Consider the following 132,469-nt stretch of genomic DNA (forward strand, 5'->3'; position numbering starts at 1 on the left):
TTCCTTTGGCTGATTATCTGACAACATGAAAACAATTGTAAGAAACTTATCAAGCAGAAATACAGATCAAAACTCAGCTAAGCAACAAGCAAATGCAGACCTAATTAGGCAAAAGCAATGGTAAGTAATTCTGGAGTATTATTGTGAGGTGCTTTCTCTACCACATGGGGGAGCACTTGTGAAGATTAGAAAGCGGTATCAAGTTACCTAATTAAATTACAATTGATATTCAATTTCAGTAAATTGAGCTGATTCGCTTTTTCATTGACTTCATCCTAAAACATGGATTTCTGTAAATGGGTCAACAAAGCACACCAAGTCAACATTTTATTAGACAAATCATTTATTGAAGTACAGAAATCCTAGGCATAACACCAAAACAAGTCACACAGATTGATGTGTTGATTCCTAATACTGACAATAGATAACTAAGTGAAAATTCAACCAGACATTGCATTGTTACTTTCACACTGTAAAATCAAACACATTAGAAAGTTAAAGTTATACCTTAAGATGTAAGATAATTGAATATTAGTCCATAGTTCCTTCTAAACTAAGAACAGGAAAAAAGGGCAAATATTAATCAACTTGACAGACTAAAATAACAAGGAACAGATGGTATAGTATTTACAATTGTACATGTTTGTCATTTTAGACCAATAACTTTTATGCTATACAAATAGTAACATTATTCAATGTCATTAAATTAAACATTGAGTGCAACCACAATTCCAAGATGAGGTGTTCATGACATGTCAACATCCTTTAGCTTGGAGGCAGAATAAGTCTTTGTAAGGACTAGGCATCTCAGTCATGTAAACTATTTTTCTGACAAAAATATATATTCTTACAATTATATCAATATCAGTGCTTTTGGTTTATATATGAGAGCAGGACGAGCACTTTTCTGAGTTTAAGTCCAAACAAGCACTCCAAATGCTTTAATTTTCGACTATGGCTTTATCACAGTACACAAATTACATTATACAGTATATTACATGATAAACACTTTTCCCTACAAACTTACAACACAATGCAATGCAGTTAGCCAGACGTGTTTGTTTTTTCAGAAAGTGTTTTTCTACAGTCAAGATAACACAATTCAGTTACGGAGAATGAACAATAAAAAAATAAAAAAAACAGTTAAGCAAGTAAGTACCAACCCATTGTGATCTGCACAAATATAAAACATTCATTGCCAAGCACAGAACCATTCATCACACATCATGGACACACTTATTAGTCCTTAATTACAATAGTTATGATTTGAAAGTCAAGGTAGTGTTTATGCATGCTGTATTCTTAAAGGAGAGTCAATCAAGCTCTAAATCATATTAATACAAAATAACCTAAGAAGAACCTACAAATCAAGTGTGCTCATTCGTAGTATAAAGATATAAAGCAAGTGGACATTGTCTTTATAGAAAATCTACGCCGCCGCAATCCAATGGTATAGATATCATACGTCCTTATCAAACTGTGTACTGTATCACCCCAGCCCAAACTGGCTCACAGTGGAAAGAAAATATGAACATTTTCCATTCGTTATTCCAAAGAGTTATCATTAAGATATATAGGCCTAGTCCTTCAGTGAACACATTCTATGAGTTTCTCAAAAAAACGATCCCATCACCATTCAGACCCAGTCTGACATTTTAGGAAACAAAAATGAGACGTGTGTGGGTGTGTGTATAACATGCTTGTATCAACAATACATGTCTATTGCACATTTCACAGCATGACCAAAGTGTAAAAAATAATAATAATAATTCCCTAAATAAATACAACAGTACCAAGCAATTGTAACTTTTGTCAATTTAAGAGTTACTTTAACATGCTCAGTTGTTCAAGTTGATACATTTTAAGGAGTCAGATATTTATACCAGCAGGAACGAGCTTAAATATTACATTACTAGGTCAGGTCATATTTCAGGGACAAGAGAGAACGTTTCAGTCAGTGTTGTGTGAAGTAAGATTGCATCGTCTATGCATAGCCTAAGTCCTGACGAAAATAAATGGAGTTGGGGTAAAAAAAAAAAATCGACAGTCGTATCGCAATCCCTACTTTTGATGATATTGTACTTATTCTATGACTCCAAGTATCAATTTTAAAATGTATATATTATTAACATTATTTCAACTTCTCTAGCTTGTTATTCATCTTTTTAAATGGTGAACCAACATGTTTTCAGCACTTATTTCCATGACTGATCAGAACTCCGTTTCTCATGGCTCTTATCCCTCTGCAGCAGACATGTTGAGCAATATGTTTGGAACATCGACTCGCAATACATATATATATAATTGAGAGAGTCGCAATACATATTAGCACCGATAATATCGTATCGTGAGGTCCCTGGCAATTCCCAGCCCTAGCTTGGACATATGGCAAGATGCATTTGTGAGTGTCTTTGGCTGAGCTGCGAACACAAATAGCCAGAGAGGGGAAAGGATGACTCACCCTGTAATGCTGTCTGTCTTAGGACCATGTCGAGTGATGTCACAGGTTGTGAAGGAACCCCCCCCCCCCCCCGTGGTCTACAAGCGTGGCCGCAACATTGGCAAGAGCCTAATGAGATCTGACCTGCCCATAAGCTCACGCAAACATTCTTGGCACCCATTCCAAATGGGAAATTCAAATGTTGTTCCTGCAGACAATGCAACAGCACTACAAAAACATTTTTCACCGACATGCAGGCTGAAAAGTTTGTTAGTGGTGTCATCTCCTCCCCTGTTCGTGTGGGAAATCTTCAGTTGGACAAAATAATCCTTCCCAAATGGGACTAACAAATGTTGTTCCTGCAGACAATTAAAAACGAATACCTGAACACCGCAGCAGCTCAATCAGGTAAGAACACTGGCTACCCAGTAGCAGTTCACTTTGTTGAAGCTAACCATCCTATCGCCTTCGTCAAATACATCATATCGAGCAGCTTACTTTAACAAGGAGGAGGTAACATCGAGACCCTACTGCTACAGAGGGATGCCCACTCGAATTCTGATCTTAAAACGCTGATGAACATGTCTACTTAATAAACATATGTCCACAGCTTATTAGCTTGCACATATCATACTCCCATTAAATTGTTGGGGGCATATTATTTATGCAACATTATTTATTTTTATACCGGTTGTGAAGGACTGAGGTGTGTCTCACCAGTTGCGATACAGGTAGAGGGAGGTGAAGAACAAGTTGGCGCTCAGGCTCGCTAGGAGGATGCCCGGCCAAAGAGAACGACCCAAGAGACCTGCAAACCACAACAGAGAAAACAAATGTCAGTGTGACCGACCTGGGTACAAACCTGGGTTGCCTGTGTGCCACAAGTGTGTTATCACTCTGAGCTAAAGCCTAGGCATTTTCTCAGGTAACTAGGAAGGCAGGCCTATCAGGCAAGGTTACTCGTCACAAGACCTTGGTTCCGAACCACCTTTAATTTATATGTCTGATTTCATTGAAACGTAGATTGGGTACATTTCCTGCCAATCTTTCTTATATTTGTCAACCATCATCCATAACCAAACAAGCAATTAAATAATGACAATGTCTTTGGTTAGATCTGATTATTAGATTTCTCTCTATTAGATCATTACTAGATATCAGTGCTCACCTTTCCATCCGGGGGTGCTGTCCATGCCTCCTGTTGTGGTGTCCACCATACAGGCTGAGGAGCCTGAGGAGCTGCCCCGTCTCTTCTCACGCTCCTCTGAGATTACACTGCCCTCCTTCAGCAAGGAGCTCAAGTCTGGAATCACACCGCAGTGGAGCCATGCGTCAGTCAAACACACATGCACCCGAAGTCAGTCCTTTCTCACAGCTATGATATCAGACTATGTTAAGTGAGTCATCGAACACATAAGACTAAAAAGAGATGAAATGGATAGATGCTAACACCAGTAATTAACATAAAGCATAAAAATCTTGAGAATCAGTGTAATCCCGTCTCCTTCTACAAAACATGTAACATGGAAATATTAGCCTATAAATGTTACCTTTATTATACTTTTGTTAAAATGTTTATTCTATACTACTGAGCCATTTACTTTGTTCGTTTTCTTATTTTTTTATAATTTCTTATTGTTGTTGCATTGGCAAGAGGGAAACAGCAAGTAAGCATTTCATTGGATGGTGTATACCACGTGTATCCTACACATATGAATAATAAAACTTGAAATATCACATTTAGTGTACGATCTTTGAATACAACCACACATATTCATGCTTAAAAATATACATTCATAAACGCATATCTACACCCAGTGGTTCGTACCATTACTACTGTGGTATGGGGATACGTCTGGCAGGTGGAAGCTTCCGCTGTGAAAAGGGGCGGGCTCTGCTGAGAAGTGGTGTGGCAGGGTCGGGGTGGGTGGGGGCTGGTTCTCTGTGTCAGATGAGAAGAGGCGGAGTTTCTGTCCACTGATGTTGAGTCTTGCCGGGCTGATGAGGGGGCGGCGGTGGCGAGAGCTGGAGCTGGACGTGACTGAGCCAGCAACCGAGGGGGTCGGGGAGGGGCCTGGGGATGACGGACGGCTCCCAGACTTCAGGGAAAAATAATCTGCTCCGAAAGAAAAAAGGTGGAAGTTGTTTTAGTCAAATCTATGCAACAACTGCAAAACTCATTTACCTGTTCTATGTTATTAATAGCAGATTTTAACATGTTACATCGAATGTTGTGCAAGATCAAAAAGATGCTAAAGCAGGGGGTTCCACGAGAGAGAGAGATTATATATATATATAAATAAACAAAAAAATGAATAAATATTTGTTGAAATGTTTTTATAAATATCGCTAGCAACAACAGAAAATTGCATACTTGCAATAGAAAATATAATATATTATTTGGTGTCAACTACCTTGCGCACACTACAGGCCTTTATGCTCAAATTAGTTTTGTTATTCGAATCCGTTTTCGACCACTGAGTGTCGTTACAAGTGACCGAATCGTAGCAAGTTACAGCAAGTTACAAGTGACCGAATCGTATGTGTGTGTGTTCAGACTGCAGTCATTTGCTGACAAGGCTATGCTAGTTGTCATAGTAACGACGGGTGTGTGTGCAGTGGTATAGGCTGATCGGTGGTGGTGCTTGTGCTTCCTATCACTTGCTGACAAGGCTATGCTAGTTGTCATAGTAACGACGGGTGTGTGTGCAGTGGTATAGGCTGATCGGTGGTGGTGCTTGTGCTTCCTATCACTTGCTGACAAGGCTATGCTAGTTGTCATAGTAACGACGGGTGTGTGTGCAGTGGTATAGGCTGATCGGTGGTGGTGCTTGTGCTTCCTATCACTCAGACATTATGTAGCAAGCTAAGTTGATAAACGGTGCCTGCCATGGACCGTTTCCCAGTTGCTTTGAATGTTCAAATCATAGGGTAAGAACACATAAAGCCTCAAAGGATAACATGATCCAACTTTCAAAATGAGTCCTTTTTGGCTAGTCACAGCAGTCAACTAGCTAGCTGTTTAGCGCTCTAGCACATTCACTCATTTGTTTGAAAACAATTAACAAGCTAGTTAGCTACCACGTGTTCTAGTCAAACTGTCAACAGAGTAGCGAGAAAGCAACAAGATATGTTGAATAACAGTCTAAACACGACTTGAGGACAAATACAAAATTGCTAATAAATAGGATTTGAGTCACTTCAAACTTCCATTGTGAACAAGGCTTTACATATGCTTTGAAAAAGCACCTGTGAGTACCAGTCACAGCAAGTGCTGCTGGTAATCTTTCTTGATTTAAGACATTCAATTTTGGCTAACACCATGCTCACCGTTGTTTACACAGCTGATATTACCAAAAATGTGTTTAGAGTAAGCCTATTAGTTAGAAAGGTATGTTAAGAGTTTAAACTTCTTCCAATTATAATGTGGGGTCAAAATAAAAAACGATCTGCCAAATCTATTATTTTAAAATGGTTATTACTTCTTCTTGCTATTATCATTCACCTGATAAGAAAACTGTTTTGCTAACATATGGGTCAACGGTTTGCCTGGGTGGGGGTCTCTGTGCAAGAAAAGGTTACCTTAAATTGTTCTACTGCAAGAAAAAAAACCCAGAAAAAACAGAGTGTTGTAGATAATCTAAATTGCAACATTTATCCACTGCTCAATGTTACCTGAAGGTGGAGAGTCTTTGCACTGTGAAGGTGGCCTACTTCCACTGAACAGGTAGCCGGAATCTAAAATACATGATGAGCACACTATCAATTAGAACAGGGTTTCCCGAACTTGGTCCTGAGGGCTACCCCTGGGTGCACGTTTTGGTTTTTGCTCTAGCACTTACACAGCTGACTCAAATAACCAACTCATCATCAAGCTTTGACTATTTGAATCAGCTTTGTAATGCTAGAGCAAAAACCAAAACGTGCACCCAGGGGAGGGATCCAGGACCGAGTCTTGGAAAACCCTGAATTAGAACATTTCCCAGTCAAATAAACCTCCATGCAACATGCATACAAAATAATGTAAGTCATTCAGTGATCTTTGTAGGCATGTTTTAGAATTCTACTAGCTAGTTATCAATGTTGTGAGGCATGTAATAACCGCGCCACTTAACCCTGTTACTGCCTTATGTCATTGTACTGTCCTCCTTATGGTATAACTAATTTGATAGTCAGCCAAGAAAGTACCATAGAAGTGGAAGCTACACAATTAAATATGAACACCGGGTGGCGCTGAATCACAGTGCATAGAATGAAAGGCAGAACAGTCATGTACAGAACCCGAAAGACAACCTAAGGCGCCAGCCATCTTACTTGTTCTGGCGAGGGATGGGATGGTGCCGAGGTACAAGGCTCGGTTGAGGCGACCGGGCAGGGAAGAGGGAGAGGCTTTGCGTTCTCGGGGGCTCTTCTGTCGATTGATGAGCTGGGAGAGGTTTGGGGGTGGAGTAGGGATGAAGGTAGAGGAGGAGCCAGGGGAGATGGGAGAGAGCAGGGGAGCCTGGCCACCATACAGCGAGTCCACAGAGCTACCGGAAAGGTACCTGCAACAGAAGAAGAGCACAATCGATCCACCACTGAACTCGACACCTCTGCAGATAGCTATGCGAATTGAAAATCAGTAACAGGGTTTTCCTTCCGTTTTTTGTAAATACATTAATCAAAATGGAGAAGAGACTTTGCAGGTAGAGGTGGTTTGGGGGATTTTAACATGGCCAATATTGTTAACAATAGGGATGACAATTCCAAATCAAATTCTCTGTATTGTCCTCCAGACAATTATTTATTAAAAGGCCCAGTGCAGTGAAAATTCAGTTTTTATATCATATTGTACAACTGATGAAACGAACACTGAAAGTGTGAAAACGTGATCAATGTTATTTCCTGATAGATTATATTTTCAACCAGCAACTACATAGGACCTTCTAATCAGCATGGTGACATCACCATGTGGTAAATTGGTTAATAGACCAAGAGTTCCACACCTCTGCCAATAACAGCTAGTTTTCCACTCTCCACTCAGTCCACTCCCAGACAGTCCTAGCAGAATTGTTGCTTGAGAATCTGTTGGCTAAAAAGCTCTGACCCTTTTTATTGTAAATGTATTACGTTAAGGTACTTAATTGTTACCCAAAAATGACTTCATGTCGATATAAAATGGCAGCCTTGTGCCTTTAGACATTTTTAATACTGTGAAATCTATTGTGCTAGAAATGTGCTTTGCAAATACAATAAATATTACATCTGTAAAATAATATTTTCTAATTACTTTACAGATGTAATATTAATAATTGTATTTGTAAAGGTCCAACTAGTCAAATTGAAGGTTAGAGCAAACAATTTCCACAAAACAGACAATTGAAAATGAGCTACAATGATACCTGCATTGCCCCCTGTACATAAATTATAAAACGGCGGGGGGGAGAAACACAAATCGAGAAGGATCACATTGTATTTAACAGTGGATTAAAGTTAGACCTTGCATCCATAGCTTTGTTTATGAATTTGAGTGGTTAGATTTCTCTAGCCCCAACCCTCAGCTGTTAACCAAAACATTTGCAGGATGACCACTGTGTTAACTGCAGATTGCCCCTTAGTAAGGGCAACTCAACATCATTAATGTAGGTAGACCTATTAAATCCTGGTCGAGGTCGATGACAGTAACCCTTTGTCTGACAATTGGTGACCCAGAGTATACCCCAATCCACCCTGCCAATACTTATTCAAGTGTACATTAAGGCAATGGTCAGACAGGATCAAACAACCCTTCTATCCAGCAGTGAATGTTAGACACGGGATACTGTGTATAGTGATGAGGCTATATGCAAATAGGAGCCATTGACAGTCTATCCCAGCTGTCTGACAAACATGAACCAGCTGACAGTGCCTGTTATACTAGTGGCAAACACAGAACAATTCATAAAAGTTCTTAGTCAGGAGTACACACACACACACACACACACACAACTGCCACATCCATTTAGTAGCTTACTTACATTCAGTACACACAACATTTATTTAAGCAATAAGGCACGAGGAGTGGTATATGGCCAATATACCATGGCTAAGGGTTTTGTCATACCCGTGGTATACAGTCTGATATACCACGGCTGTCAGCCAAATCAGCATTCAGGGCACGAACCACCCAGTTTATAAATAGATCGAAATAATGTTATATAACACAGTACACCAGCGTTTCCCAAACTCAGTCCTCGGGACCCCAAGGAGTGCATGTTTTGGTTTTTGACCGAACACTACACAGCTGATCAAAGCTTAATGATTAGTTCATTATTTGAATCAGCTGTGTAGTGCTAGGGCAAAAAACAAAACGTGCACCCCTTGGGGTCCTGAGGACAGAGTTTGGGAAACACTGCAGTACACTATACCCCCTTCAAATCTAGGCTACTTGGCGCTGACAGAATGTAGTGCTCCCTTCCTAAGCACATTAAAAAGGTAGGCTAGACTATACTAGTTAAGGTGAAAACCACAGAAATGTATTTTGTAAAGGTCAAAACACAGGATTAACAGTGACTGGAACATCAGACATCCTTTTCTGACAATTGCACCTGTTGAATGTCCACCGTTTGTCAGTGACCACTATGTGCAGGTGATTGCAAACACACAACAGCTACTTGCTACTTTTAGCTGTTTCTCTTTGCGGTGTGTCTGAGCTATAACATTTTTTAAAGGTAAGGGTTAAGAACAGGTCAGGCATTTTTCTCACAAAAGAATGGGATAAATAGAAAAGGCATAACATTTCAGTAATTTATTTAATTTGATTTACAGTGATCCAGCATACATGGTTTACTAATACAAAATGAACCCAATAGGCTATATGAAGGGTAGTGACAACCTACAATATTCAAGATGCAGTACCCAAGAGAACGCGTTTCAGTTGGAATATGCTACAGTTTATTTTTTAGAATGGACGGAATAGCTTAAATAGTTGCTTTACCAAAAATATAGGAAATTCACATAAATGGGCATTGGGTATTACATGAAAGCTTATATTGTATGTTTTGGAATACGCATTAATCCTTCCATACTCATATATTAATGATAAGATAAAGTACCATAAATTATTTGGTGTATTAAAAGGGATAGTTCAGCCAAATTACACATTTCTATTTTTTTGTTTCCTTACCTGTAAAGCAGTCTTTGGACAAGGAGAAGTAAGGAAACAAATGGATTACTTATTTTGTAATTCGTCTGAACAATCGTTTTAATCTTGGGGAAAACTTCAATCTCCCTTCAGGGTACTGAATCTTTTAGTGTTTCAGCACTGCAACACATACACAGTATAAAAAGGTAAGCAAAAAAATGCACTAGATTCAACACTAATTAGTTCTTACTATCACATTGTTAGCGGCACACATAAATAATGGGCACAAATAGTTTTAAGTTTCATAACCTACAGTCGCCAATTTGGCATAAACTAAAATAACTATCAAGTAATCCCTTGTTACTATGGTGAATAGAAACATACATAACATACACAAGTGACACTAAGAGACGTATGCTCACAACACAGTTAAAAGAATAAGGTTAGGCAAATGTTTGCTAAAAACATTGGTTGAGATAAACAATAGTTGTTAGTATCCATTGAAATCAGGTATACTAGCATACTCATATGATGAAAAACATGAAGAGTCAAGTACGCTTTCAGAGGCAAATGCCAAACTACTAACAGAGGGAAATGTGCTAGAACCCGTTAAATACATTTGGCATTGTAACGCATATTACATAAATATTAGCTACATACTCATAATATTTTTGCAGACTGAAAACTCTGTCAAAGCAATGTAACAATAATTGGACAGCATCTGTATCACAGAAATCCAGATTTTCACAACCGACTGTGGGTATTGTCTCAAGATAGGTTTTCAGCCAATTAGCGAAAGATTTAATGATATTCTAAAATCTGCATTAAACAATATACACGTGTTTCCATCTAACTGACTTACTGCACAACATTTACTTTTGCGGTTAAATTCCCATGTACTGAATTTAAAAAATACAAGTTAAATGAGTTTCCATCACATTTTCAACTCTGATGGTTTCGTCAAAAACTGTTGCATTAAATAGCAAATGTGCCCACTATGGTCTTGACACATGCACTCTTGCCAACAGCTGGCAGATTCAGTGCTGTTAGGCTACCTACATGAGATTATTATGGGTAAGAGACAGATTATTTGTCAAAACGGCAGCTAAGCATCGATGATTATGTCACCAGAATAACACCCTGGATATTTATTGGAAAGGAGAAGCTCATCACCATGCACTTTTTTTCATCAGAATGTATTTAATCTGGAGCCTAATAAACTGCATGCTTTCCCGAGTCGTGGTGTGAGGACAACACGTCGCGTAACTCCAAATTCATATTCAATATGATGCGTTTTATATCAATATTTGTACAAAGGCGTTTCCACCGTCATTTACTCCCATAATTTATTTGACCAAACGAACAAATAGTCTGTCGACATTTATAAAATTGTACCGGAATTTACTGTTTCCATCAGGCCGGTTGTGACTTTTTTCATGCGCCAGGCAATTCCTCCAAGGAAATGGTTAGATGGAAACCTGGTTACAGATGCTGGACTTGGTACATAAACCAAAAAGTTGAGAATACAACATAAAAGTTATGACTCTCGAGTACAATCTACAGTCGTTCTTCACATCTATCATTTAAATAAAGTCATTTTCACTCAATTTTCACAAAAAAAAAAAGAAGATACACATTAATAGTTATAGCATGTTATGCGTAGCATTCCTGTCTAATTTTACATCACCTTCAAAAGTTACATTAAACACAAAGCATCATTAAACCCAATATTAGTGCATGCTTGAGGGCTGGGGAGCTGTCAGTGGATTTTAATATAGACTACATATTGTAAATATGGTGCTGTGGACGAACACAAAATTAGGAAGGTAAAGTGGAGGCAGATGGCAGTATAGTTAGGCCTATTACTTTCTCTAAGATATGGATTAGCATATGCTTTACAAGAGGATATTGAATTCTACATCAGAACTTAACATGCAAAGACAGAAAGTTAGGGAGGATTGGCATCTCAAATGTCCTCTAAAGACTGCCACAAAAATTTACCACTCTGGGGGATAAAAAAAAAAAAAATACTGTTGTGTACACAGAATATGAAAAATACAAAAAAATACTGTTGTGTACACAGAATATGAAAAATACAAAAAAATAAATATTCAGGAGAGCACCTTGTACCTGGGGAAACTACATGTGAACTGTATACAGCTTTCACTTAATCATAAACTTGTTTGTCTTCTTTATACAACTAGGCAAGACCTGTGCTACACAACAGTAGAGAAATACAGGTCAAAAGCAGTGGCACTTTTGAGTTTCAATACCAAGATTAGTCAGTCTTTTCGGTATATTGGTAAAGAGGTTTTGTTGACACATTTCTTCACAACACCTACCCAACTATCGTTTAATTCAAAACTTCAAGAATAAATTCAGTGTGCCAGGAAAGCAAACCAACACCATTATATTAGTGTGGTCTTTATAGTTGCAAAACAAAAGAGGAAAATATTTTAGGTAAAAAGCAGAGTGCTGTAACAATATTTAGCCTGGCGGTTTAACAATGAGACACCTTGTCACCCAAGCTTATCACAGCGGCTAGATTTCCATCATTATTGTGAAATAGGCCAGGTCAAACAAACCATACTGTTTTTACAGTGCAAAACTTGTTGGGATGAATTACTGAATTCAGCACAACTGTAGGGCACGGGCATTAAACATTAAAAATCACATGTGAGATATCTTGTTGCAGGTGCATGGGAAGAATACAATAACTTCAAAGAGAAACCCACACATGGGACTTGGCCAAAAGACTATGGGCTCCATTTTACATGCGTAGTGTAGCCCAGGCAGTGAGCAAAGTGTACTGGACGGCAAACAATCCTGGGTTTTGAATAATCTCAGCAACTAGAACACAAATAGTGTGTGCATGCTGGCCAGCTACTCAATTTGATTCTGGGAACAGGTTTTCCCCCCCAATCTAAACTAACTAGTCCTCTGCCAAAGCCTGTCTCTCCTTCCAAGAGGTTTATTTGTCCACCAAATACCAAACGTACAGCACACAATGGGAGGCATTGGACGATATTGTCAAACTACTTTGCCGGCTAGCAAGTGTTGTAGAACTTTCAGATTAAAACCACTTTCCCACTACCCCAGGATTCGTCACAATAATCAGGTTTTGAAATAAAATGACTCATTCTTAGGCCTTCGATTAAATTTGATAGGCGTGGTTTGCCCAGTCAAAATTTTGTATTAGCCATCAGGGTTTTAAAAACAAGATTGAGGCTTGAGCAATGCTAATGTCAAAGAAAAAGGCAGCACCTCGATCTGTTCATATCTGTTACACAGACAATTGATTTTGATTGTCTAAGAGAAATATATAATTTTTTTCATTTTCTTTCAAAAGTCCAAAAATACAGCTACAATTTAAGTGGTAGCTATGCTCCATGCTTAATGGGAGTCCCTGTGTAGTTTAGATAGGGTTGTTGGTAAAATTACTTTTCAAATCAACAGGATAAATCAGAAAGCTGCATTAGACAACCAATGCCAAGTAAGAAATCTTCAGATTAGGCTAATAACATGAGTGCATCAATTAGTTGGTTAATATCAGCAAAGGAAAGATGAGAAAGGGCGGGAAAGTCATATGCGTTATAGAAACATATCCTATGTGTTCACAAGTGTGTCCTAGTGTATTCGGTGGGTCTTATAAGTACATTTAAGTGTCACTGTTCAGATTCTGACCTTCGACCTCTCGCTCTTCTCGGGCCCATGGATTTGCGTGTTGCCACAGCAGCGGCAAAGCCAACCAGGCAACATAAGGAGGTAGTGCCGAGTTTGACTGCATCCAGCCAGCTTGAGACATCAGCTTTCAGGTATCTCTCCACCAAGTACAGGCACAAGACCAGGAACCACAGGACAGAGGCCACAGCATCAATTCGCCTCAATCTGAAAAACAAGGAACAAAGTACATAATTACTATCTGGATTTTTTTAAAGGCACTTTTCAGGCCCTCTTCGACCTTCTTTTAATGACCAAAAGGTCAAAATTCACAAAGATCATTTCAATTTAAATAGACAAAACTCCAGATTCAGGCACCAGTGCATACCCGGAATTCTTCGTCATAGAAACAATGAGCTAAGAGGAATGAATTACCTGACAGGTCCTCCTAGACAGACACCAGTGATACAGGTCAGCAGGCCAATGGAGACCACAGCCATCTGATGGTTCCTTCCATACTGCCAGACAAGCTTTGCATTCTCTACGGCCTCCTCTGGAAGCAGCTCTAGCAGGTCTTGCAACACCTGTCCAGCCTCGCTGCTACCGTTTTTGGGAGTGGATTTGTTGGAGGGAGCAGGCTTTGGAGGGATGATCCCCCCGCTTAGTGTTTGGGGTGCCCCTGCGGATGCAGTTTGGTCCCCAGAGCCATACAATGCTGTTGCAACTAGGAAGGCACAGGTGAAGAACGCCATGACACGAAGCAATATCACTCCAACTGGTGTGCTGAAGGAGTAGGAGCTCTGTGAAAAAAAAGTTTAGAGCGTAAGGATAAATGCAAATTCTTATACTGCCACATCTAGACCCCTTGTGAAGGTTAATAAAATGTGCACACCTATTAATGCGGAGTATTCAATTTATCCACTTAAATCATTTTTGCTGAAACTCATCGAAAGACCTGACAGTGGTAAACACATTTCTATTTCTTAGAAGATAATTTTCTACTATAAGTATAGTGCTGATGCTTGCTCAGTCTTATCAGATGGACTTGTTTCCATTGAAAGTGACCTTTACGAATGCTTTGTCACAGTCTCTGCTGCGTCTGAGCTGGTGGCTGAAGAGCACAGCCCGGAGCTGGCGGTTCTGGTGCTTGATGTAGTACTCCACGGCCGTCTGACAGGGTCTGCACAACTTGTAGGTCTGCTCCACGTGGTGCTTGTACACCTCAATCTCCTCATCATAGTTCTCCTAGGGTAGGGAAACCAAAATAGAATTGTTGTTTTTGTAATGACCACATTGACTTTACACAAACTCACCGTGGATCACACACACTGCAGTTTTCCACAAATCAAACAGTAAAAAAATTAAATACTACTTACATCTTCCCTTGGGATGAATGAGGCCAACTGCTTGATCTTGACAGACTGGTTGTTGTTGCATTTTTTGCACAACAGCATCTGACAGTTGACCCACTGCAGCGTCTTTGGTGTCTCAGGCAAGGGCATGCCGGCAGACACACCATGGTTTAGATGCTCCGAGAATTGAGCAGGAATAGGTTTGTTGTAGTCGCCATTCTAGAAGCAAGCAAGACAAGTACAAGGACCAAAGTGAGGCTCAGGGATTCTTGAAAGATGGGACCATTTCTTTCCGTTTTTTCTTAATATTAACAATATTGATTTTTTGTTGTTGTTGAAATAAATATTATTACATAGCAAAGTATCAGCTATTATCCCATGTAATGGAACAATCTAATTAAAAGCTTTTTTCATTAAATGCACCTAACTGTATTCATGTCAATGCCGTCAGACACCATAAAAAGCATTTTATCTTCATTGTCCAACAAGTGTTTAAAGGCCTTGATTGTTTCATTCCAACATTACATTATTCAAATATTTTATACAAATGTATTTTGTTTTATGCCACTGTATAATACTCCAGGGGGGGCAATTTCATCAGCATTCTGGCATGTTTTTCTAGATTCAGAACATAAAACAAGATATATAACACAAACATTATCCCTTGTGTCTAGCACAGAAAATACTTCAATAAATGAAGCATATATTGCAGGACAATGATTAACATTGAATCCGAATATTAATAATCTATTTTAAAGCGATGCTAGAACTGTTCTGTATAATTTCAGCCAGTAATTTTGAAAGTGGCACTCAAGCCAACCTCTCAATTAGGTAAGCTGTTTTAGCCTGAAGTCTATTCTCCTGCTTTGCTATATTTCAGTCATTGCAAGTCCCGAAGAGCAGGAGTGTGTGAAAGGTTTTGTCCCAACCCAGCGTTAACACCTGATTGAAATAATCACTGTACAATCACTGATCTGTAAATCTGAGGCCTCACGTTTAATCCCACAAATAAGGACCGTGTCTGGTGCCACCACAGTTATACATAAAGAGATCATTGATCAATTTAAACCATTTTACTCTGCGCTATACACCTCAATCTCCTCAAGACCCTATGCTGATTGATTCATTCTTTAATGGCTTGAATATGCCTTCAATTGATACAGACTCCCATAACTGTCTAGAATAATTTACACCTGAGGAGATTGCAACAGCAGTGTTCGCAATGAAAAGTGGTAAATCACCGGGTCCGGACGGTTTTCCAACTGAATTTTACAGGACGTTTTCTGGTCTGCTTTGCCCATTCTTGTCTCGATGACTTGCAGAGTGCCTTAATACCTCAAAGCTACCGCCTAGTCTTTATCCGGCTTCAATTTCATTACTATTAAAGAAAAATAAAGACCCCCTGGAATGTGGATCCTATCGCCCAATCTCGCTTTTAAACTGCGATTACAAAATCCTAGCCAAGCTTTAAGCCGTCCGTATGGAAGGCATGCTGCACCCAGTAATACACTCTAACCAGACTGGCTTTGTGAGAAGTAGGCATTTGTTTCCCAGCATCGGGGGACCCGGAGGTGGTGGTCTCACTTGATGCGGAAAAAGCTTTTGACTGCGTTGAGTGAGACTACCTAACAGCTGCCCTTTACAGATTTGGCTTAGGCCCCAAATTCATTGCGTGGACAAAGATTATTTATTTTTCTCCCATGGCTTCGGTACGGACTAACAACTTGTTCTCTGATTATTTCCCCTTGCACCGCGGATCCAGACAGGGTTGTCCACTCTCCCCCTTGTTGTTTGCTCTGGCAATCGAGCCTCTCGCCATTGCACTATGCTCTAATGATGCCATTCAAGGTATAATCAGGACGGGCTTAGAGCAGAAAGTCTCGCTACATGCTGACAACCTTTTGTTTATCTCCAACCCTGATACCTCATTGCCATGTGCCTTATATGTTCTTAAAAAAAAAAATTGTTCTTAAAAAAAATTGGATCAATCTCAGGGTACAAGCTGAATCTAGGCCATAGTGAGCTTTTTCCTGTAAATAAGGCTGCTTTAAAGTGCTCTTTTGCAAGTTCTCAGTTTAGGATTGTCCGGGATCAATTCACCTACTTGGGAGTTAAAGTGACAAGGAAATATTCAAATTTGTTTCAGGAAAACTTTGTTGCTCTAGCAGACAGTTTGGAACAATCTTTTACTTTTTGGAATTCGCTACCTCTTTCTCTTATTGGAAGGATTAATGTCATTAAAATGTATGTGTTGCCCAAATTTTTATATTTATTTCAATGTTTACCCATTTTTATTACAAAATCTTTTTTTAATTCACTGGATCAAACATTCATGTATTTTATTTGGGATTTCAAGGTACCGCGGATTGGTAGAAGACATTTACAGAAGCTCAAGGAACTGAGTGGTTTAGCTCTACCAAATTTTCAGACATACTATTGGGCTGCAAATTTCAGAGCCCTTTTGTACTGGCTGCAGGCTGATCCAACTGGCCCTAGACCACTCTGGGTCCAGATGGAGTCTGGATCATGTAAACCTACTGCACTTTCTTCTGTGTTGTGCTCGTCTCTCCCAGTGTCCCTAGGCAAAAGGTGTGTCAACCCAATTGTAAAGCAGTCCCTTAAAATTTGGAATCAGTTCCGCTTAGCCTGTAGCCTCCAAGGCTTTTCTCTATCAGGACCAATCAATCAGAACATTTTATTTCCTCCATCTTTGAATGATGGGGCTTTTGCCATCTGGCACTCACTAGGCCTCTCCTCACTAGCCCAATTATTCTTTGATGATACATTTGCCTCTTTTGCTCAGCTACAGGAAAAGTTCAACCTCCCCCATTCCCACTTTTTCCTCTATCTCCAGACTAGGAACTTTGTCAGAGCTAACACACTTGAATTTCCCCATAGGCCTGCGAATACAGCTACAGAGAGCATCTTGGAACTGAACAAGCTTCCCAAGGGCGCAATTTCAGATGTATATGCAATCATTCATGACTTACAGAACCCTTCTTTGGTGCCTTTAAAGACTCAATGGGAAAAGGGTTTGGGGGAGAAACTTGGGGAAGACGCCTGGGAATCTGTGCTGCACAGGGTGCACTCGTCCTCTTTTAGCACTAGACACAGCCTCATTCAATTCAAGGTGGTTCACCGTATCCACTGGTCGTGGGCCAAACTTGGAAGAATATTCTCTGGTTTTGATCCTACCTGTGTCAGATGTAAAACGGAACCAGCCACACGGTTGCATATGTTTTGGGGATGTCAAACTATCAGGTTTCTGGGAATTCATATTTAAAATGTTTCTCTGATATATATGGACACTGTTATAGATCCGTCTCCCCTCACAGCCATTTTTGGTGTACTGCCAATAGGTACCCCCCTATCAAGAATCCACTGTTGCTTAGACAACTCTTTTAGCTAGACGGCTAACACTACAGAACTAGAAGATGGCAGCTCCCCAATCTTATAAATATTGGGTGAGAGATGTGTTGTGCTCCCAAACTAGAAAAAAATAAAATGTAATACACATGGGAACCCCAAACTGTTTTATGAGGCCTGGGCTCCATTCTGGACTTACTTTAAACAGTCCATCCCCTGATGGCATTCGTATTAAAACAAAAATAAGGGGCGCATTAAGGTTGATGATGTGCTTATCGATTATGTCCTGCGGATGCCTTGTTCGGTCAGAGACTAAAATATGAGCTTGTTTTGCCCTGTATTTCTTATTAATTGTTTACTTTTAAAGCATTGTAAACTTTTTTTTTGGTCCAGTGGATGGTCAGTCTGTGGCCATGACTGTCTGAGTGGTTGCATTTCTCCACCTCTATCCCTTGACTGTTTACAGGAACAATGGTGAGGTGTTTGCTCTGTCCCTGTACTACAGATTGCCCTTTAACCTTTGTAGCCTTCTGCCGGTGTGTTTAACTTGTCTAAAGTAGTGTCTTTAAAGCCATTTTTTTTTCTTCCATTTTTTTTCTAGTTGAGTATATTATTTATATTGTTTTGTGTTGTCTTGTGTGTAACGTACACACGTAGCCTACATATCAATACATACACAAACTATCTAGGTCAAATAGGGGAGAGGCGTTGCGCGGTGTGTTTTATAAAAAAATTTAAACCAGGTTTGCTGTTAATTTGAGCAATATAAGATGGAACGGAATTCCATGCAATAATGGCTCTATATAATACTGTACGCTTTCTTGGATTTGTTCTGGATTTGGGGACTGTGAAAAGACCCCTGATGGCATGTCTATGCAAACAATTTGAGTTTCAACACACTGTTTCTTATAAAAATAAGTGATGCAGTCAGTCTCTCCATAATTCTTAGCCAAGAGAGACTGGCATGCATTGCATGTATATCAGCCCTGTCATTACTTTGCCCTAAGTCATTACTCGGCACAATGGGTACAATTGATGGTATTGATCTATAACGCACGCTCCACAGTTGAACTTGTTGACTTGTGCCAAAGTGGCAGCTGCTAAGGGAGCACTGGCAGACCAGACGATTGCAGCCAAGGCAGCACTGGTCCACACGTTGGGTGAGTAGTATTGGTTGGTACAGTATGTGCCTCCCTGCTGAAAAAACAGCATAGGCCAGCCTAAATTTCAAGCTGGTCTGTCCAGCATGGCCTAGTGTAGAGATCAACTGATTAATCGGAATGGACGATTAATTCGGGCTGATTTCAAGTTTTCATAACAATCGGAAATCGGTATTTTTGGACAGCGATTTGGCAGATTTTCACACCTTTATTTAACTAGGCAAGTCAGTTAAGAACACATTCTTACTTTCAATGATGGCCTAGGAACGGCGGGTTAACTGCCTCGTTCAGGGGCAGAACGACAGATTTTTACCTTGGTAGCTCGGGGGATTCAATCTTGCAAGCTTACAGTTAACTAGTCCAATGCTCTAACCAATGCTCTAACCAATTGATTACAATTAAAACAATTAATCAATCAATCAATCATAATCACTAGTTAAACTAGTAATATCATCAACCATGTGTAGTTATCTAGCGTGTCCTGCATTGCATATAATCGATGCGGTGCGTATCGTTGCTCCAATGTGTACCTAACCATAAACATCAAAGCCTTTAAAATTAATACACAGAAGTATATATTTTTAAACCTGCATATTTAGCTAGGTTAGCAGGCAATATTAAGCAGGTGAAATTGTGTCACTTCTCTTGCGTTCATTGCACGCAGAGTCAGTGTATATGCAACAGTTTGGGCCGCCTAATTTGCCAGAATTTTACGTAATTATGAAATAACATTGAAGGTTGTGCAATGTAACAGGAATATTTAGAATTATGGATGCCACCCGTTAGATAAAATACGGAACGGTTCCGTATTTCACTGAAAGAATAAACGGTTTGTTTTTTCGAAATGATAGTTTCCGGATTCGACCATATTAATGACCTACGGTTCGTATTTCTGTGTGTTATGTTATAATGAAGTCTATGATTTGATAGAGCAGTCTGACTGAGCGATGGTAGACACCAGCAGGCTCGTAAGCATTCATTCAAACAGCACTTTTGTGCGTTTGCCAGCAGCTGTTTAGGACTTCAAGCCTATCAACTCCCGAGACTAGGCTGGTGTAACCAATGTGAAATGGCTAGCTAGTTAGCGGGGTGTGCGCTAATAGCGTTTCAAATGTCACTCGCTCTGAGACTTGAACTAGTTGTTCCCCTTGCTCTGCATGGGTAACGCTGCTTCGAGGGTGGCTGTTGTCCTTGTGTTCCTGGTTCGAGCCCAGGTAGGAGCGAGGAGAGGGATGGAAGCTATACTGTTACACTGGCAATACTAAAGTGCCCATAAGAACATCCAATAGTTAAAGGTTAATGAAATACAAATGGTAGAGAGAGAAATAGTCCTAAAATTCCTATAATAACTACAACCTAAAACTTACCTGGGAATATTGAAGACTCGTTAAAAGGAACCACCAGCTTTCATATGTTCTCATGTTCTGAGCAAGGAACTGAAACGTTAGCTTTCTTACATGGCACACTTTTACTTTCTTCTTGCATTATTTAAACCAAATTGAACATGTTTCATTATTTATTTGAGGCTAAATTGATTTTATTGATGTATTATATTAAGTTAAAATAAGTGTTAATTCAGTATTGTTGTAATTGTCATTATTACAAACATATTTTTTTTTAATTGGCCGATTAATTGGTATCGGCTTTTTTTTTTGGTCCTCCAATAATCGGTATCGGCATTGAAAAATCATAATCGGTCGACCTCTAGTCTAGTGGGTTACGCTGAAGATGCTGGTGACAAAGTTGGTCTAGCTCAGGGATGGGCAACAGACCCTTTGTAGGCCTGCGGATCAATTTCCACAAAAATAAACACCCCATCGGGTTTTCTCCACTTACTGTTGAGACTTAGAATACACAATGTGCAATTTAGTTGTGCATCAAACATTTTTGTCTTGTTATGTCAGTCACTGACAGTCAATCAAGCAGCCCACGTCAGCATTTTTTTTTTTTTAGCTTGGTAAGTTAGTCTAGCTAGTCAGCTAAACTTGTAGTAATCGTGGTCTAATTAGTCACTCACTCAGATATGGTATCATATGTTAAACTGCAAACATTTCTTTCCACCCTATGGTAAAATGCCTAGAATTGTGCAGAAAAACTGCACAACGGAGGGTGTAGATATAGCTGCTTATAGGCACGGCTTACTTATTTAAAGGTTGGTTATGTGTGCATTTGTTTCATTCTGCTGGAGTTAACATCAAAGCAACTATCAATTGTTGCAATTCATATACAAATATTGAACGCATTTAATGAGACAATTAAAAGATGTGCAACATGAAAACATTGTCCCAATTACATTGTGTAATTTAATGGCGGTCCCTAACCAGCCCCAGAGACAAGCTATTACTAACCAATGTCAAACCAACTTTACCATGTTGGCACATCAGCCAGCTGAAGCCAATTGGCAAATTAAGTTGGCTAGCTCGCTGAAGGAGAGGATCTGGTAAAATACGGTATGTTGCAAATATCATCATCACCTTTGCAGAAAATTAGCCTATCCATGGCAAAATGCAGTTTTTTTGGGGGGGTCAAAATAGGGCTTGGGGGGGGTCAAAATAGGGCTTGGGGGGTGGACATGGAGGGGGGGTGTCTGTGGGAATGGTCACTGGTGCGGTCGCCGACAAAATTTTTAGAGGCCCTCCTGTTTGCCGTAGTGAAAATCAATGGGGGCCCCATGCCATTACAAAAATACCCCCAAATACATCATTTTGCGCAGACCTGTGCACACTGTGGACCTGTGAGCACTGTGATAGAAGTGCTTTAGATTCATCTTTAGAAACACTGTCATAAAAGTTGGTCTAATTTACTCGAAAGTCTAATTGTGGCAACAACAAAAACATTTTGGCTGGAAGATGTTTAAAATATATATTTTTTTAACTACCTGCCCCAGTGACTGGTGGACCAAAAATATAGTTTCAGGCCCTATATACAGTGCATTCGGGAAGTATTCAGAGCCCTTAACCTTCCACATTTTGTTACTTTACAGTCTTATTCTAAAATTGAATAAAGTGTTTTATCCACTCAATCTACAAACAGTATCCCATAATGACAAAGCAAAAACAGGTTTGCAAGCTTTGCACAACTGTATTTGAGGAGTTTATTTCATTCTTCTCTGCAGTTCCTCTCCAAGTTGTAGAAACATCTTCAAGGATGATCAATGGAAACAGGATGCACCTGAGATCAAATTTGAGTCTCATAGCAAAAGGGTCTGAATACTTATCTAAATTAGGTATGTTTTTTATTTTTAATACATTTGCTAAAATGTATATTGTGTGTAGATTGATGAGGAATTGTTTTTATTTAATCCATTTTAGAATAAGTCTGTAACTTTACAAAATGTGGAAAAAGTCCAGGGTCTGAATAGTTTTCGAATGCAATGTAGGTCCATTATCTTTTCTACACACTTTACATCTGGTTTTAGTCATTTACACTGAAAATATGAACAAAAAACAGCACACCGAGACTTTTGTATGCAGAAAAACCCTGGATTGTAAATACCTGACTGCTACCACGATAGTAATATGTACAACACCAAAAGCATGTAAATAAGCCAACAAAGTGAAATAAAATATGGAACTGTAGATGAAAATGTTCAATATATGTTTCGTTTTGGAACAAGGCAGCTAGTAGCTAGCTGACAGCAAAGGTGTTGGCTAGAGACGAAGTCCAAGAGCTTGCAGGGATTTGTCTACTTTGTTGCCAATTAGCATTTTCAAATCAGTAAATAGAGCCGAATATATTGATGAATAAGATTGGAATCATTTCCGTGTTTGACCGCTAGATTTTATGACAACACAAGTAATCTATAGCTGACCCTGCTCATTCCTGAGCTTAAAATGATGATCCTTTGCTCAGGACAAGGGCATTTCCTGGCAGAGAAACATGGAAATGGATAATATGGAAAATTATAAAAACAAATCTTATCCCTTATAAAATTCACCTGAAGCTATTTTTTAGATCAAATAATACAAATGAAATGTCCTTGCCAGATAAGGATTGTCCTAACTTTCATGAATCCCTGAAATGTATATGGCATTACAGATAAGTGTGCAAGTATGGGACAATAAAAAAAATATATTGTCTGACTAGAAAAATAGATTTAAGTTGTCTGAATGGACAAGTAAAAGATCAAAATAATCACAAATCAAACAATAACTCTGATCAGAATTGGATAACGTTGGAATAATATTAAAATCTATTTTTCATATACATAAATTAAAAAAAGCCTACATGTCAAAGTGTAGGTGATCGGCTACAGCCTCATGTCCAAACCGATGCGGACATGAAACGCCAGAAAATGTTGCCAAACTTTAATGACTTAATTAGGCACCCCCCACCCCCAGGCTAAACGCCAGTCATGTTTGTCAAATATATTAAGGATAATTGTTTCCCGCTAATTGCATTGTGCACATTGTTGAGCTTATAATATGAAGAATTAAAACTAGATCAACATTTTAAGCTAAACGTCTGATCTGTTGCATCAGCTTCATTGCTTCTAAAAACATTTTAATGTGCAGTGATATAAATTCTGGATCAGTCATCCCAGAGTCAGTTTTGAATCAGACATTTTTTATTGTCCCAGGGATGACGGCACACCTTTCATTTCAAGCCCTGGAGGGATTTATTTTATAAAGACAAAAGTATTTGGTTGTAACTGTAATGTTACAATACTTTAGAGGCTACCAAGAGGGGCCAACCATCCTCCAGCAGAGCCTTAAAGCGGCAGTGTTGTAACCTACATGTTTGTGTGATTCTCTAATGGTAAAAAAGATAGTAATGCATTTATTTTGTGTCATACAGGGATGTAAAAATGGTGTTAAAGATTTAATTTTTTTTAGGATAAGTGACTTGGGTAAAAAAAAAAAATGTTTCATTAGTCAAGCCCGGCTACTGATTTGACAAAGCAATATCCATCATGTTGACACGGTCCACCATCTATGACATGCAACAATCAGCTGCATTGACAATCAGTAGTGTGGATTTAATTGTGTGTGCAGTAAGATGAATTGCAGTACCTCCTGGAAGCCGTTGTACTGCTCGCAGTTGGGGCAGTCCCAGCAGTTTCTGTTTCCATATGGGACCACTGAGTCCTGGTTGCAGAACCAGCAATTCACATTGACATGTGTGGGTTTCTTTCTGTATAGGGAAGAGAAGTGTTTTACTTTAGATACACTGTCTAAAGGTGATATTGCTGATCCAGGTAAAGAGCTTGATGCAGCGTTGTGGACTCGAGTCACAAATTTGATGACTTGAGACTCAACTTGATAGAAATTAAAATGGCTTGGAGCCTCAAGACTCGGTCCTCGACTTGAGACTGATTACTTGAAATTCTGTCTAGGTTCTCCGTGCATTACTCTCCACTCAGCCAGAGACAGACGCAGCACCGTCTTGCAAAAAAGAGTTGGCTAGTGAAACGCACACTCGGCCCTCTGATTGGAGAGAGGTTGGGTAAGCTAGCAAACAGACTGCCGATTTGCTGTACAGCTTTAGCTATAGAATTGGGTGCAGCGCAAACGTCAACTTGTAGGGCGAGAGGATGGCCATAAATAGGAAGCTCCACTAAAAAAACTGGTGATCAATAATATGAACTGTTTATTTTGCAAACTCAACAGCAATGGAGCACCAAGCAACAACTACAGGCGTAGGCCTACTGGTCATTTAGCAGGCTGTCAAAATTGTTGAAATGTATACATTTACTTATGAAGATTGCATTTGGAATCTGTTCAAATTAATTACTGTAGGCGTATCTCTCCACTTGTGATCGCCAAACTCCCGTCAGTGGAGGAGAGTGCTTTGTTCTCTTGTTGAAATGTTTGACGTTGCTTTCACACATTTAAATACATGTAGCAAATCTATAATTGCTGGGGTTTCATCATTCCATCCACATACCTTTTATTGCAACACTTAGACATTTGATTCATACCATACATTTTAATTTAGTCCTACCATTTCTTACCCTCCGAGTGGGAGCAATGTTTATTACGCACATGAACGTTCGCAAGACTCATGGATGTAGAAGTTCTGTTTATTTAACTCACTGTATGGTTTTCTTTGTTCATATATCCCAGGGTATGTCGGAGTTCTGTGTCCTAGGTCTGTCATTCAGCTTGTGCATTATAGGAGTGCACATGCCTCACTGCACATAGAAATAGGCACTGAGTCAGTAGGTTCAATAAGATGAATTATTGTTCCAAGTGTGAACGGTGATGAAATATCATTAAGTCTGATTAAGACGAATGTACCAATGATGGGGAATTGCCAAGTGGGTAATTGTATGATCCTAGGAGGGGCCAAATGCTTATACTGTATGTACCTGTTTGAGCTCCTGTTAGACATTCGATTTGGTTTCAAGGGGAAGCTGTGCAGTCCTACCCTCCTCTACCTATGTCCATTCAGATAGGACAGGTTAAGCCTCATACATAGGCTATTTCCTGTGTATATTTGGTCAACCTACTCATATATTTAGTATTATATGGCGCTTTCACCATTGGATCACCAAGACCTGTAAATAAATCTACTCTGAGCACGTCAACCTGCCTTGTCTTCTGCTGATTTCATGCCCTTATGACTGCTACAAGGTTCCTATTTTACAATGACAATCAAAATATATGTTGTAGACAAAATAAGAAAAAGGGCTGCCTGGTAGCCTCAATAAAAATACGAAGATTTGCAATGACAAGTTCAACTACATGTATAGATTTTTTTTTTTTACTAGACTTGAGACTTGCTCTTAGAATGCATGACTTGGACTTCACCCATTATACTTGTGACTAGACTTGAGACTCTTGACCTTGTTACTTGCGACTTCAATAATCGTGACTTGGTACCACCTCTGGCTAGATGGAACACGGTTTCGCAGAAACACATCATAGGATAGTCATGCGAAAGAGTGACTTGAATGTAAAACTAAATAGCTAACTATATCTGCAAACAGCACGGTTTAGGCTAGTCCAATTAATCAGGCCATAATACACAATTAATTGGTATATACAGCCTGAAATGAATGCCTGCAAAATCGTGTAAATGTTCCTTACAAGCAAGAATGTTGAATGAAATGACATTTAAACTTACTCTACCAATTGTCTATGCGGTACCAAAATGTGAGACAATTTGCTCACCAATACTAGCTATTGAACCAAACATACATTGGTAAATTCTGAATAAGGGGAGGATGATAAAACATCCACACCTTTCTTTTTAGATTTTAGATTGAAATCCGAATGAATAAATCTCATTGTCATGGCATTCTTGGTTCAATAGAAAACTGAATATGCAATATAAAACATTCTAACTATTGAACCAAACATGCCACGAAACACACTTTATTCAGATTTCAATCTTAAAACCAAAAAAAGGTTGTGGATTGTTTTCCAACCTCCCGATTCAGAATATACCATTTTCATGGCATGCTTGGTTCAATAGCTAGTATTGGTGAGCAAATGTCTAAAATTGAGACCGCATAGACAACCAGTAGAGTATGTTAAGTTTGAGTGTAATTGTATGAAACCTTCTGGATTGTAAGGAACATTCACACGATTTTGCAGTAATTCGTTTGAGGCTGTAGATTACTAGGGGTGAAACAGTTCGTGTATTCGTATTGAACCGTTCGGTACAGGGTCCACGGTGCAGTACGCACTGTGAACCGAACATGACTTTAATCATATATTATAGCTAGGAAAATATATACATATATCATTGTAAAGAAAATATTATTGCATAAACCAATGGCATGTAAATTAACATGGGAAAAATATCCACATAGTAATTAGGTTGTATTCAATAAAAAACTTTTTAAATTTTTTTTTAAAGTTGCTCCGCTCATTAGTTATTTCACTCCGGCGAGAACAGAGCTGAGAGACCGTCGTAGCAGCAATTAGCTGATGAAGGAATTAGCAGTTAGGTAAATGCAAAGGAGCAACATGGCAAGCCAGAACTAGAAGACGCACCAGTATCATTCAGGTCTGCCGTCTGGGAACATTTCGGTTTCCCTGTAAACTATAACGGGGATTGCCAACAAGTGGTGGATAAAATTTCCACAATATGTAGGCTCTGTTCATTGCCGATAGACTACTCGAGTGGCAATACGAGTAACATGACTACTCATTTGCGCAGACATCACCCCAAAGTGCCAATTGGTGGGACTACGCAAAAAAAATGAAACAGCAACCACCTCTCCCCACAGCCTTCAGGCAACAATATGCAGCTGACTACGGTAGGGCTATCAAAAACAAATCTGCGCAGGGATAGCAAAATTCATAGCGGCAAATACAAGACCTTTCTCTGTAGTAGAATGCGGGGTTCAGAAATATGTTTAAACATGTTTAAAATAAAGAACTTGACTCTGGGTCTGTGCCCAAACTCTGCCGCAGCCGGCCGCGACCGGGAGGTCCGTGGGGCGACGCACAATTGGCCTAGCGTCGTCCGGGTTAGGCCGGGAGGGATATCCTTGTCTCATCGTGCACCAGCGACTCCTGTGGCGGGCCGGGCGAGGTGTGCATTAACCAAGGTAGCCCGGTGCACGGTGTTTCCTCTGACACATTGGTGCGGCTGGCTTCCGGGTTGGAGGTGCGCTGTGTTAAAGAAGCAATGCGGCTTGGTTGGGTTGTGTTTCGGAGGACGCATGGTTTTCGACCTTAGTCTCTCCCAAGCCCGTACGGGATTTGTAGCGATGAGACAAGATAGTAATTACTAAAAATTGGATACCACGAAATTGGGGAGAAAAGGGGGTCAAATTAAAATAAATGTTTAAAAAAATAAAGAACTTGAGAGCGAGTTGTCAGAAACGCTGTCTGTTTCTCTACCAGACAGTTGGACTACTTGATCTACAAAGTGCTACCTTACTGTAACGGCTCATTTCATTACGGCAGAGTGGGAGATAAAAAGCCATGTCCTTCAAACATGTCCCCTTGAGTGTAGTCACACCAGTGTAAACTTGGAGGAAGAGCTAAGGGAAGTAGTTGCAGTGTGGAAGTTGGAGAGGGATAATTTAACGATTCCTGTGACCACTGACAACGCTAGAAATATTGTAAATGCAGTTGCACTAGCTGGATTGGGGCCACAGATAGGATGCTTTGCTCACGTAATTAATCTAGCATCTCAAAAAGAAATGTCAGTGAATCCAATCTCTCGCCTCCTAGCAGGAAGGTGGAATATCCTTCTTTCATAAAAGCACAACTGCTGAACATGTTTTCAAGACAAAACAGGAGATGCTGGAGCTGCCAAACCACAAACTAATTCAAGATGTCCCTACTAGATGGAATTCAAGCCATGACATGGCTGATAGATAGATACCTTGAGCAGAAAGTTGGTGTATTCTACACTGACTGATCAAGCTGTGAGGAAGAATATCAACAATAGTGACTTTGTCTGAAAATGACATAAGACTAGCAGAGGAAGTTATCAAAGTGTGCAAACCTCTCAAAACAGTCACAACACTGATATGGACAGAGCATTCCATCAGTTTCCATGGTCCTGCCTATGAAAAACAATGATTCTGAAATCAATGGTGGCATCTGATGAAGATGAACCCGCAGTAAGGGATGTCAAGACTGCTATCAGAGTTAACCTGGAGCCTAGATATGCTGACCCTGATGTCCAAGACTTCTTACACAAGAGCACTGCTTTGGACTCCGGGTTCAAGTCCCTGCTGCACCAGGATGCTGCTGCTCGTCTGAGTCTACAATGAACTCACAGCAGAGATTGTGACCAATATACAACAGATATTGTATTTATTTTGTTCATGTGACATTTATTATTTTATTAATTAGTGATCTAAAAATGATAAAGTAATAATTGCAATTGTCATAATATTATCTGATATATTTCTAACAACAAATCATATTTTTAAAGCCAATTCAGAGATTGCAATTTTCATCTAATTTAATTCTGCAAGGTCAAGCCACAGATACCACAGGAGCCAACCCCTCTCCAGAGACGGCAGCTGACAGGGGTTCTCCTCCAGAAAAGAAGTCTACCATGGCTGAGCTTTTTGGGGATTGTTCCATGAGGAGGGAACCAAGGTCATAGAGGAGATGACCTCATACCGGGAAGTGGACTGTATTGCACTGGATGCTGATCCACTTACATGGTGGAAGACCAAAGAGTTAATATACCCTCATGTTGCCATGTTAGCAAGGTGCTACCTGGCTGTGCCTGGGACCTCTGTCCCTAGCGAGAGGGTATTCTCCACAGCGGCTGACATTGTCACAGCAAGCCGATCTGTGCTCAATGCAAATCATGTGGATACCCTAATCTTAAAAGAAAACTTGAAAATCTTTTTTTTTTCTTCAAGTAACCAGTCTCAAGTGGTCCTATTTGGTTTAAGGCACTGCAATGTGACTTAATTTTGAAACCGTAACGTTACCGAACCGTGACACCACTGTATCGTACCGAACCGTCAGTTTTGTGAACCGTTTCACCACTAGTAGATACCAATTGATTGTATTATAGACTAATTATATCAGACTAGGTTAAGGCTAGCGAACTACCGGGTGTGTTAAAATAAATGAAACGTGATACATTCGAGGCGGACATCCTGTAGCGTAATGTTACTACTAATCAAAGGCGCACGCGGGGGCCCACTCGCCATGGACAATGTTAGTTAGCTAGCAGCTATCTAGCTAGTTCATTACCCGTTGACAGGCAGGAATATTATTTGATCATAGGATCTTATATTGATCGCTTTAGATGGCTGCAACTAATGTTAGTAGTGTATGATTACGTGTTAGTTGGCTCATTAGCTGCGTGAAATATGATAAGCAAACATGGCAGACTAGCTAGTTTACTGCATACCTTGTTGCAATTTTGTAAATCAGAGCTCCCCCAGCCATAAAGACCGTTGCTCCGGCTCCTCCATACATGAATTGAGGATATTCCAAGATCAGCTGGTTGAACGCCTCCATTTATTCCCAGTGTTTGGCAGTTATCTAAAACAGAAGTGTATGGCAGCTAGTGTTTATATTTCCAGACATGTATCGAGCATGCACGAGGCAAACTCCGAATTGACCTCTTTCAGAGAGGAAAGAGGCCCCGCCTCTTCTTCGTCTTCTTCTTCTTTGGGATTGGCTTGGAGGATCGCATCCAACGTTAAAGGTGCATAGGCCGCCACCTACTGTACTGGAGTGTGAGGCCAGTCACTGCCTATCTACATTAAATTCTCTTCATTAGTCCTGTTCCTCTAAGAACGTGGAATAGAGCTCTAGACACCACTTTCCTCCCTCCACTACACCACCCAAACCCCAATCCCCTCTAGCCTCTCTAACCCTTTCACACAATCTCTCCCTATCTACATCATATATTTTAAATCAAACTAAAGCATGAAGAACGAGTGACTGTTCCGGGATTCTTCCGGTGGCATTGAGGAGTACACCACATCAGTCACTGGCTTCATCAATAAGTTAATCAATGACGTTGTCCCCACAGTGACTGAAAAACAGCTTCTATCTCAAGGCCATCAGACTGTTAAACAGCCACCACTAACATTGAGTGGCTGCTGCCAACACACTGACTCAACTCCAGCCACTTTAATAATGGAAATTGATGTAAAAATATACCACTAGCCACTTTAAACAATGCTACTTAATATAATGTTTGCATACCCTACATTACTCATCTCATATGTATACACTGTACTCTATCATCTACTGCATCTTTATGTAATACATGTATCACTAGCCACTTTAAACTATGCCACTTTGTTTACATACCCTACATTACTCATCTCATATGTATATACTGTACTCTATACCATCTACTCCATCTTGCCTATGCCGTTCTGTACCATCACTCATTCATATATCTGTATGTACATATTCTTTATCCCTTTACACTTGTGTGTATAAGGTAGTAGTTTTGGAATTGTTAGGTTAGATTACTCGTTGGTTGTTACTGCACTGTCGGAACTAGAAGCACAAGCATTTCACTACACTCGCATTAACATCTGCTAACCATGTGTATGTGACAAATACATTTGATTCGATATTGTTATTGACCAAATAATTATATTGTTATTGACCAAATACTTATTTTCCACCATAATTTGCAAATAAATTCATTAAAAATCCTACAATGTGATTTTCAGGGATTTTTTTCTCATTTTGTCTGTCATAGTTGAAGTGTACCTATGATGAAAATTACAGGTCTCTCTCATCTTTTTAAGTAGGACAACTTGCACAATTGGTGGTTGACTAAATACTTTTTTGCCCCACTGTACATAAACATGGAATCACTGGTCACTTTAATAATGGAACACTAGTCACTATTATAATGTTTACATACTGTTTTACTCATTTCATATGTATATACTGTATTTTAGTCAATGCCACTCTGACATTGCTCGTCCTAATATTTATATATTTTTTAATTCCATTCTTTTACTTTTAGATTTGTGTGCATTGTTGTGAACTGTTAGATACTATTGTACTGTTGGAGCAAGGAACACAAGCATTTCACTTCACACAAGCATTTTGCTACACCCGCAATAACATCTGCTAAATATGTGAATGTGACCAATACAATTTGATTTGATTTTGTCTTAGTTGTCTATGTGACTTGTCTGTCCACCGGAACCCTCCCAGTTATAGCTTTTGGGTTCGGGGACCTTACCTAACCCGCAAGATCAGGAGACTGTTTATGTTTCGCTCTGGCGGACTTGCAGTTCTCCCCTGAGAGTGAGCTAGATAACGAGCTATGCAAAGTAGCTAGATTAATGAGAGGTGACCATTGCAGGACTAAGCACGGTTATAAACACACTTTCCCTTAAGTCCTGCCAACCTCCACCCCCACTTATTTTTCAAGAAATAATCTATAAATGTGCCGTGAGTTACAGCCGACCCACACGTATAAAGCAAGAAATAAGATATAAACGTGTGTGAGGTAGAATGCCCTGCCCCTTCACTGTCTGGCAGTTTACACTGTTGGCTTAATTATTTTTCCTCGTGGAAAAGCTACAACCATTCATGTCTCCTCTCCTTCATTCAGATAGTGTATGAGACAAAGGCTGATACTGTAGGTCCGTAGTAATCTTAACTATTACACAGTATCCTGCAGTGTTTACTATAGACATAGTACAGTGCATTTGGAAAGTATTCAGACCCTTTGACTTTTTCCACTTTTTGTTACTTTACAGCCTTATTTTAAAATGGATAGTTTTGAGTGAATGTTTGAGGATCCTATCGAAGTGGTTGTCCCTGTTAAAGGGGTTGAGCCTGATCAGAGTCCACCGCAGAGAGCTGGTGTGCACTGAAGCATCTCTGACAGGTTGAGGTGCCATGTTCAGAGGCAGCTGGCCGCTGGAGCCTCCCATGGAGTGGTCAACACAACAATGTGCTGGAGCTCAGGGTGGTTCACCTAGCTCTTCAACAGTTCCAGACCTACCATTTCCCCTGATCACAGCTATGCTAGACTGGGCCATCTTGATTGGACACCAGCTGCTCTTGATAGCTCTATGCTGGCCGAGACCACCATGGTTCAGCCTTCTGTTGTCTCTCCTCTCGGGCACTCCATGGTAGCTGCCCATAAGTCCCGACCTACTCTTCAGGCTGGGGGAACACTGTGGCATCCAGACCCGCAAAACCAGCAATGGCCCGCTCGGTGCCAAACTGGAACGTTGACGTGGTGCTGTCAGCGATTGCTAAGCCGCCCTCGAGTCCCTAGAGTTGATGACTTTGAAGCACCTATCCATGGCATTCCTGCTGGCTATTACCTCCATTAAGAGGGTGAACGCCTTTTCAGTGAGTACTGCATGTTTTTCAGAATGGGTACAAATAAGAGTGTCACCCTCTGTCTTAACCGTTCATTCTTATTTGACAGACGTGGACCGGCCCTTATATTTGTAGGTACTATCGAATCATTGTTTGCCCCCTCAAATGAGGTCGGAACGGCTGTGCTGGGAGTTGCCTCCACTTCCCAGAGGGACATAGCAACTAGGACTGGTCTGAGCTCAGTACTACGGGACTTTGCTCTATGTCTGGCCCTTACCTAGTTCACTGATTAATCTGGTATTATGATACCATAATGGTGTGATCGAATATAGTGCTACATAACAAAGGTTACGTATGTAACCACAGTTTTGTGAGCTATTGGATCACTCCAATCCTCTTTGTCAGTTATCTACGGTGCCTCGAAAAGAACACGAGGTGGAAGTAGTGCCTGCTCGCGGAAAGATACGATATTGGAGTGATCCAATAGCTCACATAACTGTGGTTATATACGTGACCTTTGTTGTCTTGGGGATGTGGTTTAATGTGGGTGTTTCTTGGGTGTTTCTTTGCCATTTAATCACAACAAACAAGGCCAGTAGCAAATATTGCTTATAACTAACCCAAGCTAGACCAGAGCATGTCATTTCCAATGGGAGCAAATTAATCATAGTGGGCAGAACAACTAAGGTGTCACACCCTGACCTGTTTCGTCTTTGTGATTGTCTCCACCCCCACTTATATAACAAGAGATAATATAAATATATTTATATCTGTGTTCTCTGTTTGTCTGTTGCCAGTTGGTTTTGTTCATCAAGCCTACCAGTGTTTTCCCCCTTGTTCCTGTCTTTTCTAAAGTTCCTGTCTTCTAGTTTTCCTGGTTTTGGCCATTCTCCCTGCCCTGACCCTGAGACTGCCTGCCGTTCTGTACCTTTTGGACTCTGACCTGGGTTACTGACCTCTGCCTGCCCTGACCCTGAGACTGCGTACCCTGACCCTGAGACTGCGTGCCCTGATCCTGAGACTGCCTGCCGTTCTGTACCTTTTGGACTCTGACCTGGGTTACTGACCTCTGCCTGCCCTGACCCTGAGACTGTGTGCCCTGACCCTGAGACTGCCTGCCCTTCTGTACCTTTTGGACTCTAACCTGAATTACTGACCTCTGCCTGCCCTTGACTTGTTGACCTGTTGCCCCCTGTTCTAGTAATAAACCTTTGTTACTGTCTGCATCATTTTTTCGACACTGTCTGCATCAGGGTAGAGCCAAGCACTAGCTATTGAGATCATTTTGGTGCATTTATTTGCTTATTGATTTATTTGATATATTTTTGTTTTTTTAACCTTTATTTAACTAGGCAAGTCAGTTAAGAATAAATTCTTATTTACAATGACGGCCTACCAAAAGGCAAAAGGACTCCTGCGGGGACGGGGGCTGGGTAAAAAAAAAAAAGTAGGACAAAACACTCATCACGACAAGAGAGACACAACACTACACGAAGACCTCTTCCCGTTCGGGAACGCCTACTCTGTGAAGCGCGCTTGTAAACAATGCATTTAAAAAAAATCATTGGCAAAGGGTAAAGTCTACAAAACGCAGCCCACTCTGTTATAGATTTTAGTTTTGGAAACAGAAAACTGTATGGAGATCAAATATTTCATAGATGAGAAAATTAACAGAATGTCGGCCAAAATCGATCTCGCTCCATCTTCTCCCACTGCCGGCCACTGGGCTTTGTCTCATCACCATACTTGATATTGTAATGACCTGACTAGATCATAAAGGAACAATTGTCCAGACTGAGGCTTGAGTTTACGAATTGACGGTTTATTAACCCAACTTTACACAGGCTACTGTTTGGCCGTAGCCCACGCCAAATAAATGAAAGACCCCACAAACCAACTGTGAGCTTCTCTTGTGAAGGCCAGACGTAAGAGAGAGAACAATGGCTAAACCTGGTCTTAACTTGAAGGAAGGGATATGGGGGACAAGGAAGCGGGAATGGGGAATACAGTCCGTGACTCCGGGGAACCACGCGGTGACACAGGGGGGAGTTTGGGGAGAAGAAGCCCCTCTGTATGAGGCTGTATGAGGCTGTATGAGGCTAACCTGTCCCGGTGCAGTGCCACCTTTCTCCCCCTGGGAGGAAGCTACACCCGGTAAACAACCTCCCCTACCCTCTCCAGGATGCTGCAGGGTCCCACCCAGTGACTGTCCAACTTGGGGCATCTGCCTTTTTTTCTTAGGGGGCTATAGACCCAGACCAGCTCCCCAGCCACAAAGTGCCTTCCCCGGGTGTGAACGTCGTAGTTCCTTTTCTGCCTCACACCTGCATTCACCAGCTGCTCTTTGGCGAAGGTTTGGGCTGTCTCCAGGCGGTCCTGTTGTCTCCGGGCATACTCCGGCCCAGGGGGAACATGAGGGCTATCCAGGGGCCGACCAAACGCCGTCTCTGCAGGGGTGCGAATCTCTCTCCCCAGCATGAGGGCAGGCGTGCAGGAGGTGGAGTCTTGGACAGCGGAGCAGCATACCATGAGGACCATAGGCAGGTGCTTGTCCCAGTCACGCTGGTGTTTGGCAGAGACGATGGCCTGCTGCTGTCCAAGCGTTTTGTTGAAGCGCTCCACAAGGCCATCACTTTGAGGATGGAGAGAAGTAGTGCGGGTCTTGTGCATACCCGGCCTCTCACACATGGTGGCGAACACACAGGACTCAAAGTTTCTGCCTTGGTCGCTGTGGATGGACTCTGCAGCTCCAAACCTGCTGAACATCCCCGCTATCAGGGCGTCGACAATGGTCTCTGCCTCCTGGTCAGGCAGAGCATAGGCCTCAGGCCATTTTGTGAAATAGTCCATGGCCGTGAGCACTCAGTGGTTTCCACTGTCTGTGGTGGGGAATGGCCCAACTACATCCCACCCTCTCCATGAGAGCCCCCAATGGGAACTGTTGGAGCTGAGCATGAGAGCGGCCTGGGGGGCCCTTTCTCGCTGTGCAGTGGTCACAGCGGCGGCAAAAGTCCTCCACATCCCTCTTGAGCTGCCCCCAGTAAAAGCCCTGACGGAGGCGGCGGAGTGTTTTTGTGACCCCAAAGTGCCCTGGCGTCAGCGTTGGAGTGGCGTGCCCCTGCCCTGTGCACCACTGTGAAGTCATACGGCTGAAGCTCCTCCAACCAGCGAGCCACCTGCCCCTCTGGCTCTCTGAAAGACATGAGCCACTGGAGAGCAGAGTGGTCCGTCCTTACAGTAAAGGGCAGGCCACCCAGGTAGTACTTGAAGTGTTTCACGGAAGCAACAACAGCCAAGAGCTCCCGCCGGGTGACACAGTAGCGCGCTCATGTTTGTCAAATGTTTTGCTGAAGTACGCCCCCACTCTCTCCCCCTCTGGCCCCACCTGGGCTAGCATCCCACCCATGCCCACATTGCTCACGTCTGTGTCCAGGATAAAGGGCAAGGTGAGGTCAAGGGGGGCGAGCACGGGGGCCTCGATCAGTTTGAGGGTGTTGAAGGCCTCGTCACACTCCATGGTCCAAGTGAAGGCCTTGTCCTTCGGCAGCAGGCGGTTCATGGGAGAAGCGACGCTTGAGAAGCCCCGTACAAACCTCCTGTAGTACGAGGCCAGGCCCAGGAAGCTCTTCAGCTGACGCTGGTTGGTGGGGGTGGGCCAGTCTCGGACAGCCCCCACCTTGTCCTCCATAGTGCTGATACCCTCCTTCCCCACTCTCTGGCCCAAGAAGGACACCTCTCTCCTCATGAAGTGGCACTTCTCGGGGTGGAGCTTCAGACCTGCGGCAGCCACCCGCTCCAGCACACGCCGAAGCGCCACCAGGGCTGACTGGAAGGGGCTGCCATGGGCCAGGATGTCATCGAGGTATACCAGACACTGCTGTCGGGGGATGCCATCCAGCACGCTGTCCATCAAACGCTCAAAAGTAGCTGGAGCGTTGCACAAGTCGAAGCACAGGACCTTGAACTGCCAGTGTCCTCTGATAGTGGAGAACGCAGGTTTGGCTCTGGCCTCTGGGGAGAGGGGCACCTACCAATAGCCACCTAGGAGGTCTAGTGAGGAGAACCAGGCGGACCCCCTAACCAGGTCCAGCGACTCATCGATACGTGGTATGGGGTATGAGTCCTTCCTGGTTACCTCATTCAGCCGCCTGTAGTCCGCACAGAACCTCAGCTTGCCCCCCTTCTTAGGAACCATGACGACTGGCACCACCCAGGGGCTGTCTGAGGGATCAATGAAGTCTGCCCGCTGCATCTCCAACACAGCCATGTCTGCCACCTCCTGGCGTGCCAGCGGGATACGGCGGGGACGCATCTTGATGGGTCGAGCATCACGTGTGTCGATCTCATGCTGCACCAGATGAGTCTGACCCACCTCTTCCTCACTCAGCGCAAAGCTGTCTCTGAATTCAAACAGCAACTGCCACAACCGTTCCTGCTGCTCGGGGTCAAGACCAACACAGTTCCTCCCCCATATCTCCCTCACTGCAGACAGTGTTCTCTCCTCTCCCATCTGGGGTAGCTGGGCTGGGGGGGCGCGGCCCGGACTCACGGAGAGATGTGCCGTGGAGGTAGCTGGGGGAATGTAACACACAGCCGTAGGTGACAGGGGGGCTGGGGGAAAGTCACACACAGATGTGGGGGAGGAGGGGCAGCCATGAGTCTCTGCTGCTTTAACTGTTGGAGTAAAGGGTTTGTTGGGTTGAGTGAATGTGACATTAGGGGGGGCCATGGTGACTGCCGGCCCTCCCTGGAAGCTCAGTTGTGCCCCCATTTAGGTCTAACAGGCAGCCTGTGCTCCTAAGAAAGTCCAACCCCAGGATACAAGGGTCCTGCACAGTCACCACCCACACAGGATGACGCACAGTCCTGCCCCCTACTGTTAGCTAGCACCCGTAGAGGCTCTCCAGGCTGCCTGCGTCTATTACTCAGTTCGGAGCGCAGCAGCCCGGGCTGTACACACTGTCCATAGCGCCTCCTCAGTGCTCCCACTAAAGCACCATTATGATGTCTGTCCTCGGGGCTAATCAATATCAAACAGACCAGAGCATCATCCGTGAGGCATAAAGCCAACTGCAGTGCCCTTTCTTCATTCGACCACCCCCTAAAATGAGCTAACAGTTCAAACTGAGCATGAAAAGCTTCCCAATCCGCCTTACCGGAATACTTCGGGGTCTTAACCGATACGGACGCAGCCGGGAACTGGGCGCCGCCATGTTTGTTTACATCCTGAGCCCCAGATTCCTCGTCCCGCCGCGTCGACGTCACCCCTTCGGTCCGCCCACCAGAATCCGCGCGAAGCACAGTCGACAAAGGACTCATGCCCGCTATAGCCGCCATCACTTTAACGTCCTCCCTCAAGCGGACATCGAGGCTCCGACGCCCTGGCGATCTCCTCAGCCAGATCCTCCGACGTCCATGCACACGCACCTCATTGGCCATAACCGTCCCCTACCTCCACCTTCGTATTCCCTCAAAGCATTTTCAACCCCGGTTCTCACCTACTGTAGCTAGCCACAGAAGTCAGCTACCTAGCTGGCTAACTTTTAACAACGTTTTTACTTTCAGCGCTCATAAACCCAGGGTCGTTACAGTATATTTGGTAGTGAGTGGAAACACCAACCGGATGATTCACATTCATACATCCAGTAAAATATATCTGGCTCATTGTTCTATCTACGCCAGTAGTGAGTACAGTGAGATAAGCAAAGTTAACTTTGCTAGGAGATAACTACATTTTGAAGTTGAGGACTTATCCCACCTGACTGACTTGCCATCTCTCAAGATGCTGAGCTAATTCAGTTCTACAGTATGTGTAGGCTAAAGTCTGCGCTGACCTTGTGTTTAGCCAAGCTGACAGCAGCTAGCTAGCATAGCTTGCTGATAACTGCAGTTGGCAGTCCTATCTACTGTAACTGATATTTATCTCAAATCAATTTTGGCAAGATGGCAAGAGCCAGTGTCAGGAATGTGTTTTTTATGACACTCCACAACACCTTGCTACAAAAGTAGCGTGCAATTTAGCTTCAACGTTTCATTGCGTCATGTAAATGGCGGCAGGTAGCCTAGTGATTACACCGTTAGGCCAGCATCAAACCCTCAAGCTGACAAGGTAAAAATCTGTCGTTCTGCCCCTGAACAAGGAAGTTAACCCACTGTTCTTAGGCTGCCATTGTAAATGAGAATTTGTTATTAACTGACTTGCCTAGTTAAATATGTTACAGTGGAAAAGGTATCAGCTGTGAGTTGAATTCCCAGTCTTGAGTCAGCTCAGCTGTCCTACAACACAATATTATATAACTAGCTACTTTTGTCTCGTCTCTCCTTATGTGCGCTGTTAGATCTTTCCCGTGAGACAAAGCCCAGAACTACTAATCTCCCTACAACAGGTGGAAGCAGTGTTCTGCTAATAAAGAATGTGCAATTTGATACTTTCCTGTATGGTGTCCCGTATAAGACAGGAGTTCCCAGACATGTTTGAAGAATACACAGGAATAAATAAATAAAAACTACCAGAGGCATACACAGCACTTTTAACACATTATCATCCACACTGCACCAATCCATTTCCCTGCATTGCTCATCACACCCGTCTAACTACAGTAAATATTGCATAATGTTACATTTTGGTTTTGAGTAGAAATATTAATATAATTAGTCTAAAATGCCTAAAGTCAAACACTTCACCAAATTTGTATGCTTTAATTAAGTTTTCCATAATTGTTCCAGCTCATAAAAAAAATGCCTCAGACTAAAGTAATAGGCTGAAAGGAGGTGAACAATGTTTTTATTTCTTCAGGAAATTACACTATTATGAAATGTGTAGTCATAATAAACTACTTTGTGTTACTGATGGTTCATGAAGGCTGCACAGACACATGACCAAAGGCAGTGAAATCACATTGCTAGAAATTGACAATGTGTATTCCCCTCCAGACTTGTGGTTTGATGGTTGTTGAACATTGAGTTGTCTTAAGTCCTCCTCAAAGCAGTCAAAAGATTCAGGAAAAACTCTGAAATTTAGAGAAAGCATTAGAGCTGACCAAAGTACATTTGAAATTCATATTGTAACTGAAAGCAGTGTTAATAAGATATTACCTATGTGTCACATGGAGGAACATTCATACAGGCCAGACTTTGTTTTGGGTCCTTCAACAGTGTACAGTTCGCAAATGGTTTCCCATCAAAGTAGGCTTTAACCTTAACATGAAACCCTACTGTCTCACTGGCAAGGAAACAAATAGCAAATAAAAAGTTAGATTCACCTAATTTACACCTGACACAGCAAAACACAGCAGAGTGCATAGATTTCACACTGCACCGGATAATCCTGAATGTGCCACAGAGACCAAGCCATGCATAAATCGTATGTAGCCTATTTATTAAGAAGCATAGGAGCGGACACACACAAGCTACTTGGTTAATCAGGGAATAGTATATATTATACAGTCAGTCTCCTTACTCATATGCAGACAGATCAGGTATGCACTTTTGTTCTCTGGTCCTTTTGGCTCCTTCTCCACAGGGGGGATCACACTGACTCCACTCACTCCATTCACTCCACTTACCATCAACTAAACACATGTGAAGCATTATGTGAGGAATATTACTTCTTAAACTTACCATTTTCTTCCCAGTCTAAACAGTTCACACGTATATTATGAAAACATTTTGTGACGTTTTTGTTTGGTATTAGGCTGTATTTTATCTGGCTGTTCGAGCACACAATATATATTTTTAGGCTTGTTGGAGTTTGGTAGCTGAAGTTTACGCCCCTTCATCTGTGATTGGTCAACAGTAGGGATTATTCTATGAAGTGTTTATCTTTAAACAACAAATGATTCGTTTTCATACACATTTTCTCATTTGAGAAATACTGCCCCAAACATCTTAGTTAAATGTGCAATTGTGAGACTAAGACCTCCTCTGCAAAAACATCAAAATGAATTACAGATTTATTGAGTTATCTATGATTCATTTGGAATCTTTTCAGGAAGTGTACTTGTTGCTTCGGCGTCTCAAGTGGGACAAACAGTAATATTGCCACTTTTTTCTTGTTTTTCAAGCAAAGGTATTTTAAGGGAGTATGCGAACACAGACGATCACTTCGCCTAGCCGAGTTCAGCAAGGAGCAAACCAAACCTATGCATGTGGATGCCTTTAGCCTACTGCATATGAAATGCATAATTTGTATAATCCAATTATCACTGCAAAAACATACAACACTTGGGCTGAATAAAATGTAATGAAAGAAAGCAAACAACACAGCTTAATAAATGGAAGCTAAAACTTGTTTAACTCACAGTGACATGAGTTAATGTCATAGCAGGCCCTGTAGTCTGTAATCTTTCCTTCACACGTCTTCCCATCAAAACCTGCGTGTTCACACCATCTTTGCCGTCTTTGCTGTCCACCAATTTTTCGACACCTAATTTTTCCTCTATTAGATTTACATTCTTCCCATCTCCCCCACTGCGACCACTGACCATCCACTGTTGGACAAAGAAATAACTATTATCCTCATGGGAAGTCTTACAGTTGTTAGGAGGACAAGAAGGATACAATGTTTTCACTACAGAGTACCATATACCTTAATAGTATTTCTGTAAAAGTGTATAATATTATTCTAATTACAGTGACAAAATCAACGTCTAAACTGAACATCAGCTGTTGACAGCTATAATCATTCTAAGAGAGGCAATTTTATCAAATGGCTATTCTGCTAAAAACAATATTTGCTCAAATGTAAATAATTGATGAAATGGGCAGAGGGAATGGGTTCTCTTCTGGCTGTCAATATTTTACCTGGGCAATGTTTTTTGGTATTGCAGATTTTTTGGTCTTTATTGGATCCAAAGCAGGGCAGACCTCCATGTTTAGGGGCTGGGTTGTTACACTGTCTGAGCATTTCATGAATCCCCACCCCACAGGTAACGGAGCAGGAGCTGGGGGGCCCCCACAGCCCCCAGTTACCATTCACTGTTGAGGATAAAGAGGGAGGTTTGTTTCACATACAGTAGGAGTACATGTCATTGCTACATTCTGTGTATGTAAACAAGTAAAAACTTTAGGGTAGCAGTCAGAACCTCAGAGGAAAATAGGATTGCTTTGCAATGCCACTTACCAGGACAGAAAGGAAGCTCATCACAGGTCCTAGTGTTGCTCCCTAACCCAGGGCATTCGTCACCAGGGGGCACTGAGGACGGTGGTGGGTTGTTGCATGATCTGTTGCGCCGCTGTGTAGGTCTGGGTAAATTCTCCCCCCCACAAGTGCCTGAGCATGGCTGCCAGCCATCCCAGTTAGACCAACCACCATGAGCTACAGTCAAAAGAAGAGGAGAGCGGACTTACTCCAGTGGAAAGACATGCCAAACTTGTATCATGTATGGTGATGGTTACTGCACATGAAGGAATAGTGTGTATTGTCTAAATCCTGATGGTCTTTACTTGGACAGATGAGATCAACCACGCAGGGTTCCTTTTCTTCACTTGGACCGTCACAGCTGCCTCCACATCTAGGTTGGGGTTCGGTGCATGTCCTCACTCTGTTTCTTACGCCCTTATTACAAGTCACTGAGCAGGGCTGCCACTGACCCCACTTACTCCATTGGCCTTGTTCTTAAAAATGTTAGGCAAGATCATCAAAAGAAGCCCAAAAAAAACCTTCTGATATTTTTTAATTTATGTTCCCTGTCTGTTAGAGAGTATGTACCTGGACAACAGCTTGAATCAATGCAGACTTTGGTCTCTAACGCGAGTTTCTGAATCTCTTTATGGGTAGTCGTCTGAGCACATTTTCCCTGTCCCTGGCATTCTCGTCGTCTCTGCGAAACTCCCTCCTTACAGGAGACAGAGCAGCGGCCCCAAGCAGTCCATTCAGACCATGAAGGTGGCCTACAGGTGCCAAAAAACACAACAAATCACATCCTGCACTGGGACATTGGATGTTCAAATCTGAAACTCATTGACACCAACCTGGTCTCAGAGCATTTCGTATTACTCTGTACTCACCCACAAGACTTGCATTTTCTGTCTGCTCCAATGTATCCGTAGTGAGGGTTAAGACAACAGTCATCCATTGTCACTTCTCCCAGTAGCCAGAGATCGTCACAATTTCCAGAATCAAAGCTGCTGTAACAGTTCACCTCCTGTGATACTGGAAACATATACAGTTGAAGTTGGAAGTTTACATACACCTCAGCCAAATACATTTAAACTCAGTTTTTCACAATTCCTGACATTTAATCCAAGTAAAAATTCCCCGTCTGAGGTCAGTTAGGATCCCCACTTTATTTTAACAATGTGAAATGTAAGAATAATAGTAGAGAGAATGATTTATTTCAGCTTTCATCACGATCCCAGTGGGTCAGAAGTTTACATACACTCAATTAGTATTTGGTAGCATTGCCTTTAAATGGTTTAACTTTGGTCAAACGTTTTGGGTAGCCTTCCACAACCTTCCCACAATAAGTTGGGTCAATTTTGGTCCATTCCTCCTGACAGAGCTGGTGTAACTGAGTCAGGTTTGTAGGCCTCCTTGCTCACACATGCTTTTTCAGTTCTGCCCACAAATCTTCTATAGGATTGAGGTCATAGCTTTGTGATGGCCACTCCAATACCTTGACTTTGTTGTCCTTAAGCCATTTTCCACAACTTTGGAAGTATGCTTGGGATCATTGTCCATTTGGAAGACCCATTTGCGACCAAGCTTTAACCTTCTGACTGATGTCTTGAGATGTTGCTTCAATATATCCACATAATTGTCCTACCTCATGATGCCATCTATTTTTTAAAGTGCACCAGTCCCTCCTGCAGCAAAGCACCGCCACAACATGATGCTGCCACCCCCTTGCTTCACGGTTGGGATGGTATTCTTTGGCTTGCAAGCCTCCCCCTTTTTCCTCCAAACATAACAATGGTCATTATGGCCAAACAGTTCTATTTTTGTCTCATCAGACCAGAGGACATTTCTCCAAAAAGTACGATCTTTGTCCCCATGTGCAGTTGCAAACCGTAGTCTGGCTTTTTTATGGCGGTTTTGGAGCAGTGGCTTCTTCCTTGCTGAGCGGCCTTTCAGGTTATGTCGATATTGGACTCGTTTTACTGTGGATATTGATACTTTTGTACCTGTTTCCTCCAGCATCTAGACAAGGTCCTTTGCTGTTGTTCTGGGATTGATTTGCACTTTTTGCACCAAAGTATGTTCATCTCTAGGAAACAGAACGCATCTCTTTCCTGAGCGGTATGACGGCTGCGTGGTCCCATGGTGTTTATGTTTGCGTACTATTGTTTGTACAGATGAACATGGTACCTTCAGGCGTTTGGAAATTGCTCCCGAGGATGAACCAGACTTGTGGAGGTCTACAATTTATTTTCTGAGGTCTTGGCTGATTTATTTTTATTTTCCCATGATGTCAAGCAAAGAGACACTGAGTTTGAAGGTAGACCTTGAAATATTTCCACAGGTACACCTCCAATTGACAAAAATTTTCTGGAATTTTCCAAGCTGTTTAAAGGCACAGTCAACTTAGTGTAGGTAAACTTCTGACCCACAGGAATTGTGATACAGTGAATTATAAGTGAAATAATCTGTCTGTAAACAATTGATGGAAAAATTACTTGTGTCATGCACAAAGTAGATGTCCTAACCGACTTGCCAAAACTATAGTTTGTTAACAAGACATTTGTGGTGTGGTTGAAAAACGAGTTTTAATGACTCCAACCTAAGCGTATATAAACTTCCGACTTCAACTGTAGATCATTCATAGATTCTAATCAATACTTCAATCATTTTTCTAGTATTTCACCATATTTATTTTTTACTGAACCTTTCGTTTGTCAGGGAGTCATACTGACACCAAGGTCTCTTTTTACAGATCAAATTAACCTTTATTTGCCACATGCGCTGAATTACAGAAAATACACACATCAAAATAAAAATACAAAATGCAAGCTGAGAGAAAAACATGGTCATGAATAAGGTCAGTAATTTAATAACATTTTGAAGATTGTTCCTCAAATAAGGTATAAGAAAGGTAAACCAGATTTTAGTTAACACAGCGACCGAAGGAATTTCCAGGGTTAGCCATCCCTTAGACCGGGTAAGTCTAAAGTTTAGTAATGATGTTAGTTACAGTCAAGTTTTTGTAAAAGGGCTTCATACATGAAAACATAGCGATGTATCAACCTATGTGACATCAAAGAGGGCCAAGCAAATTTCAGGTAGAGAATGCAGGGATGAGTACCGAAACTGTCGCCCGTAATAAAGCGCCTCTGATAATCTAACGGCTTTAATAAAGTGGCAGCTGCATTTATACATATGATGTTGCCATAGTCTAGGACTGACAGGAATGTCAACTGAATAATCTGCCTTCTACTTCAACTATTTTGCAAAAGGCATGACCTATTTCTATAGAATACATATTTACTCTCAGCTTCTCAGTAACTCATCATTATGCATTTTAAAAGACAGATTTTCATCTATCCAGATGCCCAGATATTTGTAATCAGGGACAAGATAAATATGGACACCATCCAAAGTACATATGTTTAAATTATTTGTATGAGCTCTAGACAACAACAGACTTAGTTTTTACCTGTATTCAATATTAATTTCTGGTCCATAAAGTTTTTCTGTAATACAGTGAAGGTAGACTGTAGTTCAGACCAGTGACAACCTATCATTAAGGGCAGGTGGGGCAGAGCCCAACCTGTTTGAGCCCCACCTGTTTAGCTAAAAGATACATTTATTTCTTTCTCCCTGTGTTGCATGTTATTTTGGCATTTAGACAGTGGCTTGCGAAAGTACTCACCCCATTTGGCATTTTTCCTATTTTGTTGCCTTACAACCTGGAATTAAAATAGATTTTTGGGGGGTTTGTATCTTTTGATTTACACAACCTGACGACCACTTTGAAGATGCAAAGGCCATTCCAAGACATGTAAATGTTTCCCCTTAAACCACTCAAGTGTTGCTTTAGCAGTATGCTTAGGGTCATTGTCCTTCTGGAAGGTGAACCGTCCCAGTCTCAAATCTCTGGAAGACTGAAACATGTTTCCCTCAAGAATATCCCTGTATGTAGCACCATACATCATTCCTTATATTCTGACCAGTTTCCAAGTCCCTGCCGTTGAAAAACATTCTCACAGCATGATGCTGCCATTCCCACAGCATGATCACTGTGGGGATGGTATTCTCGGGGTGATGAGAGGTGTTGGGTTTGCGCCAAGCGTTTTCCTTGATGGCCAAAAAGCTCAATTTTAGTCTCATCTGAGCAGAGTACCTTCTTCAATATGTTTGGGGAGTCTCCCACATGCCTTTTGGCAAACAACAAACGTGTTTGCTTATTGTTTTCTTTAAGTAATGGCTTTTTTCTGGCCACTCTTCTGTAAAGCCCAGCTGTGGAGTGTACAGCTTACAGTGGTCCTATGGACATATACTCCAATCTCCGCTGTGGAGCTTTGCAGCTCCTTCAGGGTTATCATTGGTCACTTTGTTGCCTCTCTGATTAATGCCCTCCTTGCATGGTCCGTGAGTTTTGGTGGGCGGCCCTCTCTTGGCAGGTTTGTTGTGGTGCCATATTATTTCATGTTTTTAATAATGGATTTAATGGTGCTCCGTGGGATGATCAAAGTATCTGATACTTTTTTATAACCCAACCCTGATCTGTACTTCTCCACAACTTTGTCCCTGACCTGTTTGGAGAGCTCCTTAGTCTTCATAGTGCCGCTTGCTTGGTGGTGCCCCTTGCTTAGTGGTGTGGCAGACTCTGGGGCCTTTCAGAACAGGTGTATATATACTGAGGTCATGTGACAGATCATGTGACACTTAGATTGCACACAGGGGACTTTATTTAACTAATTATGTGACTTCTAAAGGTAATTGGTTGCACCAGATCTTATTTAGGGGCTTCATAGCAAAGGGGGTGAATACATATGCACGCACGACTTTAAAGTTTTTTATTTGTTATAATTTTTTGAAACAAGTTCTTTTTATTTCACTTCACCAATTTCAACTATTTTGTGTATGTCTGTTACATGAAATCCAAATAAAAACCAATTTAAATTACAGGTTGTAATGAAACTAAATAGGAAAAAGGCCAAGGGCGGTGAATACTTTTACAATGCACTGTACTTGTTACATATCAGTTTGCAAACAATGTTAAAAGAAAATCATTGAGTTAGTAAAGCTGCATACAAACATTGTCTCTTTTTTCCTTTCTTGAGTAAGGCAGCTTCAAAAAACAGGTGTTTCAGCCTAGCTCAGTGCTTTCTGGGGTGGTGGGGCAGCCAGTGGAAAAAAAGGAGCGTAGGGGTTGGTAATGTTCTCTTGTTGCGCTATGAATGGCTCAGTGTTCTGTCACTCATGGGGACACTACGTCACCGCAACATTTACGGGGAGAGCTTGATAATTCAAGCACCTTGGGTGGTGCCATAGATTTACATTAGAAGGCTCAAGGTCATTGGTCACAGATAAAATTAGGTTTTATTTACCGTAGCTTTGATTGGACTGATCATGTCAACGTCATACTTTAAAGAATTTAGCTAGCAAGCTCGACAAGCAGTCATCATCCTGAATCAAATTGGCAATATACTGGAAAATCTTTTTCAATCCTTGTCACATGAAGAGAAATGATAGATTAAATGTATCGGTGCTCATCAGCCATTGGACATAAACATTACACAACAAGTTGGAAATCCCAAATTCAACAATGAGTGGTTTGGAAGGAATAATATACAGTTAACCACATCATTTATAACTAGGAATGCAGCAGAGATAGTGCTATGACCTGATTTACATTTAGTATACATTTCAAATAAAAATATATTCGCTGAGAATTAATCAAGGATTCACATATTTTAGCTAGGCAAGAAAGAAAAAAATTGGGCAATAGTTATTTAGGTCACAAGGGTCACCAGCTTTGTGAAGGGGTAGAACATGGGCCGGATTCCAAACCTTGTGGATAGTACCAGATATAATCGTCAGATTAAAAATATGGGTTAATGATTCATCAATCAGGGTGGCCGAGAACTGCAGCAAAAATGGATCAAGCACATCAGCCTGAGTGGATTCTTTTTTTTACATCAATCTTAAGCAAGGCATCTAGCACATCACAGGTAGTAAATTGTTGAAATGAAAACAGAGATTCACTAGAAGTTGACGAGTTAACCGTCATGTTGGCTAGAGGCTAGCAGAAGAAAGAGCAGTCGATTGACTGACTGGGGTCAATTATACCACCGTTTCTCTCAAACAAAAAGCCTGCCGAGATAAAATGATTAAAAGCATCACTTATGCCATTCTTCTCAGTTATGATGCCAGAGCCAGAATTTAAAAGTAATGTGGTGTCTAGCAGTAAAGTGAAGTGTTGTTCACAAATCAGTATTTTTAAATATCACATTTATTCTAGTGTTACTTAAACAACAATAGTAAAGGCACTGACCTGATTCCCTTATTGTCATCAGCAACACTAATGAAGTCCACAACAACTGCACCATTTCTCTGTCTTTGTCTATGCCTAGTACTTCTTACTGTAAGCTCTCTGTCCACTCTAGCAGGCTTATCTGGTTAATGTTTCACTTTATTGGGAAAAAAAACAGGAAAGATGTGCATCCCATTCCCGTAAGGTTAATAAACTCCCCAGTAAGCACGGACCGACGGCGGTGTCTTTTGGACGTCTTTTTTTGGGTCCAGACCTCTTTTTCTTCTGGTCCGGACCGGCCTTGATTTCAACGTCCATGGATGTAGATTTTTGGTCCGGTCTGGATGGGCCTTGATTTGACCCAAACATGTTTTGGTTCAGATTTGGTCAATCATAGATGTCTATGCTTCATAAGTTTGGACAGTACAGCATACAGTACAGTACAGCAGAGTACAGTACAATACAGTAGAGTGCAGTACAGTAAAGTACAGTACAATGGTACTAAACTCTACTGTGCTCTGCTGCACTGTGCTGTACCTTCCAAACTTGTGAGACAGTACGAGTCAAAAGTTTATTTGTACTATTTTCTACATTGCAGAATAATAGTGAAGACATCAACACTATGAAATAACACATATGGAATCATGTACAAACCAAAAAAGTGTTAAACAAACCAAAATATATTTGATATGTTAGATTCTTCAAAGGAGCCATCCTTTGCCGTGATGACAGCTTTGCACACTCTTGGCATTCTCTCAACCAGCTTCATGAGGTAATCACCTGAAATGCATTTCAATTAACAGGTGTGCCTTGTTAAAAGTTCATTTGTGGAGATGATTTCCTTCTTAATGCGTTTGAGCCCATCAGTTGTGTTGTGACAAGGTAGGAGTGGTATACAGAAGATAGCCCTATTTGTTAAAAGACCAAGTCCATATTATGGCAAGAACAGTTCAAATATATGACAGTCCATCATTACATTAAGACATTAAGGTCAGTCAATCCGGAAAATTTCAAGAACTTTTAAAGTTTCTTCAAGTGCAGTCGCAAAAACTACCAAGCACTATGATGAAACTGGCTCTCATGAGGACTGCCAAAGGAAAGGAAGACCCAAAGTTACCTCTGCTTCAGAGGACAAGTTCATTAGATTTAACTGCACCTTAGATTGCAGCCCAAATAAATGCTTCACAGAGTTCAAGTAACAGACACATCTCAACATCAACTGTTCAGAGGAGACTGCGTGAATCAGGCCTTCATGGTAAAATTGCTGCAAAGAAACCACTACTAAAGGACACCAATAAGGAGAGACCTGTTGGGCCATGAAACACGAGCAATGGACATTAGCCCGTAGAAATCTGTCCTGAGATTTTTGGTTCCAACCGCTGTGTCTTCGTGAGACGCAGAGTAGGTGAACAGATGATCTCCGCATGTGTGGTTCCCACCGTGAAGCATGGAGGAGGAGGTGTGATGGTGTGAGGGGTGCTTTGCTGGTGACACTGTCTGTGATTTATTTAGTAATTCAAGGCACACTTAACCAGCATGGTTACCATAGCATTCAGCAGTGATACGCCATCCCATCTGGTTTGCGCTTAGTGGGACTATCACAAGGGCAATGACCCAAAACACACCTCCAGGCTGTGTAAGGGCTATTTGACCAAAGAAAGTGATGGAGTGCTGCATCAGATGACCTGGCCTTCACAATTACCTGACCTCAACCGAATCGAGATGGTTTGAGTGAAGGAAAATCAGCCAACAAGTGCTCAGCATGTGGGAACTCCTTCAAGACTGTTGGAAAATCATTTCTCATGAAGCTGGTTGAGAGAATGCTAAGAGTTTGCAAAGCTGTCATCAAGGCAAAGGGTGGCTACTTTGAGAAATATAAAATTACATGTGTGTTATTTCATAGTTTTGATGTCTTCACTATAATTCTACATTGTAGAAAATAGTAAATTAGTAGGTGTCCAAACTTTTGACTGGTACTGTAGAAGCAGTGTTCCTTTTTACATTTACAGGTTGGCCTTTTAGCAGACACTCTTATCCAGAAAGGCTTACAGTCAATGCATTCAACTAAGGTTAGATAAACAACAACAACATATCACAGTCATAACAAGAAAAACACTTTTTTGTAACTGTTACTGACAATCTTATTGTAGTTGAAGTGTTATGTTTCACTATATTGGATCACTCCAATATATTGGTATCACTCCGCGGCGGAGGGATACATCCGAGGTGAGGATTTACAGATTTACTCCCGTGTACACCTGTGTCATGGCTGGGGTCCGCCCCTATATATAGACCCCATGGCCACGACACACAGTCTCTTTCATTTTTCTCAGTGGACGTCCATATGGTTTGAGGTACAAACTTTCTGACTTTCGCTTGGTAAGTCACTGGTAAGTGTAATATCTTGCTCCAGGCTGTTTGCAGCCTGGAGCAGCCAGCCACATGGCCAGTCTCTCCTCTTGAGTGTTCCACTCGCTGCGCACAGTTGATCTGTATCTACCACCCGTGGTTTGTCATACTTAGCGTTACACTACGACTCCGTGTGCATCCATTAGTATGGCTTTTGCTGCCACAAACTAATTTCCCTTCCACAACTTGCCGACTGGAAGAGTATCGTGGTGGGCTTTCCACTACGTTGAGACATTAACTTTGGAGTTCCCTAACGGAGTTACTCCATATTGTGCTGTTTTCACTGTTTGGATATTAAACCGGCTAGGTAATATTGCAGTTGGTGTAAAAACAAATAAAATCAATTACCTTGTTGCTGTTTTTTTTTGGTCCGCTTGCGTTTCCCACACAGGTCTTCCCTTTTTTTTGCAGAGGTACTGGGTCATTTATCCCTCACTGGGTTCCTGTTCCTCCAAGCGGTTCACGACATAAGCTCTCCCAGGGCGTCGGACCTCTGCTCCGTGGCCTTGTTGGCTTGGCTGAGCTTATGGCTTCCCTTTGTGACAAGTGTGATGGTGGCATTCCCCCCTGAGGATCTGCGTAACTTGTGTATGCAGTGCCTGGGTTTGAGGGAGGTGGAGCGCCCTACTGGATGTCTGTTTGTGTGGTGTTCTCAGAACAACTGTGCCTGGCGCGATTGGAGGCCATGTGCAAGTGGGTCGGCCGGGCTCAGGCTGGGGATGAGCTCCCTCCCTCAGGAGTGGTGCCCAGTACCCCTGCCAGGAAGTGTGGCCCGAGCCACCACAGACAGAGCCCATCTGCTGCTTGTCCTGGGCGAGGGCAGGAGTTGGACCGCTGGGACTACCTTGAATGGAGGGCGCATGCCAATATAACAATATATTGGAGTGATCCAACATAGTGAAACATACTGAAGGTTACATATGTAACCACGGTTATGTAAGCTATATGGATCAATCCAATCCTCCACGGTGCTTGAGGCACCTCAAAAATGATGTAGGGAACGTGTGTCGCGGCCATGGGGTCTTTATATAGGGGCGGACCCCAGTCGTGACACAGGTGTACACGGGAGTAAATCTGTAAATCCTCACCTCGGATGTATCCCTCCGCAGCGGAGTGATACTAATATATTGGAGTGATCCATATAGCTCACATAACCGTGGTTACATACGTAACCTTCGTTCTGTTGTTTTTTCTTTTGGTCTGAAAAGTTTGAACATGATCACTGCCAGAAAAAGCGAACATAAGTACATGTGACAGATGGGAGGAATAATACATATTCCAAAACGCAATCTTCAGTTTCCTCCATTTTCCTATTTTAATTGGAATAAAAATGTTGAATGTGATATGCTTTCTTCATTGGCAGGTCGAAATAAGTGATTGTATATACGGTTGTAATTTGGCCATAGAAACAATGAACGTAAAAGGAGTCTTTCCAATGTCCATAAATGTATTTTCAGTGTGCGTAGAAGACGTTTTTCAATGTTCGTACAAGACATCTTTTCAGCATCCGGATGTCATTTTGCTCACTGGGTCATACCTCCCCCTGACCATCTTGAACATTTTTTCAGCATTGTTGCTCAATTGTTATACAGTGTTGCACAAATGCACCCTGTTTAACCCTGCCAGACTGAATAGGCAAAACAAAAGAAGATTTAATTTTTTTCATTGAACCTTTATTTAACTAGGCAAGTCAGTTAAGAACAAATTCTTATTTACAATGACGGCCGAGATCACCAGTTTATTTTAACAATGTGAAATGTCAGAATAATAGTAGAGAGAATTATTTATTTCAGCTTTTATTTCTTTCATCACATTCCCAGTGGGTCAGAAGTTTGCATACACTCAATTAGTATTTGGTAGCTTTGCCTTTAAATTGTTTAACTTGGGTCAAATGTTTTGGGTAGCCTTCCACAAGCTTCCCATATTAAGTTGGGTGAATTTTGGCCCATTCCTCCTGACAGAGCTGGTGTAACTGAGTCAGCTTTGTAGGCCTCCTTGCTTGCACACGCTCTTTCAGTTCTACCCACAAATGTTCTATAGGATTGAGGTCAGGGCTTTGTGATGGTCACTACAATACCTTGACTTTGTTGTCCTTAAGCCACTTTGCCACAACTTTGGAAGTATGCTTGGGATCATTGTCCATTTGGAAGACCCATTTGCGACCAAGATTTAACTTCCTGACTGATGTCGTGAGATGTTACTTCAATTTATCCACATAATTTTCCTACCTCGTGATGCCATCTATTTGTGAAGTGCATCAGTCCCTCCTGCAGCAAAGCACCCCACAACATGATGCTGCCACCCCCTTGCTTCACGGTTGGGATGGTGTTCTTCAGCTTGCAAGCCTCCCGCTTTTTCCTCCAAATATAACGATGGTCATTGTGGCCAAACAGTTCTATTTTTGTTTCATCAGACCAGAGGACTTTCCTCCCAAAAGTACGCTCTTTGTCCCCACATTCAGTTGCAAATCATAGTCTGGCTTTTTTATGGCAGTTGGAGCAGTTGCTTCTTCCTTGCTGAGCGGCCTTTCGGGTTATGTCACTATAGGACTCGTTTTACTGTGGATATAGATACTTTTGTACTTGTTTCCTCCAGCATCTTCACAAGGTCCTTTGCTGTTGTTCTGGGATTGATTTGCACTTTTCGCACCAAAGTATGTTCATCTGTAGGAGACAGAATGCGTCTCCTTCCTGAGCGGTATGACGGCTGCGTGGGTCCATGGTGTTTATACTTGCGCACTATTGTTTGTACAGATGAACGTGGTACCTTCAGACATTTGGAAATTGTCTTGGCTGATTTCTTCTGATTTTCCCATGATATCAAACAAAGAGGCACCGAGTTTGAAGGGAGGCCTTGAAATAAAATCCATAGGTACACCTCCAATTGACTCAAATTATGTCAAATGTCAAATGTCAAATTATGTCAATCAGAAGCTTCTAAAGCCATGACAACCAAGCTGTTTAAAGGCACAGTCAACTTAGTATATGTAAACTTCTGACCCACTGGAATTGTGTTACAGTGAATTAATTATAAGTGAAATAATCTGTCTGTAAACAATTGATGGAAAAATTACTTGTGTCATGCACAAAGTAGATGTCCTAACCAACTTGCCAAAACTATAGTTTGTTTACAAGATATTAGTGGAGTGGTTGAAAAACCAGTTTTAATGACTCCAACCTAAGTGTATGTAAACTTCCGACTTCAACTGTAGGTATTCCTCTTATCTAGGTGGGTGAGGACAGGGTGGAGTGCAATTGAGATTAGCATTGTCCATAGCATTGTCTATGGATCTGTGGGGGCGGTACGCAAATTGGAGTGGGTCTAGTGTGGCTTGGATGGTAGAGTTAATGTCTGCCATAACCAGCCTCTCAAAGCACTTCATGATTACAGAAGTGAGTGCTACAGGGCTGTAATCATTGAGGCATGAAGCCTGAGAGTTCTTAGGAACAGGAATGATTGTGGTCATTTTAAAACATGCTGGGATTATAGACTGGGGCAAGGAGAGGTTGAAAATGACCGTGAATATGGCTGACAGCTGTTCTGTGTATGCTCTGAGAATGTGCCCTGGAATACCGTTGGGGCCCGCATCACTGTGGGTGTTGACCTGATTAAAGATCCTTCTCGAGTCGGCCTCGGAGAGCGAGATCACCCAGTCCTCTCGGTCAGCGACAGCCCTCACACCCGGCTCGATGTTGTTTTCAATACTGTATGCAATGTCTATGGGTGAATTATGAAACAATTACTGTATGCAGATGTGCAACAAAATTGTAATTTAGATTTGTTTTTGCAATTACTTGATCTATTTTAAATGTACTGTAAAAATATGTTGCAGATTCAACTTTAATTGGTGACTATGGAAACAAATATAAATGTAATTAACAATGTCTTCAATATTGTTACGTTCTGACTTTTATTTCCTTTGTTTTGTCTTTTTAGTATGGTCAGGGCGTGAGTTGGGGTGGGCAGTCTGTTTGTTTATCTATGTTTGGTTTCTGTTCCGGCCTAGTATGGTTCTCAATCAGAGGCAGGTGTCGTTTGTTGTCTCTGATTGAGAATCATACTTAGGTAGCCGGGGTTTCACTGTTGGTTTGTGGGTGTTTGTTTCCGTGTGAGTGTTTGTCGCCACACGATACTGTTTCGGTTTCGTTCATGGTCACATTTTATTGTTTTGTATTTTATAGTGTTCAGTTTATGTATTAAAGTAATCATCATGAACACTTACCACGCTGCATCTTGGTCCGATCCTTACGCCGTTACAAATATCCAACTTTATCCAGTGCCTTACTTTTTTATGAGTGCTTTAATTAATTTTCCTTGCCAAATGCAGGTAGGGTATGTGCTTGTTATGTAATGAGGGGCAATTTTGGTCATTTCTTAGGCCAGGTGAAAAACATGTCAATTAACATTTACCTAAGTACTATTCTTGTTCCTACTTATTCTTGTATATTACTTTTAATTTTTCATAGATGTCACCAGTTTGAGGAAACAATTTTAACCACTAGTATTGCATGAGTAAATCGCTCTGGATAAGAATCTGCTAAATGACACATTTAAAATGTAAATGTAATAACAGGTGGTCATTACCAGGTTATGATGAGATCTTAACTTGGACCGGTACATAATAGTGGTCACAATTCTGACCAACTGGTCGTATTCTGGTTAGTAAAAATACATTTTAATTCAACCAGTTGTGACCAAAATAATGCGTCATAAAAAGCCCACTGGTCTGTGTTCGTGGTTGGTGACAGCAGCAGACTGCAAGCCCCCCTTTTCCCAACCCGTCCTGTAGGTGGCGACAATACCCTATCTTGGAATTCTCTGCTGCTGTCTCGCAACTTGAAGAAGAAAATGCGAAACAATTCCGGTTCCGGAGACTCGAAGTGTTGACCTGACAAAATGCTCGCCCGGTTGTCAAGGTTTGGGCCTGCCTTGCCCCGTTTTCGCCCTTATCTTGTGTGCGGGACTCGGTTCGTATCTCAATCGCCACCCTCGGGTGCTGCTGGTTCGGCCACAGTGTCGGATTTGCAGCCTTCACATGCCAAGGAAAGTCATGGACACGCAGAGGTCAGCGCGTTCGAAAAGGTGAGTCGGTCCGGAATCTAAACGTAAATATCATTCTCTAGCGATCATCTGTTATTTACATTTTTCTCATCCGTTGTAGTTATTGACATAACGATACGCATTTCTTCAGTCAAACATTGGGGCAACGACAAGGGGCATTACTAAGTCAAATGTTATTGGTCACATACACATGGTTAGCAGATGTTAATGCGAGTGTAGCGAAATGCTTGCGCTTCTAGTTCCGACAGTGCAGTAACATTAACAATTCCACAACTACTTAATACACGCATCTAAAGGGATGGAATAACATGTACATATAAATATATAGATGAGTGATATCTGAGGGACATAGGCAAGATGGTATAAAATACAATATTTACATATGAGATGAGTATGTAAACCTTACTAAAGTGGCATTATTAAAGCGACTAGTGATCCATTTATTAATGTGGCCAATGATTGAGTCTGTATGTAGGCAGAAGCCTCTCTGTTAGTGATGGCTGTTTAACAGTCTGATAAGCTGTTTTTCAGGTCTCTCGGTCCCAGCTTTGTACTGTACTGACTTCGTCTTTTGGATGGTAGCGGGGTGGACAGGCAGTGGCTTGGGTGGTTGTTGTCCTTGATATTTTTGGCCTATCTGCATTCAGGGATAGTACTAGCTAGAAACATTAGCTAGCTAGTTAACACTTTCTTCACAGTGGTGTATCATGAAACCATGACAACAATCTCTCTCAAATCTCTACAGAATCGAGATTATCATGGGTTTTCTCAGGACCCTGTCGTTGACGAGTGGAACATGAGGATGGCCTTCTTCTTTGGCATCTCTATGGCTATTGTGGTTGGGGGTACCTTCATCCACTATTTGCCAGACCATGGGTATGTTTAAGCTGCACTGCACATCCCTGTCACTTGCTCTCACAAAGAGTAACTGAGAACTGAAAAGCCCAGCAACAGTAGATTTACACTGAGTATACAAAACATACAGAACACCTGCTCTTTCCATGAGACTGACCAGGTGAATTCAGGTGAAAGCTATTGATGTCACATGTTAAATCCACTTCAATCATTGTAGATGAAGGGCAGGAGACAGGTTAAAGAAGAATGTCTTGAAACATCTCTATCAAGCTTGTCAACCAGACACTACTTTGAGGAAACCAAACTACCGGAAACCAGTCCTTTTCAGTTAAAGGCAGTGACGTGAGGAGACAAATTGTCTTGTTTTTGGGAAAGGTTGCGTCATCATCCCCTTCATTTGACGAAGACTACTGATTGAGTATTTTATTAATCAAATGTTTGTTTTTTTGTTAAAAAATAGTAATGTTAATATCACATTACACATTTAGTAATGACAGAATGCATTTTAAACTTCAAGCACAGTAACACTTATGACTTTTTGTATCAATAGGAGTGGGGGAAAAAGGTGCCTGTGCATTGATAAGAGCTCTGCTTCCCGACTCTGACATTATACATTGGGTTAGGGCCTGTTTTTTTTTTCATCAATAACTAGGGTACGGGCAGGGGTCGGGTATCACTAAATTGATCACTAACATTTTGAAGCTGAGCCATTTGCTCGTGTTTTGCAGTACAGTCATATCTGACTAAGATCTAAGATCATGGTGTCAGAAGTGTTTCAACCTCGTCAAATCTAAGACAGAGACTACTTAAATGTTCCTTGAGTTGGACGAGCAATATCCACCATCGCAGTACGGATGAAGCCTGAGCTGGAATGTGAAGCTAACTGAAGCTGGTTAGTTTTAGAGACACCTGAGTAGATCTAGCTTGCTTTGTAGGATACCCTTCTGGACTCCACAAATTCACTTATGTTGTCTCCATCTCTGAACCTCTAAACAAGCATCCAACAAACCCATACACATCTTACATGTTTGATTTTAACTGATCACCACAAACACAATAATTTATCATTAATCTTTTTGGCCTGTCTTTTTCTCACCAGTATGAGGCAGTGGGCCAGGAGGGAAGCAGAAAGGTTGATTACACAGAGGGAGGCTGCAGGCCTTCCTCTTATGGAGGAGAACTACTATGACCCAAGCAAGATTGTGCTACCAGGAGCCGGAGAAGAGTAGGATGTACTATAAGGAGATGCACATTGATCATTTGTTTATTTCTCTGACTGTAAATTTCTCTTCAGTATGTTATTAAACATACACTACTCTACTACACCATTGCTTGATCATTCTTTTCTAGCCAGTGGTCAAACTGAATAGCCTTTAGTAGCAACTGTGACCGTATCAGTGATCATGAAATGGTACGATAGAGTCAAACTACTGGAGTCAACTCTGTGAGCCCCTTGTCGTTGCCCCAGGCCATGCCATCGCATCTCCAATGGATGATACCACAGCTGTGAAAGTGTGACATTGTTATCATGCACCGCCCCCTTCAAATAATATTACACGAGCAAACACAATCTCCAGGAAGTCAAAGGCATACATCGACAGAGGGTGTGTTTAGACGGGCAGCCCATTTCTGATATTTTTGTTCACTAATTGCTCTTTTGACCAATCAAATGAGCTCTGAAAAAGATCTGATGAAATTGGTCAAAAGACCATTTAGTGGAAAAAAGATCAGAATTGGGCTGCCTGTGTAAACACAGCATTTGAGTGATGGCATGGATGCACAAGTGCACACAGTAGTAGTGCTGGTGATTGACGAAATTGAATGTGGCCTTATGACCATTCTGAAAGAAGATAAGGATTTAAGTACCAACAAGTAACCTCTTATTACAATGCATGCAAGAATAGGCTTCAGTTAAAGATGAACTGAAACACTAAAACAAACCATGACATCTCATTATTTTGTACTTTTTTGTCAAGGGAGGCCAGATGCTCGCTGGCTTCCCTTGCCTTCAATGCTACGGACGGCAACAATGTCATACTCGTTTGGACCAGACAGCTTCAGATAAATGGCCTACACGAAGACAGAGGGGTGCTGTTTCGCTCGCTTGGATGCTTTCAAATCCCATTGAGAGCATACATCATTAATTCATACATTGCTGTGCCCCTGGCCTGAGGATGGAAGTTCAATATGTAGCTAGATGTACAGGGCTAATGTTAACTAGCTAAAGTTGCCCATGAATGGAAGTTAGGCTATCGAACAAGAATTTTAATCAGGTAACCTAAGACAACAACAAAAAATGTACTGTATGACAGAGTGATAGACCGTTTCATCAACCTGAAAGAGAAGAGGATGGCATTGGCGTTTCTCTACAAGTAGGGCGAGTCAACATGTTTTTCTACTTGCATGAACACACACACGCGTTTGGCTTCCCCAGTGATTTTACCCACACATCGCTACTGCGTCTGTGACAGTATGGGCAATTTCCATTTTAAAGTAACATATTTTCTTCTTCATTGGCTGATTGCACCCAACTCAGGAATACACACCCATTTGACTACTTTAAAATGGTGGAAGTCCTCAATGTCCATGGTAAAATGGGTTTTATAAACTGGGTGGTTCGAGCCCTGAATGCTGATTAGGTGGCAGCTGTGGTATATCAGATAGTATACAACGTGTATGAGACATTTATTTTGACTGCTCCAATTTGGTAACCAGTTTATAATAGCAATAAGGCACTTCTGAATTTGTGGTATATGGCCAATAAAACACAGCTAAGGGCTGTATGCAGGCACTCCATGTTGCATCATGCTTAAGAACAGCCCTTAGCAGTGGTATATTGGCCATTTACCACACCCCCTCGGGCCTTATTACTTAAATATCCATGACGATATATATCCATATCTCTCTATGACAACAGGAACAAAGCCAATGTTAACTCGTTTTTTTTTCAAAGATGCCGAAATGCCATGTGCGTCCACCTATATCAGTGCATTCATAACCTAACCATTATGAAACTTCTATTCAATCAAATAAGCCCCCTGTAGTAAATGAATAATTCCAAAAATGTTTCTTTATTTTCGTGAACAGATTTTGGGCAGAGTAAAACATCTCGCGTCGCCTCATTCTCTCTGGCAAAAGCAAGCAATAACGTTTATATTATAATCCCTAAATGTTACAAGGCTAATTATTAATTTACTGCTGTATACAATCTTGGGTCAATTGACCCACCCAAAATTCTTGACTTAGTATTGCAGAAACTGTTTATCCAATAGAAATCCCGGATCACACTTGCAGGCCATGTCATGGCGACGTTGGCTAGATAAGGTCATGCATAGAAACACATCGGGTGTAATGTACGTCTCGATTTTTCACTTCTCTCAATGACCAAGTTTCCATCCGCACAGTATTCCAGATAGTAGGTCATATCCCGCTTAAGGTCTTCGGCTTCCTCAACTGGTGGCCCGCGGGCAATTGTATTTGTCCCCCCAAGTTCTGACAAAATGTTTTACCATATTTTGATTTTATTGTTAGACATAAGACTGTAAACACCAGCAAATCAGCTCCAAGTCATTTTAATTGTGGAAGTCTGTTCCAAAGTATTCCAACGCATAATACAGAGATACATTTATTTGTATACGATCACATACTGTATCTGTTTCGGGTACTTGCGGTCAATTTGCAGTCAACAAATTATTTGTAATTACATTCTGAGCCCCCTGACAATACACTCAAGAAACAAAATTGGCCCGCTGCAGAATCTAGTTGATCTCAAGCCTATAACCTCTCACATATAGTGTGTTATAATAAATTCTGCAGAATTCATTTTTTGCAGTAAAATGATACAAATTGTACAACTTTTCCAGAAAAGGAGAGGAGAAATGATCTATTTCTTGAAAACGTGAAGATGCGTGTAATGTTATATTTGACATTTATGCAAGCAGACAGTATTTCAACCACATAAAATATGCGCCCAAGATTAACTTACAGTGCCTTGCGAAAGTATTCGGCCCCCTTGAACTTTGCGACCTTTTGCCACATTTCAGGCTTCAAACATAAAGATATAAAACTGTATTTTTTTGTGAAGAATCAACAACAAGTGGGACACAATCATGAAGTGGAACGACATTTATTGGATATTTCAAACAAATCAAAAACTGAAATTGGGCGTGCAAAATTATTCAGCCCCCTTAAGTTAATACTTTGTAGCGCCACCTTTTGCTGCGATTACAGCTGTAAGTCGCTTGGGGTATGTCTCTATCAGTTTTGCACATCGAGAGACTGACATTTTTTCCCATTCCTCCTTGCTAAACAGCTCGAGCTCAGTGAGGTTGGATGGAGAGCATTTGTGAACAGCAGTTTTCAGTTCTTTCCACAGATTCTCGATTGGATTCAGGTCTGGACTTTGACTTGGCCATTCTAACACCTGGATATGTTTATTTTTGAACCATTCCATTGTAGATTTTGCTTTATGTTTTGGATCATTGTCTTGTTGGAAGACAAATCTCCGTCCCAGTCTCAGGTCTTTTGCAGACTCCATCAGGTATTCTTCCAGAATGGTCCTGTATTTGGCTCCATCCATCTTCCCATCAATTTTAACCATCTTCCCTGTCCCTGCTGAAGAAAAGCAGGCCCAAACCATGATGCTGCCACCACCATGTTTGACAGTGGGTATGGTGTGTTCAGGGTGATGAGCTGTGTTGCTTTTACGCCAAACATAACGTTTTGCATTGTTGCCAAAAAGTTCAATTTTGGTTTCATCTGACCAGAGCACCTTCTTCCACATGTTTGGTGTGTCTCCCAGGTGGCTTGTGGCAAACTTTAAACAACACTTTTTCTGGATATCTTTAAGAAATGGCTTTCTTCTTGCCACTCTTCCATAAAGGCCAGATTTGTGCAAAATACGACTGATTGTTGTCCTATGGACAGAGTCTCCCACCTCAGCTGTAGACCTCTGCAGTTCATCCAGAGTGATCATGGGCCTCTTGGCTGCATCTCTGATCAGTCTTCTCCTTGTATGAGCTGAAAGTTTAGAGGGACGGCCAGGTCTTGGTAGATTTGCAGTGGTCTGATACTCCTTCCATTTCAATATTATCGCTTGCACAGTGCTCCTTGGGATGTTTAAAGCTTGGGAAATCTTTTTGTATCCAAATCCGGCTTTAAACTTCTTCACAACAGTATCTCGGACCTGCCTGGTGTGTTCCTTGTTCTTCATGATGCTCTCTGCGCTTTTAACGGACCTCTGAGACTATCACAGTGCAGGTGCATTTATACGGAGACTTGATTACACACAGGTGGATTGTATTTATCATCATTAGTCATTTAGGTCAACATTGGATCATTCAGAGATCCTCACTGAACTTCTGGAGAGAGTTTGCTGCAATGAAAGTAAAGGGGCTGAATAATTTTGCACGCCCAATTTTTCAGTTTTTGATTTGTTAAAAAAGTTTGAAATATCCAATAAATGTCGTTCCACTTCATGATTGTGTCCCACTTGTTGTTAATTCTTGACAAAAAAATACAGTTTTATATCTTTATGTTTGAAGCCTGAAATGTGGCAAAAGGTCGCAAAGTTCAAGGGGGCCGAATACTTTCGCAAGGCACTGTAGGTCTTATCAGAAAAATGTTATTTTCTCAGCTTTTTATTTCCTTAAACTGACATTGGACATCTTGCACAACACCAATCTTTCCACTGTTTGAGTTATTGCATTTTTCCCCAGTCCCTGAACGAAAGACAATTTTACCGATCTTAACAACATTAATGAATTAATTCTTTCGACGTAAGAAATTCTGGTGAGCACTACTTTATTTAGTCTTCTAGGGCAACAAGTTATGACAGAAGATAAGCTGTATATAACTTTAGGTGACAAACAAATGACCTACCAAATGTCCGAAATTATAAGCAGAGACTTGGCTAGATTAGGGGTTAAAAGGTACGGAGTATCAGCAAAATAAATTATTATGCAATTATTATGGTGGATCAAAGTGATTTGTTTGACAAGCAGGATGAAAACGTTATCACACAACACCATAGGCTGCACACACCCATGATATGTGCAACTGAGCCTGTGCAGACTACGAAAAACAACAGTTTTAAATGTTAATGTACAATATTTGATGGATTTGCAAAAAATATGTTACAAATTTCTATCTAGGTGGCTAACGTTAGCTGGGTTCAGGTTGTTTAGGAGTTAGTTTGAAGGGTTAGCTAAATTGCATTGTTTGCTCTATAACCTGTTAGTTCATATACCTTGCGACCGTGATGAATAGGCTTAAAGCCGAGACAATAATACAGTGGTGAAATCAATTCAACCAAACCTTTTGTTCAAGCAAGTTAATGTTTCCAACATTTTCGGACTAATAAACAACTATTGATTTAGAACCATGGAGAGCAAGTCGCAAAGAAAACAGGAGCTGCCTCCACTAATTACAGCACCAGTTCAACATCATGATCTCTGTGTGTGTGTACGTTCGTTCGTGCAAGTAAAGAACATGTTGACTCACCCTACTTGTACCCTAAACCCTACCATAACCCTTAACATTTTACAAAAAAATAGAACAATGAGCCAGATATTTCCCCGGATCTATAAATGAGAAGCTTCCGTTTGGCGTTTCCACTTACTACCAAATATGGTGAAGAGAGGAAGCCCAATGGCCGGTAGTGGGAGAAGATGTAGCTAGATCGATTTTGGCCGACTTTCTGCTCATTTTCTCATCGATTAAACATTTGATCTCCATACAGTTTTGTGTTTCCAAAACTAGAATTTGTAACTGAGAGGACTGCGTTTTGTAGACCTTACCCTTTGCCAAAGTTTCACAAGAGTGTGTTGTTTTGAAGGAGTGCAAGGGCAAATTGAGTTCGCTTTAGCACAGAGTAGGCGTTCCCTAACGGCAAAATGCAAATAAATGGTAGAATGCCCTAATAGGATCTCACTAGCTTGTGCTTGGCTCTGCCCACCTTGCTTGTTCTTTTCACTATGATTCATTTTCTCCCATTGGAATGACAGGTTCTGGTCGATATTGGGTTTGTGACGTCCCAAGGATCTCGATTAGCATGGACCGAACAAGATCCACTCGTGACTTCCGTTTTTCCCTGAACCGGTAAACATGTATATATAGTTGACTTAAATATCTGTCACTCATTCATTTGAGGCGTCCTATTGGCGCGAGATCATGGGCATAGGCGGATGTTATCGGCGTGGCACACTGTCGGGGGCGGGGTTGAAGGGTCGGACAGGAAAAGAAAAAGGCGAGGACATCTGCAACGAAAACGGTAATAAAACTAGTAGCTAAATGTAACCTATTTTAACATCGTTGTTATTGATCACCATGAAAAGGGACCATTTATAAACTAAATGTTTGGATGAGGCTTTAAAACGTGTTTTCTGTAGGCAAGATGACATTAGGCCAGAGTGACAAATTAGCTAGCGGCGTTGATGCCGGAAACGAACGAACAATTGAAGTGAAAAGACTCCTCGTTTCAGCTCCACCAGTCAGAGCTAGACAGGCCAATGCTAGATAGCAGGTCACCAGAGTCGGGTATACAGTGCCATCATCACCATTAGGAAGTTCGTAACACATCCCTGGTCTGAAAGCAAGCTAGCTAGCTAGCTCTTCACCCTGTATAGTCGACAAGATCTCTAGCTAGCTAACTCGCTAGATACCACTGACATGATAAGTGACAATGTAAATAACCGCCGTCCACCGAACCGCACTTGCAATACTGGGTGTTTTTAAACGAGACAATCATTGTAGCTAACTATTTGTTTGTCCAACTAGCTACAGTAGTTATCTAGCACTGAGTTTACGTGAGAAGAGGGGGAAATAACTAGCTAGCTAATATAACTTGGGTGCGGCTAATACATTCATAGACGAACTACCTTTAGCGCCTATTGACGATAGTATCTTCTGCCAAGCCTGTGGGGAATGTTAAGATCCCCAACGCTCATCGTTAACGCATCGCTTGCGGTAAATGTTTTGGAAGCTGTACCTGTACTATCTAGTTTACTCTGAACAGCTTTAAGTGTAACTGGATAGGAAGTGTAGTTCGTCAACTGGAGGCACACATAGCATATAGGTCTGTGCAAAACTGCTTTACTTACTGTATTTTGTTATTTGAAAGAGGGGCATATCAGCATGTTTAAAAAACCGTTTAGCAAGAGATGATTGACGTTTCATAACGTTAATACACAGCGTGGCCTTAGCTAACCCCTGAAACCCTGAGGGTTTTTGTGAGAGCTAGGGTGCAGGTGTTGAGGACATGCGTCCATGGGGTGGCTAGCTTGATCTCAATCAAAGGGTCTTCAGCAGGTAGTCTGCCTTTAGTGATGATAGTGACTTTTTTGGTATGATGGGTCATTCCATGTTAATGTATTACACATTTCCATTTATGTATTTTCCTGAAATTCAGTAGGCTTAGATAAATAATTAAAGTTAGGTTACTATAAATCTATGGGGTTACAGGCCTTGAGCACTACGGACTGGTTTCCTGGACTCAGATTAACCCTAGTCCTGGACTGAAAAGCACTGCAATGGCGAAATCTGTGTGTGGGAAACTGGCTCTATGGTAATGTTCCAGATGTTCAGATTCTGTTGTTACTGGAGCTGAAGTTGGTGGCTGGCTTTCATAGGTCCTTTGACGCATTTAGGAGGCTTAGCCCCAAATTCAGTTGTTTAACAGGTGGGAACCAGGGTTTCAATTAGACTGTAATATCAAGCCGATAAATAAAATTGGCACCGGCAAATTGCCCGGGAAAAAAATCCCATTGCGAAATAGACTTTTAGCCTATTTGTTGATGTAAATACATTTGACTGGTCATACTTATCTTCTATGGGTAATTTGCATAATTTAGTGGTACTAAATTGGCGCGTGTGTTTATTCGTTTATCTTATTCATCACACGTGCACAACATAGATACAGAGCATGTGAGTGGAAAATCTGTCGGACAGCGCTTTTATAAACCCAATATTGCGCAACAATTCTAAACGCAATGGTATATTTCTCAACTGGTAATTGAAGCGCGCTACCCATTCGCCATTCAAATGCTAGGCAACGTGCCAGGCTTCATCATTGCATCACAACACTTTGCCATGAGTATGAGGCAGTATGCATTTTGAGAACATAGCTACTTAATTGTTTGAACCCTGAACTTTTTACTTCATACTAGGCATAGTTCAATACCTTCCTTCAAAGTAGCCTAGGCAAAATCCGACCATATCCGTTGAAGATATTATTTTATACACTTCCATAAGCCATTGAAACAAAGCCTATTTTCGCTCATGTTCTATATATATATATATTTTTTTTTTCCCCCGGTAACCAAATGCACATTTGCATGTAGCCTATTGCCTTGTGCGCATTCCTGTGCTAATAATGTTAAGAAATAGTTTATCAACACTAAGCTAAACTTTCTGATCTGTTCCATCAGATTCATTGCTTTTTAACGTTAGTTGCCTAGGCCTACTGATTTGTATCAATTTGGGATCTACCGTCCCACAACTGTCCCAGAGTCTGTTTGGGCTATTTCTTTCTCAAGCTGACCAATATAATAGGTACATTTTCTACTACACAGAATTAAATCAAACCATTCAAAATAGCCTACTAAAGCATGATTTGGCCATAGTAGATCATTAGCTATCCCTAGCTTTAAAACAAGTGTTTTTTTTGTTGTATTGCTTTGCCTACAGTGGGAAGGAAAGGCAGCAAGTATCAGATAGCTGAGTTGTGATTGTCAGTGAAAAGTAGAGGCCCAACCAGTCATCGCAATGTTTAAAAAAAAAAATCACGGGAAAGCAAATGGCTATTGCTGTAAAGAAAATACAATGAAATGACTCCAGACGGTTTATTAGTTATCAAAATTCTCAACTTAATTGAGCAAACAGTAGGCCTATTACCTATCTTATTGACACCAGCTGAGAGCATCGGCCATATCCCCGGTGAGTGCGCACTGCGCATATTCACTATCATTGTTGGTTCAGTGCCACTTAAATTTGTTTTGGACAATCATTTCCTCCAGTTTAGATTGACGGCATTTTTCTTGATATGTTTGTTAGTCTTAGCAGAGTAGGCTACCCTGTAATTTGTCGTATAAAAAACATTTGATAATGTCTCTAGTGTAGTAGAATTGCATGAAATGTGTTTTCCCTTATAAAGAAATAAGAAACGTATCTGATAGTCTATAGCCCAGGCCTTCTACGCGCTCATCCATGCATTGAACAGTTTTGCAAACTGTGATAGTTAGAATTTAGACAAATTAACTCGATCTAATCTACTCAGCCTACCATTCGTAACGTATTTCGCTGTTCGTTCTTGTTGGCTGAGGTAAAGTACATGGAATTATTCTAACATCTTCAAAGTGCGTGTTAAAGACGTGCATGTTCTGTTTAAGATTAATTAATTGAAATGTGATTTCTGTCATTCTGAGCACCATGGGTGGACGCCCTAAACAAGTTAAGCATCCAATGCACATGGGTCCCCTACATTTAAAGTGCTGCCGGTCAAATGCCCAGCGCCATGTTTTCACAATGTAAACTATGGTAGGAACAATTCTGCACTTGTGCACTAAACATGCACCGTAGTGGTCCCATTGAACCATGGTTTGGGTCACATTCAAAGGCCGCTGGATAAAATGCAGTCCAGTCCGACACATGAAGTGGTTTACACAGTATTATGGATTGTAGACGGAGTGGGCAATTAACAAAATGGCTCAGACTTACTTGGAGCCAAAAGGAGTGCAGCGTTCCAATTTTCTGCCCAAAGTGTGCACTTATTCAATAGCCTACATGGATTTAAAAGGTGGCTTACTACAATCCAATGCTTTTATGTGTTGGGGGTGTGCAAGAGGCCACACGTAGTTAAAATGGGGAAATATGGGCGGATAACGTTAGGCCAACTCAGTCAGTGCCGTAGAGTTCCAGAACACTGACCGCATACGCATTTAGTATGCAATGCATTACCTTGTTTGCATCCTCCACATGTACCGTTTAGCTAGCTCATTATTTACAATGGGGAAATAAGTTACGTTTCTTCACCGGTCTGTATTTTATACAAAAAAAACGACCTCATAACTTGAAAGCCCTGATTTGCGAAGGTTATTTAAGATGACAGGCTTGAAAATCCGTTCAGCCATTTTGGCACAATGACTTACCCAAACCAGACGCAATTGGTTTCAAGTGGCCAAGGGACGTCGTGTGATCTCCTACTGCTTTCTAGTGGAAGAACTGGGAATTAGGCGGAGGATATATTTAAATAAATGGATAGGTAGACTTCAGCTTTGTACTCATATGTACAGTATATCATTCCTGTAAGATGACAGTATAGCACGTTGCAAAAGCCCTGCAGTTTTAAAATGTCTGTGATCCAATGGGAATTTGTGTATGTTGAGGCCATCATTAGGTAAAATATTTTATTTTTTAAAACAGTAATTGGTGACATATTTTCTAAAATCTAGACTAAATCTCTTATGGTCTGCTGTATCTCGGGCCCTGTAGTAGTTACATTGTTTCTGACACCTTTACCCGAGTCCCACAGTTCATACCTTTCTAACAGTACTGTGTTTGTAGAACTTACAATTTTGAAAACAAAATTTACTTTGAGGGTAGTATACAATATTATGCATTGTTTAGAAAATGCCACCAGAGGGGGTCTGAGTAACAGGTTAACACTGTATGAACACATTTGCTTACAAATCTTAATTTTCTTGGTTGTGCTATATTATCACAAACTCAATGTTGCACTTTAACTGAGAAATTCTCTTGCAGATGGCTGCGATCCGTAAGAAACTGGTGATTGTTGGTGATGGTGCTTGTGGAAAGACCTGTCTGCTCATAGTCTTCAGTAAAGACCAGTTCCCTGAGGTCTACGTACCTACAGTGTTTGAGAACTATGTGGCAGATATTGAGGTGGACAGTAAGCAGGTGAGATTATACTGTTAGTCACATAGTATGCTATCAAGACACAATTTAAAACACCATTTTTATGTTTAAGTCTTAGTTTTCACCTTTTCTCCAGAGCAAGTTACAGTTTTTGGCTAAACAGCAGTGTATGCATTCTCTACTGTAAGTCGCTCTGAATAAGAGCATCTGATAAATGATTAAAATGTGAACTTCTGCTCTCCATGTGGGTTCTAGGTGGAACTGGCCCTCTGGGACACAGCTGGACAGGAGGACTACGACAGACTACGGCCTCTCTCTTACCCTGACACTGACGTCATCCTCATGTGCTTTTCCATAGATAGCCCCGACAGCTTGGGTAATACATTGGTGACTAAAGTTAATCTATCATGTGTGGTAAATGCAACAAATTATCCCGTTTCACTAGCAGCATTTTCCTAAAATTATCCACTGTGTCTGAAACAGAGAATATCCCAGAGAAGTGGACCCCTGAAGTAAAACACTTCTGTCCAAATGTACCCATTATTCTTGTGGGTAATAAGAAGGACCTGCGGAATGACGAACACACGCGTCGGGAGCTAGCAAAAATGAAGCAGGTAAAGTATTCATTGTAAAAATTTATATTATAATTTCAGCAAACACTCATTGTCCTGATCCATTCAGGATATTTCTTAAAATGTAGCATTGAAACTAAACAATCCATGACATTCATTTTAATGTGGTTGTGTTGCCTCATAGCTACTGACACTTCATGTATTGTCTGCTATTGTCTAAATATACACAGGTTGAGGTTTTTGTTTAGTTCAGTTTAGCTAGTAATGTTTTTGTTTGGCTTGTTATGATTGGTGGTTTAGTATGTCACAATGGATGCCAACCATAGAATACCTCTGAACACTTTTACACCTCTGACACGTGAACAGGAACCAGTGAAGCCAGAAGAGGCCCGGGACATGGCAAACCGCATCAACGCGTTTGGCTACTTAGAGTGCTCAGCCAAGACGAAAGACGGCGTGAGGGAGGTGTTTGAGATGGCCACCAGGGCCGCGCTGCAGGCCAAGAAACGTGGAAAGAAGAATGCCTGCCTCCTGCTATAGAGAGCTGGAGAAAGACGGGAGCGGGTAGGAAGGGGGAAACAAATTGGGCAGAGGAAAACGCTGCACCCCTCTTCTAAGTCTGCCTCTGTGGAAGGGTGGGTGAGTTTCAAGGGGGATGTGAGGGAGAAAAACACAATTAAACTAGGCCAAAGGAAATGGAGACGGTGAAGGTCAAATGTAACGAAAAAGGGAGTTTACATTGAAGGCCAAGTTGATTGCCAATTGTTTTTTAAAATAAGATAATCGTAAGGTTAAGATTTTTTAAATTGGGTCTTGGACAAGTAGATGGGTAAAGAAAAAACATCTCTCTGGTAAACTTGTCAGAGTGGTGTACTCTGAGGGACGGGATAAAATTGGTGTTCATGATAGGTTGTTCACCACAGCGCTATTGCCCTGGTTCATAGAGCTGAGCATCGTCAGAGAAAAAGGGGGTTTCGTTGCATCATGGTGCATGTTCTCCCAACTCTGACCTCCCTGGCTTGCAGTGTCTGTCTGCGCTTGTCTTTAATTTCTGTCCAGCCATACCATAGGTGTTTATTTTCTTTGTTCTCCCAATGGATAGACTAACCCTATATTTGCACGGACCAGCATCTCCTTCTATGGTATCATAATCTTGCATGGACCAGCACCTCTTATGATATAATTGGTCCAATAGTATAGTTAATTTGATACAAGCAATTTTGATTTTAAATGGCTACATATTTTTATTTGCCTTTTGACTATAAAATTTATATTAAAATGCATACAATAATATTGATACTAACTGATTTTTGTACGCCTGTTCATGTATTATAATGAAAAATAATTTGGTTTTATCATTAGTTGGCCTCAAGTCATATAAATAATCTACATTTGATGCGGACTGTCAAACACTGTTTGGTTTGAAAGGGGGGGGGGGTTGACTTTTTATTAAGTGATAAAGGTTTTGCAAATTTGGTATTTTCCTCTTGCAGATTGTTTTTGCCTGCATGCCAGGCTATTATTGGGAGTGGGTTTTGAGTGGGTTTTTAATGTGACCTATTGCTCACTGCCTCCAGTCCGTCTTTCTAAAACTGTATGTCTTCCTGTTTTTCCCCTCTTGTACTGTATGTTTAACCTTGTGAGAGTCTACTGGCTTATCCTGTATCAGTTGTGCATATTTTGCAAAAATTAGTAACTTTAGGATGAGTTTAAAAAATAACATGTAAAATGCTTAGTAATCCATGAAAAAGATTGACAATATGTCATACTATTAAACGCAAGTAATTTCTTTAAATAATATCTTAGTCATTTGTGTGGGAGGTCTTTTGTATACAAATGCATCCTCACATTTCCGCAGTCCTCTTTTTAAAAGTACTCTTAAATAAATTGTTATAGGGAATGGTTGGTTGTCGTTCTTTCATGCTTCATGCCTCTCAACACAAAATCCCAAGATGCGAATGGAATTTATTCACGATTCTGTTACAAAACAGAACAAGATTGAACATTTGACAGAATATATCAAGGCATCTAGAAAGGAGTGCATCTCCTGGCCATCCCTCATGTAACGTTTTTCACTTCAGTATTTACAAAGTGTGGTGGAGTCCAGCAACAAACTCCTGGTAATAGGGCTCTGGAAAAAAAGAGAGCAGTCAGATTTGTCTCTAATCTTCTGCTTTTGTTGGTGTTTAAATTATTGACAATTGCACTGCTGTAAATAGTTATGGTGGCTGCAGTTCCGACTTTCACTTGACCTCTTAAAGGTATGAGAGGCCCAATGTGTATGAGAGGCCCAATGTCCGGGATACTCTACATATTTTTTTTATACATAGCTGCTCCGGATTGGACGTCTGTGTGGTGTAGTCTACAAACGTTGACATGTTGTACAACACACTTTTGTAACAGGCTATTACAAACATAAGCATGACAAACAGGCAGTCTAAGTAGAGATTCCATGTTCTTTTTTCAGGAGGGAGTACATGCAGCTATTTAGACATATCAAACAAGCAAGACACGGTCTAAATAGCGATTAAATGTTTTTTTTTCTCCCATTGTCCTTGCGGCAGACCGATCACTGGAATTCATTAAGATTTTGCCACTGTCAAACTGGTTACCAGCTACAGTCATTGCCAAAAGTTGAGAATGACACATTAATTTTCAGTCTGCTGCCTCAGTTTGTATGATGGCAATTTGCATATACTCCAGAATGTTATGAAGAGTGATCAGATGAATTGCAAAGTCCCTCTTTGCCATGCAAATTAACTGAATCCCCCCAAAACATTTCCACTGCATTTCAGCCCTGCCACAAAAGGACCAGAGATTCTCTCGTTAACACAGGTGTGAGTGTTGACGAAGATGATGCTGGAGATCACTGTCATGCTGATTGAGTTAGAATAAGGAGGGTGGTGCTTGGAATCATTGTTCTTCCTCAGTCAACTGGCAAGGAAATATATGCCGTCATCATTGCTTTGCACAAAAAGAGCTTCACATGCAAGGATATTGCTGCCAGTAAGATTGTGCCTAAATCAACCATTTATCAGATCATAAAGAACTTCAAGGAGAGCGGTTCAATTGTTGTGAAGAAGGCTTCAGGGCGCCCAAGAAAGTCCCGCAAGCGCCAGGACCGTCTCCTAAAGTTGATTCAGCTGCGGGATCGGGGCACCACCAGTACAGAGCTTGCTCAGGAATGGCAGCAGGCAGGTGTGAGTGCATCTGCACGCACAGTGAGGCTAAGACTTTTGGAGGGTGGCCTGGTGTCAAGAAGTGCAGCAAAGAAGCCACTTCTCTCCAGGAAAAACTTCAGGGACAGACTGATATTCTGCAAAAGGTACAGGGATTGGACTGCTGAGAACTGGGGTAAAGTCATTTTCTCTGATGAATCCCCTTTCCGATAATTTGAGGCATCCGGGAAACAGCTTGTCCGGAGAAGACAAGGTGAGCTCTACCATCAGTCCTGTGTCATGCCAACAGTAAAGCATCCTGAGACCATTCATGTGAGGGGTTGCTTCTCAGCCAAGGGAGTGGGCTCACTCACAATTTTGCCTAAGAACACAGCCATGAATAAAGAATGGTACCAACACATCCTCCGAGAGCAACTTCTCCCAACCATCCAAGAACAGTTTGGTGGCGAACAATGCCTTTTCCAGCAAGATGGAGCACCTTGCCATAAGGCAAAAGTGATAACTAAGTGGCTCGGGGAACAAAACATCTATTTTGGGTCCATGGCCAGGAAACTCCCCAGAGCTTAATCCCAATGAGAATTTGTGGTCAATCCTCAGGCGGGTGGATAAACAAAAACCCACAAACTCCAAGCATTGATTATGCAAGAATGGCCCAGAAATTAATTAAGAGCATGCCAGGGCGGATTGCAGAGGTCTTGAAAAAGAAGGGTCGACACTGCAAATATTGACTCTTTGCATCAACTTCATATAATTGTCAATAAAAGCCTTTGATACTTATGAAATGCTTGTAACTATACTTCAGTATTCCATAGTAACATCTGACAAAAATATCTAGACACTGAAGCAGCAAACTTTGTGGAAATTAATATTTGTGTCATTCTCAAAACATTTGGCCACGACTGTACACACTTCGGCTGCCTATAACGTTTGGTTGCCCATAGGTGGAACAGCTACTCTGGCAAATTTCAATCATATCCTGTGGTACTTGCGAAATAACAGTTTTAACCTGTTACGCAGATTGTTTTGCCCCAATGCAAAACTCAGGTGGGGAGTTCACCATCATTGCAAGCATTGACAAAACAGGTGGCAGTCATGTTATTTTTCAGCAACTCAGGCTACGATATGGCAGCATAACGGTAAAAATGAGGCTACATCCCAGATGTACAGTGTGGTTAAACCAGACTGTTTTTCCCTCATGCAATATGTAGACCGCGCCCTGCTTGTGCTTTTGCCATATTCTTATTCACAACAGACAGGTTGTAGCCTACAAAATATTTACTTTGGAATGTTCGTTCAAATAGCAGTGGGGTTTTTATTTCTGCTTTTCAGATACGAGGCAGAAACGTAGCTACATCTTGTTGATCATATTGGTAGAAGAGGGTGAGGAAAGAAAGAAACAAAAGGGAGAGTGAGCAGCAGCTACGTAAACAATGTGTCCGTAAAATAACACATGCGCGGAACATGAATCGGAGGGGGGGGGGTGTTAACGACAGATCCGCAGCCTCTGCCTAGTTTTTATAACTGTTATCCCATGTCATTAATTGATGTACTGATGCAAACCTGTATCAGGCTGTATGTAGGAATGTCTGATGAGGAAGTCTAGGACCACCATGGCACAGTTGGGCTTGAAGTCGTCACTGATCAGCAGTTCTTTCACCTGAAAACAACATTGTAGGCCTACTTGAAGACATTCTTTGCGGGCCAGACATAAAAACTAACATGCAGTACTAGAGGTGCTCAAAAGTAGAGTGGCTGACCTTGTCCATGGAGTAGAGGTAGAACTCTTGCACCTCCCCATCCCCTATCTTAGGCTTGAACTCAGGAGGTAGCTCCAAGTCGAACACAAACTGGCTTTCAGGAAACACCCCTTCCTCATCCTCATAAGTATAGCTATGAGAGCAGACACAGGGGTGATTGAAATTATGTGGATACGATTGTAGGCCTATGTAAAAGCATGCAAAGAGATATTCTCAATGAGACACTGCAGACAGAGCTGGCTACTCCTGTTGAGATGTCAATCACCTCACTGTGCTCACGGGGCGGGCAGTCTCTGCTATGTCTTCTGGGATGCAGGCCTCCTCCTCACATTCCTTGATCAGGGTGTTTTTCACACCGATACCTGCTGCTAGTCCCCCAGCTGCCTGAAAACATGGTGGAAGAACATGGTCAAACCAGTTTGCCATTCACCAAAAAAATATGTACCGGTAAAATGTAAATGGTTGTCTTCTAATTTTAAATCAATAGGTGCTGACCAGGTTGTCCAGTTTTCCAGGGTAGGTCTGCTTGGTCATGGATCGTCGTCCCACCCACATCCTGAGTTCCCCATTTTCACCCTGGCAGTACCCATTAATATGGACTCCATACCGTTTCACTCCAAAAAGGCCTACAAAGACGATGTTAATAGGGCATGCAGGGGGAACACTGGGATTATTTTCTACTGTTATTGCTTAGGACACGACTTACTTGTGGCAGATCTCTCCATACACATTAGTGGAGTGTCGCAGAATGTGGGCATTACTTCATACTTCTATAGAAGATGCCCAAATACATAATTTCAGGGAATTTTAAACATTTGTATAGTTTGTTTTCAGTTTTACAGCATATTGTAATACTCTCACTCTCACCTCATCTCTCCATCCTTTCAAGACAGTCAACAAGCCTTCCCTCCTAAGTGACTGAAGAACAGAATCTACAGCATCTGACCTCCTCCCATAGGAGTCTAGATTTTGGCATAGAGTAATAGCGCCGCCTTGTGGTGGATTGAAGACCTCTGGAAATGTACTCAAAATGGACGCCACTTTGGAAGGCACCCACCCAACTTGCTCTCCTCCCACCTCAAACCGAAGGCATGTGGTGCGACTGGAGCCTGGGTGACACAAACATACATATTGGATGCGAGAGAGATGTGTTGTAGTATAGCCTAGATAATGCCGCACTCACGTACTAGTCGGAACTCGGAAATGTCCGATTTTCTAACTGGTTGTAGTTATACACGTGCCAGGTTCAACCAGTTAGTATGTCAGATATTTCCTAGTTCTGACTAGCACGTGAACGCGGCATAACACCCAATAATTGTCGCTATCAAACACACATAGCTAGCCACAGCTTGTAATTCACTCCCAGTTATCACAAATAGTTTTAACTCTAACCTGGCGAATAAAAGTTATTCATTCGGCGAAGCAACTGGAGCATTTTTTCCGACCAGGAAGTCATGATTTCGAGCCTAGGTTTCTGACGCGAGTCCAATGATTTTATGAAGGGTAAAACTTAAACAACGATATGTTATGTTTTATTTATGTAGCTACATAATCTTTTCACTGTCATTATTTTGCAAGCGTCATGTTCCTCTCAGCGGTGTGTACTCGGCGTGCGCAATCGCGCACTGCACAAAACGCCCACATGATTCGCAACATTTCAATTGGTTGAAGACGCGTCTGCTGCAGCAGCTGGTTAACGCACGCCGATATTTGGAGTCACAAGGGCTGTCTGTGTATGTATGTTTGCGTGCGTGTCGCCATGTTCAAAACAACTGGGAACTATGAAATCTCCGACTTCAATGCCTTTAATACAACTTGGAACTCGGAAAAAAAACAAGCTCCGACTTGGCATTCCAAGTTGAACGGCATTTCAACTCGGAATTCCATGTCAGAAGTTTTCTAGAGCGCCGACCTGAAGATCACTGACATCATGAGTTGACCTCGTTTCTGTCTGAGTTCCCAGTTGTCCCGGATGACCGTTCAAAACGAGTTCTCAGTCGGATAACGTTTTTTTTTTTTAACGATTTCCCAGTTGTCTTGAACGCACTGAAGTCGGTAGTCAGAGATTTCCCGAGTTCCCAGTTGTTTTGAACGTGGTATTAACCCTTTCCAACACATTGGACTTTCTCACTCATCTAAAGAGCCTCACCAGGCCTACGTTGTGCCCTTTATACAGCATCAACCCTGATAGCTAGCTATTCGTTCAGTCTACAATATAATACAATAGGCTACAATACAATGTTGATAAGCAATCCTGCTGATATCAGTTTTATTGAACTGAATACACTTTCATCTGTATTACTGAAAATCTTTATTTATTGAAAATATACAGTATTCTGGAGTATAGTGTTTACTCCCCGTTGTTAAGATTTTTAATTGAATGATCTATGATTATTGGGGATTAAATACATTTATATTTAAGGAATACACTTCAAGGACATAACAAAGACCCCTTATCTTTAAGGGCTTTTAGGGCTCCAGAGTGATGCTGCAGTCTAAGGCACTGCATCTCAGTGCAAGAGGGGTCACTACAGACCCAGGTTCAGTGGTCTAAGGCACTGCATCTCAGTGCAAGAGGGGTCACTACAGACCCAGGTTCAGTGGTCTAAGGCACTGCATCTCAGTGCAAGAGGGGTCACTACAGACCCAGGTTCAGTGGTCTAAGGCACTGCATCTCAGTGCAAGAGGGGTCACTACAGACCAAGGTTCAGTGGTCTAAGGCACTGCATCTCAGTACAAGAGGGGTCACTACAGACCCAGGTTCAGTGGTCTAAGGCACTGCATCTCAGTGCAAGAGGGGTCACTACAGACCCAGGTTCAGTGGTCTAAGGCACTGCATCTCAGTGCAAGAGGGGTCACTACAGACCCAGGTTCAGTGGTCTAAGGCACTGCATCTCAGTGCAAGAGGGGTCACTACAGACCCAGGTTCAGTGGTCTAAGGCACTGCATCTCAGTGCAAGAGGGGTCACTACAGACCCAGGTTCAGTGGTCTAAGGCACTGCATCTCAGTGCAAGAGGGGTCACTACAGACCCAGGTTCAGTGGTCTAAGGCACTGCATCTCAGTGCAAGAGGAGTCATTACAGTGCCTGGTTTGAATCCAGGCTGTATCACATCTGGCCGTGTTGTGGATGATAGTGTTGTGGATAGAAACTGGACCACATACAAGATGTTAACCAATACATGTTGAGGATGGATGCATGTGGTAGATGGAGCCGAGCAGATGAGGCTTTTATTTCAATGTTTTCCAACTTGTTCAGGCAATGGTGTGATGGCATGTCAGTGCTAAGAAGAGGAATGAGTATTTTCCCGGTCTGACGGTCCATGAGTCTTTTGATTCCTTTACTCAACCCCCTTCATGAATTCCAGGAACTCTGTGGAAGAGTGACACCCAGAGCATATATGATAGATCAGCAATAAAATGTCTTACTGACTGCCTGGATTTGAACTGTGAAAGGTTTGGCATGAAAGGATAGCCTAGATGAGTGTCAATTTTTTTTAAATAATTACACATTCTGGAAGTGCCAACCTGGTCTTTGGCTCAAATGTCTTTGAGCGCATTTATATTTGATATGTATTAGTGACCACAGTATTCATTTCTATTCACAGTATTTCATAACATAACTATTACTGTTGGGCCTCTCATAATCAATTTTTCCATCATTGTTTTTGTCTCCATCCTTCATGAGTTCTTCAATGTTATCCTCAGTGATGGCCTCTCCAGTTGAGAGGAATGGTCTTCTGAATGGTCTTGTTAATATGCAGCTGTTTAAAGGGCAAATCCACAGATGAAACAATAACAAAACTGTCACACCGCCTTTGTTTTGATAAAAAGCTGAGGGATGGATCTGGAGAAATGTAATCACTCTCAGATGAATAGACAGAGCTATGGATTAAAGGACTGACCAACCATGATATCAACATGATTGTTTTAACCATGTTATGAGGCTATACAGTGTTTGTTTACATTTACAATGTTTACAAACATTGGAGGAAAAACAGAGCTTATGTTTTGGGTTCTCTTGGAGTGTAGCAGTTGAACTAAGCTCATGAGGCACTTCAAGAATGAATGGATATACACTACCGTTCAAAAGTTTGGGGTCACTTAGAAATGTCCTTGTTTTTTAAAGAAAAGCACATTTTTTTTGCCCATTAAAATATCATCAAATTGATCAAAAATACAGTGGAGACATTGTTGTAAATGACTATTGTAGCTGGAAATGACAGATTTTTTTATGGAATATCTACATAGGCATACAGAGGCCCACTATCAGCAACCATCACTCAACCATCACACTTTATAATTTTAAAAGGCTAATTGATCATTAGAAAACCCTTTTGCAATTATGTTACCACAGCTGAAAACTGTTGTCCTGATTAAATAAGCAATACAACTGGCCTTCTTTAGACTAGTTGAGCATTTTGTGGGTTTGATTACAGACTCAAAATGGCCAGAAACAAAGAACTTTCTTCTGAAACTCGTTAGTCTATTCTTGTTCTGAGAAATGAAGGCTATTCCATATGGGAAATTGCCAAGAAACTGAAGATCTCGTACAACGCTGTGTACTACTCCCTTCACAGAACAGTGCAAACTGGTTCTAACCAGAATAGAAAGAGGAGGGGGAGGCCCTGGTGCACAACTGAGCAAGAGGACAAGTACATTAGTGTCTAGTTTGAGAAACAGATGCCACACAAGTCCTCAACTGGCAGCTTCATTAAATAGTACCCGCAAAACACCAGTCTCAACGTCAACAGTGAAGAGGTGATTCCGGGATGCTGGCCTTCTAGGCAATGTTCCTCTGTCCAGTGTCTGTGTTCTTTTTCCCATCTTAATCTTTTCTTTTTATTGGCCAGTCTGAGATATGGCTTTTTATTTGCAACTCAGCCTAGAAGGCCAGATTTTGGTTAGAGCCAGTTTGCACTGTTCTGTGAAGGGAGTAGTACACAGCGTTGTACGGGATCTTCAGATTCTTGGCAATTTCTCGCCAGTTTGATGTCACTCGCCATTATTGAAATGACCTTGCTGCTCAACAAATCAATGAGTTCATTCTGCATTTGGTGGCCAAGGTAGCTGGTGGTGTGACTCGAGGTCCCTTTTTGGACCTCCTGATGGCTTAGACCTTTTCTTATCCATTTGTGTTGATTTGGCACCCAAGCATACATTACCCATCCCCCAACACTGTCAACCAAGAGTCAAGACTAAACCAATTCACCTTGATGGTGTGCAGACTGGTTTTATATTATTCTTAACCATTTCACACAAACCAGAAATGCAACAATATGTTTGTGAAACTATATATTCACAATATTATGAATGAATTGTGGTTTATTTGGTAGCATTTCGTAGTGTGACAGATTTTACTAATTGCATTAGTACTGAACAAAGTTAGAGGTGTGCTATTTGATGGATTTCTTCGCTCCACCTACCTCGGGCTTCCAGTGGAGAGACCTGAGGTCAACCTCTCCCTCCCTCCTCCCCATCTTGTACTTCTGAGTGGGAGACCTTCCCAGGCAGTAGCCTGCCTTGCTCACAAACTAGAATCAGGCCGCCTACTCCGACCAAGGTTAATTGACCCACAGTCCCACACGGTGACATTATATCATTGACATGATGTGCAATGAGCAAAAGAAAACCAAGCGCGTAAATGTCACCATTCCAAAAAATGTGTGCTGGCGCCCCATGCCACCCCTGGCAAGATGCCGCCCTGGGCAGCTACCGATGTCGCCCATACCAAAATCTGCCACTGCCTCCAAGCGTTTATTCAAGTTGGATAATCTTTGGATGCCGACAGCAGTCGCACCATTGGAAGACATTGCTTGGACTGTATCCTACAAAAGCCTATTCCTGCTCTTTTCCCTCGATCGTTCAAACACATTTTGTGTCGTCATAGTGGTCTCTGACTTGTGGTCGGACTCGCTCAGGTGGAACAAACTTAAATGTGTGCCTTTTTTCAATGCTCATTTGAATGTCATTGAGAAAACAGAGAAGTGTCAATAAAAAAAAATTCTCGCAAACATCCTTTCTGAATTTGAAAGTGATCCCCAATTGAATCATCTAGTTTTCAAAAGTATCTGTAATCCGATTATGATATTTTTGGTGGTAATTTAACGGATTTCAGTTACCAATTTTTTTGTAATCCCTTACTTGTAACCTGTTACTCCCCAACCCTGCTTGACACTCAATATTACTGCATTTACCTTTGACCAGTCAACGCTAATGTGGGAACATTTCAAAATGTGACTACCAATCAAAGGTACCTTGGGGATACTGAAATCATCATTTACAACCCGGTAGCTCTTGTGAAATATATCTCAAATCGAGGTTGATTGGTAAACCCATTTCTCGCTTCTCACAGCTCTTGGAAGCGGATTAGGGCTTCTTAATGTCATCAATGTCTATTTCAGTCAAGCAGCTAGAGATGGCTTTCCTCAGGGACCGTTAACCTCTGTTCACCTTTGGCTTGTGTCCAGAGAGTGTGCACAGTCAATACAATGTGAACTGGAGCATAAAGCCATTGTGTGAAATTTGTTAAACATAACACCACAGTCATGACAGGATGTTATTTTCACATACATTTTGCAGACGTTCTTATCCAGAGCAACTTACATAAGCAATAAGGGTTAAGTGCCTTGCTCAAGGGCACATCGACCGATTTTTCACCTAGTCGGCTCGGGTGATTCGAACCACGACCTTTCAGTGACTGGCCCAATGCTCTTAACGGCTAGGCTACCCCCTCCACAACCTGAGCCAACAAACCCCAAAGAAAAGGCATGTGATTTCATAACAGTGCCTTGTTTTTGGCTCGTCCAGTCACAGTACACCCAGGTACACCAATGAGGGAAGTTTGAGATCATGACCCTCCTTCCTACTTAGTACATCAGATGAAGACTCCTAATCGATTCTAACTGTCCTCTCGACAAAGGATAGAAGCAACACCTGCCCCAGCCTTTATTGTTAGGGTCATGTGGTGTTAAAAAAACGTCTGAACCCCCTCTCTGTGTCATCCCACTGTTCTCATCACAAGAGAGTGGATAACTATACATAGATGAAGAACAGAGATGGTCCAACAATAAGAGAGCCTAGGCCGCAGCAGCTAAATTGGTGACATGTATTGTCTCCAAGCTAGACCTAGAGCGAAAATGATACCAAGTAGGAACACCTTTTTTTTAAGGATGTCAAATCAGTACACTTGTTTGTTTTATGCCAATGCGGTTGTTTTTGACATAAGCTCAATTTCTTAGCTAAATAAGTATCTTTCAAATACAAGATTTGGGTTTTTGTTGGGGATTTGGTGGCCTCTCCACACTGGTCTGTGGGGAGAGAAATTAGTTCCAATCAGTGTCTTTTTTCTAGGGATACTGTACTTATGTGTTGTACTTGCACCTTTATCTTTCATTTGACTATGGAGATAATGGTGAACACTGTGTATGAAGTGTATACAGTACAAATAGTCTTTATGATGTTAAGAGGGGGTTTAAACTACAGTTGGGCCTAAGTGGAGGGCTGCAATAGTGAAGCCCTGCCTATCATAAGCTGTATTAATGTCCCCAAAGTCAACACAGAAGCATCAAATGTACATTTAATTTTAATTGTTTAAACTCTTCATATTTTGTAGTTTATTATTATTCAAAAGCAATCACATGAACGCTGTAGTGTATTGGTCTGCACGTTCTCTACATTCTTGATAGGCCTATGGATGTATAATATTTTTTGCTACAAATACTTTGTACAGCGAACTTCTGAAATCAGCAAAGGAAGAGGAAGAGAATGCCCTGCCAATCGGTGGGTGAAATGGGCACGGGAAGTCATTATGACAATAGATACATAGAGACAGTAAAGCTATTTTGTATGGTTTGTTTTCTTGATTGGAAATAGTGTGCACCAACATCTCAGCTGTCAAAGAGAGAGAAAGAGAGAGAGCGAGAGAGAGAATATGTTTTGGGGATATGGCACGGTGATAAATCTTTCCTCTTCATCTACTGTACTGCTGGAAACAAAGACAGTCCCTGCCATTGTCTGCCAGCTGTATTACAGGCCCCAGGTCAAATCTCTTATGCAGACCTAAAATATACAGACCATAAATAATCATCAAATTTTTATGGTGATAGGTGACCACAATCTGCACTGAGGCAAACTCTGTCAGTTAGTTGTTTCATTTCATGAAGTGTGAATATACAGTACCAGTCAAAGTTTGGACACACCTACTCATTCCAGGGTAGGTTCTCTTTATTTTTAAAAAATGTTCTACATTGTAGAATAATAGTGAAGACATCAAAACTATGAAATGACACATATGGAATCATGTAGTAATGAAAAAACTGTTAAACATATTAAAATATATTTTATATTTGAGATTCTTCAAAGTAGCCACCCTTTGCCTTGATAACAGCTTTGCACGCTCTTGGCATTCTCTCAACCAGCTTCACCTCGAATGGTTTTCCAACCGTCTTGAAGGAGTTCCCACATATGCTGAGCACTTGTATGCTGAGCACTTGCTGCTTTTCCTTCACTCTGCGGTCCAACTCAATTGGGTTGAGGTCAGGTGATTGTGGAGACCAGGTCATCTGATGCAACACTCCATCGCTCTCCTTCTTGGTCAAATAGCCCTTATACAGCCTGGAGGTGTAACGGTTTTCTTGATGAGAAGGAGAGTCGGACCAAAATGCAGCGTGTAGATTGCGATCCATGTTTTAATGAACAAACGTAAAACACGAATCAATACAAACACTACAAAAACAATAAACGTAACGAAAACCGAAACAGCCTATACTTGTGTAAAACTAACACAGAACAAGGACATCATGATACTAAGGACAATCACCCCCAAACACAGTGAAACCCAGGCTACCTAAATATGGTTCCCAATCAGAGACAATGACTAACACCTGCCTCTGATTGAGAACCATATCAGGCCAGACATAGAAATAGACAAACAAGACATCCAACATAGAATGCCCACCCAGTTCACGTCCTGACCAACACTAAAACAAGGAAAACACACACGAACGATGGTCAGAACGTGACAGGAGGTGTGTTGGGTCATTGTCCTGTTGAAAACAAATGATAGTACCACTAAGCGCAAACCAGATGGGATGGCATATCGCTGCAGAATACTTTGGTAGCCATGCTGGTTAAGTGTGCCTTGAATTCTAAATAAATCACAGACAGTGTCACCAGCAAAGCACCCCCACACATCACACCTCCTCCTCCGTGCTTCACGGTGGGAACTCCACATGGGGAGATAATCCGTTCACCTACTCCGCGTCCCACAAAGAAACGGGGGTTGGAAATAAAAATCTCAAATTTGGACTCGTCAGACCAAAAAACAGATTTCCACCGGTTTAATGTACATTGCTCGTGTTTCTTGGCCCAAGAAAGTCTCTTCTTCTTATTGGTGTCCTTTAGTAGTGGTTTCTTTGCAACAATCGACCATGAAGGCCTAATTCACGCAGCCTCCTCTGAACAGTTGATGTTGAGATATGTATGTTACTTGAACTCTGTGAAGCATTTATTTGGGATGCAATTTCTGAGGCTGGTAACTCTAATGAACGTATTCTCTGCAGCAGAGGTAACTCTGGGTCTTCCTTTCCTGTGGCGGTCCTCATGAAAGCCCAGTTTCATCATACAGTAGCTCTTGATGGTTTTTGTGACTGCACTTAAAGAACCTTTAAAAGTTCTTGAAATTTTCCACCTTGACTGACCTCCATGTCTTAAAGTAATGATGGACTGTCGTTTCTCTTTGCTTATTTGAGCTGTTCTTGCCATAATATGGACTTTTACCAAATAGGGCTATCTTCTGTATACCAACCCTACCTTGTCACAACACAACTGATTGGGTCAAACGCATTAAGAAGGAAAGAAATTCCACAAATTATCTTTTAACAAGGCACACCTGTTAATTGAAATGCATTCCAGGTGACTACCTCATGAAACTGGTTGAGAAAATGCCAACAGTGTTCAAAGCCGTCATCAAGGCAAAGGATGGCTCCTTTGAAGAATGCCAAATATATTTTGATATGTTTAACACTTTTTTGGTTACTACATGATTCCATGTGTTATTTCATAGTTTTGATGTCTTCACTATTCTACAATGTAGAAAATAGTTTACAAAAAAAAAAAAAAAAAACTTAAATGAGTAGGTGTGTCCAAACTTTTGACTGGTACTCCATGTCTGATGTGAACATAATTTCTTTGCATGTAGTGAGGTTTCAGGTTTCTTTCATTTCTGAAAGTGCTATACCAGGCCTTGAGTAAAAATACTATTTTGAAAGGTGGGTGGCAAATGTAACTTCCTCTCACACCACACTACTCTCTAGAATAACCTGAGGTTTGTCAGGACTTATAATGGGGATGGATGAATTCAGTTACTTTGAGCACTTTACTTAGCCACATGTTATTTTGTGTCTGGAATTATGTCATTTCCTTATTGTTGCAACAGATACTGCACATAGGTTTAGGTACTTATTAAAGCACAATGTATATTTCGACAAATGTTCTAAAAAAACAATAAAAACAATAGTAAATTAATTGTGTTGCAAACTTGACTTGATTCTCACATGGACTCAAATAACCTGTGTTTTGCTGTCAAGGGTATATTGAGGTCAGCCTCTTAGCCAATCACCTTCTTAGTAAAAAGGCATTGTGAAAATATTCAAGATTTCTGAATTCTCAGACCATGCAGTGCATTGAAAGGCACAAAGACAGATTTATTAAGAATTTGCGCCAGTGCAAAGTTTGCACCTTTGTTTTCTATACTTGCAGTAAGGTTGTTAATTTTCACAATATTTTATTGACCTTTACCAGTAAATTTTGGGGCACATATTCATAAACCGTCACAGAGTAATATCGCTGATCTAGGATCAGTTTAGCCTTTTCGAAAGGGGAGACTTGGTCCTAGATCAGCACTCCTAAGATTCTTTATGAATACAGGCCCATTAGCAAACTTTGAACTAGTGCAATCGTTGAGTAAATCTGATCCTATAAGTATCTATGGCGTATGCTCAGATTACTCATTAGGATTGCATACTCAGTCTGTTTTGTTTCTGGTTGGCCAGGCAGCAGGTCAGCAGGTGTCTGTTTCTAAAAGCAGGATGATGTAGGAGTGTTTGGTATTTACTCTCTCTGAGTGGTTGGTGTCATGCACACCTTTTTAAATCTCACTAACAGGATGTGGACACCACAATCGAGTAGGAGTTGGACAATTTGGATGGGGTTTTGAAAAATGTTTAAGAAATTAGACATGAAATACAACCAGGGGTCATACTGGGAGAAATAGTGGTAGGGGGCCAGTGATAGATGTGGCCCAGAATGCAGTAAGTGTTGCTGCAACCATATCCCACTCCCAGAGATAAGGTTAAGTGTTCATGTATATTAAACTTACTATATCGGGAAACATGAATTGACATTGTCGACATACATTGTGGTTGTCTTAGTTACACGCATTGTGTGTAAACAGAGGAGAGGCAAGGCCCTGGGGACATTACAGGGGGGAAACTGTGCAGTCAAGCAGGGTCACAAACCAGAGGAAAAAAACTCCAAGAATTTCTCAGGAGTGTGGTCTCTGTGTCTCCCTGTCCTTTTGGCTGGTAGTGGTTGGTGGTGGGGCTGGGTTGTGGGGGTGTTGGACTCAAAGCAGCCTTTCATTCCAGCTGGGCTTTGAGAGATACTTTTTTTCTTCTTTCATGGCCATACTGTACCTCCTCTGGCCTGTGGCCAATGGGAATGGGAATGTCTGTTTGGGCTGTCAGAAAGCACTCCGCTGGTTGACATCACAGTAATTTGATAAGCCGTCTCTGACTGGACCTCCTCTATTGGTTTGTTAGGTATACAAGGTGCTAGGGGCGGAGAGGAAAGAGGTGGTTCTTGAAAAGGAATGAAAGAGGGTCTTTGTCCTGAAAATGTTTTCCTTTTATTTTTTCACCCACTCCTCTGCTTCCTCTCTCCACTCCTCTCTCCTCTCACCTTTGGTTTTTTTTGGGGTGTGTGGCCAAAAAATATTTGTTGTTGGTGAGAGTATATAAAGGTCCTTCAGGAGTTGAGATTCCTCACACTCAGTTTGAAAGGGTTACTGTCCAAAGGAAGACTGACCAGGAGAGTCCAGAGCTGACCATGAACAGATTAGCGCTCCTATGTCTCTGCCTATGCGCAGCAGTCTCACTAATCAGTGGGAAGTCCAGCAGGAGAGCAGAGAAGCTCAAGAGGTCCAAACCCCTGATAGCAACTGACTCATCTGAACCGAATGATACTAATGATGCTGTTTTCCCCGGTAAGTTTTCAACATGATTTTGGAAAAGGGTGGTGGTATGTTAGATGGAGGAAATGTGCACAGTGCTTCTAGTTTTTGTGATTATAGCATTTACCCAATTCAAGGGTGGTCCACAATGCTTCACAAAGAACTGCATTCAGTTTTCTAAGACTGAATTGGAGTGTGGGGCTTGTATATCAGTTTAATGTGTACTTTACCTGTGGATTATGTGTCTTGCAGGTGAGTAATGCTCTGTGCGTGTGTGTATGTCTGTCTGTCTATTGCAGGCCGCAGCGGGCAGTGCTCGGTGAATGGGATGTCCCTGTTTGACGGGGCTATGTGGTCGCCTCAGCCCTGCCTTGTGTGCCAGTGTCAGATGGGAACTGTCAGCTGTCACCCTTTTCCCTGTGCCGGTAAGCTGCAGCTGCATTTACACAGCGGCCAGTTTGTACATCTGCCTTCACTCCTATTGTTCATCATTCAAGTTGTAGATTGTTATTGAACAATTATACTCTTATTTGTGGTTATTAGATTTCATGGCAGCTTCTAGTTGAAATGGTCCATCCTGCCATAAAGTGTAGAAATTGACCAGGGCATGGAATTGAACATACATACAGTACCATCCAAAAGTTTGGATACACATACTCATTTAAGGGTTTTTCTTTATTTTTGCTATTTTCTACATTGTAGAATAATAGTGAAGACATCAAAACTATAAAATAACACATATGAAGTCATGTCGTAACCAAAAAAGTGTTATATCAATATATATTTTATACTCGAGGTTCTTCAAAATATCTACGCTTTGCCTTGATGACAGCTTTGCACACTCTTGACATGGTCTCAAGCAGCTTCATGAGATAGTCACCTGGAATGCATTTCAATTATCAGATGTGCCTTGTTAAAAGTTCATTTGTGGAATTTCTTTCCTTCTTAATGCGTTTGACCCAATCAGTTGTGTTGTGACAAGGTAGGGTTGGTATACAGAAGATATCCCTATTTGGTAAAAGTGTCACACCCTGGCCATAGAGAGGTGTTTATTCTCTATTTTGGTTAGGCCAAGGTGTGACTAGGGTGGGCATTCTATGTTCATTTTCTATTTTTGTATTTCTTTGTTGTTTGGCCTGTGGTTCTCAATCAGAGGCAGTTGTCTATCGTTGTCTCTGATTGAGAACCATACTTAGGTAGCTTTTTCCCACATGGGTTTTGTGGGTAGTTGTTTTCTGTTTTGTGTCTTTCTGCACCAGACAGAACTGTTTTGGTTTGTGTTCATTCTCTTTGGTATTTTGGCTAATCAGTGTTCAGTTCCAATAATAAAGATTAACACGTACCACGCTGCAACTTGGTCCTCCACTCCTTCCAACAGCCGTTACAAAAAGTCCATATTATGGCAAGAACAGCTCAAATATGCAAAGAGTAACGGCAGTCCATCATTACTTTCAGACATGAAGGTCAGTCCATGCAGAACATTTCAAGAACTTTTAAAGTTTCTTCAAGTGGAGTTGCAAAAACCATTGAGCGCTATGATGAAACTGGGCTATTTGACAAAGAAGGAGAGTGATGGAGTGCTGCATCAGATGACCTGGCCTCCACAATCATCTGTCCTCAACCCAATTGAGATGGTTTGGGATGAGTTGGACCGCAGAGTGAAGGAAAATCAGCCAACAAGTGCTCAGCATATGTGGGAACTCCTTTAAGACTATTGGAAAAACATTCCAAGTAAAGCTGGTTGAGAGAATGCCAAGTGTGCAAAGCTGTCATCAAGGCTGTCATGCCCTGACCGTAGAGATATTTTTATTCTCTATGTTTGGTTGGTCAGGGTGGGACTCGGGTGGGAAACTCTGTTCTTTGTTTCTATGTTTTGGCCGGGTATGGTTCTCAATCAGGGACAGCTGTCTATCGTTGTCTCTGATTGGGAATCATACTTAGGCAGCCTTTTTTTCCTTTTGTATTTCTGGGTATTTGTCTTTGTTAGTGGCATTATAGCCTAAGTAAGCTTCATGGTCGTTTCCTTTGTTTTGTTGGCGACATTTATCAATAAAAGAAATGTACGCTCACCATGCTGCACCTTGGTCCGGTCATTTCCACCACGACAGCGATTGTGGCAAAGGGTGACTACTTTGAAGAATCTCAAATATAAAAAATGTATTTTGATTTGTTTAGTACTTTACATCTACATGATTCCATATGTGTTATCTCATAGTTTTGATGTCCACTATTATTCTACAATGTAGAAAATAGTAAAAAATAAAGAAAAGCCATGGAATGAGTAGGTGTATCAACTTTTGACTGGTACTGTACATGTGTACATGTACTGTATAAATGTGAATTTAACATATATTGCCCTTTCCCTCAGGTTCAAACAACCAGCAGACAGTGGCTCCCAAAGCCAAGAAGCCCTCCCCTAATGCAGAGGACAAAGAGGGGATCCCAAAGTGGAAGAAGAGTTTCCAAAGGAGAGCAGGAAGTCAGAAGGAGGAGCAGCCTGTTACTCCAGCGAAAGTGGTGGGGGCCCATGGGAATATAAAGAGGGCAAATGAACTAACAATGCTTTAAATGTTGTTTATGACGCAGGTTGGCGTTTATTGTCATTCTTATCCTGGAGGCAGAAGTGGGTGATTTCGGGACTTAGGGTTAGCAGTCTGGTTAAGGTTAGGGTTAGGTTTAAAATCATATTTTATGACTTTGGCTGTGCCAGCTAGCGACCACTTTGCAGAGCTGCCTCCAAGACAAGATTCATGATGAAAAATACTAACCTGCGTTTATGACTGAGAATTGGCTGACAGGGATATTTGTGAGGACAATGAGTCACCAAATGCAGAATCATTTTAAATATATATATTTTGTGTGTGATGTCTATGTTGTAAAACCCGTGGCCACCCAGAAGAAGCAAGAAGAAGCAGTGAAGAAACAGGAAGTGGCAGTGAAGACAGAGGTTAGGAGGGCTGATGTCCCTGTGGCCAAGAGGCGTGACCCGAAGATAACCAAAGTCAGCCTTCCATACCTTCCTTACGATGACGATGATGATGATCACGATGACCACGACCACAGTGAGCATGATGATGATGACGACGATGACGATTACATCATCAGGGCCATGGGAAAGCCCACCATGAGGGCCAACAGGCACCCGGTTGTGGCACCGACAGGGAGACCAGTCACCATGGTGACTGACCGACTGGCTACGACCACCATTAGGAAACCCGTGGTGAGGGCGCCGGGGCCAGGACATCCTGTGGTCACGTTCCCCAGGAGACACAGTATCATGGAGTCTCTCCCTGCTGGCTGCCTGCTCGTGGAGTCTCTGATCACCTGTGGCAGCACTGGCATGGCCCACATCCCCATCCTCTCAGATCAGGGGGTCAAGACCCTCTATCTGGCAGGTAAGGATATACAGAGATCTCACATGTTACTTACAGGGACAATTGGCATAGTCAATCAATGTTTAATCAGTTAGAATTTTGTGAAGGCAAAGGATTTATCATTGTCTATAATGGCTTCGATACAATCAAATGTGGTTTGCGGTGCATACACAGTTGCATATAAACATAGTTTGTACACAAAGATACTGCATAAACACTAATGCAGGTTCAATAGCATGAGGGCCCAGGTTTTTCTGTTTGAGGTGACTGGGTCAGTTTGTGTTCTATTCTCTTATCAGACAATAAGATCAGTAAGATCGCTCACCAGGCACTGGCTGGGCTGCCCAACCTGGAGTGGCTGGACCTGAGCAAGAACAAGCTGGACGACTCCTCCATCAGCCCTGACCTGTTCCGGGTGAGTCTTGGAGCATATTCCTTCTCAACATATTTGTCTTTGGTTCCAGTTGGACCTCTACTGCGCTCCCAGACCCACCTACACATCTCAGCCTTATGTTACTAAGGGCTCTATTGACCATTCTCATGCTGCATTGCCTGGATTCCTCTCGGTCTGTTCTGAAATAATATTAACATGGAATATATGTCACAGTTTAGTGTTATAGAACAGGGTTTCCAAGAATCGGTCCTGGATCCCTCCCCTGGGTGCACATTTTGGTTTTTGCTCTAGCATTACAAAGCTGATTCAAATAATCAAAGCTTGATGATGAGTTGGTTATTTGAATCAGCTGTGTAGTGCTAGGGCAAAAAAACAAAACTTGCACTCAGGGGTAGCCCTCAGGACCAAGTTCGGGAAACCCTGTTATAGAATAGTACAAGTATGTGCATGTTATAGTCATTTAAGTTATAGGTAGCGCCTAATATTTCAACAAGACGATCCATCTTGTAGTTGGACTGCAAGGACTGCTGCTGTCTCCCAGGTAGCGCATAAGAGCAGAAGTTGAATCTGGCGCCATCAGGTTGAATCTCACTTAGCTGTTGAAATAAATCGGGGAATATCGTCGGTCAACAGACAAGCCACAACTAAAAACAGAACAATAATTTTTGGTAAGGTGTCCTAACATTCACCTGTTCCCACTCAGTTGTCATAGTCCCTTGATGCCAAGAACTCACAGTGCTAAAAACTCCCTTGAGAGAACATTAGTGTTTATCAACTACTCTGCTTGCAGTACATCTCAGAGTTGACAAAGACTATATAACAAAGCACATTATGAGAAACTTCATAAATAAGACGGGGTGGAATTCAATAAAATCCCCACTGAGAACAGCCATCGCTGGAGAAATTAAATTATTATTCCTGCGTCATTGATAAACACAATTATTATGTAGGTTATTCAGCTGGTAGTTACACTGGTATAAGGCTGTGTACCAAATGAAACACACATTGATGGTATATCTCTTAAACAGCAAAGTAGAAGCGTAAGGTAAAATTGCAGTTCTTGTGCTTGGCCATAATAGAGAGAGAGGGACACTGGTTACATCACAGCACGCCTTCTGTTCTAGCACGCCTTCTGTTCTAAGGTGGGTGGATTTTTGGCTTGTTTCAGACCCTGACCAAGCTGAGGAGGCTGAATTTAGATGGCAACAATCTGACCAAAGTCCCCTCGTTTCTACCGCCATCCCTGGTGGAGCTGAAGATCAATGACAACAAGATCCTGGGCCTCACACCTAGTAGCTTTAAAGGTATGTGGATGAGTGTACAACAATTTGTTCTGATAGGATGTGCAGAATAGTACTTTAGCATTGTTGGCATAGCCCATTTGGCAACAAATATCTGGAAAACAAGTCAAATAACTACATCAGATATTATTGACATGTTGATGTTGTCGTGTTGCGATTTGAAAACGTGTCTCTCCTCAGGTTTGTCCAAACTGCTGACACTGGAGCTTGAGGATAACCACTTCCATGATGGGAATGTGTCACCTTTGACCTTCCGGCCCCTGAAGAAACTCATCTATCTGCGACTGGAGGACAACAAGTTACGGGCCATCCCCTCTGGGCTTCCTACGACCCTGCAGGTCAGTGATTGGACAAGGTGCCTGTGATGCCACTTTAGTGAGCATGCAGGAGCCAATGACATGCAGTAAGTAGCCTCAATTCAACAGAGGAGTTTAGCTTGGGGAGGCATGACTTTCTGAGACATTTGGGTCAATCAAGCTAAATTATTTTCCCTTATTTGAAATGCTTATTGGGTGCAGAGCCATGACGTAGTGGTCACACTCCCCGGCACATGTCACGTATACAACTCCCCACTGGAGACCAGAGTTCAACCCTTGCGTCCAGCCTTCCTCACCTAATTTCCCCACTGTCTGAATAAAGTCCAAATATACAGTATATAATAAAGAATAAATACGTCTTGGTATAGTCCACAGACTCGTCAATAATGTAGTAACATGACAGAGGTTTCTGATGTTTTACTAAACATGCATAGTTTTTTGTAATTGCAAGCTAGGTCCATACATACCACAAACTCCGATCTGTAGTGTGTAGACTGGTTAGGTCCCCCTCACCCCCTTAACAACACAGTAGGTCCCCCTTACCCCCTCAACAACACGGTAGGTCCCCCTCACCCCCTTAACAACACGGTAGGTCCTCCTGAACCCCCTAAAAACACGGATACTAAAGCTGTTTTGCGACTTGTATTTCTAGACACTTCACCTGTCAGATAACAGAATAGAAGAGGTGCATGAGAGGATCCTTAACAAGACTGTCAACCTCAGGTTTCTGGACCTCAGTTATAACAAGATCCGGGAGGACCGCATAGCCCCAAGGGCCTGGATACACCTGTTGTAAGTCCCAACAACCCAACCTCTCTCCATTCTTACTTTTGCAGCATTTAGGAGGTTGTTCAGTGCAATGATTACTGATTACTGCTACTCTGGTTTTGATCGCCACCTTGAAGGGACTATTAATGCAAACATACAGTATTTCAGATCCTCTGTATTGACTTTATGAATGTATTGAATATAATTTTTTGACAAACTATGTAGTAAAATGTATGAATATAAACATGATTGCATACAGGATTCTGAAGCAAAATGTGAAATTATGTAATTCATCTGACACTCAGTGCATGTGTTAGTCTCCCAGTTTGAGTGGCAATAATGAGTGGAAAATATGTTTGCAGGGCACAATTTTAATTGCATATTTGAAGAAAGGGGGGGAAAAAGAGGAGGGGAAAGCAGCGGGAGATTGTTTTGGGACGCGCTGATGTGGCTGGCTACACAGCGGAACAGCAGACTCAGTCCAGCTTTATGATTGGGCTTGACTCTCTCCAGAACCTAAGGGAGGGACTGCTGGCTCTTAGTGGTTTGAAACTACAAAATCGGGGCATAGATGTGATGGATATGATGGAACCCTCTGGTGAATGATTGGGAAACATTGAACCAGCCTTCTAAAGGAAACGTGGACTAGTAATATAGATTTCAAATTTAAAATCTCTGTCAATTGGAGACATAATGCAGTACATTCATTACCTTCTATCTCTTCATGTCTTCAAGCTTTTCACATATTGAGCAAAAGATCTCCCTGTATTTTCCCTACCATTTCAGAAAGTTGGAGTCGTTGGATCTGTCGCACAATAAGCTGGTGCATGTTCCCTCCTTCCTCCCTGTGGGCCTTAAGCAGCTCCACCTGCACCACAACCAAATTGAGCGGATCCCTGGCTACGTGTTTGGCCACATGAAACCGGGACTGGACCTCCTGCACCTGTCCCACAACAGGCTGGCCAACAACGGCATTGATAATGTGTCCTTCCTGGGTCTGTACAACACTCTGACTGAACTCCTGCTGGACCACAACCAGCTTCGCTCCATCCCCAGGGGGCTGCTGAAGCTCAAGAGCCTGCAGCTCCTCCGCCTCAACCACAATGTTATCAGGTAACTCAACCACAGCGTTAACAAATTACTCAACCACAATGTTATCTGGTAACTCAACCACAATGTTATCAGGTAACTCAACTGTGAAGTTATCTGGTAACTCAGCTACAACGTTATCTAACGTAATTAAGTTCCACTCTCTGTCCTCTTCCTCCCACTGGGAGACAAACCAACTTTGAGAAGAGCACAGTACTGTACTCTTTTTCGGAATAGAGACAGATAGCCAGTTAGCCACATGCAGTCCCTAACCATAATGGCACATCCAAATCTCTTGTGAATCTCACTGTGTCATTTTTGTTTTCTCTCTGCTATTTTCTTTGATCGGGTCAAGGTCCTTCTGTCTTGTCTGAATATTCTGTCTTTCTATCAGTGGTCACTGAGTGCCCAGCTGTCTGTCTGTTTTTCTCTCCTCCCTGCAGGTACGTTCCTCTGAACTCTCTGTGTGACACGCGCCTGAGCGACGACTCGCCCCTAGTCTCCGTTCACCTGGAGTACAACTTGATTGACCGGCGCCTCATCCCACCCACTGCCCTCTCCTGCATCAAGACCTACCACAGCATCATACTACGGCCACAGAGTCACGAGGAAGATTACCACCATGAAGATTACTAGTATCCCTCTTCCTCCCCTCCTGCCTCCTCTTTCACCCCTCTCTCCAACCCCCTGTCAGTTTGTCCTGGGTTTGACCTAGTGCCTCATTACATAATTCCCTCTGACTCTGTCTCTGATTGTCTTCTCTGATGCGTTGTGATTAGGTTAGTCAGACTTATGATACCCACACTGTATGCAACAGGTGAACTTAGACTTCTATCCTCTTACCATAAAAGTCTTACCATAAGTCCAGGGCAATGTTAATGCAACCAGCCCTTTGTCAGTGGGCTTCATTATCACAAGTAAACAGACAGATTATGTGTTTGTCTTTGACCTGTTTCACAGAGTCACTCTGTAAGGCAGTGTTAAGTTTTACTTGTGACTTTAATCTTGCTTGATAGTAGTATGTATCAAAATAAACAGAATGTGCAGTTACCCAGGGTGATCCAGGTAGCTACTTGATAGTAGTGCCCCCTACTCTAGACTCACTGTTGTTTTTTTAATGAATTGATGAACAACTGTTTCAACTTTGTGACCAACTTGTGTAATGAAACATTTTGAAAATAAAACATGGAAAATAATTGCTGTTCATTGTCTATGGTTACTTTAAATAGCCTGAGTAGGTCTTAGTAGCTCAAACAATCTACATGAACAGCACTGGGTAGAGGCAGTTGCTGGTTGTTTTATCCTTAGTTGATACTGTATTTAAGTGGTTGGATAGTACAAAATTGATTATTTTGGGCATATATCATAATTTTCTTAGCTCACCAGAGGTGGTTGGATTGTAATTGGTGTATTTACTGTAGTTCTCAACCTAATGAGGAAGTTTAAAATCTCTCGCTCTCGCTCTCTCTCGCCCTCACACACACACACACACAAAAGTGGCAATGAAAAGGGGACTGGACCAATTCTTGGTTATGGCTTAAAATACACTGCTCAAAAAAATTAAGGGAACACTAAAATAACACATCCTAGATCTGAATGAAATATTCGTATTAAATACTTTTTTCAACAAAATCACACAAATTATCAATGAAAATCAAATGTATCAACCCATGGAGGTCTGGATTTGGAGTCACACTCAAAATGAAAGTGGAAAACCACACTACAGGCTGATCCAACTTTGATGTAATGTTCTCAAAACAAGTCAAAATGAGGCTCAGTAGTGTGTGTGGCCTCCACGTGCCTGTATGACCTCCCTACAACGCATGGGCATGCTCCTGATGAGGTGGTGGATGGTCTCCTGGGGGATCTCCTCCCAGACCTGGACTAAAGCATCCGCCAACTCCTGGACAGTCTGTGGTGCAACGTGGCGTTGGTGGATGGAGCGAGACATGATGTCCCAGATGTGCTCAATTGGATTCAGGTCTGGGGAACGGGCGGGCCAGTCCATAGCATCAATGCTTTCCTCTTGCAGGAACTGCTGACACACTCCAGCCACATGAGGTCTAGCATTGTCTTGCATTAGGAGGAACCCAGAGCCAACCGCACCAGCTTAAGGTCTCACAAGGGGTCTGAGGATCTCATCTCGGTACCTAATGGCAGTCAGGCGAGCACATGGCCCCAAAGAAATGCCACCCAACACCATGACTGACCCACTGCCAAACCGGTCATGCTGGAGGATGTTGCAGGCAGCAGAACGTTCTCCACGGCGTCTCCAGACTCTGTTACATCTGCCACATGCTCAGTGTGAACCTGCTTTCATCTGTGAAGAGCACAGGGCGCCAGTGGTGAATTTGCCAATCTTGGTGTTCTCTGGCAAATGCCAAACGTCCTGCACGGTGTTGGGCTGTAAGCACAACCCCCACCTGTGGACGTCGGGCCCTCATACCACCCTCATGGAGTCTGTTTCTGACCGTTTGAGCAGACACATGCACATTTGTGGCCTGCTGGAGGTCATTTTGCAGGGCTCTGGCAGTGCTCCTCCTGCATCCTCCTTGCACAAAGGCGGAGGTAACGGTCCTGCTGCTGGGTTGTTGCCCTCCAACGGCCTCCTCCACATCTCCTGATGTACTGGCCTGTCTCCTGGTAGTGCCTCCATGCTCTGGACACTACGCTGACAGACACAGCAAACCTTCTTGCCACAGCTCGCATTGATGTGCCATCCTGGATGAGCTGCACTACCTGAGCCACTTGTGTGGGTTGTAGACTCTGTCTCATGCTACCACTAGAGTGAAAGCACCGCCAGCATTCAAAAGTGACCAAAACATCAGCCAGGAAGCATAGGAACTGAGAAGTGGTCTGTGGTCACCACCTGCAGAACCACTCCTTTATTGGGGGTGTCTTGCTAATTGCCTATAATTTCCACCTGTTGTCTATTCCATTTGCACAACAGCATGTGAAATGTATTGTCAATCAGTGTTGCTTCCTAAGTGGACAGTTTGATTTCACAGAAGTGTGATTGACTTGGAGTTACATTGTGTTGTTTAAGTGTTCCCTTTATTTTTTGGAGCAGTGTACTTTTGGTAACTCCTTCTGTGGTTTTTAACAGGTACTGTGCAGAGCTCTGACTCTGCTAGCAGATGGGTTCACAGATAAAGGACCATCTCATGGAATAAAACACTTATCGTGTATATCAGTTTGAGGTTTAATTTATCTTTATTTAAAATGTTTAAAAATCCTCTACACATACTTTATATTTTTATTTTTTTACGGTAAGTGTCTTGCTGTCTCGTGACTGTCACGGTAAATATATTTGAGCTTCTTGACTTAAAGATGATCATATATTCAGTATTATTTACAGTTAGAGGACACTATATGCTACAGATTTATTACAGTTCGTTGAACATTCTGCATTTGAAATGTTTTTTGATTGTTAAAGTAATATAGAACATTTGAAATTGACTATGTAGCTTTAAATGATTTGTTTTAGCATTCTGGGTGTGACGCAATCCTACCTAGCCTACAAATTATATATTCCTTTTATACCTGTTGATCAATTTCCCTTGAGACAGAACAAACACGCATAATTTCACAAACAATCAAAACTTTGAGCCACCCCATACTGTAGTTAAAGTGCTCACTGAAGGAAGACAAATCTATTACAAAATGATAGACTAAGAATTTAATTTAACAGCAAATAAGTGATTTTTGTTTGTCATCCATCTCATTCATTGTATTTAGAAATTTGACCCTCCAGCCTGGCCTCATAGACTAGACGTAACAAAGTAAATGTCTGGTTACGTAAGACAGAAGGTTACTTAACGCAAAAACAAAAGTAGGCTAGCTGTTTTGGGTGGATGGCTAGGTGTATAAAGTGAACATTTAAAAACAAAAAGGTTGCGTGTTCGAATCTCAATACGGACAACTTTGGCATTTTAGCTAATTAACAACTTTGCAATACCTACTACTTTTTTAGATACTTTGCAACTACTTGCATGTTATCTAACCCTTCCCCTAACCTTAATCCTTTAACCTAACTCCTAACCCCAAAGTTAACCCTAAACTTAACTCTAAACCTAACCCTAACCCAAATCCTAACCTAGCTCAAGTTAGCCACCTTGCTAATGTTAGCATGAGCCAGCTACTGTAGCTAATGTTAGACACAGCCAATTGGAATTCTTAATATATCATACATTTTGCAAATTCGTAACATATTGTAAGATTTGGAATTCGTAACATATTTACAAATTGAAATTCGTAACATATCATATGAAATGGATGATGGACAGCCACACATTTAAACATATCATACTAATTGACTTTTACTATGTTACGGCTACTCCAGTGCAGGTTGGACCCTATGCTGAAACAGCATATGCTTTGTGAAAAAAGTGACTGTGAAAGAGTGGATACAATCTGTATCACGGAAGTATCGCAGAAGATCCACATAAAAATGTAAAGGTCATTTTAGAATGAGCCAACATATGCAATGTTTTACCGTGAATGCAGTTTCTAAGAATGTGGGAACAAAATTTCAATCGAGCTATAATGTGGCTCTTCCACAATACTTCTACGAAACGGATTGAATCCATCCCTTAGTCTATATAAAACCTTTCCTGAGAAAAGCCAGTTATGTGGCTTCTGGGGCCTTACTGTGGTAATGGGTGTGAGAGTTTGACTCCTGAGAGAGGGAGGAAGCAGGCCTTTCACAACACGTGGCAAAGGCAGAGAAAAGTCAAACTCCAGTTCCACAGTAACGAGTAAAGACTCTTTGCTCATATGAAAAAATAACTTCTTATTTTCAACAAAGAACCTTGAACTGAAGGCTCATCTGAGATTATTCCAAATTACCTTAGGGCATCTATTGATAGTTTGCAGTGCAATGCTGCTAATACATATTGACAGATGGCACACAGTGTAGTAGTTACAGACCCAAAGACCACATAGTATCCATGGTCCATGATTGTACTGCCTCTTATGCCAAGCCCAAAATTGATGGGAAGAGTAAGACTGACTTTTAAGTGAGAACGCCTATGACATCTATGATAGATCACATCTTGAGATTGAAGCTTAACAAACATATGTATGAAAGCCAGGGTGTATTTCACTCTCTGTCCCTGATTACTATTTGTTTTGGACTGACTTTTGCTGGAGTGGCAATGTTGACTATGAGATTACTCATAACTGTAACACAATGCTAGCTATAGGTTTGATATGTGTGTGTGAGTGTGTGTGACAAACAGAGAGAGATACATTTTTGTTATTTTAAACTTCTTCTCATTCAATATCTACAGTATGTACAATACAATCCCACCACTCCTGGTGAGCTAAGCAAATTATATTGAAGATATATGCCCAAAATAAACCATTTTGTATTGTCTCACCACTTAAAGGGCAAATATAGCATCCACTAAGGATGAAACAATCAGCAACTGCCTAAGTGTGTTTTAATCACACCATAGAGCAGGGGACACAAATCCAAGCCTAGAGATCCTCAGTATTGTTTTATTTTCTAACTGGTAGTTAATTAAGCAATAAGGCCTGAGGGGGTGTGGTATATGGCCAATATACGACGGCTAAGGGCTGTTTTTAGGGACAACGCAACGCGGAGTGCCTGGATACAGCCCTTAGCCATTGTATATTGGTCATATACTGCTTACCCCAGAGGTGCATTCTTGCTATTATAAACTGGTTACCAACATAATTAGAAGGGTAAAAATAATTGTTTTTTTCATACCCGTGGTATACGGTCTGATATACTACGGCTTTCAGCCAATCAGCATTCAGGGCTCACACCACCCAGTTTATAATAGATTTTTTACATTGAGGAGCAACTCTCCAATTGTAGGGTACAATAATTTAGTTAAATAGTTGCCGGATTCATAACTGCGGCTCTTTATTGACTGCTGTTCATTTTCCTTGTGCTTTTTTTGTTTTCCTCTTGTGATTTCTCTTCAACAAAAGGCTTAGCCATGATTCCCTTCTCTGTTGTTGTTCTCCTGCTGTGTGCCACCCCTCCACCCACCCCCTCTGTGGCACTGCCCTTTGAGCAGGAGGGCTTCTTAGACTTTGGGAAGCGCATCGATGTAGAGGGGCTGATGATGATGATGAACGATGAAGAGGAGGGCTCAGCAGTTGAGGAATACTACAAACCAGAATACTACAAACCAGAACAGCCTACTTGCCCATTCGGCTGTCAGTGTAACCAGAAGGTTGTGCAGTGCTCTGACTTGGGTGAGTTAAAAGATACAAAGTCACAATATTATATTCTCTTCAAATGATTCTTCACACTAAACATACAATTGTCAATGTGTAGACAGCAGTCACACTGCACAACTGCACGTTACTTTTTAGTGCTACGTGGAGTCTGGGGTATCTGGTGTCTTCCTAATTATATGGTGACATCTCACACACAAACAACAACAAAGTGCAACATATGCATGCAAACCATAGCCCAGAGAATTACTCAGCATTTAGCAAATTACAGTATGATGATAAATTCTAACTTGTGGAATTATCCAGACATAACCTTAAGAGTGAGAACATACTGTGTGTGTCCAAGAGGTATATTGTCATGATTCATAGTTTTAACACTTTTTTAAAAAGCAACAATAACAATTGTTTATATTACAACTCAATTGTAATCATTGTGAACTGACAGAATGTGGAAAAGTGTGTAAAGTCAAGCAGGTAAGTTAATCTCTTGTGGTTTGATCTGCAGGTTTACACTATGTGCCATATGACGTCCCCCCGGAGACCAGGCTCCTGGACCTTCAAAGCAACCAGATCACAGAGATAAGAGAGGATGACTTCAAGGGTCTCAGCAACCTCTATGTGAGCACCAACAGCCCTAACACAAATGTTGGAAGAGAGTTCTGGCATTTCAATAGAAGGATATATCACTTGTCTGTCTTTGCTTTTTTCATAGTAGCGCCCCCTTTCAGTGTCCATACTGAAAATATAAACACTTTTAATGCTGTGTCTTCAAATAATATATTGTTTACTATATATAGTACATAACTTATTATATAATGGTAATGGGTTGATTCGTATCTGTGTTTGAATATATCATGGTTTAGTATTACAATGAAAACAATGCTTGTATATATTTATTTTGGGTCAGGGTGGCTGGTCTCCTCATGACCTATCCCTCTTTTCTCAGGCTCTGGTGTTGGTGAATAACAAGATCTCCAGGGTGCACCTGCGGGCCTTCATGCCCCTCAGAAGGATGCAAAAGCTCTACTTCTCCCACAACCAGTTGACAGCCGTGCCCAAGAACCTGCCCTCCTCCCTGGTGGAGCTCCGTATCCATGACAACCATATCAAGAAGGTGGCGGCTGGAGATTTCTCTGGCCTGGGCAGCATGAATTGCATTGGTGAGATGACAAGCTATAGTTGGACCTTAGGCCATATTTATTATGTGTTAGCACCAGATATGGGAACAGCAAAACACATCTAACAGCTAAAGGTCTTTGAAGTCTACATCTAGCCGCTTGAGTACTGGAGCAGGTATTGGCATTGACTTAAACACATATTTTCTCCTAAAGAGATGGGAGGAATCCTATTCAGAACAGTGGTTTGGAGCTGGGAGCCTTTGATGGTCTCAAACTTACCTTCCTTCGCATTTCTGAGGCAAAACTCACAGGCATCCCTAAAGGTAGAAAGCATGGCATAACCTTTACAATAATTATATTTGGAGTGTTCCGCTAAGTGTTCTGTTCGTTATCATTTCAACTTCACACACATTTCCACTGAAAAAATCCTTTGAATCTATCGGTCACTTGTTCTCCTTCACCATACAGATCTCCCCGAGGGTCTACATGAGTTGCATTTGGATCAGAATCAAATTCAAGCCATTGAACTAGAAGACCTAAGGCAATATGAGGGTTTGCACAGGTCTGGACAAGTAGGTTTACAAGAGGGTGTTCAATGTCTGAGAGTTTCTAAAAGTCCATCGCATTATGCATTTATGAGGAGTTTATGAGTGCTGTAGATCTATATATTTTTTTCATTGCTCAGAAAACTTGGGGGGGGGGAATAAAATCACCCGCTGGCCGAATTTGGCATGAGAGCCGCCTATTCGGGAACCCTGCAATAGAGGGTGAGGGTATCATGATAGAGGGTATCATGATATCATGATAGAGTGTATCGTTTCTGTTGTGCAACTTGATTACTCTTCTATTATGCTGTTGTTACTTATATGCTTTAAAAAAAATGTATAAATGTTTTCCTTTGAAGATGAGAAGTGAGCATCTGAAATCATATCAAATCAAATGTATTTATACAGCCCTTCGTACATCAGCTGATATCTCAAAGTGCTGTACAGAGATTTGATTTGATTTGAGCATCTGAAAGATTTTTTTATATATAATTTTCATTCTTGGACATAAAATACAGTAATCACCAGGAAATTAGCTGAAAGGGATTTTAATTTGGGAATTCTGATTCCAAGTATTCCCACGCAAAAATGGAGAGGCATATGTGATCGTATCCCAATGTAATCATCAATGTTTGAAATTATTCTGTTTTTGTCAAATACTATATCTGTTTAGGATTGTTGCGGTCAATTTGCAGTGTACAAATTATTAATAACTATGTTTCGGTGGCCCGACCATTCGGTCAAGGAAAAATCGGCCCATGGCTGAATGTAATTAGGGACCCTTTCTCTAGTTGGTCTGCCCTTCATTGTCTCATCAATCACTCAATTTCAATGTGTGTGTGTGTGTGGGTGTGGGTGTGGGTGTTAGGTTGGGTCTAGGCTACAATCACATTCACCACATTGAGCACGGCAGCCTGTATTACCTAAAAACCTGAGAGAGCTGCATCTTGAGAACAACCGGATCCCCAATGTCCCTGGAGGCCTTGCTGGAATGAAGTAGTTGCAGGTAAAGTGTGGAGGGGGTTGTGAAGCAGCATCAATCACATCAACATTAGTGATTTCACTTATGTTAATAACAATTAATATCTGTAACGTTTTTTAAACATCAGCATTGGTGATTTCACTTGATATGTTATGTTATGTTGATAACAGTTGATATATGTAATGTTTTTTAAACAGGTGGTCTACCTTCACTCCAACAACATCAGCCAGGTTGACATGAATGACTTCTGCCCTGAGGGTTTTGGTGTGAAGAAGACTTACTACAACGGGATCAGTCTCTTTGATAACCCAATCAACTATTGGGAGGTGGAGCCGGCCACCTTCCGCTGTGTCAGCAACAGGATGGCCGTACAGTTTGGCAACCACAAAAAGTAGTGCATGAGAGGCACCAGCTGGGGAGGAATACATGCAACTCAGATGTAAAATAAATTACTTTATTACACAGTTCAAAAACAATGAATTGATAGTCTGACGTAGCGTAAAAGATAGATAACTAAAACATAACAAAAGTCTGTTTTGCATGCATGGGGTGGGCGATATTGTATATTGGGAAAAAATGCATCATCCTCATCACTTCAATCAATCAATCCAATGTATTTCGATGAGACTTTGTTTTTTGTCAAATGTTAGGCGGGTCATTCCACGAAATGAGTCCCTTTTGCGTCCCTTTGATATTTTAAGTAAAAATTTAGCACCAATAATGCATTTTAATAGTCAGTTAAATTAAGTGCCCTTTAATATAGAGCACATTCATACTTGCAAATTCAGCATTTTGACATTTTCCCATGTGTACTCTGGGACTTCAAGGAAGAGTTTAACCCACTTAACCCCTACATTTTCCCAGGTTTTCACCATCATAGCCCTAGTTATTTTTGTTGCTTGACAAAGTCATTTCTGAAGATTATTATTTATATTATGTGATTAGTGATTAATTTTAAGGATAAAAAACCTGTCCCTCATTTTAAGGTCAACCATGATTATTAATAAATAATTTTCTTTGTTTGTTTTTGTTTGATCTCAACTGACCTTTGATCTGACAACTGATCTCATGTTTTGGATATAAAAGAACAATACAAACTGTCAGTTGAAAGCTTTAGTCACCTTCAGAAGAATTGATCACTCATAAACTTAGTTAAAAAAAATTGTTATGATGTGTTTGGAAATGATTTAGAATACATTTTGCATACCTTGTTATGAAATCTTGTGATTTCTTCAACAAATTAATGTCATTAGATGTTTTTCTAGGTATATCAATATTTTACTATTTTATCCCACCTATTAGAATATTCTCAATATTTTTGCAGACTGGCTAACTTTTTAATAGGCCTGACAAAAATACAAATACTGGCCAAACATTAATGAGTCACTGACATCATTTACAAACGACTTTCCCTTCAACTAAAAAAAACACGCCCTGCCACCAAATCTGCTAAGATGTAATGGTCAAAACTATTGACACAATAATGGACTACACGCAGCAGGTAAGCTATAATATATTTTACCATAGCCTCATATACTAAGAAAATATTGCGTTCTACAACAGTCAGTGGTGAAATTCATTGCCCAACTTGCATTTTTTTTAACGTGCGAAAACACCTGTCAGCTTTACTGTGTGACTGTAGCCTATCTTTCTGCCGCAGGTAAGGAATTGTTTGTGTGTGTATTATTGTGTGTGTATTTGTTACGGTTTTCTTGCGGCGAAAGAGAGGGGGACCAAAATGCAGCGTGGTTATTTTGATTCATGGTTCTTTAATAAAGAAACTACACATGACTGGCGGATCCTGGCTGAATGGCGGATCCTGGCTGACTGGCGGATCCTGGCTGACTGGCGGATCTGGAAGATCCTGGCTGACTGGCGGATCCTGGCTGACTGGCGGCTCTGGCGGATCCTGGCTGACTGACGACTCTGGCTGCTCTGGCTGCTCCATGCTGACTGGCGGCTCTGGCTGCTCCATGCTGACTGGCGGCTCTGGCTGCTCCTTGCAGACTGGCAGTTCTGGCGGCTCCTTGCAGACTGGCAGCTCTGGCGGCTCCTTGCAGACTGGCGGCTCTGGCCTGCTCCTTGCAGACTGGCGGCTCTGGCTGCTCCTTGCAGACTGGCAGCTCTGGCGGCTCCTTGCAGACTGGCAGCTCTGGCGGCTCCTTGCAGATTGGCAGTTCTGGCGGCTCCTTGCAGACTGGCAGCTCTGGCGGCTCCTTGCAGACTGGCAGCTCCTTGCAGACTGGCAGCTCCTTGCAGACTGGCAGCTCCTTGCAGACTGACAGTTCTGGCTGCTCTTTACAGACTGGCAGCTCTGGCTGCTCCTTACAGACTGGCAGCGCTGAACAGGCGGGAGACTCCGGCAGCGCTGTAGAGGAGGAAAGCTCTGGCAGCGCTAAACAGGCGGGAGACTCCGGCAGCGCTGGAGAGGAGGAAAGCTCTGGCAGCGCTAAACAGGCGGGAGACTCCGGCAGCGCTGGAGAGGAGGAAGGCTCTGGCAGCGCTGAACAGGCGGGAGACTCCGGCAGCGCTGTAGAGGAGGAAGGCCTGATATGCGTGGTGCTGGCACTGGGCCGAGGACACGCACAGGAAGCCTGGTGTGGGGAGCTGCCTCCGGAGGGCTGTAACTGTAACACCTGTAACTAATCAATGTCGTATTGGTAAGCAACTCCAGTGTATATTTGGTCTTGTGTTTTAAGTTATTGTCATGCTGAAAGGTGAATTTGTCTTCCAGTGTCTGTTGGAAAGCAGACTGAACCAGGTTTTCCACTAGGATTTTTCCTGTGCTTAACTCTATTGTGTTTCCTTTTATCATAAAAAAAACTTCATAGTCCTTGCCGATGACAAGCATACCCATAACAAAATGCAGCCACCACAATGCTTGAACATGGGAAGAGTGGCACTCAGTGATGTGTTGTGTTGAATTTGCTCCAAACATATGCTTTGTGTTCATGACTTTGACACCATTTTTGCAGTTTTGCTTTCATGCCTTATTGCAAACCGGATGCATGTTTTGGAATATTTTTATTCTCTACAGGCTTCCCTCTTCACTCTGTCAATTAAGTTAGTATTGTGGAGTAATTACAATGTTGTTGATCAATCCTAAGTTTTCTCCTATCACAGCCATTAAACTATGTAACTGTTTTAAAGTCAACATTGGCCTCATGGTGAAATCCTTGACCGGTTTCCTTCCCCTCCGGCAAATGAATTAGGAAGGACGCCTGTGAATGGGTGTATTGATTCACCATCCAAAGTGTAATTAATAAATTTACCCTGCTCAAAAGGATATTCAATGTATGCTTTTATCTACCAATATGTGCCCTTCTTTGTGACAAATTGGAAAATGTCCCTGCTCTGTGTGGTTGAATCTGTGTTTGAAATGTGGTAGTCATTCAAAAATCATGTTTAACACTATTATTAAACACAGAGTCCATGCAACTTATTATGTGACTTGCTAAGCACATTTTTACTCCTGAACTTATTTAGGCATGTCAGAACAATGGGGTTGAATACTTATTGACTCAAGACATTTCAGCTTTATTTTACCCCCTTTTTCGATCTTGTCTCATCTCTTTAACTCCCCAACGGGCTCGGGAGACAAAGGTCAAGTCATGCGTCCTCTGAAACATGACCCGCCAAACCGCGCTTCTTAACACCCGCCCGCTTAACCCGGAAGCCAGCAGCACCAATGTGTCGGAAGAAACACTGTTCACCTGACAAACCAAGGTCAACCTGCAGGTGCCCGGCCCGTCACAAGGAGTCGCTAGAGCGTGATGAGCCAAGTAAAGCCCCCCCGGCCAAACCCTCCCCTAACCGGGACGATGCTTGGCCAATGGGACTCCCGATCACGGGAGTGAACCACTGTCTGTAGTGACGCCTTAGACCGCTGCGCCACTCTGGAGTCCCCAGCTTTTCATTAATTTGTAAGATTTTCAAAAAACATCATTCCACTTTGACATTATGGGGTATTGTGTGTTGGCCAGTGACAAAACATCTCAATATCATTTTAAGCTGTAACACCAACAAAATGTGGAAAAAGTCGAGGGGTGTGAATACATTCTGAAGGCACTGTATGGTGTGTCTTTAAAAAAAAAGTTAAGCACTGCAAGTCTATAACTAGACTACAGTAAACCTACTGATTGAATGTTAGAAAATTGCAAGAACAATTGAGTGAAATCCTTTACCAACCTGCACCTGTTTCTACAATGTCAAATTTGCTGCTAAACCAAATAGGTAAACTGTCATAAGGTGGAGTTTTGAATACATTACTTATGGTATGTTCTCTACATATTGATGACATTTTGTCAGCTACCAAGTTTGGAGACTTGATCGAATTATCTTACCCTATTGGATACTCACATTTGGGTGTATATGATGAAGATGGACACATAATCCATTTTGCAGTGACAGGTGAGGCATGAATGTGAAAACATTCATACAAGATTGGTGTGTTACAGAGTTCTTATGTTGATATTTAGAGTTAATGATACCCATAAAGTCTTGAGTCAACAAATTTACAACTATTTTTATGTAATTACTATTTTATGACCCTCAAGTGCATCTTTATTCCCAAACTGCTTTGATCCTAGATGAGGGGTGGCTGATGAGTACCGTCCGCCATGGCCTGCAAGCAGGATTTCCTGTGTGTGGTGACCTCCTTCTTGGGAGGTCACCAGCCCTCATCACAGGAAAAGATAAATCAGAGGCTTGATGCTCTGATGAACATTTATTATTCCCATACCGACTATTCTCACTCAACTGTGAACACTTTGCCTTTGTACGATATGTAGAAGCTGTGTGCAACCAGGTAAGTTGAAACATACATATACAGTAGAACTGGAGTCTCCATCAGTTAAATAAAGGATAAATAAAAATAACAAATAAAAATCTCCAGTCCTGGAGATTGAATCGTGTGTGTAACTGCTTGGCTGGAACTGCCAGGACCAAAGTTAGAGATGCATATCAAGGACTTTCTGGGCACAAAGTATTCATAAAATAAATATATTTGAGAAGCTAATTTTAATTGTATGTTGTTGTTTTTTTAGATTCCCAGAAGAACCAAGGATAAGGAGTGTGAAGACGGGACAGATGTTTTCCAAGACATTGTGGTAAATATAATATATTTAATAAACTGTGATCTATTTTACTAAATGTGCTAAATGTTGCCAATGTATCGGCGCAATATGAAATAATTTGGCCTTTGAGTTGTGGATGATTTTGTTATGACATGTGTGGTATTTGGATGAGGTGTCCTACAGGGCAACTGTAGTGTGTGTTAAGAAGTAAAGCTTCCAGTGTGGATTCACTCCTTAAATCAGTAGCCTGCGTCTATATTATTTTATATTAACCACAAGTAAAGTATAGTGCATATTAGGCTACATTGGTGGTAGCTGTGGGATGGCCTTTGTAAGGAATTGTTGCCATTTGGGACTTGGTGTGAATGGAAAGAGGCTCTGCCTCCGCCCCTAGGCCTAAAGCATTTGTGGCGCAGGGAGTACAGCTCTCGTCCATGGATCCATGGATCCAGCCGAAATACAGCTCACGCTCTCTCTACATCAGCCTGTTACTTACTTTTTCAAATAGGTTCTTGTTTGGACGGACAAGTTGTCATTGTAAACATGAATTGTTTCTTAATTTACTTACCTGTACCGGTATAAACAAAGATTAAAATCCACATCATATATACTGTTAATACTGTGTAGGCTATATTGAATTAAATGTATAGGATAGGTGAGATCAGGACGATGTCCTGATGTTATAGGCTACCCATCTTGAAGCCAAATTTGTAAATGCCTCCATTATGAGCTGCATATCACCTATCATAACCCAAAAACATACTCCTGTTTATGTTTTTCTTGTCATAAACAGATGATCCATTTCATGTTTAGATTAAAGATTAGTTCAAGAGAGAGAGGAAGGAAGGATGCACTTAACAAGCAAAGACTGTCTAGTTTACAAGTATTATAACAGGGCCTGAATTAATAACCTGGATGTGAATCATACTGTGTACCGGATATTCTTTCATTTTAGTTGAGAAAGGACAATGGGCATGCTAATTGTAGCCTCTGGAAAGAGTGTGACATTATCCATCATAATTGTGTTTTCTGATCTTGAAGGAGCTTAGCATTCCACCAAGAACGTTAAGTAAGTAGGTACGGTCTTTCAAGTTGATTTATTTTGAATCAAGGTAGCTAACGCTATTAACTTAAGGTAACGTAGCTAAGGTAAACATTGTTAGCACTAGTGATCTACATTGCTAAAGTTAGCCAACTAGCTAGCATACGAAAACCAGTCCTTACTGTGACTAAGTGGCTTTAAAAAAACGAATATTAGCTAGTTACCGATGGTGTCGTTTAATTTATTGTGACCACGTTTTTGTTGCTTTGTGTAACTAAATAACGTTTAGCAAGCTAGCTAACGTTCGTCAATTTAAATTAAAACGAGTTGACGTAACGACGTTAGTTTGTTAGCTAGCTACATACGAGCTCCTAATTAGCTAACTAGCTACGTTTCCACAATAACAAGCTCCTTGGTGGTTATCCAGTTATCTGGGTGGTTTATCTAGCTAACGTTAGCTAGTCATTTAGGATTAGCGAAATTTAACAATGTCATGTAGCTAACTTAAACACTAGCTAGTAGCTACTGTACTGACTGTAACGTTAGATGTTTGTTGTTAACAACAATGACCTACCTAGTTTCCTGACTGTTGTGATTAACGTTAGCTACTAATGCCAAAGATGATATATATATATATATATATATATATATATATATATATATACACACACACACACACTGGCTATGCTATTGTATATAGCTAGCCAGCTAGCTTGGACCTCTGCTTGTCTAACTATCTACTGTAGCTAAGTTGTTGTTGGCTTGGTGCATTGAGCTAGCCTAGAAAGCCAGTCATCATTGCCTATTTTCCGTGTTGATGTTTAGTAAACTTCGTGAGAGAGTTACGCCACTGATATCATGACTGACAGACATGTTGTGTATCTTTGTTTCCCTTGCTCAAATAAGTGTGTCATTCTTATTTTAAAGGGATACACCGTGCAAGATGATTTGGCCTAGAAGCTAGCTGTTATCATTACATTAGTAACTTGCTAGCTATAGGCATGGTAGACACTAACATTAACGTTACTAGTTAAGCTACACAATAGAGAGAGCTTAGCTACCTATCTAGATGCTGAAACATGAGTTTAGATAATCAACATAATTACCTTTTTACAGTTTTTTGCCAGGTGTGAAGTGTTTTGTCCCTCTTTTTTTTTTTTATAGGAAAGCAGTTTAAGTATTCAGACAACACAGAAGTTGTTGGGATTTCTGCATCCCCGTTGTCATCTTCCACCCCTAACAAAGTGATGACCTCACAGCAGCATCCCCTCCCCAATGCAAACGTCAACCCTCCCCTCCTTGTCCCCCAGAACTCTTCAGCTCACCAAGGTAGGCCTCACATTCACCCAAACCAGCTGGACTCTACTCAGAGTAGTGCTGCGGGGCACCTTGCCCCCCACAGAGGTCTGATGGGTGGTGTGGGGTCCTCATCAGTGGGGACCTCCAGCGGAGTGGCAGTGAACAGGGGCGCCTCGGCCTCCTGCACTAACTCTGCCATTTCCAGGAGGCCCTCGTCGGGACGCTTCGAACCCTGGCCCGAGGAGGCCGTAGACAATGCTTACGGCTTGTACTCGCTGCACCGCATGTTTGACATAGTGGGAGCCCAGCTTACGCACCGTGACGTGCGAGTGCTCTCCTTCCTGTTCGTGGACGTCATCGACGAGTATGAGCGCGGAGGCATCAGGAGCGGCCGGGACTTCTTGCTAGCTCTGGAGCGCCAGGGGCGCTGTGATGAGACCAACTTCAGACACGTCCTGCAGCTGCTCCGTATCATCACGCGGCACGACCTGCTGCCATACGTCACACTCAGGAAGAGACAGACCGGTGAGTGGTGGTTTCCTTCTCAACCTTTGCCTTTTTCAGGCCCACTAAAATTCTATTGAAAATAAAAAAGCAAACTAAATCTATTGGCGTCAAGGCAGAAAACGTAGGTTGCCGATCCCCAAAATGTTATGTTGTCAGTCTCCAAAATGTTATGCCAAACATTTTTTACCCCTTTTTGCCAACTTCTTGAAAACACACTTTTTGTGTTTTCTTAGTTAATAATTGACCATTTGCATTAAATGTAAATATTAAGTCACCAAAAGCGTTGCTGTGCTTTACTTTTCAGTGTGCCCAGACCCAGTGGATAAGTACCTGGAAGAGACGTCAGTGCGTTATGTGTCCCCCAGAGGAGGAGAGAGCAGGGAGGCTACACCCCACAGGAGGACAGGTGAATATGTGACTTTGCATGTATACATCTACATACAGTATGTGTGTGTGTGGGGGGGGGGAGTAATAAAGTTGGTGGAAATAGTGAAATTAATACATCTCTAAATATCTTAGCATTTTTTTCCCTACTCCACTAACAGGCCCCCAACCAGTAATATGCTGTTCTCCATCGGGGCCCCAGGTGGGCCCCCCCCGCACCAAGCCAGGCCCCCCATTACCGAGCCGCAAAAGGAAGAGGGCCCACACCACAGGAGACTGCAGGGAGAAGCAAACTTGTGGTAAGGGAATTCAAAATAAACTGTTTTGTTTAGTAACTTTATGCCTTCAGAGGTTGCATGTGTGTATTTACTTTTTGACAGTTCTTTCATGACAAGGAATTACAAAAGAGTTGGCTATCTGCGACCAAACTATACAGTTGCTGAATTAAGTCATTCCTTGACTGTATTGTTTCCATGGCATTAGACGACACACACTTCCTCTCTATAACCATTCCACTTGCTCTTCCCTGTTCACCCCACACCCCTGCAGACATCCGCCTACGAGTGCGCGCCGAGTACTGCCAGCATGAATCAGCGCTTCAGGGAAACGTCTTCTCCAACAAGCAGGAGGCTCTGGAGAGGCAGTTTGAGAGGTTCAACCAGGCAAACACTATTCTCAAGTCCCGGGACCTGGGCTCCATCATCTGTGACATCAAGTTCTCGGAGCTCACATACCTAGATGCTTTCTGGCGGGATTATATCAACGGCTCCCTGCTGGAGGCCCTGAAGGGCGTCTTCATCACAGACTCACTCAAACAGGCAGTGGGCCATGAGGCCATCAAACTGCTGGTCAATGTGGATGAGGAGGACTATCAGGCTGGCCGCCGCAAGCTGCTCCGGAACCTGGTCACTGGAGGTGGGGCCGGGGCCGGGGCTGCTGCCACACCCGACGGGAGCAGAGGGACTCCATCCTCTTAGAAGCGCATGTCTGCTTCTTTTAGCAGGGGGGGGCACCCATGTCCCAAATAAGATAACTTAACGGCGAGGACAGAAGCAAGGAAAGTATAAAGTACGTTCTGATTCAGGAAGAAGTATGAGGAAGAATGCTGGGTGCCCTGCCCTTTCATCTATGAAGGGAATGTGAAATTAAAGTGAGCAAGAGTAAGTTGAGTTAGATGTATGGAACACAGACATAAGATAAGTGTTTTGAATGTTGAAGGTTTAGTTTTTTCTGCTGGAAGGACAATGCTAATATTTTATATTGTAACTTGTGAATTGACTATAAAATCTGATTTAACATTTTCTTTTGGTATCACACAGCTCTTTGCCATAAAGTGTTCTTGAAAAGTCCCCTAGTAGACTATTATTACACATGGCTATAAACAAGTCCCTATTGGGACATTTAGCATTTTGTTTACTGCCAGACAGGGACAAAATCATTGTAAGCCAGTGACATGCCATCATTATAATTATTTGGTAGTAAATCATTTAAAAATATTTTTGGTATGTTGTCAAATGAACAATTATTGTGTGGGTCATTCTTGATGATTTGGTTCAAAAGGATTGAAAAGATTAAGCGTACTGAGTGGTTTCAGATGTGCTTAAAATTGCAATACAAAATTCAACAACAGAGTGCAGTAATAAGTATAAAAAAACAGCGTCATTTTGAAATAATTTTGACCCCAAATACTGTATCTACCCTCATCTCAAATACAAATGTAATTTTTGAATATGTGTATTCACCCATGGCTCAGACTTCTATTTCTTGATTTGCTTGTCAATATTAGAATTTAATCAGAAAGACGCATTCATTAAAGCTGGAATCTTTAGTGGTGAAACTGCCACGTCTGTTTGCGATATTACAACAACAAAGACAGTACTTCAAACAACACTGTTTTTTTCCCCTCTGACATCATCTCACATCATTGCAAGCACGATAGAACAGCAGAGTAGGTACCACAATGCTCCGCTGCTCTGTTTCCAAAACAAAAACAAAAGCACCTGGGGTTTTTAAAACAACTTTAACAATTGTTTTATTATAGTTTTATTAGAGTTACAACCAACATACAAAGTTCCCCCCTTGTTTTTGCTTTTTAATTGTAATTTCATGTAAAGAGAAAAGGCTCTACACACTGCATTTAGTACTTTCAACCATTTATTTGGGGGGAAGTACACTGGGAGCACCATTTTGTTTGATTGAGTTCATCAATATCATAGATTTTACTACAACGGTATAATTAGGTATATTGTGTTTCATGCAAATGTACAAGACCAGAGTAGTTGGTGATTATTTTGGACCACATTTTCAAAACATCTTTGTCCACAGTTCATTATCCTACAATCAATCTGACACAATGTAGCATGGTGTAGTGCTATCCAAGTTAGGAGCCTCTGATACTTGCTTTAGGAAACAAGGCAACTTTAAACATGTTTTACCGCCTTGGACCAATCAGTAAGTTTAGTCAAAATCGTCCCAGTGCTGTCTGAGATATCGTGTGTGATGAACGTACAGGCAGAGTCAGATCCACAGACGATTAACATTGATCAGACTGCCATCTGATAAAATATTTAATACAGTTGGCTATACCTTTGACATATGAGGGTGTTTTCTAGGCAACATTTTTTATAGGTTGTGAGGTTGGCTTTCATAGATGCAGCAAGGTCAAGAGCAGTGATGTGTTGGAAAGTGGTTCACTTCATACTTGTTTGCATTGTAAGAATGTCCTCAGTCTCATATACAGATGTGGTCAAATATATTGGCACCCTTGCTTGATTCACTATTTATTCTAAAATAAGTTGAAATTAAAAAATATTTTGGATTTTACAAGTGTATTTGTTTGATTTACAACAGCACATGGGCATGAAGAACAAAAACATTTTTTCCGATTTTTCCCTTCAAAGTAAAAAATGGCCTGGACTAATTAATATAGTCTAATTAATTTGGTTGGAGGCATGATTCTCATTTACTGCATAATTTTACTTACTCACCTGTTGTAAGTTGCAGGTGCCTATGGGGTAAAAATTGCCATTCAGTTTTGAAAAGAACAAACAGAAGATTCTACTCCATTGCGCTCTATTGTGAAATGCAAGAGTGCGAATATATTTGACTGCATCTGTAGGCTACAGCAGTTGTCTGCCTCTGTTTAACAGTGTATAATGTGTACATCAGTTACTTTAAACGGATGTTCAAAATCTATACGATTCCACATGAAAAGGTAATATAGTTCATCAGAGTGCAGTATCTGTTATATTTGTATTCCCCTAATATGTTTTAATTTGTGTTGGTAAATTAATGTTATAGCCGACAAGATTAGCATTTTAGCGCTGCTACTTAGTCTTAGATTTTTCCTGGATCAATGAACTTTTATGGAAGATTAAAGGATTTTGCCAACTGCTTTCAAAATTCACTCTTGCTTTTAACTCTTGTTAAAATGATCAGTGACATTTCCCTTTACCTTTCCATGTATTAAATAAAAGAGCTAGTCATATTTGGTACTAAAATCTAATCTTGGTACATAAAAGGTTCTGCCAGGTTCTGTTTTGAGTAAGAAGACCAGAAATTAAATTCACATTGTTTTGCAATATGTCATGTGCCATCTTTTATTTCAGTTTTACTGCTACTTTTTACATTTACTTGCTTTTAGATGAGAAAAATACATTTAAAAGGAATTCTTTCCCAATTATCTATAGATTTTTTTTTTAAAGAGTCCCCTCAGCCAACTGACGTTATTGAGGAGTTTGCCATACCACACATTAAAGCAAGTATTACGATGCAATACAGCTGTTCATGTTTCCCTAATGGAATATAACACAAAGTTGCAAATTGGTATCTATTATATAGGTTCTATGTTAATTGTTTTTAAGCCTTAATAGATTGCATGTCTAGTTATGATCCCCAGAAACATGAGACAACTTCTGTAACCTTCTGCAGATAATTCAATAGGCTATATTCTTTGCAACTTTTTAAAATGCATTTTTCTTGTGTAGTGCAAGCAAATGGAACTGGTCATAAATTGGAGAGATATTGTCAATACATACCATACAGCAGATGGGAAGGAGCACTTTATTTTTTCTCTGTTCTAAATATTCCCCTGTAGCACACAAACATAGTCAAATCCCCTACTCAGAAATCTTGGACATAAAAGCAAGAAATGCATCACATAGTTTGCCGATATTTGCTGTATGTTGTTATTTTGTAATTATTTTATTTGTGCTGACCAAAAAAGAGATTGTGGTTTTACGTGAATATTTACATTGATGTGTGGCTGGTACATTTGTCTGCACAAATAAAAAAATAAGTTGTTTAAAAGTCAATAAAAATGTTGTGTAAACAATGTGACATTTTGAGCAGATTGCATTTGATTTGACATTTGCTTTACTACTGTTTTTATTTTATTCCAAGAAATAGAATGATTGAGGATGACTGAAACCATCTCTAGTCTAATGAAAACATTTGTTATTTTGACGATGTTTCATGCCCATTTGTGTTGTAGTAGAATATAGTAGTTGCGTAGTTGTATATACTGTAGTATGTAAAACTGGAATTCTTCAGTTCTGCAGTTTTTCCTTTTTCTTTTGGCAAAGAGCCCTACCTAGAACCCTGCAAGTCATTAGGGTTAGTAGCAGGACAGAGACAACAACAGTCAGGAGAAGTACCAGTACATCCCCATTATGGTAAGCATACCAGGGCATCTTGTAGGACTCGGTTCCCAAGTGTGCTGCACCCTTGTGCCTCATAGCCAATTCTAGCCAGAAGATGGCGTTGTCCATTGGTTTGAGAGGTGTATCGCGGTGGCGCTTTGACATCCTGCGCATATTCTCTCTCTAGGGCTTACTCTTGTCCAGGGCCTAGGTTCCACCTCTAGGTCCGTCGCCTCGAGAATCTTAGCCACACCCCTGGCCTTTAGACTAAGCATGTTGTCAAACTGGTCAAATATGAAAGGAAGGCCTAACATGGGAACCCCATGGTAGATGGCTTTATAGATCCCATTGGTGCCCCCGTGTGTCACAAAGGCTCTTGTTTTTGGATGGCCAAGTAGGTCGTTCTGAGGCAGCCAGTTCACCAGCAGTGTGTTTTTGCCTAGAGTAGATGGCTTCTCTCCTGTATGTCTCCACACCACCTTCTGAGGCAGGCGGGCGAAGGCAGCTGCAATTATCTCTGATATCTCCGGAAGGAGGCTACCCAGCAGACTCCCCAAAGACATGACCACGACCCCATGTTCCCCCGAGCTCTGCACAAATGCCTCTAACTCCGCAGGCAAAGGCTTAGAGGGCTTACACTGGAAGCCCCCCATGTAGACCACACTGGGCATGGTAGGGCTTGGAAACTCGAACACAACGTCCACTCTCAGCCATAGGTCAGCCCCCTGAATGAGAGAATAGATATTGGTGTTTGGATCGATGAATTCGTTGATCAGACCCTGGTATAGAGGTCTTGTTATGCCATAATCAATATAAAGAGAGATCCCATAATGCAAGAAGTTTTTCAGTTTGTTGACAAAACTAATTTTATTTGTGACCAGTGACCTAATAGTTGGTATGTAAGAAAGGGGCGAAGGTGCAATCGCAAAGTGTCCCTCTGCATTGGTGATCCAACGAACATTGAGCACAATAGGAAGACCCAAGTAACTCCCCAATACAACTCCAGGATCTGTCAATATTAAATCAAAATTGGCTGCCTTCAGCTTCTCCATTAACTGTTTGTCCTCCATGACTAAGCGGGCCATTTCAGCACTGCAGCGATGGGCCGCCTCCAGCAAATGAATGTTTTCTTTCTTTAGCTTGATGAAGGACAAAATGGAGCGCTCTCGTGTCCATATCTCTAGGCTCCTCTTCAGGAAGGATGCCATGTACTGCGGGTCCTCCAAACTGCTGGCCCTGGGCACGGGCAATGTGATGGAGGAGTAGTGGCGGGCGTGTTCAGGGATGTACCAGCTGGTGGATGAGCGGACCACTGTTAAAGTGTGACCCGCAGGTCCAGCTCTCGCAGGAGGATGTCCATGTTGAGCCAATGGCTGCCGTCCACAGGGTACACCAGGATGTTGCCAGCCTGGCTCTGAGCTGGGAACACCTACAGGAGACAGGTCAGAAGGAGGAGAGCAGGACATGGAGGGAAGCAGGGTGGGGCTGCCACAGTGACTATCATGGTTTGTCTGTAGAGGAAAAAGAACGTAACAAATACGGTTGCTTTCGGTATTTGAAAGTGTTTTCATTGACCACTGCTTTCCACCCCGTCTCACCACACACACAGGCATTAATTAATGTGACTATAGTCTCAAACATACAGTTACCTTCCAAAATAAAGGAAACACCAACATAAAGTGTCTTAATAAGGGCGTTGGGCCACCACAAGCCAGAACAGCTTCAGTGCACCTTGGCATAGATTCTACAAGTGTCTGGAACTCTGGTAGCGATGCGACACCATTCTTCCACGAGAAATTCCATTATTTGGTGTTTTGTTGATGGTGGTGGAAAACAATGTCTCTTGCGCCACTCTAGAATCTCCCATAAGTGTTAAATTGTGGGTGAGATCTGGTGACTGAGACCAGTATGGCGTATGATTTAAATAATTTTCATGCTCATCAAACCATTCAGTGACCACTCGTGCCCTGTGGATGAGGGCATTGTCATCCTATGGCGGCTTAACCATGGTAGCCAAAATAATGGCCTGCTCAGCAGTTTTATACATGACCCTAAGCATGATGGGATGTTAATTGCTTAATTAACTCAGGAACCACACCTGTGTGGAAGCACCTGCTTTCATACTTTGTATCCCTCATTTACTCGTGTTTCCCTTATTTTGTCAATTACCTGTATCTAACCAAGTATAACATAGTTTGTGTGTGTATTGGTTGCATATTTTCAGACTGCCAATGATAAAGAGTTGAGTTACTGCAACTCCAAGACTTGCCGTCAGAAGAGGATATGAAGCTGGCTAGGCAGATATGTGGGTAGGTGAAGACATTATTGATAATAATTCATGCTTAGATTAAAAAAAGATGAGAGTAGCATTCGAATAGCAGTAGTTGTAGTCATGTTGTACACTTGAACCAAAGTTGGGTCCCTCCCTTTACCCGACACCAACCTTTGTGAGAGCCACAATGACATGGTCAAACAAGTTTTGACTAGATAATGGACTTTTGTGTGATGATATGCACTGTGCATAGATATGATCTCATTCAGTGTAATCAGAGGGAGGCAAGAGCAATGTGTTCGACAAATGTGAAGATTCTAGAGGAAATTACATTTCTGAAACTGGGAGGTCACTGAAAGCAAAATGTGCTATTGAACCAATTCTCGGTTCAAGTAAATTCATGCTACTGATTAAGCTTGAGGATCTTATGTACAGGTCCTTTCTGTTACTCATTTACAGAAAATCATAACATTTTGATAACACTTGTTGATATCACTTTCAACTTATCCTGAATCCAAAAGTATGTGTGTGTGTGTGTGTATATGGGGGGGGGGGGGGGGGGGGGGTCTCTGCAAGAACCAGGGGTTTAGCCACACTTACTGTTAGTAGTTTGTTGCAGTATTTTGACAACATTTTACAAAAATAGAATGTAGCTTACACATGGGTCATTCTATGAAAAGTGTTTTTTTGGATAGTGTAATTCTGTCACACAAAAACCAAAAACGTTATTTCACCTTTTAATATTCTGTCAGAAAGACTTATATACAGACTTATATACAGTACCAGTCAAAAGTTTGGACACACCTACTCAAGGGTTTTTCTTTATTTTTAATATTTTCTACGTTGTAAAATAATAGTGATGACATCAACTATGAAATAACACATATGGAATCATGTAGTAACAAAAAAGTGTTAAACAAAACTTTTCTTTTTTTTTACGCTGGCTGCTCGTAAGGTTTCTTGACTTGGACACTAATTTTTTCCAACACATGGATCGACATTTACAGAATGATTACCTGGAGGAAAATGGGGGAGGGTCATTTTATTCCAATTTTGGTCAAGGGGAGGGTTTAGTATATATATTTTTTAATCTAGTCCAGGGGAGAGCCATGTAATTTGTAATTGATTACATTTCTATATTTCTCCGTGTTTTATAATTAATTTCTTATTAGGCTATATATCGATGTATGCCTGATGCCGCCGCTCATCTATGATTCTCGGCTGGGCATGTGTAACAGTATAATTTTAGACTGTCCCCTCGCCCATACCCGGGCTCGAACCAGGGACCCTCTGCACACATCAACAACTGTCACCCACGAAGCATCTTTACCCATCACTCCACAAAAGCCGCGGCCCTTGCAGAGCAAGGGGAACTACTACTTCAAGGTCTCAGAGCAAGTGACGTCACCAATTGAAACGCTATTTAGCGTGCACCGCTAACTAAACTAGCCGTTTCACATCCGTTACATTCACCCCCCTTTTGACCTCCTCCTTTTTCCGCAGCAACCAGTGATCCGGGTCAACAGCATCAATGTAACAGTATAACTTTAGACCGTCCCCTCGCCCATACCCAGGCGCGAACCAGGGACCCTCTGCACACATCAACAACAGTCACCCACGAAGCATTGTTACCCATCGCTCCACAAAAGTCGTGAGGGCAAGAGGAACTACTACTTCAAGGTCTCAGAGCAAGTGACGTCACCGATTGAAACGCTATTTAGCGCGCACCACCGCTAACTAAGCTAGCCGTTTCACATCCGTTACACGTGCAATATCAAGTTTCCGCCTATATGCTATTTAGTGTGGTCTCAATAAAATAATCCATTGCTACGAAGTGCATGCTCAGAGAAGCACAGAGCAAAGTTATATTTCTAAGATAGCTGCTGGGTTGGTGTAAATACCACCTTCACACATGCTGCCAAACATACCCCCGTAAAACTGACTATCCTATCGATCCTTGACTTTGGTGATGTCATTTACATCAAAATAGCCTCCAACACTCTACTCAGCAAATTGGATGCAGTCTATCTCTCGTTGGCTGGTCCTCGCAACATGTTTGTCACCAAACCCACTGGCTCCAGGTCATCTATAAGTCTTTGCTAGGTAAAGCGCCGCCTTATCTCAGCTCACTGGTCACCATAGCAATGCCCACCCGTAGCACACACTCCAGAAGGTATATTTCACTGGTTATCCCCAAAGCCAACACCTCCTTTGGCCACCTTTCCTTCCAGTTCTCTGCTGCCAATGACTGGAACGAATTGCAAAAATCACTGTAGTTGGAGACTTCTATCTCCCTCACTAACTTTAAGCGTCAGCTGTCAGAGCAGCTTACTGATCGCTGCAGCTGTACAGATTTTTCCTATAGTGTTATTGACTGTACAATTGTTTATCCCATGTGTAACTGTGTTGTTTTTGTCACACTGCTTTGCTTTATCTTGGACAGGGCGCAGTTGTAAATGAAAACTTGTTCTCAACTGGTCTACCTGGTTAAAAAAAACGGTGAAATAAAAAATTAAATAAAGAACTAGGCTGCATTACACACTGTAATGGATATTCCAACCCTGAGCCCCAGCCTGCTCTTTTGTGTGCTGCCTAAACAATGGCTGTGCTGTGTATGCCTACCTTATCAGTTCAGGAGCAGAGTCAAAAGCTTCTTCTTATTTTTGTTGATGTTGATTAGGTCATGTCCAATCTTGCGCGCAGAATAGCCTATAGCCTATGTTCTGTTCAGTTTGAGAAGGAGAGAGCGAAGATGAGGACAGGAGGTCAACTTTGATAGCTTGTTACTTGCCATGATGTATTTCTCAGAGTTATTGACCTCACAATAAGCCAAATTTGAGTAACTTACATTGTGTAGCTGAAATTTGAAGCAGTAGGTATAATTCCTTTCAGCCGTCTTCATTTTAATTAGACTTATCTAACAACAAGAGGGCTTTGTGTTGGAGACGATTTCTTCCTATTTTAGACATGTTAGGGTTTTCGTCTTCCTCCTCTGACGAGGAGTAAGAGATGTCGGACCAATGTGCAGCGTGGTAAGTGTCCATTTTAATATATAAAACTGAACACTACAAAAAATACAAAATAACAACGTGAATGAACAAACGAAAATCGAAACAGTCCTGTATGGTACAGACACAGAAACAATCACCCACAACTCAAAAGTGAAACCAGGCTACCCAAGTATGGTTCTCAATCAGGAACAATGATTGACAGCTGCCTCTGATTGAGAACCATACCAGGCCAAACACAGAAATCCCAAAACATAGAAAAAGGAACATAGACAACGCACCCAACTCACGCCCTGACCATACTAAAACAAAGACATAACAAAATAACTAAGGTCAGAACGTGACAAGACATAAGAGGTAGTGGTACCTGTTTGACAGATGAAATTAGGCTATAGGCTGCTATATCCATAGATTTGTTGTCAATTCCTCCACCCACCATGCACTCTTTAAACTCTGTGTCAGTGAAGGGCTGTTAAATTAAAACTAAGACTCGAATTGAGGGGGTTTGAGAAGGTATGCCATATGCAGACCTTTTATTAAAGAACATGGCAAAAAAGCATAGGCCTACCCCCCTAGTTTAAGATTTAAGAAAATAAAACTGATCCGATAATATAAAGTGATCTATAACAGCGCTTTAGTTCGCAATGCTATACGCTAGAATCAAGCTATAAAATTCCCGGGAAAGACGTGACTCCGATGCATATATGGGAATATCATTGTGTCATTTCTTTGACTTTCAGAGGATGAGTTAGAACCTTCTATAGCCAAGGAGACAAAACAATTAACTTTGCTTGGGAAGTAATCTAATTATGTCACTATCAATTGATTAAGCTATTCAATTTCTGTACAAAAGAACATTTTTAAACCCAGACAGTTTTTAGGGAAACACCTGAGAGCTTCTCTCATTGTTTAAACCATGGAAGTAGAATAGCCAGCAGTAAAGATGTTCTGCTTCGGTAGACCTACTCTGTCTGGGGTTGAAAAGTAGCCCTGCGTTGCCATGTAACGCTTACAGGACAAATAACAGTTTCTAAAACTGCATAAATAAGGCTCTGGTCTGTCCAATAAATTAGGTTAAAGGGAACTCATGTTCTCTACTATCCACTTTGTTTTAATTATTATTTTGGGTATATTGGAGGTTACTTTTTCAAATGTTCATGGAGGGTTTTTGATCAAATATATTTTGCTGAAGGGAGGGCCCTCCATTTTATTTCAGAGGTCCGATTTTGCGAGTTCGAATGTCATCACGGACAGCTTTAGCATTTTAGCAAATGACCAACTACTTACTACTTTTTAGATACTTTGCAAATACTGAGCATATTAGCTGACCCTTCCCCTAACCTTAAACATTTTAGCTAACTATTCCCCTAAACTTAACATAACTCCAAAACTTAACCGTAACCCCCTAGCTTTGCTAACGTTAGCCACCTAGCTATTATACATCATATTCCACGAATTGTAATTCGTAACATACAATACGAAATGGGTGACGGACATCCACAAATAAATACATACCATTCGAAACATAACAATATAATATTAAATGGAGTGTCTCAGATTTAAGTACAGAATAATACGAAATGCTCTGAGATCCAAGTTGGTTCACTCCCTAACCTTTAACCAGCTAAACAGCTGCTATTGGCGAACATGTGTTTATTGTAGGGTACAATTATCGTATAATAATTATCATAATTTCCTTAATACATTATTATCAGGAGACTTTATATTCACGTAGATATGGTTTCCCCAATAGCAGTTTATTATTTATACATGAAGTGGGCAAAGTTGTTGATCATTTTACGAGCAGAACGGCACGGTTGGGAGAAGAAGCTCCATTTCAAAAATATCTAAGCGGTCAAAACCATTCGTTTTTTGTGAAAGGGTTGTCACCAAAACTGTGTTGTATACATTAGGTGTGCAGTAGTGTTATTCATGTCTTTCAAATGTGCATTATGATGCATTGCAAGCAACAACAACAAAAAGCATCAACAAAAAGTACAATTATGATAATAAATGTTTCCATTTGCATGACAATTAACGTTAATCGTTACCCTAAATTCCATAATGTCACAGCCCTAGTTTGTAGTTAGTTACCTTTCTAGCTAATAGGCTATGTTATTGTTTTTTTTAATTGAACCTTTATTAACTAGGCAAGTTAGAGTTAACACTTCTTCAGATTGTAATGTGGGAGGTCAAAATAATGGAGAAAAAAAATCTACCAAATCTATTCATTTTCAAAATGTTATTTACTTGTCCTTTCCATTATCATTCAACGGATGATAAGACATAACATTTTGGGAAAAAACATCCCACTGAGCAAAAACAGGTTCAATCAACGTTGTTTCCACGTCACAATTTACCTTGAGTCTGAAGATATGATGAGTACCTTGTAAGTGGCCCCAAAGAACCCCTTTGGGTATGAGAGCACTTCGTAAAAATAGTTTGAATATTTCCAAGGCGATGGAAAATAAACGCCAGGCAGTGGCTGTTTCTTCACTTCTCCGTGGGTGAATACATTTCTTTCTGCTTATCTAGTGTTTTCAGAGACTACTACAACAAACATATACGCTGCAAGTTAGCACAGGAAAAGTACAAATGAACTTTGACCTAGATTTCCGACGTGGTCTGTGATAAAGCAGAGGGAGAGAGAGAACGGGTGCCTCTTCTGAAGCATGTGTTCTGAAATTCAATGCCTGCTTCAAAAACAGATTATGCAGAGGGGATTATGCTAAATTCATTCACACTGATTGAGCCTCTAGAACCCAAAGACAATGCTCTTTAAAAGTGCAAGATATGTGATTTACAAGCATATTCATTCATTATAATTAGGCCTAAATATTGTTTGTTAGCAGTTGTATGACCTCTAAAGGGGATTTCTAGTATTGTGGTCATGTCTTCTAGGCCAAATCCACACACACACTGTTCCTGCTTTAGTCTCTCATTTACATAATGCATGTGCCTGTATCCCAATTTAAGATTTAGTCCTTAGTGAATAGAAAGTGTCCTATAGGTTTAACCCATTGATATACTGATGCATCACACTGAAATGACTATTTCCTTGGAGTTTGTAATGAGCTAAATGAATGTTGTCTAAGTTTAACATTTTAAATACGAGAGGGGCATACATCACATTATTACATCAATTTATATGGAGAGTTTACCACAGAACAATAATTCTGTCAAAATCTTTGAATGTTTACTATTTGAGATGAGCAAACTTGTCAAAGTCACTGGGAAACTGGTCAGAGGCTAAGCCCACTAAGTTAACCAGCAAGTCCTGAGTTGTATCATAATGTCCTAGTAGGTTAGTTTACATGGGCAAAATTCAAACTAACCAGGATATGTTTTGTTTCTAAGTTAGCTTGTTAAAATTGACCCCATCCCACTACCTATCATGAAACAGGCCTACCCCCCAGGGAATTGAAAGTGGGAAGAGGAAAACACCTGGAACATTTTAATATGGTTCTGAAACAACTACTACCCAAATACATACATTCTATTTTCTCAAAAATACTTTATATCATGGAGCTGGTGTCAGCCCATGCCTGATATTCTCACGTGCTATTAAATAACCCGACAACTTTCATTTAGCTGTTAAAATCTGTCCCCTCATTGTTGAGCTCTCCTTTAATCAGAGCCTAAAATCAATAGAGCAACCAGCACACAAAGCTTGTATTCTGTTTTGATAAATGGTGTGTTACTCTAATTCCCAGAAAAGATACCTTTATGTGGTTTCTTTTCAAATAGTAGTCTTCACTGGTGTTATGTAATATGTATTCAGTGATACATAAATGCCACCTTTTGTTAGATATCGGTTTTCCTCTTTGAGGAAATCAGGTGACACACAACAAAAGGTAACAAAACCTGGCTATAAAAAGGCTCATACATGACATTCTCAACTTTGATCATGAATCTTACACCCAAGTGCAAGTGGTACCTAGCATTTGTGATTGCAGGTGAGCAAATTGTATTTTAACAATACCATACATTAATATTTATGTTAACTATATATGAAAATGTTTGTCCCATGTTAACAAGTAGTGTGTTTTACAAAATGCTTAAAACACAATTCATATTTTGTGTACTACACAGGGCTCTAGGATTTCATATAGTAGTTTTGTGCAAGGTTCTCTGCAAATCATTATTTATTTAATATTATTGAGTAAATCCACAATGGTGACTCTGCTCACTAACATTTTCGTTGTATAAATGCCATATTGATTTGCGAAAGTTCAGAAACAGCACTGTGAAGTATATGACTACTAATATCCTGGTCTAATTTGTTTTCCAATTAATCTGTTAACCAATAGCAAATAAGGACTGAAACACATCCGTGTCCACCTCCTATCAACTCTCACACACACATAACCTTTGACAAGGCTATAAAATATAACATCTTTAACTTATTGTATGTTTTATCATTATGTTCCTCTCATGTAGTTGTTTGCTCCAATGAAGGAGCATCTCGAGTTCTAGACAGACGTAAGTATAATAATGAAGCACTGAGACCATAGACTTCTAATAAGTTCTGTTATTGAGTTTGTTGGCAAGTTTAATCTCCATAAATATTTTTAATTACATGATGTCAGTCATACACTGTAGTTAAAGTACCTCTTTGTGTGACTATCATATACATTCTCAAAGTGTCTAAATAGGGCTCTATTCAATCCGTATTGCGGTAGTTCAGCATTACAGCGTGATTGAAATTTAAAGGTAATGTTTCCGCGTTAGCTGAGACTGCATTTACTGTAAACGGTGCATATGTCGGCTGAATCGGAAATTATCTTTACATTTCTAGTGCACAATCTGTAATGCTTCAGCGATACAGATTGAATAGAGCCCTTAACGTGGGACTTAACTAAACAATTATTTTCTATTTGCCTCAGTCAGTGCTGGAGGAGTACGTTTAGTGGATGGCCCATACAACTGCTCTGGCAGGGTGGAGGTGTACTATGCAGGCCAGTGGGGTACAGTGTGTGATGACAACTGGGACCTGCTGGATGCCAAGGTAGTGTGTAGAGCACTGGGCTGTGGGGCAGCCCAGAAGGCCCTGGACCAGGCCCACTTTGGCGGGGGTAAGGGGGAGATCTGGCTAGATGATGTGGAATGTTCTGGGAATGAAGAGTCACTGCTTAGCTGCAGCTCAGATGGACTTGGGTCACACAACTGTGGACACTTTGAGGATGCAGGAGTGATATGTGAGGGTCAGTCAGGTGAGTGGTTGAATTTGCTATAAGTGTGGTTGAATTTGCTATAAAGATGCATCTAAACTACCAACTTTAACTAGGGGCTTGTTTAATGCTACCATTTCTCTCTGTCGCTGTCTCCCCCCCCCCTCTCTCTCTCCATCTATCAGGTCAACCCCCTTCAGACTCCCATTGTGAGTAAAAAAAAAAGTATTCCTTACTTTATGTTTCAGTTGCAGAACGAGTCATAATACGTATTTGAAAAACAAAACGTTAATGGCCGTAATGTGTTTCTCACTTTCCCTTCCTTTTAACAGCTGGCTTGACAGTGCGCATAGTTGATGGTCCCAATCACTGCTCTGGAAGGGTGGAGGTCTACCATGATGGGAGTTGGGGGACAGTCTGTGATGATAATTGGGGTTTCCTAGATGCCCAAGTTGTATGTAGGGAGCTGAGCTGTGGACCAGCCACAGAGGCTCCTCACCAGGCTTACTTTGGTGAGGGGAGTGGCTCAATCCTATTGGACGATGTGGCATGCATGGGAAGTGAGGGATCTTTACTGGAATGCAACTCAGGAGGGATAGGAAACCATAACTGTGGCCATGATGAAGATGCCAGTGTAACTTGCATGATGGGTAAGTCTAAGCCTACAAATGCAGTAAGCTCAATTGAATAAAATAGTTAATGTTGAGATTAATTAAGGAGAATTGAATACCTGTTTTTCACAATATCTCACGCACCTTTTCATTATTTAATATTTTCCTCACATTCAATTCAAGAACAAGAGGACCCAGATAGAAACAGTCAGATAAATTCCATAAAACTATATTCAAATTGACAATATGAATGGTCCTTACAAAGCAAACTAAAATAATGTACTCTTCTCTCCAGTGGTCCCAGATGATGGCCCGTTGATCCGGCTGGTGGATGGTCCTGATCAGTGTTCAGGGAGGGTGGAAGTGTATTATGCGGGGCAGTGGGGTACGGTGTGTGATGATGACTGGGACGTGAGCGACGCTGACGTGGTCTGCAGACAGCTCAGCTGTGGGTGGGCTATGGATGCCCCCGGACAGGCCTGGTTTGGTATGGGAGTTGGCATTCCCATTCTGCTGGACAACATAGCCTGTGTTGGCACAGAAGGCACTCTCTTTGACTGCCCCTCTGAGGCGATAGGTCAGCATAACTGCATGCATCCTGAGGATGCGAGTGTGGTCTGCTCAGGTGAGATTAAAGGGGAAGTTCCGTATTTTACTGTTAGATGGTTCCTGACCCTGAAAGTAGTTTATGGGCGAAACTGTAATCTTCGGTTGAGTTTTATCTAAACAGCTACTACAAATTTCAGCTCATTTAAGGCACAGTTAGCTTTATTTATTAATAACGCTTTTCAAGGTAACATACAGTATATGCAACAACTCTTTGTTTTCCATGATCCTCCCTATGGATTGCAGGTTCACACCAGAGTGAGTACATTCATTTGTCTGCACACTACACAATAATCTCCACAGCCTGATGCATCAATTTGTTAACAGATTATTTACCTATTTACCTGGACCTTCAATTCGCTTGGCCGGTGGCTCCAACAACTGCTCTGGTAGAGTGGAGGTGTTCCACTCTGGCCAGTGGGGTACAGTGTGTGATGATGACTGGGATCTGAAACATATGTACACCTCGTAATTGATCGTTAAAATGTTTTTATTTGCCTCTCGGGTGGCGCAGGGGTCTAGGGCACTGTGCCACCAGAGACTCTGGGTTCGCGCCCAGGCTCTGTCACAGCTGGCTGTGACCGGGAGGTCCGTGGGGTGACGCACAATTGGCCTAGCGTCGTCCGGGTTGGGGAGGTTTTGGCCGGTAGGGATATCCTTGTCTCATCGTGCACCAGCGACTCCTGTGGCGGGCCGGGCGCAGTGCACGCTAACCAGGTCGCACACATCGGTGCGGCTGGCTTCCGGGTTGGATGCGTGCTGTGTTAAAGAAGCAGTGCGGCTTGGTGGGGTTGTGTTTCGGAGGATGCATGGCTTTCGACCTTGTCTGACATGCTATCCCCAGAGCCTGTACGAGAGTTGTAGCGAGAGTTGTAGCGATGAGACAAGATAGTAACTACTATGGGGAGAAAAAGGGGGTAAAATAAAAAAAATAAAAAAGTTTTTATTTGAATAAATCAGAAAAGTTCAGACAGGTACTGTATCTTTTTTACAGGTCCCACAGAGAACATCCTGCAAAGCTCCACATGGACCTACGGTAATGTATTGTCTTCATATTGTCTTCATATTGTCTTCATATTCCATCTACAAAGTTTTCAACTCAACAACAATCCCAGTATCTGTTAATCTTCACAGCTTTTCTTGTATTTTACAGATAGCACTTCCAGAGTGCGTCTGGTCAACGGCACCAACAACTGCTCTGGTAGAGTGGAGGTGTTCCACTTTGGCCAGTGGGGTACAGTGTGTGATGATTGGTGGGATCTGAGAGATGCCCAGGTGGTGTGCAGAGAGTTGGGCTGTGGAGAAGCTCAAGAGGCCTTTAGATCTGCAGAGTTTGGAGAAGGAAGTGACTCCATCTCTCTGGATGACCTGGCTTGTTCTGGCTCTGAAGACTCTTTGCTGCAGTGTCCCCACAGTGGACTGGGGAACCATAACTGTGTCCACTATGAAGATGCAGGAGTTACCTGCACTGGTAAGATTACTGTTTAGTGACATGAAGTTTAGATATCATGATATTGTCTATGTTGGTAACAGTACTAACATCACCACTGCAACTCCAAAACAATAAATGTAACTGAATATTCTGTTCATTGACACTGACAGGTCCTTCTGGAGGCATCCAGCCATTCAACTCATCATGGACCCAGGGTAAGTTACATCCTTATTCATCATTCCAGTGGGTCAGATTCAATTCATATCCAACTTTTGACATCTTCAACCCTAATTGTACCCAAAAATAAATGTTTGATTGATTGAGTGTAATGTAATTGAACATAACGCTTATGCCAACCCCTGATACACACAACAGAACAGTCATCCTTTAAAAAAAGGTCATCAGCAAATGTGAGGGGCTTTAAGCAGAAACCAGTCCAAAAGTTAGTGTTAGCAAATACCTAGATGTTGCGTAAAAGTCTGTGTGAAACAAATCATAGCACATGTCTCAATATTTGATTGTTTTCTATTTTTAGGTTCTGGTTCCGGAGGTTTCTGAAAGCATATAGATCTCTCATCTGTACAGTCTAGGAGTATCAAGGGTTAACCATAAACACTGTATGTACGTTCTAATTCTATTTGTCGTCAAATCTCTCCAGTTGGTACATGCTGCTGTGCAAATTAAACACACTTCTAATAATACAGTGTGGTAAACCATAGTCCGTAACAATTAATTTCCAGCCAGATGAGACTCTTGCTTTCTGCAAGAAAGTGGGGTGGAACCATTTCAAATTCTGCCTCATGTACTGTATCATTCACAATGGCCATCAATAATGACACAATGCCAAGAAGATCCTGTGTCACAGTTCCAGGACCGAGAAGGTGAAAACAACCTAGGCCAGCCAAGCACCAAAGACCTTCTGAATTTGAACTCAAATACAGTTCAAATGCAATCACATGACCTGTAAGATGAATATGCATAAGGTTTTGAAAATGGTTTGTATAGTGTTCACATGCTGTAACTAACAAATCAGTATATGAACTAAATTCAATTCCCCCCAAAAATCAGAAAACATTGGGAAATGTTCAATTAATGGATTTAATTTAAATGAATTAATGATATTTAGTCTTTTAAAGGTTTGTTGACATTTTTCTGGTTATACTATACATTGTATTGTTCCTTTCATGGTTAGGACATTCTGTTACTTGTAGAATGCTGTGTGTCCTATTCCCAAGCTAGTCTATTGTGAATTATCATTAAATATCTTTAATTAAATCAAAACAAATACTGTATTGTTCTTCAAAATAATTTGGAATTTTACCCATATATTCACCAAGGTGCACATAAGAGTAAGTTCACATGCTAAGTTCCTCTCCATCTTCTCTATCAATAGAGAGCAACAATAGGCCATCGTTAGATTAAAAACCAAAACAAGTATTTAACCTTTTTAACTAGAATGCCAGCATCCCGGAGTCGCCACTTCACTGTTGACTTTGAGACTGGTGTTTTGCGGGTGCTATTTAATGAAACTGCAAGTTGAAGACTTGCAAGGCGTCTGTCAGAGTGGCCATCGGATTCTTGTTCACCTCCCTGACCAAGGCCCTTCTCCCCCAATTGCTTCTGCCAGCTCTAGGAAGAGTCTTGGTGGTTCCAAACTTATTCCATTTAAGAATGATGGAGGCCACTGTGTTCTTGGGGACCTTTAATGCTGCAGAATTTTTTTGGTACCCTTCACCAGATTTGTGCCTCTACACAATCCTGTCTCGGAGCTCTACTGACAATTGCTTCGACCTCATGGCTTGGTTTTTGCTCTGACATGCACTGCCAACTGTGGGACCTTGTATAGACAGAAGTGTGCCTTTCCAAATCATGCCCAATCAATTGAATTTACCACAGGTGGACTCCAATCAAGTTGTAGAAACGTCTCTAGGATGATCAATGGAAATCATAGCAAAGGGTCTGAATACATGTAAATATGGTATTTCTGTTTTTTATTTGTAATAAATTAGCAACATTTTCTAAAACCTGTTTTCTCTTTGTCACTATGGGGTATTGCAATTAAAATATATATGCTTCATAAATTTTAGAATAAGGCTGTAGCGTAACAACATTTTGAAAAAGTCATCACAATTAGGGTACTAGGGGGTAACTAGTCCCTCCCAAAGAACAATGTCTAATTGTTGACATAAAAAGCAACATTTGAAAAACAAAATTGTATGTGGATAAAGGTCATGGTTAGGTGAATAAACTATAAAGGGAAATAAATGGCTACAGTTGAGACTTTTTTTGTTATTTCATAATATGTTGTTTTTAGAAAAGGTGCCAGTTACCCCGGTAGAAGATTATGGTATAGGGTTTCACACAAGTGTGCTAAAATCCATTTAATCAGTTTTTTATTATTATTATTTAGTAAGTTTTACTTAAAAGCTAAATCTAGGTGTATTATTTTAATTATTTGAATAAAATATGTAGGGGAAATGGTGTTGCACACATCATTAATATCTGCACTATGAGGAGATTTGTAAAAAAAGAGGAGTCCCTCTTTTGAACTCACCTGCACATGAATTGTATTGTTTATTTCTTTGTTGTTCCTTTTCCAAACAATGCATTATGTACAATTCCAATAAGTATTATTTGAATAATGCAAGATTTAAAATGCCAACAGTCTTCAAAATGACATTCAGGAGCAAAAAGTTTTCAATAGTTGTTTTCAATTCTTCTTTGGAGATGGGAGACCGTTCCAGAAGGACAACCATCTCTCCACCAATCAGGCCTTTATGGTAGAGTTGGAATTTGTCAAAAGGCAGCTAAAGTCTCTCAGACCATGAGAAACAGGATTATCTGGTCTGATGAAACCAATATTGAACTCTTTGGCCTGAATGCCAAGTGTCACGTCTGGAGGAAACCTGGCACCATCCCTATGGTGACGCAATGGTGGTGGTAGCATCATGCTGTGGGGATGTTTTTCAATGGCAGGGACTGGGAGACTAGTCAGGATCGAGGAAAATATGTACAAAACAAAGTACAGATAGATCCTTGATGAAAACCTGCTCCAGGGCGCTCAGGACCTCAGACTGGGGCGAAGGTTCACCTTGCAACAGGACAACGACCCTAAGCACACAACCAAGACAACGCAGGAGTGGCTTCGAGACAAGTCTCTGAATGTCCTTGAGTGGCCCAGCCAGAGCTTGGACTTGAACTCGATTGAACATCTCTGGAGAGACCTGAACATAGCTGTGCAGCAACACTCACCATCCAACCTGAGAGAGCATGAGAGGATCTGCAGAGAGGAATGGGAGAAACTCCCCAAATACAGGTGTGCAAAGCTTGTAGCGTCATACCCAAGAAGACTTGAAGCTGTAATCACGGCCAGAGGTGCGTCAACAAAGTACTGAGTAAAGGGTCTGAATACTTACAGTACTTGTCAAAAGTTTCGACACACCTACTCATTTGACTATTTTCTACATTGTATAATAATAGTGAAGACATCACAACTATGAAATAACACTTATGGAATCATGTAGTAAGCAAAAAAGTGTTAAACAAATAAAAATATATCTTATATTTGAGATTCTTCAAAGTAGCCACCCTTTGCCATGATGACAGCTTTGCACACTCTTGGCATTCTCTACCAGCTTCACCTGGAATGCTTTCCCAACATTCTTGAAGGCGTTTCCATAAATGCTGAGCACTTGTTGGCTGCATTTCCTTCACTCTGCGGTCCAACTCATCCCAAACCACTCAATTTGATTGAGTTTGGGTGATTGTGGAGGCCAGGTAAGCTGATGCAGCATTCCCCCAGTCTTCTTATTGATCAAATAGCCCTTACACAGCCTAGAGGTGTGTTTTGGGTCATTATCCTGTTGAAAAACAAATGATAGGGCTGACTTGTCTAGTTAAATAAAGGTTAAATAAATAAATAATTGTCCAACTATGATCAAACCAGATGGAATGGCATATCGCTGCAGAATGCTGTGATAGCCATGCTGGTTAAGTGTGCCTTGAATTCTATAAATCACTGATGGTGTCACCAGCTAAACACCCCTACACCATCACACCTCTTCCTCCATGCTTCATGGTGGGAACCACACATGCGGAGATCATCCGTTCACATACTCTGTGACTCACAAAGACACAGCGTTTGGAACCATAAATCGCCAATTTGGACTCATCAGACCAAAGGACAGATTTCC

General features: G+C 41.5%; 9 protein-coding genes and 1 pseudogene across 14 annotated transcripts; 6 read left to right on the forward strand and 4 right to left on the reverse strand.

Moving 5' to 3' along the window:
• Positions 1 to 325: 325 nt before the first annotated feature.
• tmem201 (transmembrane protein 201) lies at positions 326 to 30,298 on the reverse strand. 2 transcript variants are annotated; one of them, XM_036988285.2, is made up of 11 exons: positions 29,869 to 30,298; positions 24,093 to 24,213; positions 14,579 to 14,773; positions 14,268 to 14,447; positions 13,638 to 14,002; positions 13,227 to 13,430; positions 6,755 to 6,984; positions 6,116 to 6,178; positions 4,269 to 4,556; positions 3,609 to 3,743; positions 326 to 3,248 (listed from the first exon to the last, which is right to left on the reverse strand). In XM_036988285.2, the coding sequence occupies exons 1-11, from the start codon at positions 29,976 to 29,978 to the stop codon at positions 3,154 to 3,156; spliced, it is 1,986 nt and encodes a 661-aa protein (XP_036844180.2). In that variant the 5' UTR covers positions 29,979 to 30,298; the 3' UTR covers positions 326 to 3,153. The 2 variants fall into 2 exon arrangements, with proteins under 2 accessions (XP_036844180.2, XP_090040728.1); XM_090184602.1 differs by lacking the exon at positions 24,093 to 24,213 and having other exon boundaries at positions 29,869 to 30,096.
• A 9,339-nt stretch (positions 30,299 to 39,637) lies between these two features.
• pfc (properdin P factor complement 2 precursor) lies at positions 39,638 to 48,324 on the reverse strand. Its single transcript, NM_001246322.2, is given in 10 exon segments — positions 39,638 to 39,787; positions 39,873 to 39,999; positions 40,237 to 40,348; positions 41,078 to 41,266; positions 41,580 to 41,753; positions 41,899 to 42,093; positions 42,222 to 42,392; positions 42,487 to 42,668; positions 42,786 to 42,930; positions 48,215 to 48,324. Coding segments are annotated over 9 exon segments (1,350 nt in total). The 5' UTR covers positions 48,270 to 48,324; the 3' UTR covers positions 39,638 to 39,787.
• A 7,063-nt stretch (positions 48,325 to 55,387) lies between these two features.
• On the forward strand, positions 55,388 to 57,841 carry LOC110532337 (NADH dehydrogenase [ubiquinone] 1 beta subcomplex subunit 11, mitochondrial). Its single transcript, XM_021616142.2, has 3 exons — positions 55,388 to 55,684; positions 56,409 to 56,539; positions 57,618 to 57,841. The coding sequence occupies exons 1-3, from the start codon at positions 55,499 to 55,501 to the stop codon at positions 57,745 to 57,747; spliced, it is 447 nt and encodes a 148-aa protein (XP_021471817.1). The 5' UTR covers positions 55,388 to 55,498; the 3' UTR covers positions 57,748 to 57,841.
• Positions 57,842 to 63,724: 5,883 nt separating this feature from the next.
• On the forward strand, positions 63,725 to 70,861 carry LOC110532339 (rho-related GTP-binding protein RhoA-C). Its single transcript, XM_021616144.3, has 5 exons — positions 63,725 to 63,788; positions 68,276 to 68,431; positions 68,645 to 68,765; positions 68,873 to 69,003; positions 69,328 to 70,861. The coding sequence occupies exons 2-5, from the start codon at positions 68,276 to 68,278 to the stop codon at positions 69,499 to 69,501; spliced, it is 582 nt and encodes a 193-aa protein (XP_021471819.1). The 5' UTR covers positions 63,725 to 63,788; the 3' UTR covers positions 69,502 to 70,861.
• Positions 70,862 to 70,906: 45 nt separating this feature from the next.
• Positions 70,907 to 75,541, reverse strand: tpk2 (thiamin pyrophosphokinase 2). Of its 2 annotated transcripts, none has more exons than XM_021616143.3 (8): positions 75,290 to 75,541; positions 74,765 to 75,006; positions 74,604 to 74,667; positions 74,393 to 74,523; positions 74,163 to 74,281; positions 73,898 to 74,030; positions 73,701 to 73,797; positions 70,907 to 71,092 (listed from the first exon to the last, which is right to left on the reverse strand). In XM_021616143.3, the coding sequence occupies exons 1-8, from the start codon at positions 75,351 to 75,353 to the stop codon at positions 71,046 to 71,048; spliced, it is 897 nt and encodes a 298-aa protein (XP_021471818.2). In that variant the 5' UTR covers positions 75,354 to 75,541; the 3' UTR covers positions 70,907 to 71,045. The 2 variants fall into 2 exon arrangements, with proteins under 2 accessions (XP_021471818.2, XP_036844181.2); XM_036988286.2 differs by lacking the exon at positions 70,907 to 71,092 and adding an exon at positions 73,433 to 73,494 and having other exon boundaries at positions 75,290 to 75,538.
• Positions 75,542 to 85,440: 9,899 nt separating this feature from the next.
• On the forward strand, positions 85,441 to 94,567 carry si:dkey-6n6.1 (extracellular matrix protein 2). 2 transcript variants are annotated; one of them, XM_090184603.1, is made up of 10 exons: positions 85,441 to 86,161; positions 86,428 to 86,553; positions 88,497 to 88,645; positions 89,025 to 89,523; positions 89,802 to 89,917; positions 91,065 to 91,200; positions 91,378 to 91,535; positions 92,167 to 92,306; positions 93,069 to 93,395; positions 93,815 to 94,567. In XM_090184603.1, the coding sequence occupies exons 1-10, from the start codon at positions 86,005 to 86,007 to the stop codon at positions 94,005 to 94,007; spliced, it is 2,001 nt and encodes a 666-aa protein (XP_090040729.1). In that variant the 5' UTR covers positions 85,441 to 86,004; the 3' UTR covers positions 94,008 to 94,567. The 2 variants fall into 2 exon arrangements, with proteins under 2 accessions (XP_090040729.1, XP_090040730.1); XM_090184604.1 differs by having other exon boundaries at positions 85,861 to 86,161; positions 89,028 to 89,523.
• A 4,710-nt stretch (positions 94,568 to 99,277) lies between these two features.
• Positions 99,278 to 103,842, forward strand: LOC110531199 (biglycan-like). The gene is made up of 4 exons (XM_090184605.1): positions 99,278 to 99,602; positions 100,090 to 100,202; positions 100,531 to 102,253; positions 102,427 to 103,842. The coding sequence occupies exons 1-3, from the start codon at positions 99,341 to 99,343 to the stop codon at positions 100,825 to 100,827; spliced, it is 672 nt and encodes a 223-aa protein (XP_090040731.1). The 5' UTR covers positions 99,278 to 99,340; the 3' UTR covers positions 100,828 to 102,253; positions 102,427 to 103,842.
• A 4,205-nt stretch (positions 103,843 to 108,047) lies between these two features.
• Positions 108,048 to 114,874, forward strand: dedd (death effector domain containing). 2 transcript variants are annotated; one of them, XM_021616147.3, is made up of 5 exons: positions 108,048 to 108,373; positions 109,511 to 110,170; positions 110,457 to 110,558; positions 110,698 to 110,835; positions 111,086 to 114,874. In XM_021616147.3, exons 2-5 carry the CDS (start codon positions 109,594 to 109,596, stop codon positions 111,511 to 111,513), a joined length of 1,245 nt encoding a protein of 414 aa, XP_021471822.1. In that variant the 5' UTR covers positions 108,048 to 108,373; positions 109,511 to 109,593; the 3' UTR covers positions 111,514 to 114,874. The 2 variants fall into 2 exon arrangements, with proteins under 2 accessions (XP_021471822.1, XP_021471823.1); XM_021616148.3 differs by having other exon boundaries at positions 108,116 to 108,381.
• A 30-nt stretch (positions 114,875 to 114,904) lies between these two features.
• LOC110532341 (UDP-glucuronosyltransferase 2C1 pseudogene) lies at positions 114,905 to 122,942 on the reverse strand (annotated as a pseudogene). The gene is made up of 2 exons (XR_016483323.1): positions 122,817 to 122,942; positions 114,905 to 116,687 (listed from the first exon to the last, which is right to left on the reverse strand). The product of XR_016483323.1 is annotated as a UDP-glucuronosyltransferase 2C1 pseudogene (transcript).
• Positions 122,943 to 124,361: 1,419 nt separating this feature from the next.
• Positions 124,362 to 129,561, forward strand: LOC110531200 (scavenger receptor cysteine-rich domain-containing group B protein-like). Its single transcript, XM_090184606.1, has 11 exons — positions 124,362 to 124,412; positions 124,897 to 124,938; positions 125,343 to 125,669; positions 125,813 to 125,836; positions 125,960 to 126,277; positions 126,534 to 126,863; positions 127,091 to 127,102; positions 127,839 to 127,880; positions 127,998 to 128,315; positions 128,447 to 128,491; positions 128,812 to 129,561. Exons 1-11 carry the CDS (start codon positions 124,364 to 124,366, stop codon positions 128,832 to 128,834), a joined length of 1,530 nt encoding a protein of 509 aa, XP_090040732.1. The 5' UTR covers positions 124,362 to 124,363; the 3' UTR covers positions 128,835 to 129,561.
• Positions 129,562 to 132,469: the final 2,908 nt, after the last annotated feature.

Source organism: Oncorhynchus mykiss, chromosome 9 (genome assembly GCF_057628025.1).
Source record: "Oncorhynchus mykiss isolate SJ-2025 chromosome 9, ASM5762802v1, whole genome shotgun sequence".
In the NCBI taxonomy this organism is placed as follows: Eukaryota; Metazoa; Chordata; class Actinopteri; order Salmoniformes; family Salmonidae; genus Oncorhynchus; species Oncorhynchus mykiss.

Excerpts from the sequence above, each read along its gene's own strand:
- tmem201 (XM_036988285.2), bottom strand. The coding sequence starts at position 29,978 with ATGGAGGCGTTCAACCAGCTGATCTTGGAATATCCTCAATTCATGTAT. Across the intron at positions 14,774-24,092 it reads AGTACAACGGCTTCCAGGAG|AATGGCGACTACAACAAACC; the intron begins GTACTGCAATTC and ends GCTTGCTTCTAG. Across the intron at positions 3,744-4,268 it reads CCCATACCACAGTAGTAATG|ACTTGAGCTCCTTGCTGAAG; the intron begins GTACGAACCACT and ends GTGTGATTCCAG.
- LOC110532337 (XM_021616142.2), top strand. The coding sequence starts at position 55,499 with ATGCTCGCCCGGTTGTCAAGGTTTGGGCCTGCCTTGCCCCGTTTTCGC. Across the intron at positions 55,685-56,408 it reads AGGTCAGCGCGTTCGAAAAG|AATCGAGATTATCATGGGTT; the intron begins GTGAGTCGGTCC and ends AAATCTCTACAG. Across the intron at positions 56,540-57,617 it reads CACTATTTGCCAGACCATGG|TATGAGGCAGTGGGCCAGGA; the intron begins GTATGTTTAAGC and ends TTTTCTCACCAG.
- LOC110532339 (XM_021616144.3), top strand. The coding sequence starts at position 68,276 with ATGGCTGCGATCCGTAAGAAACTGGTGATTGTTGGTGATGGTGCTTGT. Across the intron at positions 68,766-68,872 it reads AGATAGCCCCGACAGCTTGG|AGAATATCCCAGAGAAGTGG; the intron begins GTAATACATTGG and ends TGTCTGAAACAG. Across the intron at positions 69,004-69,327 it reads AGCTAGCAAAAATGAAGCAG|GAACCAGTGAAGCCAGAAGA; the intron begins GTAAAGTATTCA and ends ACACGTGAACAG.
- tpk2 (XM_021616143.3), bottom strand. The coding sequence starts at position 75,353 with ATGACTTCCTGGTCGGAAAAAATGCTCCAGTTGCTTCGCCGAATGAAT. Across the intron at positions 75,007-75,289 it reads GAATAACTTTTATTCGCCAG|GCTCCAGTCGCACCACATGC; the intron begins GTTAGAGTTAAA and ends TGTGTCACCCAG. Across the intron at positions 74,524-74,603 it reads TATGGAGAGATCTGCCACAA|GCCTTTTTGGAGTGAAACGG; the intron begins GTAAGTCGTGTC and ends TCGTCTTTGTAG.
- si:dkey-6n6.1 (XM_090184603.1), top strand. The coding sequence starts at position 86,005 with ATGAACAGATTAGCGCTCCTATGTCTCTGCCTATGCGCAGCAGTCTCA. Across the intron at positions 88,646-89,024 it reads CTGTTACTCCAGCGAAAGTG|AAGAAGCAAGAAGAAGCAGT; the intron begins GTGGGGGCCCAT and ends GTGGCCACCCAG. Across the intron at positions 89,524-89,801 it reads CAAGACCCTCTATCTGGCAG|ACAATAAGATCAGTAAGATC; the intron begins GTAAGGATATAC and ends TTCTCTTATCAG.
- LOC110531199 (XM_090184605.1), top strand. The coding sequence starts at position 99,341 with ATGATTCCCTTCTCTGTTGTTGTTCTCCTGCTGTGTGCCACCCCTCCA. Across the intron at positions 99,603-100,089 it reads TGTGCAGTGCTCTGACTTGG|GTTTACACTATGTGCCATAT; the intron begins GTGAGTTAAAAG and ends TTTGATCTGCAG. Across the intron at positions 100,203-100,530 it reads AGGGTCTCAGCAACCTCTAT|GCTCTGGTGTTGGTGAATAA; the intron begins GTGAGCACCAAC and ends CTCTTTTCTCAG.
- dedd (XM_021616147.3), top strand. The coding sequence starts at position 109,594 with ATGACCTCACAGCAGCATCCCCTCCCCAATGCAAACGTCAACCCTCCC. Across the intron at positions 110,559-110,697 it reads TACACCCCACAGGAGGACAG|GCCCCCAACCAGTAATATGC; the intron begins GTGAATATGTGA and ends CTCCACTAACAG. Across the intron at positions 110,836-111,085 it reads CAGGGAGAAGCAAACTTGTG|ACATCCGCCTACGAGTGCGC; the intron begins GTAAGGGAATTC and ends ACACCCCTGCAG.
- LOC110531200 (XM_090184606.1), top strand. The coding sequence starts at position 124,364 with ATGAATCTTACACCCAAGTGCAAGTGGTACCTAGCATTTGTGATTGCA. Across the intron at positions 125,837-125,959 it reads ACCCCCTTCAGACTCCCATT|CTGGCTTGACAGTGCGCATA; the intron begins GTGAGTAAAAAA and ends TCCTTTTAACAG. Across the intron at positions 128,316-128,446 it reads TGCAGGAGTTACCTGCACTG|GTCCTTCTGGAGGCATCCAG; the intron begins GTAAGATTACTG and ends TGACACTGACAG.